Here is a 144,179-nt window from a genome sequence, read left to right on the forward strand (position 1 = left end):
AAGATTGCAAAATGCTAGCCTGCAAATCAAAATGTTGATAGGATGTTCACACCATGAAAAAAAAAATACTTGGCAGTCTGTAAAAGTTTGAAATATTTGGCAGCATGCATCTATAAAAATTACAACCATGGGAACTCTATGAACAATTCTATATACTTACCTGTAATTGCTATGAGTTGGAATTGATTCCATGGTAACGGGGTATAACACTGATAAAAACATTCACTTTTGAGGTTTAAAATTTCAGATTTAATATTGAATTGGACAATGATGTCTAAAAAAACCCAATTTTTTTGAGTTTTAGTATATGAAATATAAGGAGTACAGGAGATGCAATGATTACATATATGGCTTCTAATGAAAAGGTCAAGTTCTAACCCAGAATCTCCATGGGGAAATAGTCCTGGGGTCCATGTCCTACCTCCTCCTGTTTCCAAGGCTGATTTACCACTAGGAAGAAAATAGATATGTTTCCACCCTCTTTTTCTTTGTCCCTTATTTTGACAACATCTGTGCTTTCCATGTGTGGTAATTACATAATTTTATGTCAACTTGATAAAAATGTGGAGGAATGGAGGCTGGCCTGTCAATCAGGTCACAGCTTGATGATACCTCCTTGTAGACCTGGCTGTCTCATGAGGATTCTGGGAACTTCTCCATCTCCACCTTCGTCTTCCTGTTGTCAAGCCATGTGGAGACTTGCTGAGACCTGCAAGAGCCTTCCTGTTAAAGAGACACATTGTGCCACACTGTGACCTACCAGAGTCTTGTGATGCTTCCTCTGCCATTGGATCCACAAGACTGCGTCTACCAGCCTGTGATCTTCCTGCATTCTCCATCATTGCATGTAACTGTGTGAGTCTGCACAGGGTTTTAAGAACTAGTATCAAACTTACAGACTTGATTTGGATTAGGCTGGCCTGTTTTATTGGTATCCAATTACTCCTTGATATAAAGTTCATTCTTACAAATATATGAGTGTCACTGGATTTCTTTCCCTAGTCACCACTTCCTAACTCATCCTACTATGCTACTTCTATGCCTGTATTTGAAACTTCATTTTAATGGCTACAAAGAATGCACAACAATATTCAGTTATGGGTTTTATGGGGTTAATAAGTTACAATTCAGGTAAGAAAATATGGGATGCAATTGTTCAGTCAGGAGAGTCTGTGCCGTGCCTACAGGCATGGCACTCTTCTTTGGCCCTCAGCTTCTTGACTTGGCCTCAGCCCTGCTTGTGCAATGTTATCAAGCTATTTTTAGGGATGCCAATAGATACCCAAAGGGCACCCAAATCTCCTATAAGCTTTAGCCAGAAGGCTTTCAGCTCCAGCTCCAGCATCAACAAATAGCTCCCCTAATTAAGAACCTAGCTCCCCAACTCCACAAGCCAGCCTCATCCCAAAGCACTCCGCATTACTTGCTCTGAAGACTGGGGAGCCCACTGTTCTCTCTCACGCTCTTGTTCTTGCTGATCTCTGCCACTCCTTTCTAGAATCAAAGGAACTTGCTTGTTGGCTTCGGGGGTTCCATGTGGGTCACCTATCGACCAGGTCAGAAATGCAAATTTACCTGTTGCTCCAAGGAAAAAGATGAAGCTATTTGCTCTTAGAAATTCCTAGGGGACAGCTTTGTTCTGTCCTTAAGGTTACAAGAAGTCAGAATCCATTGATAGCACAGTTTTGTTTGTTTGTTTTATTGCAAGAAAAGGCTGGAGCCCTTTTCCATGATTTGAAAGTTACACATCCAATAAATGAAGGCAACTGCGATAAAGAATTTACTGTGAATGGGGATAGAAAAGAGCAAGTAGCAATGGTCTGGCAGACATTCATAAACAGGGCACTGCCTTAAGAGATAATAATCAATGGCAATGAAGTACCTAAGAAAGCCATTAGCAAATACAATAAGGATCATTTTTAAGTGCTTTAGATGTTGTTAAATGCATTCACCTATATAACTTATTTTTTTATATGTGACGACTCCTTGGCTCCCTCCATTGCCTATCATCCAGCTGGTGTTTGGAAGAAAATATTTACTGGTATTAGTAAATTTTATTGACAATCCTCAATCTGCAACTTTGTGGTGGGATCAAAGTAGAGTTTAACTTTCTATAAGCCTCAATAACCTTGATTATTAAAATGAAATTTACCTACCTCCACCTTTCTGACTCCCTGTACAAATTCTTGCTTTTGAAATAGCTGATTCTATATTGATAGAGATAATTTCTCTCTTGATATTCTTCAGTGATTTGTTTTGGTAAGTAGACTTGTAAACCTGTTCTAAAGCATGGGTGGTAGTTGTTAGGCTCAGTGGATCCATTCTCAACTCATAATGCCTTCGTGTGACAGTGGAATGACTTCATGGAGATTTGTTAGCTGTAATCTGTATAAAAGTAGTTTGCCAGGTTTGTTCCCACATAGCCTCTGGGTGCTTGCAGTTATCATTCAAGTGCTTCACTGCTTCAACACAAACTCTTAAAATAGGGCGACAGACTTTTAGCAAAGGGTAAGGCAGTTAATAGTTTATGCCTTTTGGTCCTTAAAACCTGGGTCCAAACTATCTCAGTCTCCTGTTGGACTGAGAAAGCAGCTGAAAACGAAGCATAATCCTATGAGTAAGATGGTGATCCAAAAACAAGATGTATGTATGTATTGTGATGAGTTGTATGAGCCCCAATAGAATGATTTATTAAATTCAAAAATAAACAGACATTGTGTCATAGTTTGTTAAACTTGATTCCAGATAAAGCAATAACAATAAAACATAACTATTCAGAACTTTGTTCAAAAGTGGAGTCGAATATTGGAGGATGAGGAGAAAGTTATCAGTTTTATTAAAAAAGCAGTGTTTGGACAATATTGTCATTTTATATCACTGAACTTAGTGAAATTTGTGAAAATTACTTACCAAAATGTAAAATACTTAAAGAAATTATATTTTGCAATCTGATATTTGGATTTATGACAATTCTGTTTGTGTAATAGGCTTTCTGCTCAATTAACATAATATAGGCTGTATATTAGTTTTGCAAAATATGTGATAAAGTTGATTTATTGTAGACTGTAGACTAGCCTCACATTTCTCCTCCAGATAAATCAATCTTTATATATTTATACAGGGAAGTCACAATGTATAGCTTTGTGCCCATTTATATTATCTATATATATTTATAGGTATATCATTTATATGTATAGCTTTGTGCTATACATTTTATATTATATCATTTTCAGCTGTACACACTTTCAGGGTTTTTTAATAACAAACATATAATTATGTTCTTGCAATGTTATAAGAAAGCAAATGTTTTATAATTAAACTTATGTATCTATAAAACATTCTGATGCACTTAACACAAAAATGCAATAAATTAAATTTTGAATTATAAACGATTTTAAAGAAAAATTTCCCTGTAAATTATCATTAGACTCTATCTATAGACTACTTCAAGTATTTAACAAATCTATACAATTGCAACTAGCAAAACCTTAGGTTTTTTATTCTGTAAATTAAAAAAATAAGTATGTTTGGCGGGATGGGTCTTCTGTGCTCCCCGCGCTCTCTGCCCGCTGCAGGCATCCCGGGCAGTCGTGCCAACGCTTAGCGGAGCGCCTTCCACGCCCCATGGGCTCCGTCTCCCATGTAAAATAAATAAATAAATAAATAAGTATGTATAACATTTTAGTAAATATTTGTACTTGATATTACTTTTACTTCCAAATCAGATAAAAATAGGTTAATATCTTTCCCCTGCTAAGACATATTATATATTTTAATGGAAAAAATTTAGGAATATTTGACAAAAAATAAAGTGGCTTAAATATAATGGAACTGTGTGTGAGTTTCAAAAATATCACATTAAACATGAAGGTATGTACAACAATAGCTACATAGAGTAAAAAAGTACAAAACAGGTAACTCAAAAGTCAAGCAAATAGAAAAGGGAAATACATATAACAAAATAAGAGACTGATGACATGACACATTTTTTGTAATATCCCAAGGGTAAAAAAAGACAGTCCAGAGAGATTCACTGGAGAATTTTACTCAAAATCACTAAGAGCAGTGCTGATGCCACTCTACTTCAACTCATCCAAAGTATAGCAAAGTAGGGAGTGCTTCTTATCTGATAAGGCCAGCATCATTAGAAAAAGATAACAGAAAAAAAGATAATTACAGATCAATACATTTCAAGAATATAGACAGCAAGGCCTTTAATGGAATTTTTAGCAATTAAATTCAACCACACATCAAAAAATATATATCAGACAACATAATCAGGTGGAATTCATACCAAGAATGAAAGGGTGGTTCAACATTAGAAAATCAAATAATATAATTTGGTATATAAATAAAACAAAGATGTGATAGTTACATGATTTCATGTCAACTTGAAGATATAAAAATGTAGGGGTGGAGTCTAGCCTGTCAATCAGGTCACACACTCAAGGTGACTCCTTGTGGGTGTGACCTTCTCATAAGGAGCGTCCTGGGAGCCACCCACCCCCTCATTCTGTCTTCTTCCTATTGACACCACATGGAGCTCTGTGAAAATTCTCAGATGCAACCATTGCCATTGGATCCACGCAAACGTGCACCCACTGACCTGGGAACTTCCTCTATTCTGCATCATTGCATGTGGCTGTGTGAGCCTGAAGAGCGACTGATATAAGACGTATGGACTTGAGTTGGTCTGGACTGGGATATTTTCTAGGTGTATAATTAGTTCTTGATAGAAAGCTCTTTCTTACACATATAAATATGAGTGTCATAGGATTAGTTTCTCTAGTCTAAGTGGCCTAACACAAAAGGGGGAGGGCACATTTGATAAAGCCCAATATACTTTCTCAATTAATTTTTTCAGTAGATTAGGAAGAGGAAATTTCACAAACACAAATGAAGACATATATGCACACCAATAATGAGCATTACTATCAATTGAAAAAGACTTAGAACCTTTCCTTGAGGCCTGTCATGAGATAAGGATGCCTACTGGTACCATTGTCTTTCAATAGTGTACTGGAAGTACTAATCAGAGGGAAAAGATAAAGGATGTCCAAATTGTTAAGGTAGACTTAAGCTTATATTTGCAGACAAAACACTTTTTTTACATAGAAAATCTTAGAGATTCCACAGGAAAACTACTGGGTCTAATAAAAGAAATCAGCAATGTGGCAGGATACAAGATACAGACACCAACTAGTTGTGTTCCTTTACACCAGAGGTGGGGAATATCTGGGCCCCAACCTTTATACTTCCCCCAAAATCATTAATAGCAGCTAACACAGCATGTCTCACTAAGGAGTTGTTATCACAATAGAGTGAATTAATTAAATGTCTGACCCAATCTAGTAGTCTAGTGATTAAGTAGATTGTTTTGTTTGGCCTTGAATAATGTTACACATATCCAAAGGGCTTTTCACAGAAAAAAATCCCCCACCCCACTAAACATTAATAAAGAGAACTACAAAAAGAAATTGATTTATAATAACCACCCAAAAGCTAAAATACCTAGGAATATACCTAACTAGGGATATAGACAAGTACTAAAAAAAAATCCACTGCCATTAATTGATGCTGACTCATAGCAACCATACAGGACAGGGTAGAACTGCCACTGGTGGGTTCTGAGACTTTAACTGACTACAGGAGTAGAAAGCCCATCTTTCTCCAAAGGGCCAGAAACTATGGACCTAAAAGTTAGAAGGCCAATGCATGACCACTATGCCACCAGGGCTTCTATAGAAGACATACAGTGAGTATTATAAAACACTATTATAAGCAACTAGAATGATTTCATAAATGGTAAAACTTTCCAGGCTTATGAACTTGAACATTTAAAATGTTGAAAATGTCAGTACGCTCTCAAGTGTTTTTTTAAATAAAATACATTTCAAACTAAACTGTAAAACCATTCTTTTCTAAAATGGAAATGTTCATTGCCAATATGGCATGGAATAGAAGTACACCTTGAAGAGCCAAAGCTGCATTGAAAAAAAGAGGAAAGCAGCCAGCCTCATGTTTCCTGATCTTAAAACATACTATGGAGCCACTAAAAAAGCAAACATCAAAACTAAACAAAAACCACTCTGCTGCTGGTTCAATCATAGGCTCATAAACCAATGGAAAATAATATAGAGTCACATATGTAACCCCATCAATCTATGAACAGTTGATTTTTGACAAGGAATCAAAATCCATTCAATGGGGAAAGGCATTCTAACCAATGGTGCTGGTAGAATGGGTTATTTATTTTCAGGAAAAAAAATGAAACAAGATGCATACCTAACAGCATACATAACTTACACAGACACACACACACAAACTCAAAATGGATCAAAAACCTAAAAATCAAAGCCCAATATATGAGCTTTTTAAAATAACTTAGGGATATCCCTAAGACTTGGGACGTTTTTTCTATAATAGATTACCAAATGCAATTATAAATTCACAAATAGCAATGGATAAGTTAGACAGATGGAGCCTGCTAAAAATTAAGTATTTGCTTTTATCTGAAAATTGTATTCGAGGAGTAAAATAATAATCCCCCGATTGTGGGATAATTTTTGCATATTATATATCTGATTATGTGTTGGGGAGGGATGGGGGATAACATGAGGAGATGATACCAAGGGCTCAAGTAGAAAGCAAATGTTTTGAGAATGATGATGGCAGCAAATGTACAAATGTGCTTGACACAATAGGTGTATGTATGGATTGTGATAGTTGTACAAGCCCCAAATGATTTTTAAAAGATATATCTGATTGTGATTTCTTTTCTAAAACATAGAAAAAATCAGCTACTCAACAACAAAAATGGACAAACCTCACTTAAAAAATGATCAAAGGATATAAACAAAGAAGATATTCAATAAGTCATCAAATACATGAAAAGATAATCCTTCTTGATTATTAGTCCTTTAAAGATATATACATATATATACATATATATATACATATATATATATATGAAAAGTACAATGCGTTACCATCTTACCCTGCAAAATAGAATAGAACAAATAATAGTATACAAGAAATACTGATGAGGTTTCAGGGAAATTGCACCTTACCCATTATGATAAGCAATCCCATTTCTAGGTATGTTGTTGTTGTTAAGTGCCAGCAAGTCAGTTTACACTCGTAGTGACCTTATGCACAACAAAACAAAACACTGCACAGTCTTGCACTATCCTCAAAATTGTTCCTATGCCTAGACCCATTGGTACAGGCACTGGGTAAAGCTAGCTCCTTGGGAGTCTTCCTGTTCTTTGCTGCCTTTTCATTTTACCAAGCATAATTTCCTCCTGGGACTGGTCTCCCCCAACATAGTGTCCAAAGAATGTAATACGAACTTGCCACGAAGGAGCACTCTGGCCATACTTCTTCCAACACAAATGTTTCTCTGTTTAGCAGCTCATGATACTTTCAATATTCTTCCCCAGCACCAAAATTCAAATACCTCTTCTGTCTTCCTAATTCAATTTCCTGCTTTCTCATGCATGTGAGATTATGGAAAATACCATGGATTGGGTCAGGTACAACTTAATCATCAAAGTAACATCTTGGCTTTTCAAAGCTTTAAAATGGTCTTGTGAAGCCGGTTTACATATTACAACACATCTTTTCATCTCTTGACTGCTTCTTCCATGTACATTGATTATGGATCCAAGTAAGACAAAATCTTTGACAACTTCAACATATACTTCATTGATCACGGTGCTATCTATTTGTCCAAATGGGAGTTTTTGTCTTCTTTACACCGAGTTACTATCCATAACGAAGACTGCAATCTTTGACCTTCGTCAGCAAGTACTTCAAGTCCTCCTCCCTGCAAGCAATCAAGGTTATATCATCTACGCCTTGGTCCTAACTTGATGTCATATCCCTCTTCATACAGGGCCAGCTTCTCTGATTATTTGCCCGGCATGCAGATTGAATAAGTATGGTGAGGGGATAAAGCCCTGAAGAACACCTTTCCTGATTTTAAACCACAGAAGAATCCCTGTTTTGTTTACACATCTGCCTCTAAAACCACGTATAAGTCTCTCATGAACACAATGAACTGTTTGGGAATTCCCATTCTTCTCAAGAATAGGCACAGTTCATTATGGTCTACACCATCAAATGCCTTTGCCTAATCAACAAAACACAAGAAAGCCTCCTTCTGGTATTTTCTGCTTTCAGCTAAGATCCATTTGATTTCAGCAATTATTTCTCTTGTGCCATGTCATACTCTGAATAGGACCAGAATTTATGGCAGTTCCCTGTCAATGCACCACTGGAAATCTTGTTGAATGATCTTTAGCAAAATTTTACTTGCATGTGATATCATGATGCTGCCCTATAATTTGAGCATTCTGTTGTGTCACCTTTCTGTGGAATGGGCACAAACATGGGTCTTTTCTAGTCAGTGGGCCAAGTTGTCATTTTCCAAATTCCTTGGCATAAACAGGTAAGTGCTTCCATTGCTTCGTCAGCTTGCTGAAACATTTCAATTGGCGCTCCATAAATATCCGGAGCCTGTTCTTGACTAAAGCATTCTGTGCAGTTTGCACTTCTTCTTTCAGTATCATTGGTTCTTACTCATATGCTACCTCCTGAACCAGTGGATTGTTGACTAGTTCTTTTTGGCACGGTGATTCTATATATCTATTAATCTTCACTTGGGGCTTCCTGCATCTTTCCCTATTTTGCCTGTAAATTTTTTCTACATTGCAACTCAACATTTGAATTATTTCTTGAGCTCTTTCAGTTTAAGATATGCCTAGTAGGTTCTTCCCTTTTGGTTTTCTAATTCTGGGTGTTTTCACATTCCATGATCATATTTACCTTTGTCTTCTTTAGCTGCCCTTTCAAGTTTCCTATTCAGCTCTTTCTTCGATTTGCTCTAACTACTCTATGATTGACAGCAAGTTTGAGTCTCCTCTGACATCCACTTGGATTTTTTCTTTCTTTCTTGTCTTTTTAATGATGGTCTTGATGTCTTTCCACAGCTCATCAGGTTTTCTGTCACTAGTTCCAATGTGTCAAATATGTTCTTGAGACATTCTTGAAGTTCAGGAGAAATATACTCAAGGTCTTATTTTGTCTCTTGTGGATTTGTTTAAATTTTCATCAGCTTTATTCTGAATGTACATCTGAGCAATTGATGGTCTGTGCCAGATTCATCCCTTGGTCTGGTTTTAGCTGCTGCTATTTTTTCTGTGTGTCTGCCCACAGATATACTCAATTTAATTTCTGTGTATTCTATTTGAGGAAGTCCATGTGTACTGATACCTTTTGTGTTATTGCAAAATGGTATTTGCTGTGAACAAGTCATCACTCTTGTCATGTGTATAGTTCTATTTTGTCTTTTTTAAAAAAGTATTTGCAATAAAGAAGTCATTGGTCTTCCAAAATTCTATCATGCGGATCATGTGGTCTCCATCTACATTTCTTTCACCAAGACCCTAATTTCCAGGTACTGTTTCTTCCTCTTTGTTTCCAACTTTTGCATTACAATCACCAATAATTATCAATGCATCTAAGTTACATGTTTGATCAATTTCTGACTGAAGTTGCTGGTAGATTTCTTCAATTTAGTCATCACTAGATTTTTTTGGTCGGTGCATCCCTTTAAATAATACTTGTATTGATTGAATTTCCTTAGTGGTGGGTAAAAATAAAGCTATCACAGACAGTATTGTACTTCAACATAGATCTTGAAATGTCCTATTTGACAAGAAGGCAATAACCTTCCTGTTTATTGTTTCATTCCCGGCATAGTACCTCATATAAGTTTCTGATTCAAAATGGATAATGCCAGTTCATTTCAGCTGACTAATGCCTAGGATATTGATCTCTATGTGTTCCATGTTAATTTGACCTTTTTGTAATTTTCCTGGATTCACGCACTGCACATTCCATGTTCCTATAGTGAGCAGATTTTTTTCCAGCTGTTATTCCTTACCTTTATTCATATTTCATCAGCAAATGAAGATCCTGAAGGCCCCTCCCCTCCCCCATAGGCTTTATTTCATTTATATCACCTCATTCTACATTCCAGACTGGTGAGTAGCACCTGGCATATGAAAGACTAAGGAGACAATTTAAGAGTGACTATTGGTCTCTGTGGGTCTAGTGTGAAAGACAGAGAAGAAAAGCAAAGACTTAAAGAAGAACATAGTCTACAAGACGGATAGTCTATAGCACAAAACTCATGTTCATTTGCCTTGAGACTTAAAGAACCAGATGGTACCACTACCAACTAGTAGGGGCACAGTAGATGATCCTGAATAGTATGAGGATTAAAAAATAAAATTAGAAGACAAGTCAAATTTTAATCAACGTCAGACTTACTGGACCAACAGAGCTGCTTGGCATACCCTTAAAATTGTAACTCAAACAATTCCAGTTATCACCTATCAGCCAAAAGACAGTGAGGCTCATCCTGTGCTACTCTAAACAATCATCTAAAAGAGAGCCGGGGGTCAAAATTTACCCAAGAACAATGGTGGGGAGCCTTCTACCTGCCAAGGGTCATTTGGCTGTTGATCATAACATTCTGGGTCCTAATAGTCAACTATGTAATCAATTCAGCTCCAATGTGATAAGTAGAACGGCTTCTCTTTGGTCAGGTGTGTGATGTCGCCTGATATTGATGATTTTGTGGGCCTTTTATGGCCTGTGGGCTCGACCTTCTCCACCACTGACCAGATTCAAGATGAGAAAGCCAGGGTGCAAAGCTAGCAGATGAAAGGAGAAAGAACAGTCAGCAAGGGAGCCATGAGAATGTTGACTCATTGTGAAACTTGTAATCAATGTAACAGGAATATGTTTGGATATTGTTCATGAGAACCTAATTTTCTCTAAATTCACAATAAAATATTTTAAATGATATAAAGTTGTATTATATCAAGATTGTTTTTCTTTTAATTTTGAATTTCTGTGTGCACGTGCTTGTATGTTTCTCTCTCTCTCTCTCTCTCTCTCTCTCTCTCTCTCTCTCTCTCTCTCTCTCTCTCTCTCTCTGTGTGTGTGTGTATTTATGGACCCCTGCTTGGTACAGTGTTGGCCTACTAACTGCAGGTTGACAATTCCAACTTACATGCCACTATATAGGAAAAAGATGAGACTTTCTGCTCCCATGAAGATTTACCATCTCAAAAATCCTAAGTAGCATTTCTAATCTGTTCAATAGGGTCACTATCAGCCAGAATCAGCTCTATGGAAGTAAGTTATGTGTTTATGTAATCAATCAACATATAGGCAATGATAAAGAATTTTGTGAATAGAGCATAGTGCTCTCTGATTTCTTGGAGGTTATGATTACTTTTACAAAAATTTTTTAAAATATTTTAAATTAATATACTGAACCAAATTTCTGGACCAAACAAAATTTTGTTCAGAATCTGATCATTACGCCATTATCATTTTCAGTAAAACAATTGTCATGGTTTGAGTTTTTAAGAAGTTAACTTTGCTCTTAAAATAATATTAGTAAATGATCATAGAGAGTAGGATCATTTAGTGTATAAAATTTCCCTTCATTCTTCCATATGATTATGTCTATAAAATATTACTAATTTTATGGATAAAAGAATTATTTTATAATTTATTTTGAGTGTGAGATATGTTACGGTTAACATCCTGATAAGTTTTCTGGTTAGTGCAATCAATTACTTCAAATATATTCTGACAGCTGTAGGTAATACAGTGATGAATTAAAATTTCTAATCAGCATACACCTTTAAAATATTTAATTCCCTTGAAGTGTTATTAAATATAAATTGTCATGGCACTTAAACATCAGTCATATAAATCATGTTAAAGTTGCTACTTAATCCTTGATCTATTTTGAACAGCATTAAATCTTATTAGCATTTGAGTGATATACCTTTAATGTTAATTATTATGGATATTTGCAGGATCCCTTGTCAACAAAAACTCATTTAGACATAAATGGCACACGAATATTTTGTACTGAGCATTCCACTGGTTGTGCATGTGTACACCTGACGGCAACCACCTTTTGGAACGTTCAGTATAAGAAATTTTCTCACTTTATGTCGAATTTAATATTAATAGGTAAATATTATATGACTTCAGTGATACTATGAGAAATTAACTCATGCAATGACAGGGGAATATTTAATATAATATCTTGAGTTTTGTTTGTATTATGTATAGGATATACACTATATAATTTATTATATGACTATACAGACTACATTTTAAAAGGTCATAAGATCGCAGATTCAACACTAAGGTGACCTTCATATCTACGGGGATGCTAAACACATGTCTTACAATAAAAGATCTAATATGCCTCAAAAGGTTTATAATATTAAAAATAAGAGTTACCCTTACTCACGCTACATTAATGACCATGATGAACTTTGGGATATAAGTGTAACCCAGAAAAAATGGTTTCTTACGAAAGCTTATTCAGTTTATCTTCGAGTAACTGTTTTCTTTCATTTTGCTTTTGCTTCTCTACTGATCAGAAAGGAGATTGAGTAGTTTGATTAAATGTGGGGCAACAGCTTAATTATTGCTCCAATTGGGTGTATTTTGTTTATTCTTATCCTACTTTTTGGAATATCATTTTATCTACTCCCCTCTCAACACTACTTCTCACATCCAGTATATAAGATACATTCTGATTATTGTAGTATATATTACAATTGCTGAAATACAACAGTCTTTGTCTGTATCGTTACTCTTAGCCTTATATTTTTGTACTTCCTGATATGTAATAGATTTCAGCAAATATTTATTCAATTAAATATCTAATTCAGAAGCATAACCAAAGAAACAAAAATAAAGCTCATTGTATGAAGTCAATTTCCACTCAGAGTGACTTCATGTGTTACAGATTAGAAGGTTTCATATTGTTTTCTTGACCGTATTTTTTTGTAATCATTTTATTGGGGGCTCGTACAACTCTTATCACACTCCACATATACTCCATGGTGTCAAGCACATTTGTAAATTTGTTGCCACCTCATTCTCAGAACACTTGCTTTCTACTTCAGTTCTTGGTATCAGCTCCTTATTTTTCCCCTTCCTTCCTGCAGCCCCTCCCTCATGAACCCTTGATGATTTATAAATTATTATTATGATGTCATATCTTACACTGTCCGACATCTCCCTTCACCCACTTTTCTGTTGTCCATCCCCCAGGGAGGGGGTTATATGTATATCCTTGTAATCTGTTCCCACTTTTTACCCCACCTTCCCGCCTCCCTCCCAGTATCGCCACTCTCACCACTCACTGGTCCTGAGGGGTTCATCTGTCCTGGATTCCTTGTGTTTCCAGTTCCTATCTGTACCAGTGTATATCTTCTGGTCTAGCCAGAAATGTAGGTAGAATTGGGATCATGAGATTGGGGGGCAGCGGGGAGGAAGCGTTTAAGAACTAGAGGAAAGGTGTTTGTTTCATTGTTGCTACACTGCACTCTGTCTGGCTCCTCTCCCTCTTCCCATTCTGTAAGGGGATTTCTAGTTGCCTACAGATGGGCTTTGGTTCCCCACTCCACACACCCCTTCATTCACAATGATATGATCTTTATTTGTTCTTTGATGCCTGATAACTGATCCCTTCGGCACCTCGTGATTACAAAGGCTGGTGTGCTTCTTCCATGTGGGCTTTGTTGCTTCACAGTTGCTTCTCAGTTTATCTTCAATCCTTTAAGACCCCAGATGCTATATCTTGATAACCGGGCACCATAAGCTTTCTTCACCACATTTGCTTATGCACCCACTCTGTCTTCAGCAATTGTGTTGGGAAGGTGAGCATCATGGAATGCCAGTTTAATAGAACAAATTGTTCTTGCATTGAGGAAGTACTTGAGTAGAGGCCCAATGTCCATCTGCTACCTTAGTACTAAACCTATAAATATATCCACACAGTTCTATTTCCCCATCATCATATATAAACATATTTACATATGTACATGCCTGTATTTAGACCTCTTCAAATGCCCTTTGCCTCCTAATTCTTTCCTCTATTTCATTTTACTTTCCTCTTGTCCCCCTTCTAGCTCAGCCTTCATTTGGGTTTCAGTAATTCCTCTCAGTTACATTGTCTTTGATCAAGCCCTACCATACCTCTCACACCCTCTTCGGCACTGATTTTGGATCACTTGTTGTTCCCTTGTCCGTGGGTTTGCTAACACCATTTCCTTTCCCCACCTTACCCTCTCCCATGTCTCCACAAAACCGTTGGTCCCATTGTTTCCTCCTCCAGAATGTTTATCCCACCTGTCTTACCTAGATAGACCTGCAGAGATAATAATATGCACAAAAACAAAGCAGCAAAAGAAAAAAAAAACAAGAACAAAAAGCCAATAGCAAAAAAAAAAAAAAAAAGCCTCTAAATAGTTCCAGGTGTGTTTGTTGACCTTTCAGGGTGTTTTCCAGTGGAGTCTGATGGGGTGCCATATTCTGTCCCTCACGGCTTCATTGCTCTGTACCCCTTGCTGTTCTGTTGCACACCCTTAGTGTTTTGCCTCAGTGTAATGGGGTCACATTGGGCACAATTCCCACACTGTGTCTCCAGTGTTGTCCCCTGTAGGGTTGTCATGTCTCATAATGGGCCCAGCCATATGGTATTCTCTGTGGATTGGCTGCTCTGAGCAGGGGTATCACCCTCAAGGCTTGGCTTCCTGGGATGTGCTCCACTCTCCTTCACCCATTCATTTGCTCCCATTTGCTCTGATCAGACGTGTTCCTCTCCCTGAGCTGTAGCTTCAGTGCTGTCCTCTGAAGTAAATTCTTCTGGGGTGAGTGGTGGCTGTCCACATAGTTGGGATTGGGGCCTTGACTGTGGTTTTTGTATCTTAAACTTTTCAGGAAACTGAAGAAACATTTCAGCAAGCTGAAGAAGCACTGGACCCATTCACTCATATATGCCAGGGAATTTGGGGAAAAGCTACTTGGCCAACGGAGTAGAAGAGATTGCGATTTGTGCCTGTTAAAAATAAAAGTGACTCCACTGAATGATCAGTATCATGAATATCACGTGCAAGTAAAATTTGGGAGAAGACCATCCAGCAACTAATAAAGCAAGCGGTACATTGACAGGGAACTGCCAGAAGTTCTGGTAGGATGCAGAAGGGGACGTGGCAAAAGGGATATCATTGTTGATGTCAGATGCATCTTGGCTCAAAGCAGAGAGTACCCGAAAAGATGTTTACTTGTGTTTTATTGACTGTTCCAAGGCGTTAGACTGGGTGGACCATAATGCAGTATGGATAACATTGAGAAACATGAGAATTCCAGAATAATGCATTGTGCCATGAGGAACTTGCATATGATGCAAGGGACAATTGTTTGAAAGCAACAGGGGATATTGACAGCATGGTTTAAAATCAGGAAAGGTTCGTGTCGGGATGGCATCCTCTCTGTCACCATAGTATTCCATCTGTATGCTGAGCAAATAATCAGAGAAGCTGCATTATATGAAGAAGAATGTGCCATGGAGTATTTAGGAAGGTTTATTCACAACCTGCAATATGCAGATGCCACAACCTTGCTTGCTGAAATTGAGGAGAACTGGAAGCACTTGGTGGTGACGATCAAAGATCTTCAGTGTGGATTACAACTCATGGAGAAAATGAATCGTCTTACAATTGGGTCAATAGGTAACATCCCGATAAGTGGAGAAAATGTTGAAATTGTCAAAGATGTTGTCAATTGGGGGTGGGGGTGGGGGGTTTAACTGGTATTTTATTGGTAATTTTGAGGATCAGGACAGAGAAGTTTTAGACAATTTGTACATAATTCTTTTTTCTGATTTGTTGTTCTTGTTATTCAGGTTCACCCTGGCTATATTTCTGATGCTTGGGGTTGGAAGGGGATGCGAGTGCGGGAAGTTTGATCACTTTGCTACTGTTAGTGGAGGACCTCCTCAGAAACTGACTAAGCTCAGTGTCCACAGCCAAGGGAATACAAGAGCTCTGCTCCAGATCTCCAGCCTGTTTCAGATCTCTGGCCTGATCATGGACCCCCAGCCTGCTCTGGGTCCTCAGCCAACAGCCACATTGCCATCAGATTGGCAGGGTAAGGGGCTGGGGGGAACAGCACAGCTGAAGGTAGTAACCCAGAGTCTTACCAGATAGCGTACATTTCTTGCTAATTGGGCTGGTGGTATTTGGAGACACCTCAGAAGAGTCCAGGTCTTCGGTGGAGAGCCGGGAGAGGGGAAAGGAGGGGGGTAACTTGGTGCTATCTTCCCGGAAGGTGATTTTGTCTTAATTGAATCCACAACCCATGCTTATGGAAGCAGCAGTCAATAGATTGAACAGCACATTGCGTTAGGTAAATCTCCAGCTGAAGACCTTTTTAGAGTATTGAAAAGAAAGGATGTCACTCTGAGGACTAAGGTGCACTCACCCAAGCCACGCTATTTTCAGTAGCCTCATATGGATGTGAGAGTTGGACGTCGTATAGAGAAGATCGTAGAAAAATTGATAGATTTGACTTGCGGTGCTGGAGAAGAGTGTTGAAAGCAGCATGGACTTCTCGGAAGACAGATTGACCTTGGAGAACTATGGCTATAGTTGTCCTAGGAGACCAGGATGGCAAGACCTTGCCTTACCTACTTTGGGAATATTGTTAATAGAGACCAGTCCCTGGAGAAGGACAACATGTTTGATGAAGCTGAGAGGCAGCCAAAAAGAAGAAGGCGCTCAATAAGATGGAATTGCACGATGGCTGCAAGTTTGGGCTCAGGCATAGAGACCATTGCAAGGATCTTGTAGGATCCTGCAGCGTTTCGTTCTGTCATGAATAAGGTCACTATTCAGATCAGGCATCATGGCACCAAACAACAACACGTTTTATAAAACCAAGTTCTAATGCCAAATCTTTCTTCCATGGCACTGCAGCTGGGTGCTAACCTGTAACTTCTGTTGAGTTGCCAAAAGCAATTGCCTTGTGCTACCAGAAACTTGATGAATGAAAAATAAAATAAAAAGTAAACTTTATAAGGAAAGTGGTCAGGTTTAATATTATGTATGCATCACAATTTAAGTCCCTGGGTGATGCAAATATTTACCACACTAGGTTTCTAATAAAAAAATGGAGATTAAACATCTTCAAGAGGCTTTTCAGAAGAAAATCCTGATGTGCCTGAAAAATGAACCATTGAAGACACTCTGAAACATAGTTCTTCTCCAACACATATGAGTTTACCGTGTGTCGGAGCTGACTTACAACTAATTAGTATATATATTACAGTACTCCTGATTGCCAAGTTCAATACTGCTTTTCCGTTGCTCTCATTTTAAGAGCCCACGGTCTTTTAAACAATTCAGTGCCCTAGTGCTCCTCTTTTTCTTGGATTTGATCCTATCCCATTCCAGACAATCTTAGTCATGTTTGTCTAGATGTATTTTAGGTTTGGGGATTCTCAATTGTTCCAATGTCTGTCTTTTTCTGTGTTCTTTTTCTGCCCACCTTATCTGTTTCCATTATTTAAATTATTACCTATATCCTGAGAAGATCAAACATTCCTAACATGTAATGAATGAATAAAGCTTGCATAGTGCCGGGAAATCTATCTGTACTCTTTTATTTAATTTTCACTATAACCTAATTATATAAACTGTATTACTCTTTTCATATCCGAAACAAAGAAGATGAACTAAAAAAAAAGACTTCACAAAAAGACTTCACTAAGAGGCAGCTACTTTTGTTGGTGTTAGGGTAGAAATACAGGTTCTCTGGCTATATATGTGGAACTCTTACTGTTTTTTGATGTTTGATACTTTTCAACTCCATATACCCTGGATCATATTCCAGCTGTATATCCATGTGACATATCGTGCAGACAAGTCAAACATCACTTGTGAAATGTATATTGCTACAGGTTTACAGTGTTAACTTTAGGTCAGCGCCATCCACTCAGTAATCCAACTGAGAAACCTAATGTTGCTGGTGTTTTGTGCCATTTCTCCATTCCAACCCAGAGACTCTAGGAATATATGAACAAAACACCGCCCGGTCCTGTACCATGCTCACACATGCACCTGTGCATGAGCCCACTGTTGCACCGACAGTGTCCATACAAGTCCTCAAGGGCCTTCCTCTTTTTCGTTGCCCCTTTACTCTACCAAGCATGATGTCCTTCTCCTGGGACTGCTCTCTCCATACCACATGTCCAAAATATGGAAGACAAGTATCGCCATCTTGTCCTAAGATTCACTCTGGCCCTGCTTCTTCCAAGACAAATCAGTTTGTCTTTTTAGCAGCCCATGGTACTTTAAATATTCTTCTCTGGCCCCTAAATTCAGCAATTATTCTTATGTCTTCCTTAGTCAAGGCCAACTTTCATGTGGTTATGAGGCAATTGAAAATAACATGGCTTGAGTCAGGTGCATATTATTTCTCAAAGTAACATCCCTGTTTGTCAATACGCTAAAAGAGGTGTCGTAAGTAAGATTTACTTAATGCAACCCATATTTTGACATCTAAATTGCTGCTTCCATGAGCACTGGTTGTGGATCCAAGCAAGACATGTTTGACAATGTCAAACATTTCTCCATTTATCAGGATGTGACCAAATGGTTCGGTGTGAGGATTTGGGTCTTCTGTACATTGAGTTGTAATCCTTGCTGCTGGTTATGATCAATCCTTGATCTTCATCAGCAAGTGCTTCAAGTCCTCCTCACTTTCAGCAAGCAAGTTGTGTCACCGGTGTATTGCAGGTTGTTAATATGCCTTCTTTCAATTCAGATGCTCTATCCTTTTTCATATAATCCATTTTTTCTGATTATTTGCTCAAAATACAGATTGAACTATGATATGGATGATTACAATCCACATTATTGAAGGTCTTGGCATCGTCAATAAAATACAAATAAATAAACATCTTTGTGGTATTTTGTTTTGAGCAAAACTCCATCTGACACTGGCAATGATATCCTTGTGCCATGTCCTCTTTTGAATCTGACCTGAACCCTGTCAATGTTCTGCTGCAACCCTGGTTGGATTATTCTTCTAACAAGGAATGCAATGCCTTTCCTCTTGTGTCATTCCAGGCATAGTAAACTATACACTTTTCTGATTCAGCATGGCCAATTCCAGCCCATTTCAGCTCACTTATGCCTAGGATATTGCTCTTTAGGCATTCCTTTTCATTTTTAATGACTTCCAATTTTCTTAGATTTATACACTTCACATTCCAAATTCTGATTATTAGCAGATTTTTCAACTGTTTCTTCTTACCATGAGTCAGGCCACATCAGCAAATGAAGACCCAAAGTTTCCACTCCTACCGGCTTGACCCCACTCATGTCACTATGTTTGACTCCTCCCCAAGAAAGGAGTGCCTCCTCAGTTACATTTCAAGTACCCTCTCACCCAAGGGGCTCATCCTCTTGCACTGTGCCTCACAATGTTCTGCTTCCTCACATTATATTTTCAGGTCATGACATTGCTTTGAAGGGATGCTTACGATCTTCAATAGCTACTGAGTCCTTTTTCATTGTCTGGAAGTACCACTGAAAACTACTTACTTTGTCTCCAGTGTTGCCCCCTATAGGACTATGAGTCGGTGATGGGTGTCATGTGTCATAGTGGGGCCAGCCATGTGGTCCTCTCTGTGGATTGGCTGCTCTATTAAGGAACATCGTCCTCAAGGCCTTGTGTGCCAGGATGTGCTCCACTCCCACCTCCTCCCCCTTAACCCGAACTTGTGTGCTCTGATCACACATGTCCACATATTAGTTGGGATTGGGGCCAGCACCAAGATCAGATCAGATCCCACCACACCGAGGCAAGGCACTAAGGAGGTGCAACAGAACACCAAGGGAATGGAGCGGTGAGCTCCCCAGGGAATGCAGAGGGTGGATTTGGGGGCCAGGGCGTGGTGCCCAAACAGACAGGACTGGAAAGCACTCCTAAAGGCTAACAATCCTTGAACTAACTATAAGTTTTTTGTTGTTGTTGTTTTATTCTTTTTTTGGTCATTTGTTTATTGTTGTTGTTTTGTTGTATATTGTTGCTTGGTTTTGGTCTGTCTTGTTTTCGTGCATGTTATTATCTCCACAGGTCTGTCTAAATAAGATAGGCTGGATGAACAATCTGGAGGAGAAAACAATGGGGGAACATGGGAGAAGGGGAAGTGGGGGAAAGGTAGTGATGATAACAAACCCAGGGAAAAGGGAACAACAAGTTATCTAAATCACTGGTGAGGAGTGTATGGGAGGCCTGGTAGGGCATGATCAAGGGTAATGTAACCAAGAGGAATTGCTGAAATCCTAGTGGGGATTGAGCATGATAGTGGGACAGGAGGAAAGTCAAGGGAAATAGAGGAAAGAGCTTGGGAGGCAAAGGGCATTTATAGAGCTCTAGATAAAGACATGTACACATGCAAATATATTTATATATGAGGATGGTGAAATAGATCTATGTGCATATATTTATAGGTTTCGTATTAAGGTAGCAGATGGACATTGGGCCTCCACTCAATTACTCCCTCAATGCAAGAATACTTTGTTCTATTAAATTGGCATTCGATGATGCTCATCTTCCCGACACAAGCGCTGAAGACAAAATAGGTAAAAAAGCAAATGTGGTGAAGAAAGCTGATGGTGCCTGGCTATCAAAAGATATAGCGTCTGAGATCTTAAAGGCTTGAAGGTAAACAAGTGGCCTTCTAGCTCAAAAGCAACAAAGTCCACACGGAAGAAGAACACCAGCCTGTGCTATCACGAAGTGTGGAAGGGATCAGGTATAAGGCATCATCAGAACAAAAAATCTTACCATAGTGAATGAGAGGGGTAGTGCAAAATGGAGACCCAATGCCCATTTTTAGGCCACTAGATATCCTCTTACAGAAGGGTCTCGGGGAGCAGACGAGCCAGTCAGGATGCGATGTGTAGCAATGATGAAAAATACAACTTTCCTCTAGTTCATAAATGCTTCCCCACCCCCACTCCAATCATGATCCCAATTCTACATTGCAAGTCTGGCTAGACCAGAGGATGTACACTGCTACAGATGGGAACTGGAAACACAGGGAATCTAGGGAGGATGATCCCTTCACGACCAATGGTGTGAGTGGCGATACTTGGAAAGAGGGAACCGATTACAAGGATCTACATGTGACCTCCTTCCTGGGGGATGGACAACATAAAAGTGGGTGAAGCAAAACGTCAGACAGGGAAAGATATGACAAAACAATAATTTATAAATTATCAAGGGTTCATGATGGAGGGGGGGGCTGGGAGGGAGGGGAAAAATGAGAACCTAAAGCCACGGGTTTAAGCGGAGAGTGAATGTCTTGAGAATGATGAGGGCAATGAATGTACAAATGTGCTTTACACAATTGATGTAAATATTGTGATCACAGTTGTATGAGCCCCTAATAAAATGATATAAAAGAAACTATTTACTTTGGGTAGCACTGCTGACATTTGAAATACCAGTGACATAGGTCCAGCATCACAGCAATACAACAGCCACCACAGAAAGGCAAACTGACAGACAAGTCGTGGAGAAATCTCACAGAAACCTCCATCTCCTTGTTGATTTATCTCATTCTCCACAAACAAGTAGTCATTATGCTCTCTACATTATTCACCAGAAATATCTCGATATTAACTTTTCATCTCAGGCTTAATCAAAATCCACAGGGTTCTTTTTTAAAAATCATTTTTATTGGGAGCTTGTACAATTCTTATCAAAATCCATACATGCATCATTTGTGTCAAGAACTTATGTTCATTTGTTGCCATCATCATTCTCAAAACATTTTCCTTCTACTTGAGCCCTTAATATCTGCTGCTCATTTTCCCCTTCCCTTCCCACTACCCCCTACTTCATGAAAACTTCATCATTCATAAATTATTATTGTTTTGTTATATGTAACACCATCCGACTTCTCCCCCTGCCTTCTTCTATGCTGTCCATCCCCCAGGCAGGAGGCTGTACCTAGATTATTGTCATCAGTTCCCCCCTTTCTATCCCACATTCTCCCCAACCTCCAGGCATCGCCACTCTCACCACTGGTCCTGAAGGAGTCATCTGTCCTGGATTCCCTGTGTTTCTAGTTGCTATCTGTACCTACATACCTCATCTGGTCTAGCCAGATTTGTAAGGTAGAATTGGGATCATGAGAGTGGGGGGAGGGGGAAGCATTTAAAAACTAGAGGAGAGTTATAAGTTTCATCATTGTTACCCTGCCCCTTAATGGCTCATCTCCACCACATAACCCTTCAGTAAGGGATAAATGCCTTTGCTATATCCCAGAGACTTTGATGTGTCGTATTTTCATTCTCATTAGTTTCTAAAAACTTCCCGATTTCATCTCTGATCTGGATGAATACCAACTCCTTTGCAGTCAGAAATTGCTTACCCTCCAATTGTTTGCCCTTGTTTTCTTCACCGTCCTTTTGTTAATTTCCAGGTTTACGGTGCAATGATCAGAGAGAGATGTCTGTATAACCTCTATGTGCTTAAATTTACTCAGGTTCGACTTGTGTCACAACATGTGTTCTATTTTCGAATATGTGTCATGTGGGTTGAAAAGAATGTGAATATTTTGCCTGTGGTTGGAAAGTTCTGAATATATCTATCAAGTCAAGTCGTCCAATTATGCTATTTAGAGCAGTAGCCTCCTTGTCGAGTTTCTTACCCAATGATCTCTGTTTATCAGAGATTAGTGTATTAAAATCACCAACTATAATTGTTGAGTCAGTGATCTCTTTTATCTTTTGGAGTGGTTGATTTATGAAATTCGCAGGTCTCTTGTTAGGTACATATATGTTTATTATGTTTACTGGTTCTTGGTCTATTGTTCCCTTGAGTATTATATAGTGCCCATCCTTGTCTCTTGTTATGACCTGTATCATGAGGTCAATTTGGTCAAATATTAAGAGTGCTACCCCTGCTTTTTTTTGCATTACCATTTGCTTGGTATACTTATCTGCAGCCTTTAATTCTCAACCTCTTTTTTGCCTGTAAGCTTGAGATGAGTCTCCTAGAGGCAGCAGATCAATGGGTTATGTTTCCTGAGCCAGTCTGTTAGCCTCTACTTTTTAATGCCCAAGTTCAGGCCATTGATGTTCAGTGTTATTTTATCTATCTGTGGACTCTGTAATGTCATATTGGACCTTTTGTGATGAATATTTTCTTATCTACCTATCTTATCCTCTTGTTTTGTGTGAGTGTTTTATGTTTGCTTTCTTTCCACTATTGAGCTGATGCTATCCTAAGGGCTGTTTCCTCTTTGTCACCCTATGAGTGGAGTTGTTCTATGTGATGGATCTTTTATTTGCCCTCAGTGAGTGTTGATCTTCTGTCCATACTGGATCGGCAAGGATCTTTTGTAGGACTGGGTTTGTTTTTATGTATTCTTTGAAGTTGTGCCTGCCTTGGAAGACTCTTACTTCTCCATCTATCTTAATCAATAATTTGGCTGGGTAAAGTATTCTTGGGTTTGTGTTGTTTTCTTTCCATTTTTGGAATATGTTACTGCATCCCCTCCTCTTCTCCATCGTTTCTGCTGATAGATCTGAACAAACTCTTATTGGGGTTACTTTTATATGTGACTGTTTGCTTTTCCCTAGCTGCTTTTATGATCTTCTCCTTTTCCTAATAGTTGGATAGTTTGACAATTATTGTCTTGGTGACTTCTTCTTGGGATTTTGTCTGGCTGGTGTTCTTTGAGCCTCTTGTGTGGTTGATTGATTTCATTTATTAAGCGGGGGAAGTTTTCCTCTAAGAATTCTCTTGTTATTTTCGCTGTTGACTTCTTTGTTGTGTCTTTTCCCGGTAGTCCAATTATTCTAATATTGTTTCTTTTCGTAGCATCTGATATGGCTCTCAAGTTTTCTTTCAGCATCTTTGATTGTCTTAATTGACAACTTTTCCCATTTGTTGAGGTTTGCTTGATTGTCCTCTAGCTAGGTCACTGGTGGTATTCTTTGCCTCCTCAAGCCTATTCTCAAGGTCTGTCAATTTGTCACTGGATTCTGTTATTTTATCCTGTAACTCTTGTATTTCCCTTTGGTCCGTTGCCTTTGTCTCCTCTATCCTTTCATCTCTTTTCTCCTTTGCTTCCCTTATATCCTTTATTACTTTAAGCAGCCTTGTGAAAATTTCTTTTAGTGGCAGGTAAATATTTGCTTCTTCTATGCGCATCATTTGGGTCATGACTTCTTTCAGCATTATTTTCTGTTTTTCCTGGTTTATCGTTGAACTTGTTAGAATTGGTTGCTGTTGATGTGTAATTGTTTTAGAGGAGCCTGGAGCCATTCTCCTGAGTCCAAGATCACTGGGCTCTCTCTTGGGGCATTTGTATGAGTTCTTCTATGAATTACCTGCCGGTAGCTGTTTTGAGGGGTCAGACTATTGCTATATCTTCCTGTGGTTTCACTCTTATCCTAGCTGTCCAGAATTCCGTTACTTGGAATGTGTGTTGGATATTCCTCTCATGTGACACTGCTCGGGTTGTTGTGGGCCCACAATGTCATCATTTCCCTGGCCTATCTCTAAGTAGGCTTCACAGTTCTTGTAGCACCTCGGCTGGCCTGTAGTATTTTTCTGTGAAACTGTAGTCTGAGGAGGGTGTGCGGGTATACCTTCCTTGGTGTAGAGTGCTGTAGTTTGCAGGGAATTATCATAGACAGAGAGAGATCACCTTGGAGGTTGGGTGGATGTTCCGCAGTAGTGTGGAGCCCCACAAGTGGTGGTCAGGTGTTTCCCCCAGTCACTTGTAAAGCCTCGGGATTTAGGCTGGGGATGCCCCCACTTTTTGTAGGGGAGAGCCTCCTGCTTCTTTGTGTGTATATAGGACCGTCATGAATTCCTCAGATGATTGCCAAGCCAATAAATATGGGTGGGGTCTCCCCCAGGTGGGTCTTCAGAGTTGCCCTAGGTAGAGGGGAGTGACATGGGGGCCTCTAGTGTCTTGTGGCAGGAAAGAGAGTGAAAGAAGAGTAAAAAGAAAGAAAGAGGAAGACACAGACTGGGGTAATAATGCCAAACAATCTGACACCCAGTCACCCATGCACAACTAAAATGCCCAGAGTAAAAATTGGTGAAAACAGTAAAAAATAAGAAAGAAAGAATGAATGAACAGAAGAAAGAAAGATAGAAAGAAGAGAAAACAACTAAAAAGAGAACTAAGTCTGTTGAGGCTGGGGTAGGAAATGGAGAAAAGCTTGAAGGAGAGGAGAAAAGGAGAAAATGTGTAGGCTTGTAAGAAGAGAGCAATGAAAGAAAAAAAGAGAAGAGAAAGGGAAGGAGAAGGAGAGAGAATGTTAAAAATAGTTAAAGAAGTAGCTGACCCTGTGCTGTGTTGTGTCTAACACTGACTCGTCCTGTATACAGCACTGTCTTAGGGGTTAGTCTGCCCACTGAGAGGACAGGGTTGCCCTAGGCCAACTGTAGGGGTCTGGAAACCATCAGTGGCATGTGAAAGAAATGAGAGGGAGCAGAGAGAATCATACAAGCAGAGAGAGAAGCAAAGATAACAAAGACAGAAAGAGGAAAGAAAGAAAAAGAGAATAAAGAACAAGAAGAAATAAACCCAACTGAGTTCTCTAAAATTGGCTGTGATGGTAAAGAGGGAGGAGAGAGAGAAGAAGGAAATAAAGGATAAAGAGATAGTTGATCCCTGATTGCTTGAATGTGGGGCCAAAGGGGTTTAGACGCTGCCCCCAAATGGCAGGTTGGTGTGCCCTTTTAATGCCGGGAACCAGTGGCGCTGGCAGAATTGCCCTAGTTGACGAGATTGTCTTAGAGGTCTGACAGAGGTTTCCTCTGCAATGCAGCGTGGTGTAGGTGTTTGTCCCATCTGCCTTGTTTGGTGTACAGCACTCCCACGGAGGGCAGGCTGGAGTTCCTCCTGCTATTTGGGCTGATTTTCCTTAAGAGGCGGGTAGTGACCTGGAAGCCAGTAGTGGCATATGATAGGAGAGAGTGGGAGAGGAGAAGAGAAAGAGGGAAAAACAAAGAAGAAGAAAAAAAAGAGGAATAAAGAAGAAAAAGAGAAATTAATGCCCCAAGACAAACCTAACTCGTTGAGACTGAGTGCGGTGGGAAAGTTTGAAGGGCTAGTGAATAAAGTGAGAAGAAACAGAGTAGTAGGTAAGGAGATAACTGAGGCTTGATCACCTGTCCGTGAGGCTGGAGGAGTTCCAACTCTTCCTCAAGGTAGCGGTGTGGTGTACCCATTTGATATAGGGTTCCACAGATGCTGTATGGGATTACTTCAAAAGCAAGATTGCGCCCGTGGCCAGGGGTCACTTGGGTGCTGGAGTTCACTGGTGTACCTGCTTTGTGCTATATATAGCAGGATAGCAGAGGCTGGGGCGGGGGGGGGGGTACACTGGGGTGTTCCCTCAGCTCTGTAGGTCCCCAGGACAGGCAGGGCCTCCCCAGCTATGTGTAGAATCAATGAGAAGGAAGCTAGGTTTACTGTCCTATGTAGTCTGCTGGTGCTTACTTCATCAGAGGATTTCATTTTTCATTTTTTAATCCCCCTGGCCAGCTAGAATAAAATCAAATGGAATTGTCTTTCACAGTCACTGGGCTGCAGCTCCTTGCTGTTTGAAGCTGATACTTGCTAGAGTGGATCTTTGTTATGCTCAAAGTCACCAGGCCCTGTAGCTGAGTTCTGGCATTCCTTAGCTAGGTAACTTCTTATGCTGATTTATGTTAAGGGTTTCTGCATATGTGCTCCTTGGAGCTGAGCAACCAGACTTGGGTTTGAGTTTTAAAGCAATGATATATTATTTTACCTTTTAAAAATTGTGCTTATGATGTGCTCTGATTTGGGGGCTGTCAGTCTGACACCCAGAGGGGGACATCCATCTTATTAGGGGGGTTGCTTCCTTCTTGGCCAATTGTAACTGAATTTGTTCCCTGGACTCCCAACGTTCCTCCTATTTTCTCCCACACTGCAATCTTCCTGAGGTAATAATATACTTTTTCTTCTACACTAAATTATGGATACCTGCCACCACCACTACCCTGGCCATGAGCTCAAGGCAGCCAACCGCGCAGAGAGAATCCCTCTCTCTGGGATTCTGTCCCCTCTTGGGCTTCCGCCTGCAGAAATCGCTGCTGCTTTGAAGCATTCTTGGTTTGCTTTGTGAGTGGAAATCCCCTCCCCCGCCCCCCCACACACAAAAGGTTCAGGAGAAACCCTGGTACCTTAGTTCTAATTTCAGGCCTCCACCTTCCTGTTTCCTTTGCATTATCTCCCAATCTTCTGGTCTGGCAGCATGAGCTCCGGATGGATGAGTCCTATCTGGTAGCCATTTTCTCCCCTCTCTCCACATGGTTCTTAAAGGAACATGGAATAATATTAAGATATATTTCCTTCAAATGCATCTGTAATTACATTCTTTTTAAAATATATATCAATTTGAATTTATTATATATATATAAAGCCTTCACTGCTTACTCTTATTTACCCAATAAATTTCAAGCTTTTCAGGGAAATATTCAAAACCTCATTCTCTCCCATAGACTTGTCACTTCTATATTCCATACTGCAAAGAAATCTAGCACTGTAATGTTTATGCTGTGCTCTCTTGTCTTTCTTGGTAATTAGTCAACTTGTTTTCTCTATCTTTAATATTATTTCCTTTAATAAACTCAAAGGTATTGGCTTATCATTCAAGGCATATCTTTCTGCTATATAAGACCTGTGTTGCTGATGTCTAGTCCTCCAATTTTGCAGAATGTGTTACTCTTTTCTTGTTATTATTGTTAGGTGCTGTCTAATTAATGCAAATATATGGTGAACAGAAAAAGATATTGCCCAATCTCTCATGATCCTCAGGTTGGCTATCAAGCTTCACCCCATTGTGGTAACTACTGTGTCAATCCATTTTATTGAGGGTCTTCAACTAAGGGCCTTGTTTTCCCTGCAGATTCTCTATTTTACATAGCATGATGTTGTTTTCAGAGACTGGTCTCTCTTGACGACAAGTCCAAAGCACATAAGATGAATCTAATCGTCCGTGCTTCTAAGGAACGTGTGGCTGTATTTCCTCCAAGAGACCTGTTTATCCATGGTACTCTCAATATTCTTCACCAATACCATCATATAAATGTATAAGCGCCTCTGTGGCCTACCTTATTCAAGGTCCAGCTTTCTCATGCATATGAAACTTTTGGTCTTCATCAATAAATCCTGAAAGTCCTTTTGACTTTTAGCAAGTAAGATTATTTTGTAAGAGCTCAAAAAAATCTCCTCATATTTATCTTTACTCTAGAACATATTGTAATACGATTTCTTGTTTTTTGTACTTTGAGGAAAGGCTGTATTTTAAAATACACTGTTATTTAAAAAGATTTGCTATAATCAATGTTTTTGGTTTAAGGCTAAAATGATTATAGAAAGGTTAATATAAGGTAAAAAAGAAAATATTTTCTACATATTGCACAAGAAAATGTTTAACATTTGCTTTTACTCATTTATTTTATGTTATGCTTTCTAAATTTAGAAAATTTGGGAATCTTATAATGGTTACAGATTAAAAAGAATTATAATTAAAGTCATAAACGTTTATCCAATTTTATATATGCTTATGCATGCTTGTTATTTCCCATTTGATAAAAGTTAAAACAGCATTAAATATTCAATGATATTTTGTAAAGAAAGATAATTTTAACATTTCATTAGTGTGTTTTGGGCACAATCATTTTTTATTTTATAATTAGTTTTGCAATTTAAAAATTGTTTAGCTCAATTAAAAAAATCATTTTATTGGAGGCTCTTACAGCTCTTATAACATTCCATACATCAGTTATATCAAATATATTTGTACATATGTTGCCATCATCATTTCCAAAATATTTTCTACTTGAGCCCATGGCATTAGCTCTTCTTTATTCCCCTCTCTCCCCCTCCCTCCCACCCTCATGAATCATTGATCAATTATATATTGTTATGATTATTTCATATCTTAAACTGTCCTTGTCTCCCTTCACCCACATTTCTGTTATTTATCCCTTTCGGCAGGGGTGGGGGAGGCTATATATGTATCCAACCTTGTAATGGGTTCTGTCTTTTTCCCCCTTCCCCTTCCTTGACCACCCCTCTACCCTCATAATATCACTATACCAACTCTTATTCCTGAGGGGTTTATCTGTCCTGAATTTCATATGTTGAGAGCTCTTATCTGTACCAATGTGATTTTTCTCCAGTCTAGCCAGATTTGTAGGGCAGAACTGGGTCATGCTACTGGGCAGGGGAGGAAGCACTCAGGAACTAGAAGAATAATGTGTGTTTCCTTGTTGCTATACTGCACCTTGGTTGAATCATCCCTTCCTTATAACCATTCTGTGGAGTGAAATCTAATTGTCTACAGATGGGCTTTTGATCTCCACTCCCAACCTCTTCATTCACATCAATACAGTTGTTTGCTTGGAATCTTTTGATACCTAATACTTGATCCCGTCCACACCTCATGATCACACAGACTTGTGTGCTTCTTCCATATGGGATCATTTGCCTCCCTGATGGATGGCTTCTTGTTGAACTTCAAGCCTTTAAGACCCAAGACGCTATATCTTTTGGTAGCCGGGTACCATCCACTCTCTTCACCTTTTTTTATGCACCCATTTTGTCTTTAGTGATCGTGTCAGGAATGTGAGTATCAAACAGTGCCAGGTTATTAGAACAAAGTGTTCTTGTGCCAAGGGAGGCCCAACATTTGTCTGAAATCTTAATACTTGACATAAATATATGTACACTGACCTCTATTATTTCATTATAAATTAGTATATTTACATATATACATGCCTATAGCTATACTTCTATATATACTTTTGCCTAATATTTCATTCCTTTACTTCCTTTCACCTTCCTCCTATTCCACTATCATGCTCACCCTCCATTCGGCTCTCAGTAATTCCTCTCAGATACGTTGCACTTGATTAAACCCCACCAGGCATTGTACACCCTCCTCTCCATCAATTTTAAATATCTTGTTGTTGCCTTATTCCTGGCTTTGTTGGCTCCCCACTCTCTCCTCCCCTCAACCCCTCTGCTTCCATGTCCTCCCTGGAACCGCCAGTCCCATCATTTTCTCCTCAGGAATGTTTGTCCTGTCTATCTTAAATAGATTGACATAGGGAAAAACAAAACAAAACAAGACACAACAAAAAATAGTTTTCTGATCAAGTCTGATGAAGTGCCAAGTCAGAAGTCTATTTTCAGGATTCTTTGGGGACTTGGTTTCTTTGCTTCCTGTACTGTCCTGTTGCACTCTCTGCATTTCAACCCGCTGTGCATGGGGCAGACCTGGCACATTTTCTGCACAATATCTCCAGTGCAGTCCCTTGTAGTACTATGGGTCAGTGAGGGAATGTCCTGTCTTGTGGTAGGGCTGACCCTAAGGCCCCCACTGTGCATGGCTGCTCTGATCAGGGATGTCATCCCCAGGCCTTGGTGAGCCATGATGAGGCGCGCTCTCTCTCTACACCAAGCCCCGCCACTTCCCCTCTTAGTTTATTCCCCAGTGGTCTGGAAAGGGCTGCCTGTATCCTGGGGCTATATCTTCAATGCTGTACTCTGTATTGCATTGTTCTGGTGAGAGGTCAGCATAGTTGAACTCAATTGTGACGTGTTTCTTTGTATTGATTTAAATTTTATTTACTAGTTCCTTAATAGTAATATTAAGAAAAAACAAGGAAGTTTGATATGATTTAAATGAAGAGTTTGAAATAAGATAGGGTTTCTATCTAATTTCAGCTCCATAACTTACTCACTTTTTGAATAAAGGCATATTTTCACTCATCTGAATCATAGTTTTGTTTATTACGATAAGATATGAGCATGTCTGTTCAGAAACTTGTATGTGTTTTTTTAAAATGGCATATTAAAAGTCATTTTTAGCACAGTAGTTAAGAACTTAACTGTTAAGGCTATGTGGGTTTGAATTCACTGGCTTTTTGAAAGAAGAAAGATTTCACAATGCACTGCCTTAAATATCACAGTTTAGAAACTCTACAGTGGAATTTTGCCATAACCTACAGCATCACTCAGAATCAGAATTGATGAATTTATCTTTTTTTTTTTAAAGTAAAGTTTCTAAACCAAGGTAGTACACACTCCATCATTGGTACTTTGGATTATTGTTACTCATATTACTATAGGGAGTAGATTTTTTCTGAAGTCTTTCTGGAATTTTTTCATTATCCACAATGTCATCATGAATCTGCCAATGTCATGGTTTAGGTGAGGGCTGTCTTTAATCTTTGATTGAATTATGTCTGATGTGTCAGAAGGGAAGTCACATGATGAATGTGTAAATGAAATCCCTTCTGCACTGATGATTTATGTGAACTCTCTTTCGAATCATAAGAACACCTTACTAGCTGACTTGCTGAAGTTTAAATCACCCCCCCTTCCGATTTAAAGTTGACAAGAGAATCAACCTTGGAATGACAACACCTAATATATTTTTAGAGATCTTTCCAATTATTATCTATCTCTTACTTCTACTCCTTTACATTTGGGACTGGCTTTAAATTGAATTTCAGACTATCTTCAAGCACAGGAGTGAAAACACATTATACATATTACTTCATATTTTAAATAATTTTTGGAAAAATGTCTCTTAAGTGGCATTTCTCTATTCCAATGCTTGCAAAGAGAATGGGTATGATTATTAATATGCATGATAATTGACTAATAATACAAGAATACACATATCAGAAATGATTGCACACTAGAACAAAAAGGAGATAAAGCTTATATTTATGTTGCTAAATTACATATTAAGAAGTGAAAGATAGGATTAGTGGAGAACCGTTATTGTTATCTTTTTTTAAATATTCAAGAGTTTAGGCTCACTATTGTGGTAGAATATAGGATATATTGATGAGCATTAGCTTCATTAACTTGTAGATTTTCTTCTATATGTACATCTCTGTATTCCTTCTGTTGTACACATACTTTAGAATATTTGAGGTTGAACAATACTCCCCAATCCAGGATTTTCCACATATTTATAATTGCACAAAGGATTAACTCAACAAATACTGGCAGAGCAAATAACGGTGGCAAACCAAAACCAAACTCATTGCCATCAAGTCGAAACTGACTAAAAGCAACCCTATATGACACAGTAGAGCTTCCCCTGTGAGTTTCTGAAGTTGTAACTCTAGGAAGTAGAGCTCCCCATCTTTCTCAGAGTGCCCGGTGGTTTTGAACTACTGATGCAACAGTTAACAGCTCAATGCATAACCGTTATGCCACCAGGGCGCCAACAGATAATGGCAATGCTGTGGAAATATTGAGAGAGGAGACCGTTAAACAAAAAATATTTCTCTGCTCACGATTGTCAGAATTTTCAATTGAATAGCCAGGCAAGGCTTAATAAGAAGGTGTCTTGCACAAAAGACTGAAGGAAATGGAGGATAATTCCAAGTGGAGAATACGGCAGGGTTTCCCAGTAGATAAAAATTATGTGCAAATTTCCAGTAGACATAGTGTGCGGAAGAGAAATAGGAAATGAAAAGTTTCTAGATAACATATAGTTGTAGAAATGAAGAAAAGTATGAGCAGGCTTTGAAGAAATGTCCAGTATCCTGGCTTTTGTTTGGAAAATTAATGATAAAAGCAAGGCATAAAGCCAGAATATAGACTAAGATAGGCCTTTGTAGGTAGTCAAGGGAATGATATTGACTTAGAAGTGTTGTTTTGGGGATCTGGAAAGTAAAGTTAGATTCAGAGGGTGACATAATCCCTAATACTTCTTCATAAAAAAATGAGAAAAGAAAACTGAATAGGAATGAGTTTTGTAACTGAAAAAGTGGTAAGACCACTACTTACATGAAGATAGTTACAGAAGAGGTCATGTGGAGGATGGTATAAGGTAAGGGTTTCAGTTTTAGATAAACTGATTTTAGATATTTCTTGACTAGACCAGATGATACATGGGTATACCATAATCATATTTTTATTACTGTGGTAAAATGCCCACTCGTACAAAACGAGAATTTGGACAGTTGAGCACTATCTTCACAATAGTTACTAAGATTGAGCCTATTATTGTAGCTATTGTATCAACCCATTTTATTTTGAAAGACTTCATCTTTCTAGCTGACCTTATATTTCTCCCAGCAAATTGCCCTTCCCAATAACTGGTTCCACCTGATAACATGACACATGTACGTGAGACAAAGTCTCGCTATCCTCACTTCTAAGGAGCATTCTGGTTGTACTTCTTGTAACACAGATTTGTTCCTACTTTCAACAGCCCGTGGTTTACTTAATATTCTTCACTAACACCATAATTCAATTGCCTTCATTCTTTTTTGATGCTCCTTATATGCTGACTAGCTTTTGCATACATATGAGATGATTGGAAATTCTATGGCTTGGGTCCAGTGTACCTTAATTCTCAAAATGACATCTTGGCTTTTCAACATGTAAAAGAAATTATTTATAGCAGTGTGTTAGACATGGTTCTCTAGAGAAACAAAACCTGTATGCTAATAATTATATATATATATATTTATATTTATATAGATAGATAAATGACATAAGAAGTAAACAGTTAATTAAATTATAAATCAGTACAAATGGCTTAGTGCAACTCACTCCCATGAGACAGTTGTGAGACACTGGCAGTCCTTAAAGTCTTGAGGGCCACCGGGTAGTCCTCTGTAGAGCAATTCAGGCTATCCGGGCACAGGTAGCAAACAGTAAATCAGGTCACCAACATTCAGCCAGATGACAGGGTCCGACAGTCCCCAGCTTAAGAGATGTACCTTCCAGTAACTTGACAAGACAGGTCTTGAAGGAACCTCAAATTACAGCGACACAGTCCACGGGTTAGGTGTCCCATAGGTAGTCTAGCTTGCAAATTGAGGCACAGAAAAAGTAAGGCAGAGGTACACTGGTCCGATGATCAAAGAGTCCTTCAATTAATCCCACATGTGTTCATTGGCCAGATTGGCACAATCAGTGTTAACTATGTCAAGCAGGATAGCCCATTGCAATCCACTGTTGTCTTTTCAAATGCTGGGATTGACTTAGGAGCCAAGTACAATGAAATTCTTAAGAATTTCAATCTTTTTTTCTGTTTAATATGATTTTTAATGGTTTAATTGTGAGTAATTTTCTTTCTTTGCTTTTCAGGTGTAACTCCTAATGGCTGTTGCTTTTGACTTTTATCAGTAAATGCTTCAAGTCCTCTTCACCTTCAGCAAGTATAGGTGTGTTATCTGCATTTCTCAGATTATTGGTGAGTCTCCTTTCAATCCTTATATTTCACTGTTGTTTAGATAGTACTTTGTCTCATTATTTGCTCAACATAGATTAGGTAATGAATGAGAAAATATAAAATTCCATAGAACACCTTACCTATTTGTAAACCACGCACTATGAATTTGTTCTGTTTGAGTGTCTGTCTCCTGGTCTGCGTATGAGTGCAGGTGTGCATGAACACAGTGATCTGGGACTCTTAAACTTCACAGTGTTAATCCTAATTTGTTATGATCCACACGGTCAAATGTGTTTGCATAATCAAGAAAACATCTTTTTGTATCCTTGACTTTTAGCTAAGATCTATCTTGCACCAGCAATTCATGTCCCCTTTCTTAGTTTCACTTGAATTTCTCACAGTTCCCTATTTATCTACTATTGCAAACATTTAAAAGATTATCATCAGTAAAAATTTTACTATTTGTGATATTGGCATTTTACACATTTTTCTGCATCATCTTTTTTGGAATATGAGCATAACTACAGAAAACAGAAAAACTCCTCGGCATGTAGATCTTTTCGGTGAATAGGGGTGGTGTTGTAAAGTAAGTGTACTAAACCCCACTCACTGAAATTGGGTTAAATGAAATCAGTAAACAAAATCCACTACAGGTCCAGTACCATAAAAATTTAAGTTTGGTCAGGTACTTTGCCCACCTTCTCAGAGGGTTCTTAGTTTTTGTTGTAAGCTTGTAATATATTGTAGATTTTAGTCATTAGTCAGAAGATATTCATGTCAGGGTTGCATGTTTTCTCCATACATGTGTTCTGATTTCAAGCCACATATTAGCCCCTTGTCCTGTTCAACTGTCCACTGCTTGGTTTATTTGCAAGTTTAACATGACACAATGAAATGCTGTGTAATTCAACTGCTTTGAAATATATGCATAGTACGTGGATGTGTGCACATATGTGTAAGTAAAAATGCACATGTATAATTATGTGTCTATATCTATCTAAAAGTGTTTCTACGTGGCAAAATGGTTTCCATTGGACTATTAACCTAAAGGCTGGTGATTTGGACACACCCAACTGTGCTACCGAAGACCAGCTTTTCCATCTGCTTCTGTCAGAATACTGCCAAGAAACCCTTTCTGATCAGAGGTCACCGTAAGTTAAAATTTCCTAATGGCGATGAGTTTTTGTGGCTATTATTATCTATTTTGAGAAGGCTTAAAGAGAAATGGAGGCTTGAGGAAGAGTTTGAGAGCAAGATACATTTTAAAGGATAGGATCCGTTTATGTAAGAATGTTAAGTTACATTAGAAAGGCAAGTGGCGATGATAAATAAGAGATTCTTTAGACCAGGAACTTTGGGTTTCAGTGCATAAGTGGAAGGTTAGCTTATCTATGAGCAAAGATGATTAATCTCTGGATAGCCGTTTGTTCAGGTGAGTGGATTAATGTGGTGGTAGGTGCTTGTGAAAATACCATCACCCTGCATGCATTTTTTTAGTGCAATAAAAAATAAGCTTTCTAAAAAGCTTTTGGAGAGCTCAACAGAGAAAGGAAATCTTGAAATAGTCTGGTAATGTACAGTGAATTAACTTTAGGAATTAGTGTAATTTTAAGATATCAATTTAGAACCACTTGAGTTAACCAATTTTGAAGTTACAATGAGACGATTGATACATAGGTTTTTGTTCCTCCGTATTCTTATTTGAGTGAATGATGCAAGAAATAGAAGATGAGCTCTATGTTTCAGGCTTGGAATTTTGTCCTGTGAATAAAACCAACGACTATAACAAAGAGAGCAAGACAAATGATAATATAATCAAAGGATTGAATTTATTCATGAACGATGAAACCTAAACTGGTAAGGAGAAAAGTCAAGAAAGAAGAATCAACTGAGCAGTGAATCCTGGGATAATGTAAGTGTTTTAATATAAAGGGATCAGAACCTATTCAATAGAGAGAGTAGAAATAACGTGAAATTATGGACATTGAGATTGTGTCATCATTTGCAATACTATATAAGGTTTTTGGCTTTGGGAGATGAAAGGATTATTGGAAACAAGAAAGTCAAGCCACTTGCCTGAGGTTATAAAGTCAATAGATAGTACAATCAGGATTCCAATTCTGGCTGTCCTATTTCAAATTTTATATAGAGCTAACTATAAATGAAAGAGACTTTAGGAAATTTCCATTACTCAGGTAAATATAGAAAGCTATTAGATTAGTTATGGCCACAGATACATCTGTCACATGTTTTCAAGATATAAAATAACCATTACTAAACCAGTTTGGTTCCTTTTTGACAGACCACATGGCAATGTCTGCTCAATATACTTTGGTTAAAAGCCCAAAGATCTGATTGAAAAATTAGTCTATATAGTGCCTTTAGCTAACTTATATGGGAAAAGTCTATAAATACTAGTAACAATGAAGAGCAAAGTGGATGCTTCCTTTCTTTGTATTTTTATTAATATACTATTTCCACGGATGTTGCAAACCCTTCAGAGTTAGAACCTATTGATTTTTGTCTGTCTCACTGTTTGCAATTTTTAAATACCCACTAGCTTACTATGTATTCCTATGTTGGCTACTTTTGATAAGATAGCTACACGTATTTAATTTGGGGGGAGGTAATCTGTTGTATTCAATTAAGATTGATCATAATTAGAAAAGTATAGACATCTTAATTTACCTTAAAGAAAATCTAAACTTGTAGCTATAAAACAGTATCTATGGACTCTTCTATAATAGCTTATTACTAAATGTTATGCTTTCATGCTTGGACATATTTAAGATAGGGTGCTCTGAACCATTAATTCGATTGAAAAATATTTACTGTTGAATCTTCCTGATGTAGGAAAATGATTTTGTGTGTGTGTGTGTGTGTGTGTGTGTAATATGTACCATGACATATCATGGCCACTTTATACTTGAAATATAGCATTTTAGCTAAAAATAGACATTTTTATTGTCTTCTCACATTCTGATTTCTTCAGATAATACTTGATTGTATAATTTGAAAGAGTTTGAAATCCACTTTATTACATCAAGTATAGACCTTAGCATTTTTGTTGAGTTGATCCAAATAGAAATTTAAAGATGAAATAGCTACTAGTCCAGCTGTTTGATGCATTCTTATTTGGTTTTAGAGTATGTTTTTATTGGTAATTACATTTAATAGGCAGAAATTTAACCAAACTAAAAATTATCCATGAAATTTACCTCTTCCCAACTATTTGTTACTTGAAAAAATTCTCTTTAAAATGATAATCATTTTATGATTTTAATCATTAGTTACTCAGTGTAAAATGGAAATAAAGCTAAAATTAATAAAGTTTGGTTTTGATTGAGGATTCCTTTAAGCCAACATTGAACACCAATCACCTTTCCACAGTATAGTGATTTGTTTTATTCATTGTTTCTGTTGAAAATTGCCTTTAGAATTATGTTGATGAAATGCTATCTCCTGTAGTTGTTTTTTTTTTCTTTCATTATCTTGAAGATAGTTTCAATGATTTTAGGGTGTGAAGAAATCAATGCTGAAACTACTAAATACAATTTTTTTAGGCCTGTGATTCTCTACCTTCTAGTATCTCATATTCACAAACTAATTTGAAAAGCATGACTAAAATATTAAATATCTCCAAGGTATAGTTCAAATCATCTCTCATTTGTTTCTTAATCAATTTATTTACAAAATTTAAAAGTTATTGCTTTGTTTTATAGGTTTTTAAATTGATATGGGTAAAGCAATTCCATTGTTAGAACTTGTGAAGGGAATTATTATGCAAAGGCTAACTCCAAATATTGACCAGGTTTGCACCTGTTTCATAGTGGAACTATATTGAATATATTATTTAGTGGGGTTTTCCAGCACTTACCAGTACAAATTTAGTAAGATTTATTTAGTTTTCTTTTAAAAGTGCTTCATAAACATTATATGCTTGAATATACCATTTTATCTCACTTTATCAATATGACCTATATTGGCTTCTTTGTGCCATTTGCTGTATCTAGTTATAGAAATTTAGGACACTTTTAACCAATTTGCATAGTATTAGTATAAGCTGTTCTCTTTCCATTTGTGTGATCCCTTAAATATGTATGTGTGTGTATGTATCGGTATATATTTAAAGTTTTTATTTAAGTTATTGTTGTTCTTCCAGGAGGTTTTGGAATTATTGCTCCAAAAGTTTATTCAATTAGTTTAAAATATCGATGCAATATAATTCTCAAAGCACCTTACATCATTTAATTTAGACCTGTTCTGTTTTATATAATGCAATGGAATATGGATTTATCTTGTAAAAACACAGGTATTGAAAATGCTTTGAAAAAAAGCATCTAGATGTGTATGTGTTGTAATATACTTTTTAAGACTAGAATCAGTTTGTAGAATTAAATCTTTCTGTACTTCCTTCTAAGTGAATGATAAAATTATACGTTAATAACAATCATTTGATAATGAGGCTACATTAATAGTTTGTAGATTATAAGGAAAACTTTAAAAAAAATTAAAGGATGACTAACAGCAGAATCTATTTGGTATCATTTAGCTCCGGAGGGCTTCCAATGTTTGCATCCACACCCTGGAGTATGTGGATAAAACCGTAACTTAGTAAAACTGGCTTATTTTGTAATCATAAATAATATGTATGTGTGTTGGTATCAATCAAGAACAGTTTCACTAGGTTCCCAAGGTCTCCATGGCTCATGGAAGGAAAAGAATGGTGACTAAACCTAATGAAAAAAGCTACTTTATCAATACTGCCCAGGTACAAAGAATTGCACCCGATTCTAAGAATTTCATTAAGGAAATGATTCCAACCATTCTATGTACTATTGTTAGTCTTCATTTTACAGGTGATGTAACTGAGTGGCAGCAGCTAAGTAACTTGCAGAAGGTCACACAGTCCTGACATTCTGGCTATGGAGACTGCACCACCATACTTGAGACTCTGTAAGAGTAATAAGCAGTTTAAAGTTTCAAGTAAAAAATAATCATTGCTCTTTAAAAAGATGTCAGAATAATTACTATAGTTAGTTATGCTATTTGTATAGCATGATTTAAAAATTTTTTCATTTAAAATATCTTTGTTTACCTACATTTTACAAAAGTATTTTAGATAATTTTAAAGACCAGTAGAATTTGTACAGTTACTATATATTTTGAGTCGCATTTTTAACTCATTATAACAAAATGTCACTGTCAACTAGAAAGCCGAATCAATTACTACTTTCAGATTTTCAGTGAACTATGGAATGGAAAGGACAACCCAAGCAAAGGTCAATTAAATATAAACACAAGGTTTGTTAGTAGTATGCCATAGGTCCTTTATTTGATTACTTTCAAGCAATGGTCAGGAATTATTTTGTAGTACTTTTTCTTAATCCCTAAGGCATCTGACATGACAGTCTGCAAATTGTTACAGTTTCACATGGCTCCGTTAGTTAATGAGGTATCATGGGCTTACTAAATGAATGCATCAATAAAACCACATCAATTTCTCTAAGTTTTTGCAGTGAAATGATTCAACCACCTTAACTGCTGAATTTAGGGAATAAGTTTTAAATCACATAAGTTTTACCCATGAGAGAAATCTAGTGTTTGCTGACATGATGTATGCTTTATGTATAAAATAGGGGTATACATCCATCTTTTGAAAAGTCTATTTTGCTAAAACAATGGTAAACATATATTTCTGCTTCTATTAGATTTAAGAAAAGAATAAAGCAAAGGAACACATTTCCCCCTTTATTTAATCCGGTGTGTTTGTCATGGCTATCAATGAGCCATGCTACTAAAGCAGTTTTACTACATAGACTATTTCTTGATTTATTAGCTTTCAGATCCAAGCTCTGCTGTGCTGTTACATTCTTTGGCTTCCACAGCACCTGTGCAGACCTCTGCTGATATAGTTTTATTTATTATTCATGCAACTTTCAGGGACAAATAAGAGACTAGCTGGTTTAGGGTTCATTGCCATTCTTTAAGGTTAAATCATTTGGCTTCTCAGGTCCCTTTAGTAATGTCCTTTCTGATTCCTTTATAAGCAGGAACCTTCCAATCAATTGAAATGTAAATTTAAACTGTTATGACCATTGGAAATGGTTAACCTAAACGAAAAGAAAAAAATTTGAAGACATTTTCACTGATCACTTTACATTGTTATATATTTTGTAGAATGGTTGGACACATGTAAGCTATCCAGCACCACCAATCCCCAGAAAGTATGCTCTAAAAAAAGGAGTTTTACCAAGTGAAATCTGAGTGTTATCATTAGAGACTCTTGGTAGAAAACAGAATTTTCTTCTTCGCTGACAATGTAGAATCATCAAACTTGCAAATAATCAAGACGTAGGAAAGAATGTTTGTCTCTCCTATCATTCTCGAACATTACTTGGTAACACGTGCACTTTATACATGATACGTGTGGTAGTTGGATTATATGTCAACTTGAATTTGTGACCTTCTTTTAAAGAAGAAATGGAATTTCTCTCTCTTCCTTTCTCTTGCCCTTCACCTTCATCCTTGTTGAAACTCGGTGTCTGCTTCCAAGGTGGCCTCATGTAGACTGTCTGAACCTGAGAGCTGTGGGCTCCTTGGCACATTTCCACTGGCCTTGGATCCACATGACTGCACCCACCAGCCTGTGACCTCCCTGGAGCTACGTAATGACTCTGAAGAAGCCCTAAGCTAGCACCAAATCTATGGACTTGAGGTAGAATAGACTGGCATGCCCCCTTGATGTAAAAGTTGCGTCTTAATATAAAGTTCTTTCTTTTACATCGATGAGTGTCACTGGTTTGTGTCTCTAGACAATCCAACCTAACACAACATCTCAACCTTCATGGTTCACATAGAAACAAAATGATGTATACTTGGAATAGAAAGTGATTCTGGATGCCATTTTTTTCATTGTTAGAGTTATAAAAATTGAGAAGCTGCTGTGAAAAAGTGACGGTAATTATACTATCAAAGTCTGCTAGTTTGCCACATTGTGGTGACTAGAATCTGCTGTCCCAGGGCTTGAAGCTATGCCACCAGTATTTCAAATAAGAGAATCATCAATAGTAAGAAAGTTTCAGTAGAGCTGAAAGATTTATTACAGACTAAGAAGAAGGAATAGATTGCTTTAGAGAGATTATGTGCTGAAAACCTTAGGAATATCAGGGAAACATGGATATATTTTAGTTACTGCTAGCTTATACCATTAGCTTGGAAGGCATTCAACATAAAACTGGGAAAGAGCTGCCTTCACATCATAGAGACTACCATCATAACTTGGATGGATCTTTATTTGCTAATGTGGTACAAAATAAAATTTTTTAATTGCAATGAATAGCCATTAATACTCAGGATGGAATAAAATTAATGAATCAGTGTGAAAAGATGATGGAGCAGTTCAATATCATAAGTCATAACAAATCTGAGGCTGACTATGGAACAAACCCTACAAAATTGCTTGTAAGTGGGTTTAGTTCAGGTTGAAGAATATTAAAACATGGTTAAAAGAGGCAATCTGCGACGTTGAGTATATTCCACTTGAATATGAAGAATATCTCAAGAATAGATTTTGCTCATTGATCACTAATGACAGGGGAACAAATGAGTTGTGGTAATACATCATAGATAGCATGCATAAAGAACGCAAAAACTCGTTATAAAGACAGAAAGACCAAAGTAAATGTCACAGAAACTCCAAAATTTGGTCTTCAATGTGGAGTAGCTAAAGGAAACTGAAGAAATTATGAAGTAAATGAGCTTCAGGATTAAAGGGACACATATTAGCAAGCTTCAATATACCAATGACACAACCTTGCTTGTTGATATCTAGTGAGACTTGACCACTTGCTGATGAAGATCAAGAATTGCAACCTCCAGTATGGCTTGCAATTAAATGGAAAGAAAACAAAAATTCCAACAACTTGGAATCAATATCATAATAAGCATAGAAAATATTACATTTTTGTCAAGTATTTAATTTTATTTGGATCCACAATCAAGCTCATGGAAGCAGCAGTCCAGAAATCAAAAAAAGTGTACTTCTTTGGGCCAATCTACTATAGAAGATCTCTAAAAAGTGTTCAAGACAAAACTTTTCATTTTGAGGGCTAAGAGTGACTTTGTCCAGTATTTTTCATTGTTTCATACATTTGAAAGCTGAACAATGGATACGAAGGCTTGCAGAAGAATTTATGTATTCGAATTTTGCTGTTTTGGTAATCAGATGATTTTAGGTCAACTTAAACATATTTGAAAGTATCAGGGCAGAATCCAACCTGTCAATCAGGTCACAGCCTCACTGATAATTCCTTTGGTGTATAGTCTTCTGGTAATCAGGGAAACTGGGAACCTCCCTCTCTCTGCCCCAACTTCACCATTGTGTTTGCTTGGACTCTGCTGCTGACCCTGATAGCTGGCTGCACCCGACCATGTTTCCACCAATTTTGGATCCACCAGACTTGCATCCTCCGGTGTATTAGGTAGGATTGATTAGAGAAAGAAACCCAGAGACACTCATGTGTGTAAAAGAGGTTTATATCAATTAGCAACTGTATATTGAGGAAACATCCTAGCCCAGTCCAGATCAAGTCCATAAGTCTGAGATTAGCCCATATGTCTGATGCTAGTCTATAAATTCCTCTTTAAACTCACACAGCACTTGCAATGATGCAGAATGAAGGAAGATCAAAAGCCAGTGGGTAAAAATCTAGTAGATCCAATGATAGTGAATGCATTTCAGTACTGGCAAGTCTCCATGTGGCTCCTCTAGCTCTCTGTGTGTGGCTTTTCAACAGGAAGGTGAAGCAGAGCAGGAGAGAAACTTCCAAGAATCTTCATGAGAAAGCCAGGAGGCAACATCAGGCAGTGTCCTGATTGACAAGATAGACTCCACCACTACACTTATTTATCAAGTTGACATGAAATTATGTGACTACTACACCCGGCCTATGATCTTCCTGCTTCCAAGTTCACCATGATTATGAAGAAGGATTTATGGATTATCATAGGTCTTATGAACTTGAATTTGCCTTCTTGATATATAACTACTTCTTGATAGAAAGTTCTTTCTTATCACTGGATTTGTTTCTCTAAATAATCCAGTTTAACACAATCTTGGCAAAAAATATTGCCAGTTCCATAGACTTCCAGAAGAGCAAATGACTCTATCTTAAAATAAGTACAGCCAGAATGCCTCTTAGAAGCAATAACGGTGAGACTTTATCTCACATACTTTGAAAAATTTATTAGTATAGAACATTTCCCTGGCAAAGGGAATCATGCTTAGTATATAACAGGAGTACCAAAAGTCTGCATCTTCTGCCCCAACATTCCAAGGAGCTTATCTCTCCAGACCAAGGTTGTATAGCCCCTGTCCCAGGACTCCAGGGAGTAGGGTGGCAAACAACAAAGGCCCTTTCCATGGATCACATCCTGATTCATGGTCCTGCAGCTGCAAGCAAAAAAATCTCCCTTCTTGTTGTCAACGTCTACCTCCCTAGCTCGAACCCTATATATCTCCCACCACGATTTCCCTGACCTAACTTGTTGGGTCTCAGAACCACCCAGGAGCTCAATATGCTCACGTCCCTTTCTCTGCTCTCTATCCTAATAAAGCCGCTCTTAACCTCACGTGCTTTGTCTCAAACCTATTTCCATTCAGTGTTTCAGTGTTGAACTCTCAGGAACAACAAACAGATGCAGCCTTTTTCAAGAATTTTAAAAGGTGCCCCAATTAAATTCAATGATTATGTAAGAATACCATTAATATCACATGCCAGGACATTTTTATGAAGACAACTCAAAACTAGGTACAGCAGTACTTCAGCAGTAAACTTCCAGAAACTCAAGGTCGATTTCGAAGAGGTTGTAGAATGAAAGCTGACATTGTTGGTGTCATGTGGATGTTGGCAGAAAGCAGAGAATACTAAAAATACTTTTATTTGTGATTTATTGACTATGCAAAAGCTTTCAACTGTGTGGATCATTACAAATAAGGAATAACATTGTGAAGAGTGAGATTTCCAGAACTGTAATAGTATCCATGCAGAGCCTATTCATAGAATCAAAGGCCATTGTTCAAACAGACTTAGGAGAAACTTCGTGGTTTAAAATCAGATAAGGTGGGTATTAGAAGTACAGCCTTTCACCATACTCATTCAATCTTTTTGTTGAGCGAATAATCTGAGAAACTGAACTATACAAAAACATCTCTTCGAAATTGAAGGAACGCTCATAAATAATCTGAATTATGTCTATAACACAACCTCGGTTGCTGAAGGTGAGGAGCACATGAAGCTTCAACTGATGAAGAAAAAAGACTATATTCTTCACTATGGATTACAACTCAATTTTACAAAAACAAAAATCCTCAAATTGGAGGAATAGAAAGCCAAGATAAATGGAGAAAAAAATGGAAGTTTTCAAGGAATTAATTTTGCTTGTGTCCACAGTCAATGTTCATGGAAGCAGCAGTCAAGCATTAAAAAAATGCATTGTAGTTGGTAAATTTGCTGAAAAAGAAATTTATTAGTAGAGAAAGGTGTTATTTTTTTGTTAGCAGAGAAAGGTGTAAAAGATAGAGAAAAGTGTTTTTTAGTAGAGAAAAGTGTTAAGGAGAAATATAGAACTTTGAGGACTTAGGTACTCCTGACTCAAAACATGGCTTTTGTGCTCATCTTATGTAGCTGAAAGCCGAACAATGAAATAGACTGCAAAATTGATGGATGTGATTTATGGTGTTGGCCAAAGATATTGAAAGTGCAATGTACTACCAGAGAAACAAATTAATCTTATTTGAAAGAAAAACAAGTATGCTACGTATAATCTAGAATGGTAAGACTTTTCTCACCTACTTTGAATATATTATCGGAAGGAACCAGTTCTGGAGAAACACATGTTTGGTAAACGGAAGGGCAGGGAAAAAGAGGAAGATCTGTTAGGTTTCTTGAGTGAGAAGGGTGAGAAATGACTCAGTCTTGGCTTCCCACAAGAAAGAATTCACACCGAAGCCTAGTTTGTGTTCTAAGTGGGTTTTTATAAAGCATAGAAGAAGTTTCAGGTTTCACACAGAACCCTGCAGGGCACTTCACACCCACCTGTGGTGACCTGAGACAACAGACACCACAGCAGAAAAGCACCTGGAAAAGAGGGTGGTGGTCTATGGGGACCTTCAGCTGGGAGGCGAGGTCCACAATACTGGATGATCCCATTGGCTGAATTAAGCTCACCTGGCCCAGATTGGGGCACACCCAGGCATGCCCTCCACCTTGGTGTACCACCCCCCTTGCTAGGGGTCTGAATTTGGACCATACCCTCTAGCCTTCATCACCTTTCAACTTCCTGTAGGGGCCCCTAGGCAGGGAGAGGAACAAGCCCCTATCCAGCTACTTAACAGATCCTCAAGGAGATGGATTTATATATAGGCTAGCAAAATGGAGTCAAACAAGCATTTTGAAGAAGGCCAAGGCAGGGCAGTGATTTGCTTGATTGGACATAGAGTTGGTATGAATTAGAGTCTACTAGAAGATAGCTAACAACAAAAACAATGGTTGATGATTGGAATTCCTTCATGTATATTTTGCTACCTGAGTGTCTTCTTTGGTGAAGTATCTTGTTCGTTTACTCTGCCTGTTTTAAAATTGAATTGCTTTTCTTTTATTGCTGTTGAAATGTTGAAGTCTTGTAAATTTTTTTAGAATATTCCCTTGTTACATAAATCGTTGCCACTTCCCCCCGCCCCAGTATGTATGCAAATTCTTTCTTTAGTCTTTGGAAGAAGTATTTTGATGCCCCTAAATACTGTATAGTTAGATAGTGCCAGATGTCTAGTATATTATAATGTTTGAATGGTTTTTTTATGTTTGATAGATTTTTAATGCAATAAGGATAAACTCTAGCATTACCTATATTTTTCCCTATGTGACCTTTATAATTTTAGGTTTTATATTTATGTCTCTCATTTATTTTGTGTAAGTTTTTAAAGAGATTATTTGTTCCTCGTTTAGTGATTGTCAACCTTTTACTGAAGATCAAATGTACCTAAACAGACAGATTACCTTCTGAGTTCTTAATTCTTCTCCATGTTTCTGTTTGTCTGCCATTGTATGAGTACCACATTATGATGACAACTGTAGCTATATACTTGCTTTTGAGATTAGGAATTGTGTAGATTCCGGCTTTGATATTCTTCTTTATTAGTGATTTGCTAATCCAGAATCCCTTCCTTTTATATATAAACTTGGTTATTGGTTTTTACTTCTCTTTAAAGAATAATGAATGAATCTGGATCAGGACTGTATTATACAATGATAGGGAATACCTCATTTAAAGAAGAAAATAGTACATCAGATTTACAGACATGGCTCGTTTCATTGTACTTCAGTTTTTGTGCTTCACCAACATTGCATTAAGAAGTACATTGAAGGAATATGGCAATATCTCATCTAGCAAGTCAGTTAGTATTACTTCTCTAGCTGTATGTCCTCGCCCCACCTTTTTGCATCATATCTTCATAATTCTCACACTATTTGGAACTCTTTTATACTGAATTTTGCTTTGATGTAATTTTCTACAACTAGAACCCACAATATCTCCAAGGTATGCCTGCATTATTATATTTGAAAGCTAAAAAATTAATATTTATCAAGATATTGCTAAATTCCAGGCACCATCCATACTGCTTTAGCTATGTAAGCATTTTTGGATTTCTACCAAACCTAGGAGAAATGAAAAAATTATCGTTCTTATTTTACCAAAGATACTGAGACACAAAATATTAAATTACTTAGCTTGCTAATATTTTCTGAGCTTACCTGGATATTTCAGAACAATGAATATAATAAAGATTACCTAAAGATCTTATTATATTTAACTAAAGGGAAAGATGGTAGATCATTTTGCTGAATATATCTTTTGAATTTTCCTGAAATGTCACAGCTTCTAAAAACTTCTCCATTTTGTTCACTTTGTCTTTCTTGCTCCAAACATACTGTAAACTAAACTGTAAAGGAGTACATTCTGTCTTAGTGAGAGTTAGAGTTATTGGTAGAGTTCAGGAATCAAACTAGCTGGGCTCAAATTCTTATTTTACTACATTTTAGCTGGAAAAGTGAGTCAGCTACGTGACTTAACATTTTCGTACTCATGGGTTCCTCTATTACAAAACAATAATTTTTCTTTTTTCATAAGTTGGCTAAAAGTTTAAATGTGTATTTTTTCTTTAATCATTTTATTAGGAGCTTTTACAGATAGCATAAGATTCCACAGTTCAGTCACATCAAGAAGCAATATACAATTGCTACCACCATCACGTTTAAAGCAATTTCTTTCTTTTTGAATTTCTTGATATGAGATTCCCATTATCCCTCCCCTACCATACCCCTGGAGCCCTTACTCTTTTTTTCTTTCTCTATAATAATATTTTTGCCATATCCTACACAATCCAATATATCCATAAACATACAATTTTGTTATTCAATCCCTTTGAATGGGACTATACAGTCATCAATGTTATTAGGTCCCCAATCACTCCTTTCCCCTCCTCTCTCTTCTTACCCTCAGAGAAACTGCTGGTACTGTTTCTGAAAGATTATTTATCTTGATTTTCATGTACCAAATGATTTTAAACATACAAATGAATGCACACAAATCTAAAATGATTAATGGGGCCAAACAAATAAAAAGCAGAATAGTAGGGGGAAGAAATATTAAAGAACTGGAGGATAGTTATGTGCTGCACCCTAGGTTTATTATCTCTTCCCTGTGATCCTTCTGTGAAGGACTGTCCAACTATCTTACATGTGGGTTTGGGTTTTCTATTGAATCCACACCACTTCACATCAATCTGATTACAATTTTTTTGAACTTCTGCTACTTCTTCCCATCAAGATCTCATGATCATATAGGCTGCTGTGCTTCTTTCATGGAGGCTTTGTTGATTCCCTACCAGAGGGCCATGTGTTTGATTATAAGCCTTTAAGACCCCAGATGTTATATATTTTAATAACAGGACACCATCAGCTTTCTTCATCACATTTGCTTATGCACTGATTTTGTCTTCAGCAATCATGTCAGGAAGATGAGTATCATACAGGGCCACCTTATTTGAACAAACCAATCTTTTACTGATGAAAGAAAGATTTAAATAGAGACCCAAAGTCTATCTGCTTCCTTGTTACATATGCATATGTATACATACATCAACAAATGAACATATATTTATATATTTTTCTTCTTTCCAATTTTCATTTTTTTCTCCTCCTACCCTACTATTATGTTTTCCAATTGTTCACCTTTCAGTCATTCCTCACAGAGACAGTTCGATTGATCCAACAACCAGAAAAGCTATGCCCGCCTTGCTATAAATTTTAGAACACTTACTGTTGCCCTGTACCTGTCACTGTTGGCCCCTGCTCACCCTCCCCTCCCATCCCATACCACACAAGAACCGCCAGTACAGTTCGTTGTCTCCATAATACCATAATATCCTTCCTATCTTCAACAGATAAACACCAAAAACCAAAAAAAAAAAACAACCCACAAGTCTAACAGGGATCCTAAAATACAAAAGATAAACCACTTGTGTATACATCAAAGATTTCATCAAGGAAGTAATAAGAGAGCCCACAAACTGGAAAAGATATTTAGTAATAACATATCATTTTATTACTAAAATCTACAGAATCCTGTAAGCTTACAACATGAAAAAAAAATGAATAGCCCACTGAAAGACTTGAACAGAAGATTCACAATGGAGGAAACCCAAATGGCCAATAAACATATGAGAATATGTTCCTGATCATTAGCCATCTGGGAAATGCAAATCAAAACAACTATGAGATACCACCTAACAACCACAAAGATCAACCAATTCAAAAAACACGAAGCAACAAATTTTGGAGGGGGTATGGTGAGATTAGAACACTCATAGACTACTGATGGTCATGTAGATACATATGGCACTGTGGAAGATTTGGCAATACCTAATGCCAATGAGAATCATTGACCCATATGACCCAATAATTCCACTTCTGGACATATACCCAGAAGAAAAAGAAACAGACCATGACCAGACATCTGCTCTCCAATGTTTGTTGCTGCACAGTTATAATTGCAAAAAAAATTGGAAACAGCCTAAATTTCAATCAATACATGAATGGATGAAAAAATCTCTGGTTTACACACAATGGAATCCTACACATACGTAAAAATATCTTGATGAAACTATTAACCACCTCAAGTCATGAAAAGAGTTTATCCAAAAAAAAAAAAAAGAAAAGAGTTTATCCTGAGTAAAGTTGGCCAAGTACAAAAGGTCAATTACAACATGAGTCCCATGAGATAAGTTCAAACAGCAGAACAGGCATAAAGGAAAATGCACAGAATGCACAACTCCCAGGCTGAGGGCTAGATATTCTGGCACAAGGCTGACCAAATGCAATGATTCATATGCGATCAAGAACCGACGCAGCTAGTACCTGTGTTTTTCCCCTCCCCCTCCCTCATATGCCTTTAATGCTGGCCCACAGAGACGTGGAGAAAGAGTAGCAATGGTAATGGGGCATCAGGGCACTACCTAACCCAGGAGGAGGGTGTTGTTTCTATCTCCACAGGAAAGGGAGAGCAACATACAACCTCATTCCAGTGTGCCAACCCTTGAGGACGATATTCCTGCTCAGAGCAGCTCATTCCCAGAGATGACTGTGTCTTCTCCCTAGATGACAGCACTGCAGAGGACAGTGCTGAAGATATAGCGTGGGGAGAGCAGGTGGTCTGACCCACACACATGGGGCAAATCAAGACGGAAGCACAACAGATCAGTTATGGGAGAGAAGCCACAAAGTCCCAAAGAATCCTGATCATACACTTCTGACTCAGGGGGCAGCACTTGGCACCCCATCTGAACTGGCTAGGGATTACCCACAAGGGGGCTACACTGAATGTCATGGGGCACAAGACTGCTCCTTTCCTGACTGCCAGAATAGCAGTGAGGACTTTTAGGATGTGGACCTTTCAGACATGAATGCCGAAGAGTAAAAGGATGTGTTTTTAGGTTAGTGGAACCAGAATATGTAGCCTTGAAAGACCGGGGATCTGGACTGGTGGTTTATAATATGTCCTTCTCTCTATTTAACAGAGATATTCATCTTCTCTAAATGTGTTTTGAAGTGTAAAATATTAGTGATTGTGTCTAGAATTTAGAAATGTTTGTATAAATATTAGTTTTACAGCTTTTAAAAATAGTAGTAGGAGTTCTAGAGATGTACTGGGTTATATGCCTTGAGCCGCTTAGCACAAGGTTGACAGTTCTAAAGCACCAGTTACTCATCAGAAGAAAGGTGTTTCTACTCCAGGAAACAATAACAATATTGGAAACACACAGGTACCCTACCATGTTCTACAGCATCACTAACAAGTTGGAATTGACTCAATGGTGTGTGTTTAGTTTTTGTTTATTATTGCTGATAGTATTTAATATATATTGACAATTTATGTTTCTGACAAGATAATAAGTATTTGAAATATTCAGGAATGCTAATTGATAAAATAATATGCTAAGATTTACTAACCTAAAACACACTGGTCATCGTGATACTAACAGGTGGCTTTTGGACATGAAGCCAACAAAAGCTTCCTGTTCGCTACGACCATTTTTTGTAAATCCAAATGGGTTTTGTATTGAATCTTGGAGTCATTCTAACTACTTGGATTTCCTCTTGGTGGCACTTGTTAAAACTAACTAGAGAACATTGGGGAAAATTTAGAATGTTTTCCTACCCTGACATTGGTTATATTAGACATTTTGAAAAAGGATATGTTAGCTGGTACCCACACTTCAAATAGGCTTATCAAAGGTACAACTGTTTATAATTCACTTCACAGTCATGCTGTTATTTGTGTTTACTCAACAAATTTCTACCAAACCAGGTAGATGCCATGCTAAAATGGCCATGAAGGCAACATTTTCTAAAACAATACTGTGTAATGTGGTCAGTTCTTTCTAGAGAAAATCTGGTTAAAAAACAAAACAAGACAACAGCTTAGCTATTATACTGCAGTTTTCAAAAGATAACCAAATTATATTAAGTGAAGTTAAGTGAGCAAGTTTGTGCAGGTCAACCAAATGAAGTTCTTCAAGGCCATACATAACATGCAGTTTTGCTTTAAGAAAACAACATCAACAGCAAAACCGGAGTTTTTCTTTCTGTGACCAACAGAGCTTGGAATTGAGCTGTTTGGGGTTTGACTCGATGTGCAGGTCCGTAATTTGTTCTCATGAAATTGAAAAGACAGATTGCATAGCATGAAATGTTCTCTGGAGGAGACATCAGAGGGTGATATAAAGCCTATCCTCATAGGCAAACACTGTAGTGAGGGATGTGGATCACGGATTGCTTTGCTGGTTGCATTGCAGCATTGAGAGTGTAATCTTGGGGCAGGAGGGACTCCTGCTCTTTATCTTTGCATTATTGATCTAAGGAGTCCATTAGGGAGACTAGATCACATCCATTTTTGAACTAGGTACCTAGGCTCTACTGCATTGGCAGGTAAACTTGATATACGATATATAACCAGAACTACCTCAAAACTCTTACATTTAGTTCACCAAGCCAAATGTAAACAAAGTGAGTGAAATCTATATTAACATAAAAATGGTTTGGAATGTCTCAAATGCCTATTGGATCTTCACAACTTTCCAGAAAACGGTGTAGCACAAAACATCAGCATTAATTTAATGCCTGCATTGTAATGCAAAGCAGGTGTGCAACGTAGTCCTCGGGAACTATGGTTGTTACACAACAACATAATCAAATCTTCCGGCTGGGAATGCTATTATATAGAGGAGAGTTAGTTGGGAAGCCTGTTAGACACTACTTTCTCTTTTTCACAGACACCTCATTATTTATCATCCCTTCAGTCCTTTTAATTGCTCTGAGCAAAGATTTCTTTTTCCATTTAGCAATAGGGACCAAACTCATCAATACCCAATTTAAACACTCATACAACAGCAGTGAAATTACTGCTCGATCGCTTTTCTAAATATCAAGATAGTTTGGCTTCTAAAACCAATTCTTTTCCTTTATTGCTGAATAACTCTTCTGAGCCAGTGTTTCTAATTAACAAATTCAAAATCTGGAAAGACACATTTTGCATTTGGTTTATGCATTTGTTAATTTGGTATTCATTTTCATTTGTGAATAGCATACAAACAAATCAGATCCATTGATTCAGTTATAATTGTAAAACAGTAACAAATGCATAGTTTGCTAAGTATCAAGTTTATTTAAAATTTATTAAAATACATGTCTTTTGTGCTGCTTATTAAAAATTAACTGGAAAACAAAAGAAAATATTTTTCTTTGGATTAGTATATGTTCACCAGACTTTCAAAATATCATCCGATACTAATTACTATCTAATAAATAAAAACAATACAAATAATGTCCTATTAGAAATTTGACCATATGATCATGAATATAATTTTATGTTATACTATGTGATATTAATATTTTAATAATTTAACATTTATGAATTATAATTCATAATGTTTTAGCATAATGTAGAATCTACCCTTTAGTCACAAAAGAAGTAGGAAGTAAAGCATAATTTTTCAATGTATCTTTTACATATATTATTGCATCATATGAAGTTTTAAATATTTTTCAATTTAACTAGAGTGTGCAATATTAAATTATTTATTTTGATAGATTCCTAAGAGCTTTATAAATGACATTCTTATTTAAAATAACCTTGACTAGAATAAAGCCAATTGTCCACTCGGGAGTTGGGCAAAGGACCTGAGCAGGAGTTTCTCAAGGGCAGAGATCCAAATGGCCAATAAATATATACAAAATTCTTCCAGATCTCTAGCCATAAGAGAAATGAAAACTAAAACAACTATAAGATACCACCTAACACCCTCAAAGATAGCCCAATTCACGAAATCAGAAAGTAACAAGTGTTGGAAGGGCTGTGGAGAGATAGGGACTCTTTTCCACTGCTGGTGGACCAGTAGGTATGTACAGCCAGTATGGAAATCAATACAGTTGGAAATTAAGTTACCATATGGTCCAGCAATCCCCCTACTGGACATATACCCAGAACAGAGAAAAAAACAAACCACGGCCCCACTGTTCATCACCACACAGTTCACAATTGCAAGGAGTTGGAAACAGCCCAAATTTCCATCTACAGACGAATGGATTAAAAGTCTCCGGTACATACACACAATGGAGTATTACTCATAACTAAAAAGCAGTGATGAATGCATGAAGCACATCGCCGCATGGGAAGAACTTGGGGAAATTATGCTCAGTGAAGGAAGCCAAGCACAAAAGGACAAGTACTACATGAGTCTGCTTAGGTAAGCTCAAGAAATTAAAAAGGAGCATAGGGAAGAAGCTACTGTACACATACGTTCCTGAGATGAGGTCCAGGTAATATGGCGGGGGCCAGACTAAGCTCAGGGATCCATATGGGATACATGTGGTAGCCCATTAAAAAGGAAGGGGGGGGAATGGTTTAGGTAGCTGGGGGAACAGGGCACTAACCCACACAGGGGGAGGGTTTTGATTGTGTCTCCACAGGGAAAGAGGGACCTGACTTCAACCTGAGCTCCAAGACAAGAATGCAACACACTGACATGAAGCACGGAACTGATAGAGAGGCCTGAGGGCCCGGCCCCATTGCCAACAAAGTGGACAGCGCCACCCTCTCTCCCAGAAGAATTTACTTCAGAGGACAGCATTGAAGCTACAGCTTAAGAAGAAGGACTGGTCTGGTCAGAGCACACAGGAGCCAACGAAGAGGGAAAGGGAGAAAAAAAAGAGTGAAGCACATCCTTGCTCACCAAGCCCTGAGGACAATGTTCCTGCTCAGATCAGTCATGCACAGTGGGCCAGCCTCATCACGGACACAGTGTTCCTCACTGACCCATAGCACCATTGGGGACAACACTAGAGACACACGATGGGAATTGTGCCCACCCTAAGCTCACTACACTGAAGCCAGCCTCTGGGCACATGCAGCAGAGCAGCAAGGGAGCAGAGCAATGAAGTCTCCAAGGATAGATGTGGTGCCAAGGCATGGCACCCTATCAGACTCGACTGGAAAGCACTCGTGAAGGACAACAAATAGACTCTGGCCTACTTATATGTTTTTTGTGTGTTGTTGTTGTTGTAGCTATTGTATTACTTTCTATTGTTGTTTCATTGTACTCAGTCTTGTGATAGTACGTACATATTATGTCTACCTGGAAGAGATAGGTGGTATAAATAAGCCAAAAGAGAGAACAACAGGATGACAGTTCCGGGGGAACATGGGAGAAGGGGGGAAATGGGAAAGGAAGTTGGTGCTAACAAACCCGAGGACAAGGGAACAACAAGTGATCCAAAGTCAGTGGCAAGGAGGGTGTAAGAGGTCTGGCAGGGCTGGAACAAGGGCAATGTAAATGAGAGGAACTCCTAAAACCCAAATGAAATCTGAACATGATAGTGGGACAAGAGGAAAGTACAAAGAAACAGAGGAAAAAACTAGGAGGCAACGGGTAATCATAAAGATTTAAATACAGGCACATACAGATGTAAATATATTTATATTCGTCGAGGGGGAAATAGATCTATGTACATATATGTAAAGGTTAATTATTAAGGAAATAGATGGACAGTGGGCCCCTGCGCAAGTACGCCCTCAACACTTTGTTCGAACAATTCAGCTTTCTGAGATGCTCACCTTCCTGACACGATCACTGAAGACAATGGGTGCACAAGCAAATGTGGTGAAGAAAACTGATGGTGCCCATCTACCAAAAGAGATAGCATCTGCAGTCTTAATGGCCTGAAGATAAAGAAGCAACCATCTAGCTGAGAAACAACAGAGCTCACATGGAAGAAGCACACCCGTCTGTCCTGACTCGATCACTGAGGACAAAGTGGGTGCATAAGCAAAAGTGGTGAAGAAAGCTGATGGTGCTTGGTTATCAAAAGATATAGCATCTGGGGTCTTAAAAGCTTGAAGATAAACAGATAGCCATCTAGCTAAGAAACAACAAAGCCCACAAAGAAGAAGCACACCAGCCTTCCCTGACATGATAGCTGAAGACAAAGCGGGTCCATTAGCAAATGCGGTGAAGAAAGCTGATGGTGTCCAGCTCTCAAAAGATACAGAATCTGGAGTACTATAGGCTGGAAAACAAACAAGTGGCCATCTAACTGAGAAAAAACAAAGCCCACGTGGAAGAAGCACACCAACCTGTGAGATGACAAAGAGTGGAAGGGATCAAGTATCAGGCATCAAAGACAAAAAAACCCCAAAAACCTTAGCACTGTGAATGAGGGGGAGTGCAGAGTGGGGACTCAGGGCCAATCTGTAGGAAATTGGACATCTCCTTGCAGGAGGACTGTGGGGAGGAGGCGCGCCCGTCAAGGTGCAGTGTAGCAATGATGAAATATACAATTTTCCTCTAGTTCTTGAATGCTTCCTCCTCCCCACTATCATGATCCCATTTCTACCTTACAAATCTGGCTGGATTGGAGGATGTACACTAGCACAGATAGGAGCTGGAAACATAGGGAATCCAGGACAGATGAACACCTCAGGACCAGAGGTGAGAGAGGTGATACCGGGAGGGTGGGGCGAGGAGGTGAGGGAGAAAAGGGAAACAGATTACAAGGAGCTACATATAACCTCCTCCCTGGGAGACAGTCAGCGGAGAAGTGGGTGAAAGGAGACATTGGCTGGTGTAAGAAATGACAAAATAATAATAATTTATAAATTATCAAGGGTTCATGGTGGAGGGGGGAGAGGGGAGAGAGGAGAAAAGTGAGGCGCTGATACTAAAGGCTCAAGTAGAAAGCAAATGTATTGAGAATGATGATGGAAACATATGTACAAATGTGCTTGACACAATGGATGTATGTATGGATTGTGATAAGAGTTGTATGAGCCCCCAATAAAATGATTTATATATATATATATATATATATGTATGTATGTATGTATATATCCTTGACTAAACTGTGATCACACAGTGGGAATACCAAAAACATAAATAAATTTTTAATAAATAAATTAAAATAAAACCATAATCACATGATGTAGATTATTACACTTATACTTAATAAAAATCCCACTGAATTTACTCTTGCATCTCCTTTTAATAAGATAAAGGAAGAAATATTATATAATGTACAGCAAAATGCATTTTTTAATGTATTTAAAATGGGTTCTTCCAGTGAGAAAAGACTCATTGACAAGGGTAAAGGTGAACTTGAGAAATTTGTGGCAGAAAAAATGGTGGGACATAGATTTTGTAATTAAAAAACGCCATCAAAGAGCACAGATAAATGCTAATAAGATAGAAGGAACAAGTAGGAAAACTATACCTTCCCTCATAAGAAACTCTAGAGATAAGTTGGGTTGTTGCAATAAGCTACAATAAACTTAAAAGACAAGAACAACTTAGGAAAACATGTTCAATAATAATACATGAGTCCTCTTAGCTTGAACTCTCTAAAGTTCCAGAGGCTCGACTTTGCACCGTTTCTATACAACTTAGATGTTTCTAATGGTCGCTGCTTCTTTAAAAGTCTGAACAGTAAAATCAATTATTATTTAAGAGTGCAAAAGTAAGTGTGAGTGCTTAGGTTATGTCAGGTTCTGTGTTAAGTGACTTACCAGCCAGGGGTCATTGAACTTGCAATAAACATGAGGTTTCATTATCATTACCATTTTAAAGATGACAGAGCTAAGGGTCCGGGATTGATGTGATGTTCCCAACCAGACTAACGCAAACACAATGGTATTAAACCCTAGTATCTGTATCTGGTGTGCAAAATAGTTTTGAAATGGTTAGCTCTATTAGCGCAAATCAAGCTCAGAGAGTAAGGGGACTGAGAAAGCATATTGCGGTGGTAAGATAGTTCAAGACAGGTCATGACAAGAAGGGCAGCACATAGTACTGAGGTTTCATGAAGTCTTCCTGGTGACAGATCCTTCTCTGATTCTGTGGGTTATCTTGGGATTCTTAAAGAGATGCAGGGGAGGAGTGCCATACCTATGGCCCTCCAAACAACCAAAGAGTTTGGGATAAGAAGACTTGGGTTTTCACACTCAGAGAGCATTGCGTATGTATTGAAAAAATTAGAAATTCTAGTAGAAGAATTGCCGCAGATCATTAAAGAGAAAGTGGTCACTCAAGACTCAGGATCACTCCTTGGAATGCTTGTGGAAATAGTAACAGATTCAGGACTAGAAAGACTATAAAACACAATGAGCAGCATCAACTAACCACCGAGATCAAGAAAATGAATCACTCCTGCTGTGCAATTATTTAATATTACATTTCTAGCCATATCCTTTATTATTCCCAGCAAATGACTTTCATTTTCCTCATGTATCTGTGTGTGAGGGCAAGTGAAGATACTGGTTACATTTTAGCAATTTGGTAATTGTGACCATAATTAATTGTGACTCTCATCCTCTTCGGTGTAAAATCAGCTTTCTCAGATACAAGAAGAGGGGAACCCACTACCTACAAAAGAGCCAGGAGTGAAGGACACCCTTTTGATCCTGATATCCTTAGACATTGAACCTCCAAGATACAGAAGTGCTTTCACCCCAAAGGAACTGTGTAGAAGCAATTACAAAAGAATGAGGAGCCAGAACATGAGACAAAATGGTGGACCTCCCAGCCTACAAAGCAGGTAAAGCCAAATGATTTTACACAGAAGGCTGGTTTTGTGGAGTGGGGTACTTCTGGCGAACTAATTGCTGACCCCAGGAGCCTTTGGGATGTTGCATGCCCTCTGGGCATTTATTGGCAGTTCCAAAAAAGTTTTGTAACATTAAGTAGGGGAGAGGCTGGGCCAAGAGGTTTACAACCAGAGAAAAGGCTGATTACGGACAGTGTAGAAGAAATGGAAGAAATTGCCTGACTGAACATTTGTTCTGAGCATTTCTACCTAAATTGTAACGTGTTAACTTACACTAACTTACACTAACATGTAACATGTTACACAATGTCATTGTGTAAGAGTTGTAGGTATGTTTAGTAGGTATTTACTGCATTAAGTGAAAGTAACCCAACCATTCTTACAATATGTCATTATTAAGAATAACTTCTAATTTAAACTTTATATACTGCATAAATGTATGTATACAAATAACATTTGTTTCCAAATCTACCAGAGTAACATCCTTTCAAAAGAATCTATTTATACCACTAAAACCTACAAGAAAAAATAATAATGACCACTACTCCCAACGCTTAAGCACTGGTTTATTAAAGATTGCCTCTGAAAAAGATCGGTTCACTTACTATGTTTACATTAACACTGATAAATTAGCAAAGAAAATAAGGAAGGAAGATAGGGGGGGTGAGTTAGAGTGAAGTGGAAAAACGGAAGGAGAGTAAAGGAGAAATAGTTAACATATTTTAATCATTTTATTGGGGACTCGTACAACTCTTATCACAATCCATACATCCATCTATTGTGTCAAGCATATTTGTACATTTCTTGCCAGCATCATTCTCAAAACTTTTGCTTTCTACTTGAGCCCTTGATATCAGCTCCATATTTCCTCCCCCTTATTTTTATTTTTTAAATTGATTAAATTCTACACGTTACATCGTGTTTATAGTCCATCCTCATCCCTATTCACATCCTGAGAAACTGTTCTGTTGCAGACAGTCTTTCTAAGTGCTCAAGGTCTATTACTCAAAGAGTCAAATCCTTGCATAATTTTTGTTTTAGTAAAACAAACAATAATAATAAGATGGTTTAGCAAGGTCCACAAGCATGGGTACCTTGCTAATTCATCTTATATGGGGTGTCCCTTTCCTTCTTTGGCCTTTCATTTTACCAAAGCTGGTAATCATTTATTTGTAAGAATCAATGCATGGCTAGTTCCAAGGGGGTGGAGATAAAAAATATCCCAAATGTGCAACTTTTCAACATTTTATATGCTCCATTTTCCCCTCAATAAACTCCCCTTTCAGTATATTTCCTCATGTCTTTGGATTCTGCAAATCATTGTACTATTCCACAGAAACTCACAAGACTTTGAGGAAATGTCTCATGTAGTTGTGTGTTCTGTTTAATCCAAAAATCCAAGTTTAAGGCAGGTACCAGCCAAACGTAGGATAGAGTCAAAAGCCAAAAATGTCCAAAAATTGCAGCAAGTTTTCTTACTTCTACAAAAGCTCAGTTAGAAAATAGAGGTCTGGCTTTCCTGGTGAGATATATATGACTGCACCATCATATGTAAGAAAAGTCTGTGGTTCAGAAGTGGAGTCTTAGAGATGCCCACAAGTAAACAAAGGAGTGGCTGGCTTGGCCCATAATCTTCCCTAAGGTCAGGCCTCCATTTCACCCCACTCCTCCTCATCATCATAGTAGAGAATGATCTCCAAATAGTACCATAGCCCTAGGCATAGAAAGTCCAGAACTGTAACATATCATATAAGGAACCATGACTTGATTGGCCACACCAACTGACCATAACTGGGGCCTCCCTTGAACCTTTCTAGTCATTAACCCATTCATACTTGAACTGAGAAAAGATTATTCTCTTGAACTGAGTCTCCCTCAAGGAATAAGCATAATGTTACATTTTCTCCAATCTATTTGTTCATTCTTTACCTTCAACTGTATTTATCCTTCATTCCATTTGTCATTTATTTTTACTCAAATTTTGTTACCTTGGTAATAGACACCAGGTTCAGCTACTGTGCCAGTCCAAATGGCTGCTAACAAGACCCACCTATCAACTGCTTCTCCCTCAGTCCAATCTAATTCATATTGGATGAAGTTACATAGGTGCAAGACTAGTGCGCTTTCAAGGCCAGTAGGTCATTTCTCAGGGTTTATATTTATATTAACAGTCTTGTGCACTCATTTGATATGGTTAGTTTATGTGAAAATTCTGTCCTAATAAGAATCAAGACTACAGTATTCTCAGTCAACCCATCTTTTTCTACATGAGGGGAATGTATAATTCATTCCATCAGAGCCTTGGGAATTCTCCCATATGGATTAAAGGATATGTGATGATCCTTGTGTCTGACACTCCCAGTTGCATCCCTGGCCTGGGAACTGTAGCATAGAGCAGGATAAAACAATTTCTGGTGATGTGAGGAAGAAATATACCATGGCATCAGCATCTTCTCCCTCTCCTCATCCCCAGATCATCCTGAGATCTGTAGGAATCACTCTAGTGGTAATCTTCCCTTTGGCTCCTCATGTTTGGATAATAAATATTTCAACTACTCGGTTCAATTTGTATGACCATCGAATAAGACATTTCTTGACGCAGTGCTGCACGGTGGATGTAAAGTGTGCTCCTTAGTCTGAGTAGATGTAACTTGGTGGCCCAAATTTGTACAGTATCTTTGGTTCTAACACCTTGATGATGCTTTTGACATCTGCCTGCATGCCAAGCACAGTCCTGAGTGTCTATTCATTTGAGAATCCATTAATCATCACCTAGTGCCTGTGGTATCATGTGCTTGATATAACACATTTGCCAGCTATTTGTTGTGCCTTCCTTCCTTCCTCCTGGGGACTCTGTCCTATCTGCAACCACTATGTTGCTTGCTGATGTACAGAGCAGTACTTCCTGGTGTTTTGAGCCACAGGTGGTGTAAGAGAGATGGGCCTAGATTCAGCCCAACTGTGAATTGCTGCAGCATCCCAATGTTCATAATCTTATGGACCCAATTTACCACCTCCAGGGAGAGTACTAACATGACAGCTTGCTGCTTCCAGTCTCTTCCTGTTCCAAGAAGGGGATTCTTCTGATGGGCATCGACATATCATACTCTGATGTGTCTTTTAAAAAATAATAATCATCATTTTATTGAGGTTCGTACAAAATCTTATAACAATCCATCATTCAATAATATTAAGCACACTAGGACATATGTGTCATCAAAATTTCCAAAACAAGTTCTTTCTACTTGAGCCCTTAGTATCAGCTCCTCTTTTTTCCCCTCCCTCCCCCACCTTCCCACCCTTGGGAATCCTTGATCAATTATATATTATTATTGTTATTTTGTGCCCTATTGTCTTCCTTCATCCACATTTTCACTGTCTACTGTCTTCCTTTACCTACATTTCATCCTCCTGGGGGAGGGGGCTTGTGATGGGCTCCCCCTTTCTCCACACCCCCCTCACCTCAAGATATTGCTACTCCCTATAGTGCTTTCCATAAGTCCTGACCCCCCAAAAGTGTTCCTTGAATAGTCACATTTATATTGCATATGTGCATGAATCAGGCTATTAGCCACTATCCATAATCCATATTAGCCCATCCATAATCCAGGAGAAGATCCAAACATGCCTCTCTTCATTGTCTAATTCCTCCATCACATCTAAGGAAGGTCTGTCCACCTGCTGCTTTCAATGCATCCTCTTTCTATAGCAGATGTGGTCCATATGCCCTGGGACTGCGATCTGTGAACCAAACAACCTTATGCTGGTCAGCAAAAATTTGTTCATAGGGCACTTTCCATGTAGCAATAGGTTCTGGAAGTGACTTAACTGGTTCAAAGGTAGAACCTTATTGGGAAGAAGACTACAGTGTTCTTGGCTACGGTGGTGCCGCCCTGCATTTCCCCAGTAGTTCGCTCCTAGAGGAACCATTTCCTTCTTAGGATGGAACTATTTGGAGCACCACCTTCCTTATTTGAGTGTTTCTTCAGCATCACCCAAGACATTTTGGGTATCTCAGGTCACATGATGATTTTATCTCCTTTCATCCTAGGGGCAGTCTCAATTAAGGTCCAGTAGCTGGTAAATAATTGAGCTCAAATATTGCTGCTTCAGACAAATTGCTAATCTAGAATCCCAATGATTTGAGTAGGAAAGTATTCTTAGGGTTTTGTCATATGCTCCAGTCTAGATAAACATGCCTTGTAGGCACCTCCAAAATCTTGTCTGAATATGTGCCACAAGGGCCTAAGGCAAAAAGTGTGAAATTGTTTTCTGTAACTTATGTGTAACCTGCTGCTGCTCAGGCCTCAATTCAAATGCCATTTTCTTATGAGTACTTAATAGATGGGAGCTAGCATGAATCTCTGAGATGAACTATGACTCCCCAAATCCAAATAGACCACCCAAGTGCTGGGCCTCACCCTTACACCTAAGGGTAGATACTGACCGTACATTGTTCTTGGTTGCCTGAGGAACTTCATGAGTAACTCCTGCCCAACTTATTCCCCCAAACTTCATCATTTGAGGGGGATCATAGATTTTTACTGCATTGATTAACCAGCCTCTATTGATCATGTAAGGGGCCCTGGTAGCATAGTGGTTATGTTATGGCTGCCAACCACAAGGTCAGCAGTTTGAAACCACCGGCCTCATCATGGGAGAAAGGCAGAGCTGTCTACTCCCTTGAATTCGTCTTGCAAACTGATAGGGGTAGTTCTACCCTGTCCTATAGGCTCTCTGAGTTGGAATTGCCTCTCAGACAGTGAGTTTATAGGTCATGTGAACCATCACTGTTTTCAAATTTGCACAGCCTGTTTGATATTCCATATTTACTATTTACTTGCTATCATCAATGTAACGCATCACGAAGTTTGAGATCTGCACCAAGTCCAAGCCACTTCTAAACAAGTAGTGATAGAAAGCTGAAGAATTTCCTGGGCCAATGTGATGAAAGTATATTGTGATCTCTCCCATGTGAAAGAAAATTATGGCTGACTTCGCTGAGACTGGGATGGAAGATCAATTACTGAGTACCTGCTCTATTTCACCTGCTCTGTTTTCTGCGTTGCTGCTACCATGTCTTTAATGGATGAAGCCACGGGTAACACCACTTTACTTAGGCATCTACAATTTACTGTCTGTCTCCATCAGCCATCGGCCTTTTTTCCTGGGCCATACTGACAATTTATACAGAGAATTTGTTGGCACCAACACTTTAGCCTTTAGCAAGTCTTTAATCAAGCAGAAATATTTTTGTCAGCCAGATATGCTGTAGGATTTCAAATTAGCAATCTGAGTGGGTCTAATGGTTCTCATTTAGTATTTCCAATCAATAAGAGCCTGAGGGAGGACTTAACTTCCCTTCAGTTTTACAAGACCAGGTGGAAGGAATGTTTCTGATTAGACAAAACATTCCATGCTAATACATACAGGTAAGGGAAAGGAGAGTACTTCAAATACGAGGTTTAAATCTTCCAATTCCATCCAAAATTTAACCATATTCCCATCAATTGTTACATCTTCAAATCCCCTTGTTGACAGGTTTGAGAGTTAAAGTTCACTGGATTCTTGTGTATAGGAGTCCCCAGAAGTTCTCTTCTCCAGTCCCAGACCATTTCACCCGCATATTTGCAAATGGCCTTGGGTCCCAACTAGATAATTCTGTTTCACATGGTTCAAGGTGGGAATTCTCATCATTATATACGTGCTGGCATGGGTGACCAGAATGCACTTGTTTACACCTCCATAACGTTTGGAGATCATAGGCGTCTCCATCGGTCCATCCAACCTATCATAGTGCTGTCTTAGAACCTTGCTATCAGCTTCATCCGTGTTCACTATATTCATCCCTTCTTTAGTAGCCATCCAAAGGTCTCTTTGCTACTGTGATGTTCTTTCCCAATGGCCCCTTTCACGCTCCTGTTAATGACTTCCTTCATCTACCAAACCAAGCAGGGAGGCTGTGCCAACAAATTTGAGATCACGTCTCAGACTGTTTCTCTGCTTTTAAGTACATAAGGTGCCAATATAGAAGGGTCTACATTGACTACTATTTATGCCATAAACTGTGTACAGTGCATACTTAGTGGTATCCTGACCACCATAAAGCCATTCTAGTATGGCATCCATAAGCATCCCATTACCATGCTCCTCTATATTGTCCTAGTGATTGTTTAAGTAGGGAGAGGGGTAGTTTACCTTCTCATGGTATACAAATCTTACAGCAAATTTTATCCAGTCCACCAGCATGGCTATCTCTCCTCTCTGGGTTAACTTTAATTGTGACTTTATCTAACATTATCATTCATTACTGTTCTATAGTGAGCTGTGGGTCTTGCATCAACCCAAACACAGTCCTACACCCAGTAGGATTCAAAACCAAAGTCACTGTTCCTGACCGAGTCAATGTCCCAATCGATTTTAATAATGGTTTCACGGTCTACAAACGGAAACAACTTCTTTACCAATAGCCCCTGGCTTTACATCATTTCTCGGTTTCCCTATTCCTTCCCAGCCTACCTTCCTGGTGACCAGCAGTCTTAGGAGTATGTTCTGCTGTTCTAACATATTTTTTCCTTTCGGAATTTGCTATTACACTGCGTGCCATAGCTTGATTCAGTACTATGATTTAACCCCTGAATTATTTTTCACTGCCATGGAAGCTCCTATTAAAATCACAAACCAAACAATTTTAGGTCTTGCACTTTCCTTACCACTTCATAGATCTCTGAGCATCCAATAAGCCACTTCCAAAGGATTTAAATCTACACCCACTAATTTAGCATCCAATGAACATATATTGCCTTAAGTAATGGATTGCAACAAAAATAGCTGCTTTAATCCATAGGTATTCTTTATCCCACGAATAAAACAAACATTTCTCATTTTCTCTTTTATCCCTGGTTTCCAAAAAACCCACTTTCTATTGAATCGGGGCTGTGCAATAGCCCCACCATTCTGACACCAACTGCAGTAAAATTTTTTGGTAAGAATTAATACTAGACTTGTTCCAAGGAGTCAGTAACTGAAGATGTCCCAAACGTGGAACTCTTCCAGGATGCAACTCTATTCCATTTTCCCCCACCCCCATGCTCTTCCTTTGCCTATATTCTCCAAATCACTGGAAGAGCTTTATAAAGAACTTTATACACAGGAAAACATCCCAACCCAGTCCAACTCAAATTCATAAGTTCCTCTTCAGACTCTTGCAGTCACATACAATGATGCAAACTGCAGGAAAATCACACGCTGATGGATGATAAGTCTTGTAGATCCAAATGTGATGGGAGCATCACAAGGTTCTGGTAGGTCTCAGCATAGCTCACCAGCATGAAGGTGACAACAAGGAAAGTGGGGAGGTGAGTGGGGAGATTCCTAGGACCCTCCTTATGAGGAGGTCATGCATGCAAGGAGGTACCATCAGGCTATGACCTGATTGACAGACTAGATTCCACACCTACACATTTATATTTTCAAATAGACAAAAATTATGTAATTACCAAGCCTGGATTGTGTAATTTGCTGCAACAGCCTACAGAATGTGGGTGCTGTTAAATCCAAAATCCAAAGGTCAGGTCAGGCAGAGGTCAGCCACATGCAGGATCCTGAGCCAGAAGCCAAAAGTGTCTCTTAGCCACTATCAGGCCTTCTTGCTTCTGCAAAATCTCAGTCAGGATAACAGGGCTCTTGCTTTCCAGGTGAAGTGATGTATATAGAGCTTTATGGTCATACCACTATATACTCAAAGAAAACATTGTATATCAAACAAAACTAAAATGAGGTTTTAAGGTTGACTTCAAGGAAACAGAGTGTGTCCTGCTTCGTATCCAGTATTAAAGTGAACTCTCAAAGAGGCCATCAAGTAAACAAAGGATGTGGTTCAACTGACACACTCCATCAAGATCAGGTCTTAGTCTCACCCCATTCCTGTCCAACAATTTATTAGAGAATAACCTCCAAATAAGACTCTAGCTCAAGGTGTAGAATGCCCTGAACCATATAATATAAAGAACTGTGGTTAGAAGGACGGGATCAATTGACTATAACTCAAAATATGATGTCCTACTCTAGAGACTGATTCTTTCTGATGACTCGTGGCCAGTGAGTCAGAGGATATTCTGTGGCAATCTTTGGGTTTTTATTGACTGCTATTACAAAGTCGGTCAATGAGTCTTTCTTCATAATCCATCTTAGTCTGCATGCACTAGTTTAACCTGTCTACCTTGGATGACCCTTCTGGTATTTTCTCAAAGCAATGGCATACCTTCTACCATGGCATATTATCATGGCAACATTCAAGCTACCACAAAATAACAAGCTGACTGATCAAGTGTGGCAAATATAAAAGGGGTGAATTATTATAGCATATTACTATGGGATAACATCTACACTCTATGGATAGTTAGATATAGATTTATAAAGAAATTGAGCCTAAAGAAAAAATAATGGAATGCTGAGAGTATGATTGTAATTTTAAAATAGAGATCATTTAGAGGGTAACATTTACTTTTGACTGCAACAATAATGAAGAGGACAAGGGAGATCTGAAGCTGCATAAGCTTTGGATGCACAGATAAAGAGAGAGGGTTTTCTAGAATGGGAGATGTGGGGTATATGAAAAGAAAGAATCTTTCTAAATTGTTCCCTTGAAATTTTAATTAAGCAGGCATTGCGGAATGAAACTTTTAAAGTTCATTTACTTGTAATGGGGCTTATGACTTATAAACAAGATGAAATAGAAATGTGCTAAATTTAATTTAACACATTTCTTAGGTTATGCTAAGATCAGTCAACCTGGGAAAATTAAGAAGACGCCTTCATCTCCAAGAAATTATCATGATTGTGCTAGTTCAGAGGTGTTGATATAGCATCGCCATCATCCAAGAACAAAGTATTACATGTTCATGACCAAATAACCACCCACTGAATCTCATTATTATGAGTGTCATTTAGTCTTCAGGTAAAAGGAGATGCATGCATTTATGAGGAATAGGACTGATATTTCCTTGAAATTTCCTATTATTTGACTTCCCATTTTTTGCTTTTTGTTTTTTGATTAAATCAGGATAATATAGATCAGATAAGTGACTTGTTAAAAAAACAAAACAACTGATGTATTTGAAAATAAAATTTAAGTCACTTGGATCCAGTTTCAGGGTCTTTTGAGTATCAAACTTTTCTTCACTTAAAGAAAATTATTAAGAGAGTAAGATATTTTGATAAGAAGAGAAAACTCAGCAACAAATGAAAAAGACAGTTGATGTCGTCAACTCTAATCATACACTTTACATTCTGGTGTAAATAAAAGAAGATGCAGCCAACTCGCTTACTACCTAAGGAAATAAATGTCAGATGCTCGGTAATTTGAGGAAACTGAAGGCGGGAAAGACACATTTTTATTGAGCGTTTACTGTGTGCATATACTATTATAATTGCTTTGCATTAATTATCTCTTTGAATCATCAACAGTACACTATACAGAAGATATTATTGTTATAATCCACATTTTTTTCAAGTTGCAGATACACCTAAGATTATACAGATCATGATTTCCAGAGCCAGAAGGGGTACCAGAACAAAAAGAGTGGCTAGAGGAAGTACATTTGAAATCCAGCTTCTTAATTAAGTTGTTGACACAGCTTTCAGTAGAGATCACATTGAAGGTAATGTTTGACTGGGCTAGTGTTGGCAAATTTTAACTTAGTATTTTAATCCATCTTCATTTCAATCAGTCAGTCTCCTAATTTTGGAAAACAAAGTTTCATTCGGAGCACAACATCACTCATTCACGTAGTACCCATGGATTAGTTGGGATGACAATAGCAGAATTGAGTAGTTATGACAAAGACAATATGACCCACAAATGTACATATTTGTTATTGGATCATTTACAGGAAAATATTTAAGCCCTTCAAATAAAGTAAAGAGCTAACCCTTTTGATTTAAGGACAAGGGGTTTTCCATGCAGAAAGAAAAGCAACTGGAAAAACCTGAGTAAGACTATGTACGAGAAATCCAAAGAAGAGCAACGGTGCGGTGGGACTGAATGAATTAGGAGGGTTGTACAGGGGGATATAAAAAAATCCAGTAGTCAGATTACTAAGGCCTTGATGGCCCTAGGAAGGACTTTTGAATCCACTGAAAGATGTTCTTCAGAGAAGTGACATGATTTGATGCAGCGAGCACTGTGGTGTGCCTTCTGAACCCCTGAGAGGATGGAAATATCGCCAGAAGCAACCCCTCAGCTATCAGGTGTCATTTAAAACTGCCTTTCCTGAAGCGAGTTGTCTTGCCCACAGCACGATCCATTCCTGGGAAGTCCTCCACTTTGATGGGTTAATGCGTCAGTATTTCTGCCGTAATTTGGGAAACTTATGCAAGACCATTCCCATTTTAGCCGAGCCCTTTATGGAAGCTAGCTACACTACTCTTCATCTTCTTTCTTCTCCCAGTCCTCTTTTCTTCTTTCGCTTCCATAAGTGATGATTTCCAGGACACTTCCTGAAAATTGCCTTTCCGCTCATCACTGTAGCATCCGCCAGAACACAACTAGCAATATTCGAATTGCTTTTGAGAAGACTCACTAAATATCTAGAATATTTATTAAAGATGTGCAAGTGTCGATGAGATGGCATCAATGACGTAATGTGGCCCTTCTAGTCGTAATTCCTTGTATAAGTATTATAATTCCGGACTCTCTGCCTGTGGTTATGATCCATGTTAGAGGAAGTTCTCTGTTACAGGATTAAGGTAGGCTAAGTCCTGACCTTAGACAGTGAACTATGTCACACCCTTTGCTTCTTTGTGAGCATTGTTAAAATGGCTTTAGTAAAGAGTGTGACTTAAGATATGATCCTTTATTTCCCATGGGGGTAGGGCCGTCTACAACATAAAAACAAAAATTCCACCAAAGCCATTTATTGATGTATGAGAGCCATCTGGGACCAGAGATATATCTCAGGGACCACTGGAAGAGCATATCTAAGATCTCCACCTAACATGGAAGAACTTTGAGATCGTTTATTGTGCCAACCTGGCCGATAAACATATGTGGGGTTAATGGAAAGGCGGAGGGATAAATGGCTCAGTGAGCCTCGCTTTTCTAGCTCTCGGGTCTCTTGTTTTGTGATGGTCGGACCAGGGTGCAGCTGCCTTAGCAGTTCCTTGCTTCAGCTTGCAAGGCTCATTTCCTGAAAGACATCCCTGCTGAGAAGCCACATGTACCTACCCCAATGCAGCCCTGGGTGCTGGAGCAGCCGTGTGGAGACCCCTGTCAGTGCTGAGATGCTTACACATTCACTGACTCACCTTTTTGCCTGCAGTCAGCATCATTGCGTCTGTTTTGTAAGATGGAGGAGGACTTTGTGGATTGGTGTTGTACATATGGGTTCATGGGTTAATGTTGGACTTGTGGACTTGGGCAGCACTGGGTTGGGATGTTTTCATGATGCGCACTTAACCTTTACATAAAGCTCTCTCTTATACATGAGTTTCTGTGGATTTGTTTCTCTAAAGTACCCAGGCTAACACAGCCTCTGCGATTAGAAGTGTTAACACCAGAAGCCCCGGAGACTGTGGCATGGAGGCTCAGAGGAACAGCATTGAAACTACGGGGTAGCTTCTCCTTAACTGGCGTGAGACTATGGGACTGTGAGACAGTGACTGGCAGGCTTGGGTCCTGGGCCACTGAAGCCGAAGGCAAGAGCCCACCTGACTGAGAGGCTGTGAACCAGAGAAAGATTTGATTCCTGACAGAGGAGAGGTTTTGCTGTGGACTTGATCCCTAGTGCTTACTGATTCTGATTTGTGGAATGCTATTAACTTACCTAGTAAGGACCACTGGTTGTATAGTGGCTAAATGGTAGGTTGAAATCCACCTGGTTGGCAGTTCAAAACCAGTAGAATCACTTCAGGATACAAAGTGGGCTTTCTACTGCCACAAACAGTTACAGTTTCAGAAAGTCACACGGGTCACTGTGAATCAGCACTGATTTGATGGCAGTGAGAGATTAACTTCTCTAGTAAACATCCTTAATCTCAAGTGTTGTGTGTGAGGCCTGGGTAGATATTTCAATGAATTATTAAACCTAGCATAGGTATACAGCAACATAGTGGAATGGTTAGCGTCAGAATAGGGTAAAGAAGGACAGGTCACGTCTGACCCTTGGCTCCTAGCAATACAGAAGCCAGAGGAGCTCAGATATGGCTGCCCAATCCTGGTAACTGTAGTGGAAAAATCAAAATTGAAAAGAAACTAAAGTAGCTTAGGTAGGGCACATTAATGAGCAGATCAAAAGACATGGCAATATGCTTATAACAGGCTTATTTTAAATATTAATCTAATCTTATTTATAAACAATCGGAGGTAGTGTGTGGGTAAGAATTCAAGATGGCTACAAGGTTTTTTGTAAGAGCAACTGATAAATGATCAGTTTTTCTTTTGGTAGAGGGGTGTGTGGTGGTAGTCAGAAAAGAGAGCAGGATTTTTAATTTTTAACTTGCATTAGAACCTAATTGTTATAGTATTACTTTGATGTTTCAATAAATTTCCCCACAATTTTGTCTTACCAAAATACAAAGTTATCACTCATCACCAATGTAGAGGTTCAAAGTGAACAGCACTTCTCTCACCGCCGTCAATCAATTCCACCTCATTGCTTGACCCGACAGCACAGAATAGAGTTGGCCTTGTGGATTTCTGAGACCATTCATCTTTCTCCCATGGTGTGGCTGGTGGTTTCAAACTGCTTTTCTTGAAGTTGAATATCCTGGCTCATCTCACCGCTATGCCACCAGCACTCTTCAGAGACACCTTCCTTGTGAATTGACTGAGAGTCAACTGATTCTCTGCCATGCTGTGGTTTCAGTCACCCTGTTTTCCCTCTACCTGTAGAGCGGGTAAACATCCTGTGAAGAAGGGAATATCAGGAAAGCACATCCTGTTCCCATTTCCTCAGCCTGTAAGGGAAGCAAAACGCTTCCATCTCGATTCCATTGCTGAGACTTGGTAACCTAAGCCCAGCCAGAAGTGATATGGGGACAGGGCTACTGGGAGATGTAACCCCTGATCTGATACTTCTCTTGCAACTTCAATATTATAGGGAAAAACACAGATCATTGGCCTTCAGCAAGGAATCTTTGCTTCAACCAACCAGTGTCTGAGATTCCTATTATACATCCAGTTGGAGAAGGGAGAAGACAGTTTAATATATAAATATGTAATTGAGTAGAGATGTTTGGGATGAGAAAATAATTTAGGGAACCCTTAGCCTCTCTTTGGGCGAATTATGGAGTTCTAATGCCATTACGGTCTAGGAATCTGACAGGGTAACTTCTACCATGCCCCGTGGCCATTGAATCGATGGCAGAGTTGAGTCTGAGTCAGTGCCATGCTAAATTAGTGGGTAGCTGGAAATCCTAAACCCAGGGGAGCCTTGCTTGTATTTAGAGTTGTGTAGATGCATAGAAATGACAAAGAGGACCTAAAGGAGATATCATTGAGGTGAAAAGGATAATAGTTTTCCAGAGGCGGCATGAGGTTAAGAAAATGGAGTAACGTGAAGCAATGGTTGGATTTGGGCTATTTCCTTGAGAAGAGCAGATTATGACTTAAGCAAACATTTAGAATAAGTCTAAGAGAGAATTGGTAGATGTGAACTGGAGGAAGCAGATATAAGAAATCTTTCGTGAAATTGTACACGGGGAGAAATTTTTATATAGTCCTAAATCCTATAATTAGAGCCAGAAATAATTAGAAAATCTATGTTAACTTGCTCTGACTTTTATGGAATTTCAGAGCTTGGGCAACTTTTAGAAAATTTGTTTCATGATTTATTTCCTTTCCATATTTTCTAGATTTGGATAAATAACCACTTTTCTACATAATTTGACATTAAAATATTTGGTGGTATTTTCAATTGCAAAAGTAAGAGAATGCCTACAACAAAGTTCAAATTGTATAGATATAACTACTAAAATATAGAAACAACTGAATTCCTGTAGTTCAGATTCTATAACTAAAATCTGGTTCAATTGTGATCTGCCTGCCCAGGACTTAGTAGGCAAATACTGGTCTTTCATTTTTCTCCAACCTGTATGATCTGAACTCAGGGAAAGTAAATCATCTCACTTCTTAAAATGTCCAAAATTGCTGTGGGTAGAGACGGATGACCCTGAAATACAGAAAAGTGACATGAAGGGAACATCTACACACTGAGGAAAATGCTCTAAAAATTTAAACTGTAATTCAGATAGTAGCGATTATATAACTTAACCATTCTTTTTATTTGAATTTCTATCAGATAAATTATTAAAATACCATAAATAGAGAATAACAAGAATCTTCTCTTACAAGGCTTGACTATTTTCACCAATATAATATCCAAGCTTAGGACTCTAAGGAGATTAAAAAAAAAAAGTCACTGAGCCATGGAGTCAACCTGGAGTCACAGCAAAGAAAAAAAAATGCATGCAATGATGGGTCTAATAAAGTTAGAGAACAATGATAGTTCTCATAATAATGTATGACATCCGTAAAACAGCAGAAACTGATAATTCTATCTAAGTACAATTGTTCAATAGCTTCTAGACATTTTAGGAATTAGTTGTAATGGCAGAAGCCTTGTATGTGCTCTTTTAGCACAACATTGTCCTCTCCTCCATCCAAGAAATTGTGTGTGACTTATCTTTAGATCAGTAATATGTATGACTGATGTAGGAACATTATTTCTAAAGGGCTTGTTCGAAATAAGCATTATCTGACTTTGGAAAGGATAAAGCAAGACACCAAACGGCAGTGAGAGGAGCATTCTGTTTCTTGCTTCATTTCACTGCAAGTCATGGAAACAATTGAAACAGGGTAGGGAAAAAGATATTCAGGAACAAATAACCCCCTCCGCTTGAAAACAGAAGCTTCTGACGGAGAAAGTGTTATTAGATTGCACATGTTCCTGGCACTCGTTTTTGATGGGCTTTGACAGCATGTGCTCTTGGGTAAAAATTATGGCAGAAGAATCTCGGCTCATTAGCACTCAGTCTGGATGAAGTGTCAATATGATGATTACTAGAGATTTTTCTGAAACAGGGCTTATTTGAACTTGATTAAGAAGGAATTACAACAAATTGAAAGTGGCATAGATTTTTATGTTGTAAATCCTTGTGCTTTTCGATTGCTGGAAAGGAAGGATGATATTCTTCTGACACTTGCTCATTGCCTTTTAGTCCTCTTTGCATTTGCTAACTTTTCATGCTACTTTTACTGGATTTGGGGTGACCGATATTTATATTTGCTTCTTAAAAAAACCATTTTCCTTCAAATAATGGCATATGCACTAACAGAGAGACTTATTTACAGTAATAATTCCAGTCGTGGATATTGCGATTAGATATCTAAAAAGACTTCTGGCCCCGTGTGTGTTGACGATCTCATCTGAATTCGTGTCAGAACATTAAACAACAACTTAGGTTATTTTGAAATTTCTGTGCTTCCATATGACTATTTCTTTTTTCCTCTTTGGACTGATCCCTATATTAACAGTAGAAAAACCTTGGTTTCAAAATGGACTGATAATTCAAAGCTGCAGCATTGAATCTGAGATTCTGGGTTTTTAAAGGAAACTGAAATCACATTCAGAAGGAAGTTCTGTGAATGAAAGGTACCTGGTAGCAGCAAGTGTTCTGTAGAAGAGCCACATTCACAGGACGCATTCTGAAGAATTTGCAACTGCTGATTTTCTTAAATAAAATCACATCTGAACAGCAGGATTTCTAAACAGACGGTGCCTTCTAACTATGTTCCAAAATTAAACCTCATTAAAACTGCATTCATTCTAAATGGAAACGGTACTGTAGTTGTTTTCTACATTAAAGTCAAATTCAAATCATTGTCATCCTAAGAGCTAAGCAGCTTTAATAACTTCTGCCACATAATGAAGATTAGTGTATGTTGTATATGGGATTGCAGAGTAAATTTAAGGAAATGTTTTCTTTCCACACTTGTTTCATCTATAAGATGACAGGAGAAATCATTATTGGGGCCATCTGGCTAGCCATCAGATGTAGTCCTTATTGCAAATTCCAACCGCCTTGAAGGCTGTGGTATGTTATTGATCAGCCCACTGCTCAGAGAAAGAAGCTATTTGGAGATCTTTAGATTTGTACGGAGCTTAAACAGTAGAAATCAATATTGTCTGTCAAAAAAAAATAAGATTACTTAAAAGAGACAAGGCACTTCATTGTTTTGCTCAGAAAATATACGGCTTATTAGTGAATTAATCCAAGAGAACCCAGAAAGGGGGAGGGCATTCATGTGATTCTAGCATTATAACTCTTCCTCTCAGAGACCTGAAGACACACTTACAAAGTTCACAGACTCAGCCCTTGTTATAAATCCCGCTCTATCCTTCAATGGGAAATAAAATGCTAATTGAACAGAACTGAGGCCTCTTTACTCATTTGTCAGTACTGATAACAGATACAAAGAAGATGCAATATCATAGCTAAACACTAAATATGGACATGGTATATCTGTATAGTGCTTTCTGTTTGGAATAGTTTCACATTGGCTCAAATTCTGAGTAAGGTATCCGTATTACCAATTACAAACTTACCTCTTTCAGAGTGTTTTTATTCCACGTGTTTGAATAATGATTTTTTAAAATTCCCTAGTGCTATGCTTTATCTATTGTGAATGTCTTTTCTAAAGCAAATGCTCGGTATGCTCATGATTTATCTGCAAGGCATGAATTAAAGATTTTAATTGAATACTAGTAACTCTTCCACAGTTTTCCCCATGAAGCAATACTGCCCTTTGACTGGTTGTTGCGTTGCTATTGTTAGCACCTGCTGTGTTTCAAGGCATGCCTTTCTAAACTTGTGTTCTGTCTAAAATCTGAGTTTAAAACAATAACAAAAGACCCTGATCCCCCAGTAGGTCTTCCTAGTAAGTTAATTGGGCCATTGTCATGAGTTACCAGAGATTTATAACTAACCTGAAGTACCCTCCTCTTCTAGAGATGCATCTCAGTCTTTATTTGCAGTTTCACCCTTTGATTTATAAGAGAAAAGCTGTTTAGACATTTTACTGTTTATTCTTCAAACCTATTATGTTTCATTGAAATGGAGCAGTATGGAAAGATGAGCATAGTTTTGATGTTTATACTACTAGTAAGACCTCTAGAGGAAAACAGAATGTTCAAATGAAGAAAGCTAAAGTGGAAGGTGTTTCAAGTGTCTGAATGCAATGTCGTCCAATAATATGAAAAATATATTTGTACCTGTTTTTAGGAAGTAAGGTGACAACATAATCATATTTTATTTTTCAGAAAATGAATACAAAGCATGCATATGTATTTACAGAGAAAATACTTTGTATAAATAATTTAAAGCTGTTATTCATCAAGTGACTAGTAATATAAAGTTTAGAATCATGAGTCTTAGAGGGCCAGACCATATCCGTAGCCACTCTTGTACCTGGACAAAGTGATTACAGGAAATTGATCAAAGTTAATTCTCCTTCCCAAATGATTTATTATAGTAAGCTTTTGTAGCTTTCTTACTGTCATCTAGGATTGATTTCATAGTTTATATTTTGGTCAACTTTTTCTTTCCATGTGGCTTCTGCTTAGGGATGTTTTTTTATAGGAAGTGAGCCTTGCCAGCAAAAGCATGAAACTGGCTAAGACAGCTGCCCCCTGGTCTGACCATCACAAAGCAAGAGCTGGTCAACTTTTTGGAGGTATAATTACTCAGCTTTTACATCCTATTTTAAGCAAAGGTCATGCCATAAGTTGCACTGGCCAATAATGGTCATCTGGATCCATTTACAGTCACCAGAAATGGTTACTGAAAATTCTGTCTCAGTTGGTCTATACTTTCTTACACGCAATGTATTAATACGTTACTTCTTTTTGTTATTTTCCTTCTCCTCCTCTTTCTTCCTCTTCTTTTATCTAATTTTTGTAAGCCTGCATTTTCTAATGAAGATCCTGGAAGAAATACATCAGAGACATATAACCTGCTCCCATATTGCTGTTACTTAGTTGTTATAGAATCAGCCCCCATTACTGGTGACTCCAGGAGCAACAGAATGAAATTACTGTGATCCAAAAAGTTCCCATTGACTGGTTTCTGAAAATAGATTGCCAGACCTTTCTTCTTAATCTATCTAGACTATGTTTCTGTCCCATATACAGCCATTACGAATGCAGGAAATCTCTGTTCCCAGGAAGTTGTTAACGCTATTAAGGGCCATCAAGCACATTCCGACTCACCAATACTATGAACATTTACAAGACAATACTTGGTCCTGTTCTAACTCTACAAGTGTTGGCGTGCTTGAGTCCATTGTTAAAGCCACTGGGCCAATCCATCTCATCAATGGCCTACTTGATTTTTCTACCCTTCTACCTTATAAATAACTTTCTTCAGGAAATGGTTCCTCCTGATAACATGTCAAAAGTACATAAGATGGAATAGCATCCTCCTCTCTTCCAAGGAGCATTCTAACTGTATTTCCTCCAACACAGGTTTATTTGTTCTCAGGCAGTCCATGGAATATTCACAGTTCTTCACCAGCACCATAATTCAAAGGCATCCGTTCTTTATAGCGCTTCCTTATTTATTGCCCAACTCTCCCATACATATGAGGTAATTGAAAATATTAATATAATTTGGGTTAGATACACTTTAAACCTCAAAATAACATCTTTGATTTTCAATACTTTAAATATGTTACTGCATTTTGCCCGATGATATACATGTTAAATTAATAGGTACTCTTAGGGAGTTGTAAGTTTGTTAAGTTAATTAGTACTCTTAAAGAGTTGTAAAAATCAATTTGGCAGATGTACAATATATTTAGCTCAAACAATAATGCCCATCATTGATATAAGGGGGCTTCAAGAAGCTTATGTAAATCTTCCATTGCTTTTTAATTCCTTTCCCCATCAACTTTTGGAAGCCTCCTTGTATTTTTAAATAGAATACATTATTGAGATGTAATTAACAGTATAACATTTGTTTCTTTGAAATTTTTAACTCAAAATTACAGTAATTTATTTTTGACATTACTTTGATTTTGTATTAAAATAGTAAGAAAAATAATTTTTTACTATTTTATTGGTGCTCTTAACAATCCATAATTCAATTGGATCAAACATAACTGTACAATTGCTGCCACCATCAGTTACAGCACATTTTCTTTTTTCTTGATATGAGTTCCTCTTTATCCCCTCTGTCTCCCACCCTACCCCTAAGTCCCCCCCCCCAAAGACTACATATATGTCTTTCCCCAACTAGTGGGATCTATTCACCTACAATTCTGTTATTCATGCACCTTGAGTGGGATTACACTGACACTGTTGTTGTCAGCAATCCCTCCCCACCCTCTCTCCCCATACTCTCAAGGAATCATTACTCCCATTACTATTTCTGAAAGCTTTTTTTTCTTGGCTTTCATACAAAGAATGATCTTAATGACACAAATGAACATAGGTAGGTATAACAAGATTAATGAGGTAAAACCAAGACCATATAGTAAGGGGAGGAAATTTTAAAGAAAGGATAGTTATGTGTTTCCTCAGTGCTATACTGCACGCTGGATATGTCATCCCTTCCATGGGGCCCTACTCTAAGGGACTGTTCAATTATCTAGCAGGTCTGTCTTTTGCCCACATACTCAGGTGGCAATTCATTTTTATCTTATTGTAAGATTGCAGAGTTTTGTAGATTTTACTAATAAGCCCTTTGTCTGATGTGCCATTGCTGAATATCTTTTCCCAATCCGTGGACTCTCTTATTACCCTCATGATGAAGTCTTTTGATGTATACAGAATGTTTTGCTCATCTATTTTATCTTCCTCTGGGTGTGTATCTTTCCTGACTTCTGATAGCCCATGTATTCCCTGCACTAAGGTTCTTAATTTTGTTCCAGTTTTCTCAATGATGATCCTGATCATTTGGAGTTTTACCTCAAGGTATTCATCCACCTTGAATTTGTGGTTGTGTATACAGTGAGGTGTGAGTCTTGCTTCATTTTTTTACAGGTACATATCTAGTTTTTCCAAGACCATTTGTTAAAGAGAGCATCTGTTTCCCATTTGATATTTTTGGCACCCATATCAAGATCAGTGTTCTGTATGTTGCTGATTTTATTTCTGGATTTTCTGTTCCTATTCACTGGCCTGTGTACCTTTCATTATTTGAATATCATGCTGTTCTGACAACTGTGGCTGTATAATAAGTTTTAAAATTGAGTAATGCACATCTTCCCACTTTATTCTTCTTCTTGAGGAGTTCGTTGCCAACGTTGAACTTCTTCTCTTGCCATATGAAGTTGGTCGTCAGTTTTTCCATTCCTTTGAAAATAGATGCTGCTATTTGTATCGCAATTGCATTGAATTTATATAGTGCCTTAGGTGGGATTGACTTCTTAAATTATTGAGTCTTCTGATGCATTCATTTCTGAATGTCCCTTTTGGTTTCTTGTAATAATGTTCTGTAGTTTTCCTTGCACAGATGCTTTTTTTGGTTAAGTGTATCTCTAGATCTATTAATTTATGCTTGGCTAATGTGAAGGCTACTACTTTCTTGATCTCTTTTTCTATATTCCCATCAGTTGTATATTGCAATCTAATTTATTTTTTCATGTTGATCTTGTATCCTGCCGCTCTACCATATTCCTCTATTACTTCCAGTACTCTTATTGTGGAGCGTGTGGGGTTTTCAATACATAAAATCATATCACTAGCAAATAATAATAGTATCACCTTTCCTTTCCCTGGGGAAATACCTTTGATGTCCTTCCATTATCTTATGTTATTAGTGAAGACCTTCAGGACAATGTGAAATAAAATGGGGAAAGGGACATCCTTGTCTGGTCCTCTTTCAGTGTGAGTATATTTGCCTTTTCTTTATTGATTGTAATCTTGGTTATTGGTTTTTCATATATAGCGTATATTATTTTTAGGTAATTTCCTTCCAATCCTATATTCTCCAGTATGTTAAATTGGAGTGGGTGTTGAATGTTGTCCAACGTTTTTCCTGCATCATGTGATAGTATCATGTGGGTCTTGTCCTTTTTCTTTTCAATGTGATGGATAATGTTGATGGATTTTAGATGTTGAACCATTCCTGCACCCCTGGTATAAAACCCACTTGGTCATGGTGAATTTTTGTTTTATATTCTTTCATATTCTATTGGCCAAATTTTTATTAAGCATTTTCACATCGATGTTCATTAGAGATATCAGCCTGTAGTTTCCTATTCTTGTGGAATCCTTGCCTGGTTTTGGTATCAGTGTTATACTAGCTTAATATGTTTGGTAGTTTACCATCGTTTTCTATGCTCTGGAAGAGCTGTGTAAAATTGGTGTCAGCTTTTCCCTGAATTCTTGGTAGAATTCTCTGGTGAAGCCATCTAGGCTGGGACATTTTTTGGTTGATAAGTTCCTTTATAATTTTATCTGTTTCTTTTTTGCTATGGGCCTATTCAGGTTCTTATCATGTACATGAGATAATCTAGGGTGGGTTTGTTTTTCCAAGTATTTGTCCATGTCTTCCAAGTTGTTGTATTCATTGAGGCACAGGCCTTTGTAGTACAATGTAATTAGACTTTCGTGTTCATTAGGGTCCATTGTAATTTCCCCTGTTTCATTCATCCTCATTATCAACATCTAATCCTTCCTATAGTTTGATAAGTTTGCCAATGATGTGTTGATTCTGTTAATCCTTTCAAAGAACCAGCTTTTTACTACACTGATTTTTCCCATTCTTTTCTTGTTTTCCCACTCATTTATCTCTGTCCTAATTCTTATAATGTCTTTCCCTTTGCTGTTAGAATTTTTATTCTGCTGACTCTGTTGCAACTGCTGAAGGGTTTGTGCTAGACAATCAACTATAGGTCTCCCTTCCTGACTCATCTGTGCCTTTATCGTTATCAAATACCCCTTAATAACTGCCTTTGCTGTATCCCATAGGCTTGTGTGTGCTGTATTCTCATTCTCATTATTTTCTAAAACCTCCCTAATTTTGTCTCTAATTTGAGCCAGTGTCCACTTCCTTTGAAGAAGAAACTTATTCATCCTCCAAGTGTTTGCCCTTGTTTTTCTAATTTTTTTTGTAGATTTCCAGCTAACATAATAGGCAGAGAAGAAAGTCTAAGTGAGCTTTCTATGTTTGAATTTACTCAAGCTTGACTTGTTTCCCAGCGTGTGGTCTATTTTCAAATATCTCCAAATGAAAAGAATGTGAGTTTTCTTGCTGTTAGGTGGGGAGTTCTGAATATGCCTATCAGGTGGAGTTGCCTAATTATAGAGCTTAGCTCAGTAGACTTCTTTCCCACTGATCTATCTTTCTCAGAGACCAATGTATTGATGTATCCTATGTGATTATTAATCCTGTGATATCTTTTTTCACTTTATGAAGGATTTGATTGACAAATTTTGTGGGTCTCTTGTCGGGCACATATATGTTTATTTTACTCACTGACTGCTGATCCTTTAAGCATTATAGAGTACCCATCCTTATCTGTTATGTCCTGCACCTTGAGATTGATTTTGTCAGAGATTTTTATTACAACTCCTACCTTTTAAGAAAATTTCCAGTATTTTAATATACTTCTCACCAGCCTTTGATCCTCAACGTGATTTTGTCTGTGAGCTTGAGATGTGTCTCTTGAAGACAACAGATTGCTGGGTTTTGCTTCCCAACCCAATCTGCTAACTTTTGTCTTTTAATGGGTGAATTCAGACCAATGATATTCAGAGTTATTGCATCCATCTGTGGATTCTTTGTTGTCATCTGATACCTTTTTGTTAAATAGTTTCCTGCCTCCCTCCATAGCAGTTTGTTGTATATGGGGGTGGGGTGGGGAGATTCATTCTTGTCTTCATTTCACAGTTGGGACAAGGACATCTTGGGCATTACTTTCAGTGCATTGACTTCTGGATAGTATTATGCTATGTGGTGGTTTCATGTTTGTGCTCTGTGGATGTTGGTCTTCAGGTCAAAATGAATTGAAACCAAAATTTGTGGTGCTGGGGTTTTCTTGTTGTTGGTTTTTAATGTAGTCTCTAAATTTTTCCTTGGCCAGGAAGATGCTTACCTCCTGTCTATTTTGATGGATAGTTTGGCAGGAAAGAATATTCATGGGTTACCATTATTCTCCTTCAAATTTCAGTAAATGCTACCCTACTCACTCCTCTGCTTCATGGTTTCTGATGATAAGCTCGAGCATATTCTTATCTGATTAGTCTGATAGGTGATGAAAATTTTTACTCTAGCTGTTCTTGATTTTCTCCTTCTCAAAGTTGGATAATTTGACTACTACGTTCCCTGGTTTATTCTTCTTGGTTTCAGTCTAATTGATGTCTTCCATGTTTGTCTGGTTTTAGTCATTAAATTGGGGAAGTTTTCTTCCAGGCATTCCCTCACTATTTTGACTGTTGATTTCTTTGTTGTGTCTTTTTCTGGTATTCCAATTATTGGAATATTGTTCCTATTCATAGCATTGCTCACTGTTCTCGTGTTTTCTTCAGCTTCTTTGATTATCTTATTTTATTGCTTTTTGTTTTATGTTGAATTGTGCTTGGATATCTTCAGAGTCACTAATATGGTTCTTTGCTTCCTCTAGCAGACCTCCGGTTGGTGAGATCTCTCACCATATTCTTTGATTCTGTTGCCTCATCCCTTAACTCTTGAATTTCCCTTCGGTATATGGACTCTATCCTCTCTATTATTTCATCATTTTCCTGAATTGATTCCCTCATATCCTTTCTGACTCCAAGCAGCATTCTGGAGATTTCTTTTTGATGTTTCAAAGTGTGATTTTTCTATGTATGTTGCTAGAGTCCTCAGACATTGAAGGTTTTTTTCTCTTGTGGTTGCTGATGTGGGTTGTTTTCTCTATGGCATTTTAGTGGAACTCAGTGCCATCTTTCCGGGAGTCCAGGAGCCCTTTTCTTTCTCCGAGGCTAGGATGATTAGCTCTTGGGACTACCTGGTTTCCTTTCTCAGAGGCTGGTGTGAATAGTTCTACTGGTGCCTGCTGCACTGCTGGTTCAAAATGTGTCTCTGTCTCACTGGGGTTAACATGCTCCTTAGACACCCATTGTTATCTCTCTGGAGGGCAGCATGGGGGGCGCTTTCAGACTGCATGGGCAGGGCAGTTGCATTCTGTGAGGGTGGCACCATCCAACCAATCACACACAGCATGGGCCCCCACTAACAGGTCATGGGATTCAGGGGTCCCCTCAGGGAACCGGTGTGCAGGCTGTCACTGATGCCGGTGGAAAGCTTCAGTGCCAGGCCAGTTGTGAGCAGCAAGGGAGGCACTGAACAGGCCATTCACATGTAGTGCAGGCCAGTGCTTATGGGTCACGGGGTGCAGGGAGCAACTCAGAGGAGCTATGTGCAGACTGGTCACAGTCACTGGTGAGCAGCAGGGTGTCACTGGGCAGACCAATTCCAAGTAGGCAGACTGGCTTTCACAGGCTGCAGTACCGTAGGGAGCCACTAGAGCTTCAGTTCTCAACCTGTGAATTACGACCCCTTGGGGGGGGGGGGCGGGGAGTTGTCAAATGACCCTTTCATGGAAGTCACCTGATTCATAATAATAGCAAAATTACAGTTATAAACTAGCAATGAAAATAATTTTATGGTTGAGGGGTCACCACAACATGAGGAACTGTATTAAAGGGTCACACGATTAAGAAAGTTGAGAACTACTGCACTAGGGGGACATGTGCACAGGCCAGTTGCCGGTAGTGGTTGTGTGCAGCAGCACCAGACTTGTCTTTAGCAGTGAGGGGGGGCTGTTGTGGGGGTGGCAGTGGGCAGGGCCCATTGCACACCATAGGTGGCCCAATTTTCACAGGCCATGGTGGGGGAGGGTGTAACTCAGGGGACCATGTGACAGCTGGTCACAAGCGATGGACAAGAGCAGCATGGCGGCACTGGGAACACTGATCACACCCCTGGCATTCACTGTTCCAGGTAGGGGCGATAGTCACCCAGGGGGATCTGAGCCCCAGCCATTTGATTTCAAGACCTGGCATCCAGGGAACACAAAGGGGAAGGGCACTGATCAGGAGTCCTGTGCATAACCGTAGCAGGCTGCCACTCAGGCTGGTTTTACACAGGCAGACTGGCACTCAGGCTGGTTTTACACAGGCAGACTGGCACTCAGGCCTGCAGTGGGAGCGGGAGCTGCTCAGGAGACGATGCTCAGGCCAGGCAGGCACTCGTCGGGCTTGCAAGGCCTGGAATTCGTGGCAGTACAGAGAGCTGTTCTATGGCCCTGTGGCCAGTCCATGCACATGCCGGTCAGGCCGATCACAAGGCTTAGCATTCACAGCAGGAAGGGGAGCTGCTGGGGGAACTGAACTCAGGATGTTGAGGTGCTAGTCAGGCTGCTTGCACAGCCTGGCACTCATGGTAGAAAAGGTATCCATTCAGGGAACCTATGTGCCAACCAATCACAGGAGCCAGTTGTAGGCACTGGTCACACTGCAGCTCCAGGCCAGTCATGAGTATGTTGGGATCATGACACACGTGAGGGTGGGGTCTGGGGGCCTCAGGGGAACAGGGTAGCCAGAGCCTATGGGCCTGTGGAGAGCCAAGAAGTGCTGGCACATGTCACAGAGCTAGGAAACAATTGGAGCAGTGGTACATGGGTCTTGTGTGCAGGGAAATCCCAGGGAATTCGCTTTGTGGCCAGTATAGCTATGCTACCCATGGGGGAAGAATTATAAAGTTCCCTGAGCACTACAAGACTAGGCCAATGTTGGAATCTGCCGAATCAGCCCTCCCACTCATAAATCCAGCGACTATTCACTGGGAACTGCAGACACTTGTTACTACTTGGACACCATCTTCCATGTGGCTCCTTTGGATTTTGTAATTCGGTAGTTTTTTAGTACACCTGTTCTTCACCTTCAGCAAGCAAAGTCATCTGATTTACTTTCAGCAAGCAAAGTCGCAAAGGTAGGTTATTAATAAGCCTTCTTCCAATCATGATGCCACACTCTTCTTCATATAATCTAGATTCTCTGATGATTTACTCATTGTACAGATTGAACAAGAATGGTGGGAGGATACAACCCTGAAACATCACTTTCTTGATTTAAAACCATCCGATAATCTCTGGGTCCAATTGCACAACTACCTTTTGCCCCACGAAAAATTTCCTCATGAGCACAGTGACGTGTTCTAGAAGTCCTGTTATTATCAAGGTTATCCAGAGTGCACTGTGGGCCACTCAGTGGAATGCCTTTGCATAGTCAGTGTAAAACAAACATGTTTCTGTTGTTCTCTCTTCTGAGCTGAGATCCATCGGATATCAACAATGATATCCCTTTTTTAGGGTCGTCTTCTGAATCCTTCCTGGACGTTTGGCTGTTCTCTGTCAATGTGCTGTTGCAACCGTTTTTGGATGATCTTAAGCAACATTTTATTTGTGGTGAGCCAGATCCTACTTTGCTCTCTGTTTTATAAGTCCAGAAGCTCCGCTGAAACCTGTTCCCTTTGATGAACCCAGCTCGCATTTGAAATACCAGTGTCGTAGCTTCCAGCATTACAGCAAGACAGAGCCACCACAGTAAAACACACTAACGGATACGTGCTGGGATCAAGGCAGGTACAGGGTAAAAAAGAAACAGAATAGCATGCTGGAAAAGTTGGAAATATTTAATCTCCAATTCCTTTTGTATAGTCTAATATTAATGCCTCTAAAAGAAGTTATTATTACCCCAATCCTGAAAGGTAACTTCAGTTTAATTACTCAATAATTTATTACATTTTTAGTTGTTTATTTGTAGTGCTAGCTTTAGGGGTTAATATATACAACATTAGATTCTGATTAAAATTTATATTAACTTAATTCTACAAATATAAAGGAATAATATTTTCTATATAACTTAATTATAACTTTATCTTTCCAGATGTTATTGTTGCATAAAAACAATGTTTAAAATTGTAAAGTAGATATAATTTAAAATTGTATATAGATATACAAAAAAGAAAATTAAAATAGATAAAGTTTAAAATTGCAAAGTAAAACCCCTCAACACTCGCGGTAGGATTGGCGACACCAGGATGGAAGGGGGTGTAGAAAGAGAGAACCGATCTTGGAGATCTATATGTAACCTCCTCTCTGGGAGATGGGCAATGGGGAGGTGGGTGAGGGGAGACGCCGGGGAGTGTAAGATAAGATATAATAATTATTTATAAACTATCAAGGGACCAGGGGGAAGGGGTAGCGGGGAGGGAGGGGGAGGTGGAAAAAAAGGGAAACTGAGCTGATTCCAGGAACCCAAGTGGAAGATGAATTATGAGAATGACAAGTGCAATGAATGTATAAGGGTGCTTTGCTCAAATGATGTATGTATGGATTGTGATGAGTTGTATGAGCTCCAATAAAAAGATTTATTAATTAAAAAAATTGCAAAGTAAAATAATAATGCATTATTATAATTTTATACAACATAAATTAAAGAAGTTAAGAGTTGTTTGAGTCCCTAATAAAATGTAAAAGAAGAAAAGAGAAAAAAATGATTAGGGCAAAGACTGTACAGATGTGCTTTATACAATTGATGTATGTATATGTATGAACTGTGAAAAGAATTGTATCAGCCCCAATAAATTGTTAAAATAAAATAAAAAAAGAATAAAGAGAAGTCTATATTTATAAAGTTTAGATTGCTATATTAATTTTATAATCTTATTTTCATTTGACCTCTCTATTTATGCTAAAAAATTACTTAAATTTTCTCCTGGAAACATAGATTTTCTCCTACCTATCACACTTGGGTTGTGATTGTCATATATCTTTCAATACTATATCCCTAACAATCCAAATATATATTTATAGTTTTATACAACTGCTCTTTAAATGATATTTAAGGATAAATATGTATTTATGTTCTATAAATATGCTATTATCATTATCTTTGTTTTTTATACTTATGTGTATATACATATCTTTTATCTACTATTGCAATTAAGATATTTCTTGGATATTTTTAAATTATTTTTTTTAATTTCTGACAACAAATTATCTCTCTTTAATTTACCTTGAAATGTGTTTACTTCTTCATTTTGAAATGTTTCATCGCCAGGTATAAAACTCTTTTAAAAAACAACTTTAAAAATAGTTCAATTGGCATATATTTCATATGCCATACCATTTAATCATTCAATGATATTAAGAAGATTTGTGCAATTATCATCACAGTGCATGTCAGAACATCTTCTTCTCATACTTTTTGTTGTTAGTTCACCATTTCTCCCCATCCGCCCTACCATGCCCCTAGGCAAGAATCAGCCAATTACGGTCTATGTAGATCTACTTATCCTGGGATTTATAAACAAAGAATTATACAAAACACAGTCAGGAGGCAAGAAAGCAAATAAGAAATCACCAACCACTAGAGAAAAAAATGCAAAACCCTCCATAATAAAAAAAAACATACTAAAAACACCATCAACGTTTGAATGAGTCAAAAGAGAGGTCAAATGATAAAGTACTACATGTTAACACCATCTGCCATTGTGGACTTTACAATGCTTTGTGGCTGATGGTAAGGTTATTCACATCACTAGAATATGCTCAGAGGGGATTCACCAGAGGCTTAATCCATGTGGGTACTCTGCAAACAGATTTGGGCTTCCACTGTTATCCAAAGCCTTGTGTAACCCAGGTGTTCACAATTTACGATCTGGAAACATTCCTCCTTTGGATTCAGATTTTATTATTTACCATCCTGGGATCACACAGGCAGTATGATTCTCCCATGTAAACTTAGTTGATGCCTCACTTAGATGGCTGCTTGTTTGAAGACAGATCTTCAAGACTCCTCACACTTTTCTTTCTGATACCTGGGCACCTTCTGTTTTCCACATTTTACTCTAGTACCCATATTTTAATTGATCTTTTCATGAAGGTGAGCATCTAGGAGGACAATATGATTATTTGGGGGATAGAATTAAGTGTGAGCCTTTTGTTTATCTTTCTTTTCTATTTTTGGTCCTTTTAAGTGTTCTATGCCAAACCACTGTCTTCTGGCTCTCATTGTGATGAGAAGTTAGATACTAATTTTAATATAGGTCCTTTTTGTGTAATGTGTCATTTTTTTCTTGCTGCTCTCAATTTTTTTTTGCTTCACATTTCAGTTTCTTTACCATTATATGTCTGAATGCCTCTTTAAAATGTGAGGATTAGTCATGATATTTTCAATTACCTCAGGTGCATGCGAATGCTAGAGAATGAGTAAGAAAGACCAGATAAAAGGTAATGCCTTTGAACTTTGGTGTTGGTGAAGGTATAAAATATTGCATAAACTTCCAGAAGAAGGAACAAATCTGTCTTGAGAAAAATAATTAGAAAGTTCCTTAGAAGAAGACAAAATGGTGAGAAATATGTATTTTGGACATGTCACCAGGAAGAATCAATTTCTGGGGAAGGAAATCGTGCTTCCTAGATGAGAGAGTGGGGGAGGGACAAAAAAACCCTCAAAAAACCCCCTTCATGATATGAATTGATAGAGTGGCTGTGACAAGGAGTTCAAATAGAGCAACAAGTTTCAGGATCTTTCAGCATGGGCAGTTTCTGGTTCTGTTGTACATAAGAATGCTAGTCAGGATCAATTCAATAACGCCAAACAGCAGTACATCAAAATGTAGCACTCTGAAGTTGTTCTACTAGAGTTCTTTGAATGTGTAGTGTAATATTTTTCATTATGTATTGGGAGTGGTGCATTATATTTGCTTTAATATCTACTTACTTTATTCAATGAGTGTTTAGATTATAACATGATAATGCATGCCATCTGTTTCACCTATGTTCTATATTACATAATTATTTATTTCTGAGATAATATTAACATTAGAAACTTTAATATGAAGCATGCCATCTAAAATTATTTTCCTTATAAAAGATAATAATCAACTAGTATAGTTTTCATTTGAACAAGAGAGCTATGTTAGTCTGGGTTCACTAAAGAAACAAGTTCATAGATATTCATATGTGTATAAGAAAGAGCTTTATATGAAGCGTAATTGTATATTAAGAAAACATCCTAGCCAAGTCCAGATCAAGTCCATAAGTCATTTACCAATATTACCAATATTAGCCCATATGTCATTTACCAATCTATATATTCCTCTTCAGATTCAAGCAACATATGCAATATTGCCAAATGCAGAAAGATCACAGGCCAGTCGGTGAAAGATCTTGTGGATCCAGTAGCAGTGGAAACAACTCAACACTGGCAGTGTTCTCCGCATAGCACCTCCATCTAACTCCAGGGCTCTAGCATAACTCCATATGTCTTGTGACCAGGAAAATGAAGCAGGGAGTGTCTCTCCCACCTCCAGGGACGAAGACAGGGGGTTCCAGAATCCTCAGGAGAAGGCCATGCCCACACAGAGGCCTTTTGGGTTATGATCTGATTGACAGACTAGACTCCACCTCTTCGCAAATTGACAGATTATATAACAGTCAGAAGAGCTTAACTGTCACTCAACAATTCTTTTATAAGGATCATCACAATTAAAAATAGTATACTTAAGGAAATTTATCATTTCAATTTATGAGGTTGAATGATGTTTATATTTTATTTTCTGATATTTTTACATAAACTTACTATTCTAAGTTTAAAGAAAAAGATGCACTCTAAAGAAGCTCTGTAGTATATATACAAACTCTTAATATATGTTAAAATCAAACACTTTAAAACCATTCTAATAACTACCACAAATAAAGTTGTTCACTTTATTGACTATTTGCCATGAGGGAAAAATCTGGAAGATAGATTTAAAATACTGAACTTTTAATAGAGAATAATATTTTATCATGTGCATTACTATTCTATATAGTTTTCTAGGACATAATACATAATTAACTTTGACAATATAATTAAAATTTGTAGAGCATCTGATAACAAATGTGTAGACAACTCCCTGATATTGTTTCCTTGACAGTGTGGTGAAATTTTTCTGTTATACAAATGTGAAAGTTGGCAAAATTGACCTTTCTGTTTATTTGTACAGCGATCTATAGAAGGAAGACTGAAAATACATCGATATTATTAAACTAGTCTTTAAAAGACAATGAGCCTTATACTAAGATTAATCTAAGGGTTAAGATAATATTAAGGTAAGATTAATATTCTAGTTTAGAACAAAGATATGTTAGCATATGTTAGAAACAAATTAGAAAATATCATTGCTTCTTGAAAACGATTAAATTTTAAGTAAACTGCATAATTTTAAATTATCTATCTTCTTAGTAGAACTGTCTAGCACTAAGGTTATAATAGTCTATAATCATGTATAATATTTTACAATTAAACAGTATGTTTGGTGAGTGAGCTTAGAAAATTTTGCTATAGTTATATATGTATATCCTTGAAAGACAGGCAGGACCAAAGTCATGGAAATTTACTTAATATCACAATGAAGTTATAGGCAATGCCAAAGAAATCTCATTGGCTGTCCAGATTACTTGCAAAGAAATGTGTTTCAAAAATGATATCACAGGAATACTTGATATTTAACTGAGATCTTAATTGATAGCTTGATACTGTTATTTTGTATTAAGCCAATGAAATTGGTTTGTTCTAACTTAGTCTTATTGTCTCTTATTAGCAAGATTTACTCATCTAAATTAATGGCAACACATTTTTTCAATTTGTGTAAGCACTTGACTTCTAAGCCAAAGGTTGGCACTTTTAACTCACCCAGTACTGTCTGAAAATATAAGTATTGTGATCTGCTTCAAGTTCACATTCTTGAAAAGCAGTATGGAAGATGTCTTCTCTCTACACATGAATTCTTATTGCCATGAAGTTGAATTGACTCAATGATTTGAAAAAAATAGATGATATGAAAGAAAGCTTTTTTTTTAATCTGGAGAACTATGCTCAAAGAAATAATAATTCTCTAAATCCACTGACGTTTGTAACTATATCCATTTAGGCAATACAATCATGAGAAATTTGATGTATGTTCACATAAAAATAATCAGTAGTTTTCAACATACACCAAAATCAAAAGCTATCAGACTTTTGTAATTATGTACTATGTAATTATCTACATGTTATCAATTTGTTCTTTGTAATGGGCAACTCTAGGTGGGCTGCAGTGAGACAGTGCTTTTTAGAAATAGCAAGAATAATAAAGTTAATCAATAAACCACCAATGTTAAATCAGGCTTAAAAAATAATGCATTATCAAGAAGACCTTTTCAATAGGTCAATTAATATTATTAAAATAAAATTTGTCCCCTTAAAAAGAAAATCTTAAGTGAAAATTTAGTAGATTATTAGAAAAATTAGTAGATTATTTAAAAATATTTTCTAAGGAATTATACCAATAAACACAGACAAAGAAATGTTCCTAAGAAGAGGTTACTTAAATATCCATTGCCTTCGGGAACTATTCTGAGAAAGTTCATGTCAAACTCAGATGAAATATATCAGCTTAAAAAAAAAAAAGCAAATTCACTGCCATCCAGTTAATTCTGACCTATAGTGACCCTGCAGGCCAGAATAGAAGCGCCCTGTGGATTTCTGAAATTCATACTTCATGAGCGCAGAGAGCTCCGTCTTTCTCCTCCAGAATGCTTAGCCGGCCAGCACATAACCCATTATTGCCACCAGGGCGCCTAATATTTTAGAAAAATATTTTAGTAATTTAGCACAAAAAAAAGAAAGAAAAGGCAAACACTGCTAGCAAATCGATTCCAACTCATACTGACCCTGTAAAACAGACTAAAATTGCTCCAGTAGTTTCCCAAGGATGTAAATGTTTACAGGAGAAAAGCGCGTCTTTCTTCCGTGGAACAACTGGTGGGTTTGAACCATCCGCCTTGTGGCTAGCAGCCAAATACATAACCCACTGTGTCACTAACGCTCCTTTTTATCCCCAAATCCTAAAAGCACTGCCATGCGTCAATGCTGAATCACAGCACCCCCTTGGCGGTTCCCAGACTACTGTTTACAGGAGCGGAAAGCGCAGACCCACTGCAGGCTTCTAGCTTTCTATGGTGCGCTTCACAGCCAAGTGACCACGAGACCACTGGGCTCCAAGGCAAGGCAAATAACATCTGGACTTCAGTTAAATGTATCTTGTCCCTGCTTTCAAGTAGAGAAAACACTTTTATAAAACAATACTCTGGTAAAGGATGAACCTGGAGACAGGAGGCCTTGTGAGCTAGTGCCAGGTAAATGAACCAAGAAGCTGACAAGTGCATTCAGTCATGATATCAAATGAGCCACCCTTCCAAATGACAAATTCTCAAAACACTGTAGGCTGACTGCAACAGGAACGCACAAAGTGGACTTAATTTAAATAGAAGGAGATCTTTTGTAGGTGAGTCCTGCTTCAAAAGGATAGAAATGTATAGGAGATGTTTATTTCCCAACACAAATATTTTGTCCTTTCAAATACATTTTTCCTTTCTCTTCATCTACTCAGTTGCATAATTAATATCATTTTCTTCACTCAATGGAAAGCTGTAGAAAAGCTTACATGATTATGAAAATCAATTAAATGACAAATTTATATTTAACTACTTTATGAAAAACTTCCTGAATATTAACCATTATTTAGTGGTGAAAAAGTAATCAGAATAGTAAGAATACAGTGTTTTCTCTAAAAAATGTACTTATAGATCAGGTGGTACAGTTAAATTTATTTCTACTTGTATTATATTTTTTTCTAATATATGAATAATGTGGTTCAGTTAATGAAAAAGTTTAAGAAAAATGAAAATATCAGCTTTTTATTTTATCTTATTCCTAGGAATTAATGGCACATGAAATAGTGTGTCCAAATTTTGAATGCAATTATTATGTTTTAATTTTCTTATTTCTTACAAACTGTCAGAAAAGGTGCATTAAATTTTCTTTTATCATTTTAGTGGGTGCTCTTGCAGATATCATAACATTCCATAGTTCAATCACATCAGGCAGTATTGTACAATTGCTACCACAAAGTGTTTCCAAATATTTTCTTTCTTCTTGAACTCCTTGATAGATAGATATCAGCTCTCCTTTATTCCCTCCCTCTCCCACCCTCCCACTCAGGAACTCTTATTTTTATTTATTTATTTTTGCTGCATTACACCATCCAATATATTCATTTACGTACAATTCTGTTGTTCCCTCCCCTCAAGTGAGGTAAACTATCATCAGTACTATCAGCTGTCCCCGCCCTCCTGGCTTCCCATTCCTTCAGGGAATCATTACTCAGGTTACTCTTTTTGCAGGGTTATCTATCTTGGCTTTCAAGTGTCTAACCATCTTAATTATACAAATGAATATGCACAAATATGACATGATTAAAGAGGTCAAATAAAGAAAATCATAATAATAAGAGGATAAATTATTAAAGAACTAGGGGATAGATATGTGCTTCATCAGTGCTATACTGAATCTTGGATTCCTCATCCCTTCCATGGGGCTCGTCTGTGAGGTACTGGCCAATTAACTTGCAGGTGCATTTGGGTTCTCGACTACATCCCCACCTCTTCACATCGAGTTGATTGCTTGATTTGAACTTCTGATACCTTTCCCTGTTCACACTTCATGATCATACAGGCTAGTGTGCTTCTTCCATGCGGACTTGGTTGCTTCCCTTCTAGATGGTCAATTGTTTGACTAAAAGCCTTTAAGAACCCAGACACTATATATTTTAACAGGCACCATAAGCCTTCTTCACCACATTTGCTTATGAATCTATTTTGTCTTCAGCGACCATGTCAGGAAGGTGAGTATCATACAATGCCACATTATTGGAACAAACCTCTGGCAGCTCCCTGTCAAATGAACTGCTGTAACCTTTGATAGACTATCTTCAGCGATTTTTTTCTTGCATATAATATAAATGATATGATTCTATAATTTGAGCATTCTGTTGGGTTACCTTTCTTTGGAATGCGTGCAAATACAGATCTCTTCCAGCCTGTTGGCCCAGTACCTGTCTGGGATGCTTCCAGTGCTTCATCAGTTTGTTGAAACATTTCAGTTGGTATCCCATCAGTCCCTGGAGACTTCTTTTGGGCTAATGCATTCAGTGCTTCTTGAACTTCTTCCGTCAGCAACCTTGGTTCTTGCTCGTATGCTTCCTCCAGAAAGGGTGGAGCGTCGGCTGGTTCTTTTTCGGTACAATGGGTGACTTTGCGTATTCCTTCCGTCTTCTTGTGAAGCTTCCTGAACCATTCAATGTTTTACCTCTAGAACCTTTCAAGATTGAAACTCAATGCTTCATTTTTTTTTCTAGAATTCTTTCGTTGTAAGATATGGTGAGTGTGCTATTCTCTTTTGGCTTTCTAATTCTAATGCTTTACACATTACCTTATAATATTGTCTTTGTCTTTCACATTGCCCTTTCAGACTATCTTTCATGCTGTCTTTCAGGCTGCCCTTTCACATTTCTCTTTAAGTCTTTGACTTCATCCTCTCTTTGATTTGCTTTAGCTATGATTAAGTTTCACAGTCTCTTCTGACATCTACTTTAAACTTTTCTTTCTATCCTGTCCTTTTAATAATCCTTTGCTTTCTTCATGAATTCTGATCTTCATGCCCCCTCACCCCAGCTCATCAAGTATTCTGCCATTAATGTTCAATGCTACAAATTTTCTCTAGAAATACTCTGGAAATTCTGATGGAATAGACTCAAGCTCATATATTGGCTTTTGTAGACTTCTTTTAAATTTCTTTACCTTTATTCTGAATTTACATATGAGAACTTGATGGCCTATTCCATAGTCAACCCCTGGTCTGGTCTTAGCTACTGATATCAAGCTTCTTTGTCATCTCTTCCCACAGATGTAGTCAATTTGATTTCTGTGTATCCCATCTGGAGAATTCCATGCATATAGTCACCTTTTGTCTTGTTCAAAAAAGGTATTTACTATGATCAGGTTGTTGGTCTTGTAAAATTCATCATGGTATCTCCAGCTTCATTTCTATTACCAAGTCCATATTTTCTAACACCTGTTCCTTCCTCTTTGTATTCAAAGTTTGCGTTCCAATCACCAATAATTGTCACTGCATCTTGGTTACATGTTTGATCAGTTCCATACTGGAATTTTTAGAATTCTTCATTGTCTTCATTACTAGCTGCTTTGGTTGATATATAAATTTAAATAACAGTTTTATTGATTGGATGTCCTTGAAAGTGGAGAGATAAAATCCTATCACAGACAGCACTGTATTTTATGATTGGTTTTACAATGTCCTTTTAGACAATGAATGCCAGGCCATTCCTCGTGATTGTGTTATTCCAGGCAAAGTCAATCATATTTTTCTAATTAATATTTTTATATATATATAAATGAATCTCAAACATTTTACCCTTTATCTTTATTCTGATTTCTTATCTTTCTAATTCTTATCTTTCTAATTGCATATTCTACACTTTATTCCTTTATCTCATATAATTAGTATTTCTATGTCCTTTATCATTCAAACAATGGCAATATCATTAGCAAAAATTTCACTATCAACAGATGTAAATCAGGACTTGTCCAGGAAAATTGGACAGATGGTCATTCTTTCTAACATTCCTCTTTGTCTGTGCCCAACCAGTTTGCCTTCTGAATTCTACACTGTTGCTAACAGCATCATTAAACTCTTGGTAACCACAGTATTTAATCACACTGCATAATTATTTGCCTTTTGCAAGGCAAACATTTGCTTTGCCCACGTGAATTGCTACCACCCAATTAGGGCCCCATTATCTCAAATACAGAATAATACAATAGACGTATTACAAGAGGCTTCTTCCTGTTTCTTCACTCTCTAGTTTCCTCCTACTTACAATGGGGGAGGCAAATACCGCCATATTGCTTTTGTATGTTTGTTGTTGCTTTTGATTGTTTGCTTTATAGATTGCTTTATATGGGATGGTAGAGGAACCCTGGTGATACAGTGGCTATGATTTGGGCTGCAATCCAAGAGGTCAGCAGTTTGAAACTACCAGAAACTCCTTTGGAAAAAAGAAAGGGCTAATTCTGTAAAGAGTTAAGGATTGGGAACTCCAGGCTGTTATTCCTTGCCTTGTGGAATCATTATGAATTTACATGGAATCCATATCAGGAAGGTGTTTTGAGTTGAGGAGAGGATAAAATGAAATATATTAAAAAATTTCTTATTACCTATGGATTCAATTTCAGGTACTCTCATCCATCCCATACTCACCATTTTGGATATATATACATATATATATGTATATATATACACACACACATATATAATATCACATCAAAAATTGCTTTGACTTTGTTACTTTCTTACTCTTTGTAGCACTTAAAATCACTAATTATTTCTTATGCAATATTTGATATATTTTGTCTCTTACTTTTTGAATGATTATGCAGAAAACAAATATGTAAAAACAGAATCCCTCAAAATTGTTTAATTATATAGCATTTGTGATCTTAAAGGCTTGAAGGTAAACAAGCAGCCATCTAGCTCAGAAGCAACAAAGCCTACATGGAAGAAGCACACCAGCCTGTGTGACCAGGAGGTGTCAAAGGGGTCAGTTATCAGGCATCATCAGAACAAAAACCCTATCATTATGAATGAGAGGGAGTGCGGAGTGGAGACCCAAAACCCATCTTTAGGCAATTGGACACCCCTTACTGAAGGGTCTCAGGGAGGAGACAAGTCAGTCACGGTATGATTTAGCAACGATGAAGCATACAACTTTCCTCTAGTTCCTAAATGCTTCCTCCCCCATTATCATGATCCCAATTCTACCTTACAAATCAGCTAGACCAGAGGATGTACACTGGTACAGATAGGAACTGGAAACACAGGGAATCCAGGGCAGATGATCCCTTCAGGACAAGTGGGGAAAATGGCAATACTGGGAGGGTGGGGGAAGGGTGGGGTGGAAAGGGGGAACCAATTACAGGGATCTACATATAACCTCCTCCCTGGATGACAAACAACAGAAAAGTGGGTCAGACAGTGTAAGATATGACAAAATAATAATTTATAAATTTTCAAGGGTTCATGATGGAGGGAGAAATAGGGAGGGAGTGGGGGAAATGAGAAGCAGATGCCAGGGGCTTAAGTGAAGAGCAAATGTTTTGAGAATGATGAGGGCAATGAATGTACAAATGTGCTTTACACAATTGATGTATGTATGAGTTGTGATTCAAGTTGTAGGAGCCTCTAATAAAATGAGTTAAAATTGTTTAATTAATAGAACTTTCCTAATTTAATGCTTTGCAAAAGGCATTTTTTATTCAGTTGTTGCCTACTTACTTGCAGATAAGATGTACATAAGATTTGTGAACTATTGTATACCAATGTTAGTGTGACAATGAAGTTATTAACCCTAAATGTCCTCTCTAATACTGTGAAAAATATGATAAATACTTATGTTTCATTCAGGGAGAAATTATGAAGTATTAACTAAGCACTAACAGAAAGGAAATCAAAACATCTATCAATTAAAGCGTATTTAACACTAACAAAGACAAACCATCCCAAAAAAAGACATGTATTTTGTCATAACTATTTCTTAATCATTGTGTACTCTAGGTTTGATGTCGTCTGGTTTAGCAGGAAAGACTATAATGGGACACTTGCAACTAAACTTTGAACCAAAATGGATTTTAGAGCAAACACTTTATTTTTCTATTAGCTCATGCACAGACTATTTGAAATGTATGAAAAATCAATGATGCACTTGGAAACTTCATGCCAATGGGAAAAAAAGGTCATAACCTGAATGAAAAGATTTACAGTAACTCCAATTAAACACTAATGTATAATTCTCCACTTTTCCAGTGGCTTAGTGACTAAGTATCTTTAAATGGTAGTTAGAATATTTTCTATGTAGGGGTACTGTTTCTGAATTCATAGCTTTAGAATTAACTTGCTTTTACTAAATTGTAAGTAGCTTTACAATTGAGTAAAAAATGTCATTTTTTTACCATTCTGAAATTTTAAAATATTTCCCTTATACATATTAGCCATGGAATTGCTACACATCACTGAACAGCAATTTTGTGTTTGCATGTGATTAAAAACATAATTTTATACTGTAAATAAATGTTAAACAAAAGGCTTTTAATAGGGTACATACTCTGGTTTGCATATTGTCTCAAAAATAAAAGAAATATGATTGACTTATATAAAACTTGTCATATCAAATCTTGATTTGATCATATTTAATTTATTCAAATTCATAAGTAAGTAATAAATTATATTAGAACATGTAGAATATGTATCTGTTATGTACATAGTATGTTCTGATAGCCTACTATTTTTATATGTGCGGTAGTTACATAATCTGGTGCCAATTTGAGACTTACCAGCGAAATGGCGAAGGTTAGCCAGTCAATCAGGTCACAGCTTGATAACCTAATTTGGAGGCACTAAGGCGATAAATAGCTCACTGCAGGTGGAACACACACTCCCTGAGAGACATTACTCATGATGAGCATGATGGAGCTACAATAATGCAGCCAGAGACAAGAGCAGGAGGAACCGCGTGGAGACCCACCCCAGTACTGAGATGCTTCTACTGTCACTGACACTGTATCCACCAGACTTTCCACCCACTGGCATGTGATCTTCCTACATTCACTCTCATTGCACGTATTGCATGAGTCTGAAGAGGAGTTTATAGATTGGTATTTGACATGTGGGCTAACATTGAATTTATTCATTTATTCAGTTATTCAGTTGATATGAGTTATAATAGCTACATATTTTTCTTACTAAACTCTAAGGCTATAAAGAAATAAAATTATTTTTTCTAAAGGGGATTCTCTAAAATACAACTATCACTTTCTCTTAGAAAACTGACCAGTATTGATTTAAAGTCATTCCTATATTGGTGATACTTTTGAGCAAGTTTGTTTATGACCTCTTTAATATCCCTTTTTCTACGACCACAGGGAGCTCAGAGGAGACAATGTTATAGAATGATCAGCAATTATTTTTATTTATAAGCCTTATTTTATAGTGTTGGAGTGAATTGTTTTAAAAGGCAACTTTTTACAAAATCGTTAAAATTAAAAGAACAAAACAGCACATTTTATAATAAATAATTAATACAATGTTTCTTTACTTTGATTGTTGCCATTAATGATGATTATGTAGCTTTTGAAGAGGGTTGTGCCAGTTTGATTTTCTCAAATTGCCGTGTTTGTTCCGTAGAATTTTGAGTGCTTTTCCCTCCAAGTCTGGATATGCTGAACAACTGCCATGGTTTCACAAGGGATGAGGAAATTCCCAGGGCACAAGAATTTTAACTCTAAAATAGAACAATTCCTAGGCAGGTAAGCATAGTACAAAGGAAGCTTGCATATGCAAAAATGTAAACCATGTATTTCAGGGGTTAGACAATTAAGCAGGAAAAATGAAATAACCGAAACAAAACTGTGGAACGTAGGCACACAGGGAGATATTTCTGCACAGTGATTATTGACAAGCGTTGCGGCTGGTAGGTACCTCAACTCATTCTGCCTCATAGTGGCCATATGCATTACACAACAAAACCTTGCCTAGGCCTACACCCCCATGACGATGGCTATTATGAGTTAGCCCATCACTGGGGTCCTGGAGTCGGTCCATTTCTTTAACTGCTTTTTCACTGCCCTTCTGTTTTTCCTGCTGCCCTTTTGCAGGGAGTAGTCTCTCCTGAAGTTCATGAGATCAAGCCTCCCCGTTCTTGTTTCTAAGGAACATTCTGGCTGTACTTCTTCCAGCACAGTTCTGTGTGGTGTTCTGGCAGTCCATGGTGCTTTCAATATTCTTTACCAGCACCAGTACTCAAACTTCTCAATGCCTCTTCATTCTCTTACTCATTGTCCAACGTTCACATGCATTTGAGGTGACAATATCTTGGCTTGTGTGACAATACCTTGACTTAGTCCTCAAAGTGATAGCCTTACGCTTCAATACTTTAACACTTAACCACAAAAGCATATTTCTACTATAACCTCCATTTTATTACTGCTGTGACTTAGGCAAGAATGTGAGCTTTGGAGGCCACTATGAGTTGCTTTCAGTTTGAGACCTGCAATTACATTGCTTAGTGCTTTTAAGTATTGCTTGACTTCCTTGTTTAATTTTAATTATAGTGGAATTTAATATCATTCTTACAACTATATATGAAGGAATTAATTTATTAGTAATTTGAACACATAGGATTACCACACATTGTAATTGGCTCTATAACAAAAATTGTTTTTTAAGAGTCTAGAATCATACTGTTTGAAATCAAATGATAACTTTGCATTATTTATTTTAAGTAAGCGCTTTGTAAACATTTTTGTCATTAAATATAAAAATGTTTGCTTCACAGAAAAAGTCAATATGAATAAGCAAAATTATCTATATGTAAATATTATGTACACACATATCTATAAAGTCACACTTCCAAGCATTTAAAAAATATGGGGTGTTAAAACCCATAGTTTTTCAAATTCTATCCTCATTTAATTTCTTTGTCTTTGACATTGTTTGATGTCTTCTGATTTTTTCCTAATCTTGAAAGGAACTGATTAAGACTATCAGCATAATGATTAAAATCAGACATGTGAGGGCCACGCGAAGGCCTAATTAAGTAAAATGGATACTCAAGTCACTGCCATTGAATCAATTCTTACTTATTGTGACCCTATAGGACAGGGTAGAATGGTCCCTGTGGGTTTCTGAGACTATAAATCTTTACAGGAGTAGAAAGTCTCATCTTCCTCTCAAGGAGCAGCTGGTGATTTCAAACTGCCAACCTCATGATTAGCAACACAAAATGTAACCAATACACCAGGACTCCTTTGGATAAATACTAGAAACCTAGACATAAAAAACATATGATGTGTTTAATTATTTCCTCATATCACCTTTCTTCATTAAATATAGCTTCTCTAGTGAAGACAGTTCATTCTCCAATAAATTTATTTCTCTTATATAGGTAACATCCCTATAGAGCAGTGGTTCTTAACCTTCCTAATGTTGAGAACCTTTAATACAGTTTCTCATGTTGTGGTGACTCCCCTCCCAACCATAAAATTATTTTTGTTGTTACTTCATAACTATAATTTTTCTACTGTTATGAATCGGGCAATCCCTGTGAAAGGGTCGCTTGATTCCCCCAAAGGGGTCTCGACCCACAGGTTGAGAATCACTGGTATAGGTTGTTATGGTATGACATATAGTAAGTTTAAAAAATGAAGCCTAAGATGTTTTCTTCCTTTGGAAGCATCTGTTCCACTACGAAAAGACACAAGACTCTGGGTATCGACCAAATGACTTGTGGTATTGAAGTTACCACATAAACATTAAAAGTGATACACTGTGCTTGAGAAGTAAGAAACAATGTTGAAATGTGTCTGTTTTTATTGCTCTTAAATGATAATGTTCATATTTTGAGGTATGCCTATTATTTTTCATAGCCAATAGCTATGAAAGCACTGGGAAATTAAAAAGAGTACGCGAGCAGGGACTATCTCTGACGCAGATATGATTTTGTCATGTGTGCATACCCTTAGTGCATTCAATATAATAAAATCTAAATTTGAGTATCTGAAATCGGGATTATAAATTCGATTTGTATTCAGTATATTGATAATAGTTTCTGTCTCATTACCAGATAAAGGCACTTGAGACTGATACTCAGTCTTTTTTGTTTTTTATATCTCAGAACAAAAAAAGTAAGTCCTCCTGGCATCAGCCTTTATTCACTTTTTATCTTCTGTTGCACAACATACTGGTGAACTATCAATCTTTAAAAGGGCTCAGAACATGCTTTATTTGAAGATGATGACAATAGTCCGTGAAACGACACTAAAAATAATGGAAGGGCTGGACTCGCTTGCACTAATTCTAGTAAAGAAATATTCATCTCAGTTTATAATCTGCGTGCCACGTTTCAGGACATTACATTTTGAGCTATTGATATAGAAGTGCTCAAAAACCAGTGTTTTGAAGGCAAGCGCAAAAACTGTTATCCATAGAACTATGATGTATGACATTGCAATCAAGAAACAATTCTTGATACACATTTTTGTGGGGATTCTTTTACATTACACAGTTCCCTCAGGAAGAGACAAAACTATCTTTTTCAAAGAGAAAATGCCGTGCCCAGTGATATAAATGTGTTTTACCTGACTTGTAATTGCTAACCTGATTCAGGTGCCTGGCACAGATGAATTTGTGAAATAAAAATAGTTTCTACATAACACATTTTTAAAACACTTAAAATCAGCATGTAGCAATGGACGGTTATGATAAAAGCTAATGACTGTGTCTTGAAAATAAAGTATTAATTATATTTATATTTATTGATTTTACATCCAAATAAATAATCCATGTTAATTTAAATGTTATTTATTATAGGACTTTTATAATGTAAGGAAAAATATGATTTTACATGTATCTTTCTGCAATAATTATTGCAAGTTAGAGTGCAGAAGTTTAAAACAAAGAGAAAGGAACTCTAATTGCTATTAGTGATAGATACAGAGATGGAAACTTCATGATAGAATTTTGCAAGGCCAATGACTTCTTCATTGCAGATATCTTTTCACAATAACATCCACAGCAACACGTGAACATGCCAGATGGAATATACAGAAATAAAATTGACTAGATCTTGAATAGATCCTCTGTGTGAGCTCAAACTCAAAATGAAGCCAGTCAGAATTAGACCACCAATCTCTCATAATGAAGTTTATCTTGAAGGTGAAGAAAATTTTTAAAAGTTCATGACATTCAAAATGTCACCTTGAGTATATCCCAACTGAATTTTGAGACCATCTCAAGAATAGATATGACTCATTGAGCTCTAATGACAGAAAACTTGACCAGTTGTGGAATGACATCAAGGACATTACAAATGAAGAAAGCAAAAGGTCTTTAAAAATACAGGGAAAAAGAAAAAATCAGAGTGGAAGTTAAGAATTCTGGAAGTTCCTCTATTAGAGAGACCAATGCTAATGGAAGAAATGAGGTAAAAGACGGGAACTGAAAATTCCAAAGGCAGCTTGAGAAGACAAAGTATTATAATGAAAAGGGACAAGAACTGGACTTACAAAACCAAAAAGAAGGACACACTCGACACTTTCACACTGAAAAATCTAAAGAGAACTTCAAAAATTGACTTGCAATACTAAAAGATCCTATAGATAAAATATTTAGCTATGCAGGAAGAATCAATAGAAGATTGTAGTGACAGAGACAGTCACCGCACCAAAAAGAACTGGTTGGCATACCATCATTTAAAGTTGTCGTATAAGATGTAGGAGATCACTGGAGATACTGGTGGTATAGCAAACTGCAGTGAAGAAACTAGATATTGATTGGCTATCAGAAGGAAGAGTTGTCCAAACAAGTGCTAGGTGAGCATCAAGCAACTTGCTCTGAGTTAGTGCACCCACTGGCATCACCTGTGAAGGTTCTCTCTGGTCACAGTGAATTTTTTAATAAAAGTAGTTTTGCTCAAACCTCATTTTTTGTGATGGCCAATTTAAGAGAACAGCATGCAGTTGTGAAATTTTGTTTCTTGCTCAAGAAAATGCCATAGGAACTGTTGTGAACACAGCTTACAAGGACAGTTCTATGGGAAAAACTCAAGTGTAAGACTGGTTTTCTCATTTCAAAAAAGGTGAAATGTCAATTGATGAAAAACATCATTCTGGATGTCCTGCAATTTCCCAAACAGAAGAAAAGAGATCAACTTGTAGTGTATTAGGAGTTCTTTACACCAGGTCAGATTGTTAATCAAGTTTTCTCTTTAGAGGTTCTGAAAAGATTCCATAACTCAACAAAAAGGCCTGATGTGGGGCAGTCTGGGGACTGGTTTTACCACCACGACAATGCGTCTGCTCACATAGCCATCTCAGTGCACCAGTTTTTGGCAAAACACAGCATGACTTTCTTGCCCGACGCACCTTACTCACCTGACCTTGCTCTGTGTGACTTCTTTTTGTTTCTGTGAATGAAAAGGGACATGAGGGGAGAGTGATTTGAAGATGTTGGAAGAAGTGAAAGAAAATATAAAGGGAAATGCTGTCAGCCATTCAAGCAGATAAATTTGAAAATTTTTCCCAAGAATGGAATCACAGATTTGACAAATGTATTTAGTGTAATAGAGTGTACTTTGAAGGTGATAAGGTTGCTTTGTTTTTTAAAAAATAAATTAAATACATAGCTTTGAAAAAAAATTCTGGTGTTTGGAGGGTACCTCCTTGTCAGGTAAGGATTATAAATAATAAAATCTAAATCCAAAAAAAGAAATGGCATCAGAGCTTAAATTGTAAGGACCTGGTCTACAGAAGGCTATGGGTGACAGAGGAAGCCCAAAATCCATTTGCAGAGTCAACACATGGATTAAACCTCTGGTGAATCCTTCCTGATCCTAGTTGAAAGAAGAGAATGGCCATGCAATTGTAAAGTCAATTATGGAAGATGTAGCTAGATTTTAATGTAATACCTTATAATTTTATCTCCCTTTGGACCCATTTTATAGACCCCTAGTGACATTGTGGTTTATGGGTTGGCTGCTAACTATAAGGTCAGCAGTTCGAAACCATCAGGCACACCATGGGGAAAAGACTGAGCTTCTACTCCCTTAAAGAATTACAGTCTCAAACTCAGAGGAGGCAGCTGGACCTTATCTTATCAGGTCACTATGAATCAGAGATGGCAGTGAGTTTGACTAATTTAAAATTGTTTCATTAAAAAACCCAAGGACAGGGGAACAACAAGTAAACCAAAATAATGAAAGGAAGGTCATAGGATGCCTAGTCGGGCATAATCAAGGGCAATGTAGCAGCGAGAAATTACTAAATCCACATGAAGGCCGAACATGATGGTGGGACAAGGGGAAAGTAAAAAGGAAATAGAGGAAAGAACCAGGAGGCAAAGGACATTTATAGAAGCTTAAATACAGGCATGCACATATGTAAATATATGTGTATATATATACACACATATATATAATGAGAGGGGAATAGAACTATGTACTCATATCTAAATGTTAAGTATTAAGGTTGCAGATGGGTATTGGGCCTCGACTCAAGTACTCCCTTAACACAAGAACACTTTATTCTAACAATCCAGTTCTCTGTGATGCTCACCTTCCTGACACGATCACTGAACACATAATGGGTGCATAAGCAAATGTAGTGAAAAAAAAAGCTTATGGTACCCAGCTATCAAAAGGGTTTTAAAGGCTTGAAGATAAACAAATGGCCATCTAGCTGGGAAGTAACAAAGCCCACATAGAAGAAGCACACCAGCCTGTGTGATCATGAGGCATCGACTGGATGAGGTATCAGGCATTTAGGACCCACAATAAATCATACTCAAGGTGAACAGGGTGGTGGTGGTGGGGATATCATGGAGTGGAGACCCAATGCCCATTGTAGACAATTGTACATCTCCTCACAGAGGGGTCACATGGAAGAGTTGAGCCATTCAGGGTGCAGTATAGCCCCGATGAGACACACAACTTTCCTCTATTTCTTTGGTGCTTCCTTCAGCCCACTATCATGACCTCAGTTCTACCTTACAAATCAGACTAGACCAGAGCATGCACACTGCTATAGATAAAAGCTCACAACATAGGGAATCCAGGATACATAAACCCCTCAGGACCAACAAGGAGAGTAGAAATTATAGTTTTAGGGGACGGATGGGGGCTGAAAAGGGAAATTGATCAATAGAACCCCCTCCCAGGGGAACAAATAATGGAAAAGTGGATAAGGGGCAATGGAGGATGATGTAAGATATGGAAAAAATAATCTATAATTTATCAAGGACTCCTGAGGGAAGGTGGGTGGGAGAGGGAAGGGGGAAATGGGGAGCTGATATCAGGGGCTCAAGTGGAAAAAGAATGCTCTGAAATGATGGCGGCATATTGCAAATGTGCTTGACACACTGGATGGATGTATGGATTGTGATAAGAGAAGTAAAAACCTCCAATAAAAGTTTTTTTTTTAAGTGACTAAACCTGTAGTGAATCCCCTGTTACCAAAACCAGGAGTGTGAATACCCTTGCTGTTATGCAGGTTTCACTGGGAAGTGGATTATTACAGATGCAGCTAGGTTAAAATTTAACATATCTCCCTTTTTATCCATTTTAATAGTCTCTGTTTTTAAATGTTTTCTGCTTTCTTTCAAATTGCAGTTTTTATGTTTTATTTTGTTATTGGGGAGGTAAAAATAATGAGTACAAGAATGAGTAAAATATACTGAAATTGGTGTAGGGATGATTGTACAACTCATTTTAATGTGGATGAACTATTGAATTGTGTGATATGTGAATTATGGGCAATAAAATTGTTAAAATATATACTATATGACCAAGAAGTGATGATACAGAAGATAGAGCCTAAACTATTAAATGTATCATAAAAAGAGAAATAAGACAAGATGATTTGTCTATCAAGTTGACTACTTCAGCTTAGTCATAATGTATATGAATTGTATGCTTAGAACACAGAAAACATTAAGAAGGAATATTTTTAAATTATTATCCTAGACAATATATCATTTTATTTCTACCTGAAGTAATAATAACGAAGACATGCCTTTCTCCTCTTTATCAGGGGCTAGTGTTTCCCTGCTGTTGGTGCTAACACCAAGGTGGTTCCTGTGCATAGCAACCCTGTGAACAACAGAACAAGAGACTACCCCGTCCTGGGCCATCCCCTTGGTTGTTCTGATGTTTGAGCCCTTCAGGGCAACCATGGTGCTAAGCCATCTTATTTAAGGTTTTCCAATTTTTCATTACCACTCCACTATACCAAGTATGATGTCCTTCTCCAAGGGAGGACCTCTCTTGACATCATGTCCAGGGTACATGAGTCTAAGTCTCATCATCATTGCCTCTAAGGAGCATTCTAGCAGGAATTCTTTCGTCCAAGAGAGATTTGTTTGTTCTCGGACATTTAGTGATATTTCCATATTTTTCACCAGCATCACAATTCAAATGCATCATCAATCTTCCTTATTTAATGTCTAACTTTCACATGCCTATGACATAATTGAAAATGCAAAGAGATAAGAGGCAAAAGCTAGTGATAGAGGTATAGCTATAAGCATGTATACATGGAAATATACTGATTTATAATGAAAGGAATAGCTAACAATGTACATATATTTACATGTTAAGCATTAAGATAGGAGATGGACTTTGGACCTCTACTCAAGGCCTCCCTTAACACAAGAACACTTTGTTCTAATAACCTGACACTATTTGATACTAACCTTTCCGACATGATCACGGAAGACAAAATGGGTGCATAAGCAAATGTGGCAAAGAGAGCAGATGGTGCCCTGCTACCAAAATATATAGCATCTGGGGTCTTAAAGGATTGATGATGAACAAGCAGCTATCCGTCAGGGAAGCAAATAATCCCCCATGAAAGAAGCACACCAGCCTGTGTATCAGGTATCAAAAGATCCAAAACAAACAGCTATATTTATGCAAATGAGGGTGTTTAGAGACCCAAAGTCCATCTGTAGACAATTGGATATCCCCCTGGGTTAGTTTGGATTGACTAGAGAAACAAATTCATAGACACTCATACATGTGCAAGACATCAAAGAACAATGGTATATTAAGAAAACATCCCATCCCAGTCCAGATCAAGTCCATAAGTCCGATATTACCCCTGATGTCTATACTAGTCCATAAATCCCTCTTTACACTCACATAGTCATGCAATGACACTGAATGCAGAGGATCACAGGCCAGTGGGTGGAAAGTCTTGTGGGATCCAGTGGTGTTGGAAGCATCTCGGCACTGGCGTGGGTCTCTTCTTGGCTCCTCCAGTTCCAGGACTCGACTGCATCAGTGTAGTGCCATGTGCCTCCTCAGCAAGAAGATGAAGCAGAGAGTGTCTCCCATCTCAAATGAGAAATACCAGAGTTCCCAGAATCCTCAGGAGGATGCCTCTTTGGCTATGGCCTGATTGACAGGCTAGACTCCACTCATTTGCAAGTTGACAGTAGATTATGTAATTGCCCCCCCCCACACACAGAAGTGTTATAAGAGTGGTTCTCAACCTTCCTAATGCCATGACCATTTAATACAGTTCCTCCTGTTGTGGTGACCCCCCCAACCATAAAATTATTTTTGTTGCTACTTCATAACTGTCATTTTGCTACTGATATGAATCAGGCAACCACTGTTCAACCCCCAAAGGGGTCGCAACCTACAAGTTGAGAACTGTTGGGTTATAAGGAAAGGGTGATTCAACCAAGGTGTGGTATAGCATGGATGAAACATACATCGTTCCTCTAGCTCCTGAATGCTTCCTCCCCATCCTCCCACCACCACTACCATGACCTAGTTCTACATTACAAATCTAGCTAGACCAGAGAACACACATTGATACAGATAAGAGCTCTCAGCACATAAAATTCAGGACAGATAAACCCCTCAGGAGCAGTAGTGGGAGTAGCAATATCAGGAGGGTAAAAGGATGGTCAAGGAGGGGAAAGGGGGAGAGAGGGTAAACCCATCACAAGGTTGGATATATGGGCCATCCCCCACCTCCCAAAGAAATGTGGATAAAAGGAGACAATGGACAGTGTAAGATGTGAAATAATAATAACAATATATAATTAATCAAGGATTCATGAGCATGGAAGGAGGAGGGAGGGAGGTGAATAAAGAAGAACTTTTACCAAGGGCTCAAATAGAAATGATAATGGCAAGATAAGTTCAAATATGGTTGATGTGATTGATGTATGGAATGCTATGAGCTGTAAGAGCCCCCCGCCCCCTGCAAAATTATTTTTTTTTAAAGAAAAGAAAATAGTATGGCTTGGAGCAGGTGCACTTTTGTCCTCAAAGTAACATACTTGAAATTTCAATACTTTAAAAAGGGGTTATGCAGTAGATATAGCCAATAAAATGTGTCATTTAATCTCTTGACTGCTGCTCCCGTGAACATTGATTGTGGATCCAACCAAGACGAAATGCTTAACAACGTCAATCTTTCCTTTGCTTATCATAATATTACCTTCGGGTCCAATGGTGAGTGTTTTGGTTCTTTCTTTTGAGTTGTAATCCATTCTGAAGGCTGCAATCCTTGATGTTCATTTACAAGCGCTTCAAGCCCTCCTCACTTTCAGGAAGCAACAGTTTGCATTTGGCTATTTCAAATAATGTATTCATTCTCAGCAACAATCTCTTAAATCAAAGTTCATTATCTTTTTCACAAATCTGCAGCAGATTTAGAAATTCGGAGTCGTTAGGTGCTATCACGTGGCTTCCAACTCATAGGCACAGAAGGAAACACTACACAATCCTGCATCACTCCTCTTCTTAGATGATAACCCGTCATTGAGCCGCTGTGTCAATCCACTTTGCTGAGCACCTTCCTGACAGGTTCAAAATTCATGAGACAAAGTCTAACCGTCCTTGGCTCTAGGGGCATTCTGACTATACTTCTTCCAAGAGAGACCTGTTTGTTCTTTTGGCAGCAAATGATTCTTTTGCTATTCTTTACTGTGTCCTCCTTATTCAATATCCAACTTTCCTATTAATATGAGAAAATTGAAAACACCAGGACTTGGTAAAGACACACCTTAGTCCTCAAAGCAACCACCTATCCTTTCAATATTTTAAAGAGTATGGTGCATAATAGTAACCCAATGCAAGGTGTCCTCTGTCCTCTTAACTGCTGCTTTCATGAGCATTGATTGTAGAGTTAAGCATGAGAAAATTATTGACAACTTCGATCTTTTTTCATTTATCATATTGTTACCTCTTGCTCCAGTTGTGAGGGCTTTAGTTTTTTTTACCTTGAGTCATATTCCATACTGAAGCCTGAAATCCTTGATCTCTATCAGCAAGTGCTTCAAGCAAGGTTGTTTCGTCCACCTATCACAGGTAATTAATAACCATTACCCCAATACAGATGCCACATTATTTTCATAAAATTTAGTGTCTCTTCAGTATAGAGCTTGAAGAAGGATGATTGAAGAATACAATCCTGAAGCACAACTTTCTTGATTTTAAGCCATGCAATATTCCATTATTCTGTTAACACAACTACCTTTTGGCCTATGTACAAGTTTCTCATGAGCACAATATAGTTTTCTAGAATTCCTAGTCCTTGTGAGACTATCCATAATTGTTACTGTCAGCACAGCCGAAAGACTTAGCATAGTCAAGAAAACACAAGTGCACTTCATTCCAGTGTTCTCTGCTTTCTGCCAAGATACATGTAACATCAGTAGTGAAGTCCCTTTTTCCAAGTCCTCTTCTGAATCCAGCCTGAACTTCTGGCAGCTCCCAGTCAATGTATTACTGCAGTCATTCATGAATGAGCTTCCAGAGAAAACTTAATTGCTTGTGATATAAATATTATTCTATAATTTGAGCATTCCAGTGAGTCATGTTTCTTTGGAATGTATACAAATATGGATCTGTTCTAGTCAGTTGGCCACGTACCTGTTTTCCAAATTTCCTGGAATTTCAATTGGTCGCCCATAAATTCCCAGAGCTTGTTTTATACTAATGTTTTCAGTGCAGCTTGAACTTCTTCCTTCAGCAACATTGGTTCTTACTCATATGCTACCTCCTGAAATGAGAAACGTTGACCACTTCTCCTGAGTACAGTGACTCAGTATATTCTTTCTGTGTTCCTCTATAAAAATAGATTTTTTGGCATATACTTCACATATTATACAATTAAATTGTTCAATCATATTAAGAAAAGTTGTACAAACAATAGCTACCCATTAACCTCCTAACCTTTTGTGTTGGACAGGGTTCTCTAGAGAGACAAAACCAGATTGCTATTAATTATATATAAATATATTTATAAAGATAGATATATATAACACAAGGAATGAACTGTTAAATTATATATAGATAGATAATACAAGAAATTCACAGTTAAAGGACACTAGCAGTCCTTTAAGTCTTGAGAGCCGCCAGTCCCTTTCTGTAGAGAGAGCTGGGCTATATATAACCAGGCAGCAAACAGCAAGGCAGGTCACCAACTGTCGGGGCCCCAGCTCCAGAGACGAACATTCCAATCTTGTGGGTTTAAAGGGACCTCAATTTACAGCGACACAGTCCACAGGCTAGGCATCCCACAGGTAGTGTACCCCTTTAAATTGAGGCACAGAACAAGCAAGGCAGACACATGCAGGATTATACCTCTCCTGGATTTCATATACAGGGTGGGAGGAGGTCGAACGATCCTTTCAGAGGGGTCACCTAAGGCCCTCAGAAAACACATATTTCCAATAGTCTTAGGAACTGAGGCAGTCTATCTGTCTCCAGGTGAGTCTGCCAGCATGTAGATATGGCCACATAGGAGTACCTGACTTGAAGACGGTGCTCCATGCTACACCATGCTTCAAGACAAAATTTCACTTACTTGTAATTAGAAATAAATATTTCACAATATATAATCACAGACTCTTTTGTGATCAATCACTATACTTTTTGTACAATTTGTAACAATGAAAAAACATTCAGCATATCAGATATTTACATTACAAGTCATATCAGTAGCAAAATTACAATTATAAAGTAGCAATGAAAATAATTTTATGGTTGGGGGGTTACTACAACATGAGGAACTGTATTAAAGGGTAACAGCATTAGGAAGGTTGAGAACCACGGCTCTAAGTTCACTGCGTCTGCCTGCAGGCTCCGCTAACTCCTCACCAGGTCTAGAAGCACAATGCTTGCCACCCTTTCCTGTGCCCTAGCCTTGTAGAAAGCAGTAATTCCCCTGGACTGCTGTCTAAAAGTGGTCACAATCCCCGGCTCACAGAGAGCCCCTGAGAGCTAGCCACAGGAGCTCACAGCCGAATTCCCTGCAGGGCTAGCTGCCCCGTGCAGTCTAGAGTTGTACTACTCCCCTCCCTGCAAGGAACCAAGGAACTGCACTGGCCATCCCCTTCCTGCTGCTCCCCAGCTGCACACCTGCCAGAGTTGGTAAGGATAGGTAATGAAGCAGTAATTTTCAGCTACTGAGGAGTCCCTGTGATATTTACCTGTGACAGAACACAGTTCCACAGAGCACAAACGGATAGAGGGGGGGCAGACAAGACAGCAGTCAGGGGTGACTTCACATCCGGGGGGTCCCAAACTCTCTCTACTAAGCTGGTCCTCCCTTGTCTGGGGGACAGCATGGCACCCTATGGTATCAGGGCACCCTCTGTATGGATTGTGAAAAGAGTTGTATCAGCCCCAATAAAATGATTTATAAAAATAAAAAATTTTAAGAAGGTAAACAGTTTTTTTCCTTGTAAAAATGCTCTCAGTTTCAGGCTATCTTTCTTTGAGCACCTTTGAATGTAAGCCTGCATTCTGTCCATTAGCGTCCATTTACATGACAGGTTAGGCAGAGCTAAACTCCAGAGCACTGCCTAGGGTTTTTAACATAACAAAACTGGAAAGGCTAACCGGCCTTAACACTCTAGAAAGACTGAGAGCCCAGACATGGCAAGGCCGCCCCAACTCCTCTCAGGGACAAACCTGCAGTCACCAGCCTCACACCAGTCTCTGAGGCTTCCCACCACCTTTGGCCACTGCATTGCTCCTATACCCTGCCTACGTAGCAGTCAGACCTAACCACCATAGTAGGCTACAGACAGCTCTTGAAAACACTCTTACAAGTCACATCTAGAAAGAGCTCAGGGCCCCTTTGTCTTCCAAGAACATGATACCCAGTTCTCCAAAATGACACACAAACAGCAATATACAGCAATATCTTCAACAAGAAAACAAGAAAGACAAAACACAACAGCAGAGTTAACTGCGTTCATAGAAGAATGAAATGTGGATCTGCCATAAAAAGAACTCTTCAGAAGACTGCTTGGAGTAATACAGGAGATGGGGGATGCAACCCAGAATAAGGACACGCATATGTGTATAGGAAAGAGCTTTACCTACAAGAGGAATTGAATATTGAGAAAACATCCCTGCCAAGTCTAGATAAAGTCGATAAGTCCAATATTAATCCATATGTCAGACAGCAATCTATAAAGTCCTCTTCCAACTCACAAAATACATGCAGTGACAGCGAATGCAGGAAGATCACAGGACAGTGGGTGTGAAGTCTTCTGGATCCAGTGGCAGTGGAAGCATCTCAGTGCTGGCACAGCTCTCCATGTGGCTTCTCCAGCTCCAAGGCTCTGCCTGCCATCAACCTGTCTCCAACATCCTCATCAACGAAGATGTCACACAGGTAGTGAGCCTGCTTCCCACCTCCAGTGAGCTATTTATCTCCTTAGTGCCTCCAAATGAGGTCATCAAGCTCCAACCCAATTGACTAATTGGCTAAACTCCACCTCTTCCCTCTTAATTCTTTCAAATTGACAACAGATTATGTAACTGCCACAGCAACGTGTGTCCAAATATGCTTGATACCATTGATTGTTATAAGAACTTAAGAGCCCCCAAATACAGAGATATTTAAATTTTGAAAAAGACAAAATAAAGCAATTAAAACAGATATGAAAAGTAATATCGATGTTTTATCTCTCATAAATGTATTCATAGAATTGTTTAGTTTGAAATAAATTAATATATAGCAAAAAAATTTAATTGAACTTTAAGGCTTGGATTTTTTTTTCTTTACTTCTTTCAGTTTAAGATATGTCGAAAGTTTCCTAACTTTATGTCTTTGGGCATTTCATTATAGTATTTTACTTTTTCTCAAGCTGCCCTTTGAAATGTTTTCAACTCTCACTTTATCATTTCTTCCATTTGCCTTAGCAACTGTATGATTAAAGCAATGTTCAGAGTTTTTCCTGGCATGCAGTTTGATATATTATTTCTTTCCTGTCTTCTTAATGATCTTGTTTCAACTTCATGAATGTTCTTCCACGAGAAGAACATTGCTTCTTGATGTTCTTCCACAACTTATCGGGTCTTCTGGCATTTGTGTTCAAACATCAAATCTGTTATTGAGATGGTTTCAAATTCAGGTGGGACACACGGAAGGTTGTATTTTGGTTCTTTTGGACTTGTTTTAATTTTACTTAACTTCAATCAGAGCTTACACATGAGCATTTGGTGATCTTTTCCCACGTTTAGCAGCTGACATCATTTTTTATCTTTTTCAATGGTTTCTTCCCACAGATGTAGTCAATTTTATTTCTGTGTATTCCCTCTGGAGGTCCATATGTACAGTCACCATTCGTGCTGTTGAAAAAATGTGTTTGCTACAAAGCAGTCATTGGTCTTACAAAATGGCATCGTGAAACCTCGGTTTCACTTCTATCAGCAAGGGCATACTTTCCAACTATTTTGGCAAACTCCTTCTTCCTTTCTCCTGGTTTCCAACTTTCGCATTCCAATTGTCAATAATTATCAATGCATTGTAATTGCATGTTTGATCACTTTAAGACTGAAATCATTGATAGAATAGTTCAATTTCTCTATCACTAGACCTTGCGAATACATTTGAAGGGCTGTTGGATTGACTGAATTTCTTTGTATACAAATAGATGTTATCCTATCACACACAGCATTGCATTCAAGATAGCTCTCGGATTGTCCATTTTAAAGAGGAAACTATTGCCATTCCTGTTCATTGTCTCAATCCCAGGATAGCAACCATAAATTGTTTTAAATTCAAAATATCCAATAACAATCCATTCAGCTCACTGTTGCCCAGGATATACATCTTTATGTCATCCATTTCATTTCTGATTACTTCCAATTGTCCTACATTAATAGGGAATTCCAAGTGTATCCCAAGTTCTGATGATTAGCAAACTTTTGCAGCAGTTCCTGCTCATTTTGACTCATTCCCCATCCGCCACTGAAGGTCTGTGGCTTCACTCCCACAAAATTTACTTCATTCACATCATTACAGTCAGCTCTGCTTTGCAAAGGCACATCTTCCTAGGCCAGATTTTGAGTGACTTCTCACCTGAGGGCCTCATGTTTTGACATGATCTCTGACAATGCTGTGCTTCTGTTCATTAGGGCATCAGTATTTGCCAATGTTTTGATGCTATCTCTAAGATTTTCAGCAGCTAATTCCTCCAAAGTGGACAACCTATTCCTTCTCCATGGCCTGTTATTACTGTAAATGCTCTGCTAAAACCTGGGGGACCCCTACTGGCATGTGAAACACTAGTGTCATCGTTTCCAGCATCACAGTAACCAAAACACAAGTCACCATAATACAACACACTGACCCGTGAAGTTGTGGAGGAATTTGAAGTAGCTCAGCTGAAATCACAGATGGTAAATGACAAAGCCCAAATTCCAAAAGTCGACTAGACAGCAGAATTTAAGATTTAAGTTGTCATGATTCATCCCCATTGAATGAGTATCTTATTAAAGAGCAGTGACCAAAATGAGTACATGTAAACTTTGGGAGCACAGCATCTTTTTGCTTTCCAAAAAGATGCCATCCAAGTTGAAAGAGCTTTGAAATACTAGATGAATGATAAGAAACCCCCATATAGAAACTCGTTTGAGATCTTATTCTGGTTGATTGAGCAATAATCATACTCCCTTCTCAACATACAGTGTGAAACAGATTAACTTAATTAAATATTAGAAGGAGCAAAACACTTTTGAATTCTGAATCATATGCTTATTTGCTTGTGAAGATAAAGAAAATAATTTTATAGAAAATGGCTTCAAAGTAAATGCAATAAAGTATACACTGATGTGAATTTAAGTTAATTTAACAATATATATAACCTAGATTTAATGTCTTATCGCATCTACCTGGTTTACTGACTTTAGAAGAGGGTCACTAATGATTTGTAACTAACATGCTTTGACTGCTTTATCAGAGCACAAAGAAGTCCAACTAGCTTCAGCAAAAATGTCAAGGATATTAATGTAGCTTTCTAAAACCTCTGTAGTTGCTGACCGAGTTTTAATTAATAAGCTAGGATACTAAGAGGAGCGAATTTTTGGCCCAGATAGGAGAAAATATTTTCGACAAGCCTGTGAATGAAGAATCACTTAAATTTAATGCTACTTATTTTACTTAATATGTAAGGCAAAAAATATATAAGTAATGCATAATGAAAATCTTTTATGCATTGACCTGGTATAATGTTGATCACATTTTCTTTAGACGATTACTTTTCTTTAGAAGGAGTTTCCCCCATATGCATAGGACATTCTCACCGTTGGAAATCGGCCTGAGAATGATTTAAGTCTGCCTTTCTCTAGGCTCCTATGTAAAGCAGGTACTGTTTATTAATGCTATTTTCTGCAATAACACTATGCTGTTACAAATAGTATTATTATTATTAATTTAATTTGTTATTCATTTATTTGTTGTCTGTTCTTTCCCCTAGAAATTATGTTCCATCACTGACATGTAATAGGGAAATAATATATATTTTTAAGTATTTTCAGGTGATAATTTTTGTAAAATAGATATGTATATGAAATCATATTTAAAACAGTGACTCAAAAGATAAGATAGTAATCTTAGAGGGCAGTGAGATTATATTAAGGGAGGAGGAACAATTGGGGGTAAAGCATAAGAATGGTTATACATCTTGAAGAATGTAATCCATGTCCCTGAATTTTACTTGCAGGAATTCGTGACTTAGCCTATGCCCTCTAATTACTAATGTTCTAGCTTGTACTTATGCAGGCTTATCCCAAATAAAATGTAATTACACATGTTTTTAATGATGAGTGGGTCACTGCAAACAATTTTTCCAGGAACCCGCTCATCGTTTTCTCCTTCACTGCCAACAATTTTTCCAGGAAACGGCTCATCATTTTCTACTCAGATAATTTTTTTTAAATTCTTTGAAAGATTTTTTTCGTGTGTGCCAAGTGAAAAAATAAAATAAAACATTTGATGTCAGGGCTAAACACATCTAATGGATATCTTGCCAAATCATTGAAGCTTTGCGAAAGTTTACAAGAATGCTAAGCCACATCAAACAACACATTTTATTGGGATTAAGTATTTTAAGGAAGCATTTTGGTGTTATTGCTAGGTGCCCTCAAGTTGGTTCTGACTTAGATACCTTAAATACAACAGAATGAAGCAGCACCCAGGTTTTAATTTTTATTTATTTATTTTTGTGTGGGGGAGGGTTTTCCAGTAAAAAAAACAAACAAACAGAAAACCTGCTAGACAAATTCTAAAAGAGCATTAATGCTTATTTTATTTTTAATTAAGAAATAATTTCATTGGAAGCTCTTACATATATTATTACAGCCCATACATCCATTATGTACAACTATTGTCATCAACGATCTCCAAACATTATCTTTCTTTTGAGTCCCTTGATATCAGTTGCTATTTTTCCCCTCCCTCTCCCACCTTGTCACCCTCACAAACCCTTAATATAGTATGTATGGCTATTTATACATATTTTACACTGCCTCTTCTATCCCTTCACCTATGATCCTGGTATCTGTCCCCCTGGAGGGGAGTTATTTCTCCATCATTGTTATCAGATCCACGTCCCCCCCTCCACCTCTCTTCTCTTTCTCTACCCTCCCGAATCCAGGTCTCCCATTACTGTTTCTGAGGGATTTGTACCTCTCCTGATTTTCCGTATATTGAAAGCTCTCACTGATACTGATGCATGTATGCCACTCTAGCGGGATCTGTGAGTTAGGACTGAGATCATAATAGTGGGGGGAGGAAGGATTAAGGAACTAGAGGAGTGGAGTGTGTTTCTTCAGTGCTACACTGCCTTTAGATGTATCTTCTCTTCTACGTGGTCCCTCTGTGATAGAATGGCCAATTATACCTGAAAGGGCTCTGGGTCTTTACCTTGACCCCTCTTTTTCACCTTAATGAAGTTAATTTTTCATTCTGTTCCCATTGACACTTGTTCCTATTGACACCTGTTCCCATTGACACCTCATGATCACCCAGGCTGGTGAGCTTCTTCCATGTGGGCTTTGTTGATTCCTTGTTAGATGGTCACTTGTTTGGCTTCAAGCTTTTAAGACCACAGATGCTATATCTTTTAATAGCCAAGCACTATCTGCTTTCTTTACCATATTTGCTTTAAATGATTGTGTCAGGGAAGTGGGCATTGCCCATTGCCAGATAGTTAGAACCAATCATTCTTGTGTTGAGGGAAAACTTGAGTAGAGGCCCAGAGTCTATCCACAGCCTCAATGTATTGTCTTATATGATAAATATATGTAGGTAGACCCAAATCCAAGTTTTTATATTTTAATTTATATACAAATGTACATGTTTGTACCTCTACAAATAGTTTTGCTTCCCAGTTCTCTCCTCTATTTCCTTTTACCTTCCTCGTGCCCCACTATCATCACTCACCTCTTGTTTGCCTCTCTGTAGTTGCTCTCAGCTAGATTATGGTTGCTCTGACCCCTCCAGAAGCTCCACACCCCCCCTAACCTTCTATGTTAAATCCCTAGTTGTTCCCCTGTCCATGACTTTATTTGCTCACCACTCCCTTTCCCCTGCCTTCTCTTCCTTCAAGTGCACCAAAACCACCAGTTCCATTGGGCTTTCTCCTCAGGCTTGCTTCTTATGTCTATTTTATGTAGATAGACATAACAGAAACAACAAAGACAAGACTACAGAAACAAAGGGAAAAAGAAAGAAGAGATTTTTGAAAAGGAGAGTAAAACCATCCATAGTTCCGGGTCTGTTCTTTGATCTTTATGACTACCTCCCCACTGATCCAGTGGGGCTCTGAGTACTGCCCCTTAGAGTCTGAAGTCTATTTTGGGGATTCCTCATGGGCTCTGTGACTTTGCTCCCACTGCTGATCTGTTCTGTTCCCTTATTTGTTCCCTACACAGGGGTGGGGGAGTCAGCCCAGAATCACTCCCTGCATTGTGTCCCCAATGTTGCCCTCCCTATAGCTATACACTAGTGAGGGGACGTCATAGCTCAAACTGTTGTTGATCCTATAGTCCTTTCTGTGCCTTAGCTGTTCTGAGCAGGGACATTGTCCTCAGTGCTTAGTGTCCCAGAATGGGGCCTAAACCATAACTCTCTTTCCTTCTTAGTTTGTTCCCATGTAGACAGCGCATGCTGGCCCCTCTACCCAGCTTGGTCACCATAATGTAAGGGCAGATCCCATATTCCTCTCTGTTAATGGGTTCCTCCATGTGGCTACATTGCCCTCCAGGTTTGGCATGCTGTGAAGTTCTGCACTCTTACTCCCTTTCCTGTTGAGACTTAAACAAGAACCTCCCCATCAGTGGACCAATGACTTACTCTCCCAACACTCTCATTTTTTGTTTCATTTCTTCTTTTTTTCCCCCTCTCCCCACCTCTTCCTCTTTTTAGGTTGGGATGCCATGTCTATCCCTGGGTTTAGTCTGTCCCCTGCTCGAGTGTCTATACCCCAACACCTTAATTGTGTATTTTTAAAAAATCATTTTATTGAGGGATCATACATACTTTATCACAATCCATACATGTGTTCATTGTGTTAAACATATTTTTCCATTTGTTGCCATAATCCAAAACATTTTCTTTCTACTTGAGCCCTTGGCATCGGCTCCTAATTTTTCTTTCCCTCTACTTCCGCCACCCTCCCTCCCTCATGAACCCTTGATAATTTATATATTTTTTCATGCCTTACACTAACCTATGTCTCCCTTCACCCACTTTTCTGTTGTTCATTCCCCTAAAGGGAGTTATATGTAGCTCGTTGTGATCAATTCCCTCTCTCTCCCCCCACCTTCCCCTTCTCCTTCCCCTTCTGGTATCACTGTTCTTTCTCATGATTGACTTGAGACATTTATCTGTCTTGGATTCCCTGTGTTTCCAGCTCTTATCTGTACCCATGTACATGCTCATGTCTAGCCGGATTTGTAAGGTAGAATTGGGGTCATGATAGTGGGGGAGGAGGGAGAATTAAAGATAGAGGAAAGTTGTATGTTTCATCAGTTCTATAGTACACATTGACTGGCTCATCTCTTCCTTGTGACGCTTCTGTAAGGGGATATCCATCTGTCTACAGATGGGCTTTGGGTCTCCACTCTGCACTTCCTGTCATTCACATAGATATGATTTTTTTGTTCTGGGTCTTTTATGCCTGATATCTGATCCTATCAATATCTCATAATCAAACAGGCTGATGTGCTTCTTCCATGTGGATTTTGTGGCTTCTGAGCTAGAAGGCCGTTTGTTTGTCTTCAAGCCTTTAAGACCCCAGGCACTATATCTTTTGATAGCTGGGCAACACCAGCTTTCTTCACCACATTTGCTTATGCATCCAGTTTGTCTTCAGGGATCTCGTCAGGAAGCGGAGCATCATGGAATTCCAGGTTATTAGAACAAAGAGTTCTTGCGTTTAGGGAGTACTTGAGTAGAGGTCCAAGGTCCATCTGCTACCTTAATTCTTAACATATAAATATATGCACATAGATCTATCTCCTATTATTAGATATAAACATATTACATATGCATATGCCTGTGTTTAGATCCCTATAAATGTCCATTTGCCTCCTAGTTCTTTCCTCTATTTCTTTTTACTGTTCTCTTGTCCCACTATCATGATAAGCCTTCATTGGGGTTTCAGCAATTCCTCTCACTTACATTGTCCTTGATCGAGGCCTATCAGGCATCCTATGCTCTCCTTGCCATCAATTTTAGATCACTTGTTAACCTTGTCCCTGAGTTTGCTAACACCCAGTTCCTTTCCCCCACCTGCCCCTCTCCCATGTTCCTCAGGGACTGTCATTCCTGTTGTTTTCTCCTCCGGATTGTTTCCTGCCTATCTTATCTAGACAGACACACAGGGACAATGATAAGCACAAAAACAAGACAGTGCAAAACCAAACAACAAAAGAATACAGAAAAAACAACAACAGAACAATGACAGAAAAATAGAAAAGCCTATAAGTAATTCCAGGTCTGTTTGTTGATCTTTAAGAGTATTTTCCAGTCCAGTCTGATGAGGTGTCACATCCTGGACCCAAAGTCTATTTTTGGCATTTCCCGGGGCCTTCACAGCTTTGCTCCTCTGTTGCACGCCCTTAGCATTTTGCCCTGGTGTGGTGGGGTCATATCAGGCACAATACCCACACTGTGACTTCAGTATTGCCAGATGCCATACCATTTGGTGTGGTTGGCCCTATGGTCCTCTCTGTTCATTGACTGCTCTGAGCCGGAATATCGTCCTCAGGGCTTGGTGGGCCAGGATGTGTTCCATTCTCTCTCCTTCCCTCTTCGTTTGCTCCTGTGTGCTCTAATCATAAGTGTCCCTCTCCCTGAGCTGTAATGTCAGTGCTATCCTCTGAAGTGAATTCTTCTGAGGGGAGAGGGTAGGGTGTTCACATAGTTGGGATGGGGGCTGGGCCAGCTGTCAGACCGCTCTATTGGTTCCCTGCTTCATGCTGGTATGTTGCATTCACGTCTTGGCACACCGGGTTGAAATGTGGTCCCTCTCTCTCTCCCCTGTAGAGATATAGACAACACCCTCCCCTTGGTGAGTTACTGCCCTGTTCCCCCTCAACCCATATCTTTTTTTCTTTCTTTCCCCCTCATTTTTAGTTGGCTGCCATATGCATTCCTAGATTGGGTCTGGCCCCTACCATACTACTTGGACCTCACTGCAGGAATGTATGTATGTATACAGTAGCATTTTCCCTGTTTGCATTTTTAATCTTACCTCAGTGGACCCATGTTGTACTCGTCCTTTTGTGCTTGACTTACTTCACTTAGCATAATTTCCTCCAATTCTTCTCATGTGACCATGGACTTCGTCCATTCATTACTTTTTAGGGCTGAGTAGTACTCCATTGTATGTATGTACCACAGTTGCTTAATCCATTCATTGTTGATGAAATTTGGGTTGTTTCCAACTCATTGCAATTGTGAACTGTGCCATGATGAACACTGGAGCACAGATGTCTGGCCATGGTTTGCTCCATGCCTCTTCTGCGTATATGACAAGTAGGGGAATTGCTGGGCCATATGGTAGCTTGATTTGCATCTGCCTTAGATATCACTAAATGAATTCCATAGTGGTTGTACATACCTACATACCAGTAGTGGACAAGTGTTTCTATCCCAATGTAGTCCCCCCCAACACTTGCAACATTCTGATTATACTCAAGGGTGTTAGGCGGTATTTTATATTTGTTTCAATTTGCATTTCTCTTATGGCTAATGAACAGGAACATTTTCTCATATGTTTATTGACTATTCAGATTCTGCGCTTGTAAAACTTATGTTCACGTCCTTTGCCCACCTCTAATGTTTTTTTTCTTTTTGTAAGTTAGCAAAGTACTATAGACTTTAGTGATAAGGGCTTTGTTTGATGTGCCATTGCTAAATGTGTTTTTCCATTCCTTGGGCTCTCTTATTACTCTCTTGGTGAATTCTTTTGATGTACACAGGTTGTTTTTTTTTTATCTCCAGTATATCCCGTTTGTCAAATTATGCCTCATCTGTATTTGTGCCCTTCTCTATTTCTGAAAGCCTTTGTATTCCCTGTGCCAAAGTTCTCAGGTTTGTGCCAATTCCATCATTGATAGTCCTAATAGTTTGGGGGTTTACCTCAAGGTCTATGATCCACTTTGAATTTATTCTTGTGCATTGAGTGAGGTAAGGGTCTTGCTTCATTTTTCTGCAGGTAATATCCATTTTATTCCAGCACCACTTGTTGAAGAGGGCATGTGCTTCCCATTGGATATTTTTGGGGCCCTTATCAAAGAACAGCTGTCTGTATGCTGATGATTTTACGTTAGGTTTTTCATTTCTTTTCCATGGCTCTGAGTATCTGTCATTATACCAGTACCACTCTGTGGTATTGTGACCACTGTGATTTTATAACAGTCAGGTAAAGCAAGCCCTCCTACTTTGTCTTTCTTCTTGAGGAGTTCTCTGGTAATTCTGGGCTTCTTCCCTCTCCATATGAAGTTGGTGGTCAGTTTTTCCAATTCTTTGAAGAAGGGTGATGGTATTTGTATTGGGATAGCATTAAACTTATATAGTGCCATGGTCAGAACTGATATCTCTACTATATTCAGTGTTATGATTAATGAACCTGAGATATTCTTCCATTTGTTTAAGTCACTCTTGCTTTCTTGTAATCGTGTTCTGTAGTTTTCCTCCTACAAATATTTTGGGGTTTTTTTCGTCAGGTATTTCTCTAGATATTTCACGTAGTGCTTGGTTATTGCGAATGGTACTACCTTTTTGATCCCTTCGTCCGTGGTCTTGTTCGATGTGTATAGAAGTCTGATAGACTTCTGTTTATACATCTTGCATCCTGCCACTCTGTCATATTCCTCAATTGCTTCCACTAGTCCCTTGTGGAGCTTTTGGGATTTTCCATATATAAAATCATATCATCGGTGAATAACAATAGTTTGACCTTTTCCTTCCCCAGGCAAACACTTCGACGTCTTTTCTTTGCCTTATGTTTTTAGGTAGGACCTCCTGTACGATGTTAAATAAGAGTGGGAACAAGGGGCACCCCTTGTGTATTGCTCTTTGTCGGTGGGATTGTTTGCATCTTTTCTCCATTTTCTACCATGCTTTCTGTTGATTTTTCATATATAGCTTGTATTGTATTGAGGAATTTCCTAGCATTCCCATCTTCTTGAGTCTCTTAAACAGGAATTGATATTGGATGTTGTCGAATGCCTTTTCCACATCTATCCATATTATCATGTGTTGCTTGAAAATTTTCATGTCAATGTGGCGAATAATATGAATGGTCTTTCATATGTTGAACCATACCTGCATCCCTAGTATGAGTCCCACTTGTTCATGGTGAATTATTTGTTTTATATACTTTTGTATTCTATTGGGCAGTATTTTGTTAAGGAATATTGCATTGATGTTCGTTAGGGATATTGGTCTGTAGTTCTCAATTCTTGTGGGATCCTTGCCCAGTTTAGGTATCAGAGTTATACTACCTTCATAGAAAGAGTTCAGAAGTTTGCCATCTTTTTATATGTTCTATGTTTGTGTAGGTTGGCCTCAGTTCTTTTCCTGAATGCTTGGTAGAATTCTCCTGTGAAGCCATGTGATCCAGAGGATTTTTTTGTTGGTGGTGGTAATTCTTTGATAACCTTGTGTATTTCTTCTATTGCTATGGGTCTGTTGAGAGTCTTGACATCCATCATGGATAATCTAGGGAGGGATTGTTTTTCTAAGTATTTGTCCATGTCTTCCAAGTTGTTGAATTTATTGGCGTACAGGTTATTATAGTACTGTGTAATTATCCTTTTGATTTCATCAGGGTCCATTGTAATGTCCTGTTTCATCCCTCATTCTTGCTATTGAAATTTATTCCTTCCTTTCCTTGGTTAGGTTTGCCAGTGTTCTGTCAATTGTGTTAATTTTTTCAAAGAACCAGCTTGTATACGAATTGATATTTTCCCCATAGTTCCTTGTTTTCTCTATCATGAATCTCAGCACTGATTTTTATTATTTGTTTCCTTTTGCTGTTAGTAGGACCATTCTGCTGACTCTGCTCTAATTGCTGTAAGCTTTGTGTCGGCATATCTATCATAAGTCTCATCCTTTTGCATGTGTACATGTACTGCTATCAAACTTCCTTTGATAACTGCCTTTGCTGTATCCCTAACATTTTGGTATGTCGTATTCTCTTTCTTGTTGGTTTCTAGAAACTTTCTGATTTCATCTCTGATCCTGGTCAGTGCCTACTCCTTTTGCAATAGAGTTATTAATCCTCCAGCTGTTTGCCCTTGTTTGCTTAATCAGCCTTTTGTTCATTTCCAGCCTTATGGTGCAATGGTCACAGAAAAGTCTGTATGATCTCTATGTGCTTCAATTTACGCAGAGTCAACTTGTGACCCAGCCTGTGGCCTAATGTCAAGTATGTCATGTGGGCATGCAAAGAATGGGGATATTTTTCCCAATTGGGTGGAGATCTCTGAAAATATCTACCAGGTCATATAATCTACTTACAATGTTTAGATCTGTAGGCCTCCTTGTAAAATATCGTTCCCTGTGATCTATCTTTCTCAGAGGGTGGTGTAATAAAGTCACCTACTATAAGTGTTGAGCCTATAATTTCTTTTTTCATAGTTTGGGGTGTTTGATTGAAAAATTTTGTGTTTCACTCATTGGGCATGTATAAATTTATTATGCTCACTGGTTCTTGGTCTACTCTTTCCTTGAGCATTATATGGTGTCTTTTCTTTTCTCTTCTTTTGACTTTTCAGTTATAGTCCTATTCAAACTATTTCACCATTACCCTGAGGTCACAAACAGAAAGATGCAAAAATGGAAATTGCCAGAGTGCACCAGTATTTTTCTGCACAAATTCAATGTTCATCTTTGTATCATAAAAGAAAAAAATTGTTTTGTTTAATTTCACACCAACTAAAATTATAAACAAATAAATTTTGTATTATATTTATAAATAAAATAAGTTTTTAGTTTGTTTTTTATTTAATAATAAAATAAAATGAGAAATAATATAGAAATGAAGGTGCATTTTTATTCTTGTATTATAAATCCATGGACGAATGTGACAATTTGGTTACATTTAAAAAACATTCCAAATTTTATAGTTTTTAATATTTTTTGGTTGTTATATATATTGATAACTATGAAAGTAAAGAATAAAAACAAAACATTTTTTCCCCTGAAATTAAACATTTAGGTGTTAGGGTTATACATCAAAGTGCAGATAACTGGTCCTGGTATATATCTTACTTCTTCTGGGTATATGCCAGTAGGGGGATTGCAGGGTTGTAAGGCAACTCAATTTCCATTTGCTTTAGATATTCCCAGATTGCTTTCCACAGTGATCGTATGTATCGACAAGACCACCAGCGGTGGATGGAAGTTCCCAAACCTTTCACAACCCCAGGACTCCTTTCAGGTTCGGTCTGTTATCTCTGGGGTAAGCATGTCATTTTAGGCGATTCTAAAAGATGCTAATATATGCTTCTTATCATCATCAAATTGAGTCATGCAAGTTGAGCCCACCATTAGACTGTTAATTCTGTGCTTACAGTAGTTTGATTGATTGGTTTTCTTAATGAGCTCACTCATGCTTTCCCTATATTAACTGTGTCAAAATAAACTCATTTAAACTTGATGTTCTGAAAATGTATCTTGCATTGCTAATAAATACTAAGGACTAGGAGAAACCAAAATCCTCACAAAATTCAGAGGACAAGGTACTTCGTTGAGTTGAGGAGCTCCATATTCTCTCAGTGTAACAGAAAACCAGTGTTCAGAATACGCAATAATTTCTTTTTAAACTCTCCATGATAGGCTACAGATTTTCTTTTTTTTTTAAAGAGTTATTTTTCTTTTTTTTCCCATTATTTTTATGTTTAATTTTAACAATTTATTGGGGCTCATACAATTCTTTTCACAGTTCATATATATACATACATCAATTGTATAAAGCACATCCATACATTCCCTGCCCCAATCATTCTCAAGGCATTTGCTCTCCACTTAAGCCCCTTGCATCAGGTCCTCTTTTTTTTCCCCTCCTCCCTCCCCCTTCCCCCCTCTCTCATATGCCCTTGGTAATTTATACATCGTTGTTTTGTCATATCTTGCCCTATCCGGAGTCTCCCTTCCCCCCTTCTCTGCTGTCCCTCTCCCAGGGAAGAGGTCACATGTGGATCCTTGTAATCAGTTCCCCCTTTCCAACCCACTCACCCTTCACTCTCCTAGCATCGTCCCTCACACCCTTGGTCCTGAAGGTATCATCCACCCTGGATTCCCTGTACCTCCAACCCTCATATGCACCAGTGTACAGCCTCTGTCCTATCCAGCCCTGTAAGGTAGAATTCGGATCATGGTAGTTGGGGGGAGGAAGCATCCAGGATCCGGGGGAAAGCTGTGTTCTTCATCGATGCTACCTCACACCCTAATTAACCCATCTCCTCTCCTAAACCCCTCTATGAGGGGATCTCCATTGGTCGACACTTGGGCCTTGGGTCTCCACTCTGCACTTCCCCCTTCATTTAATATGATATATATATACATACATATATACATATACACATATATACACATACATACACACCCTTATATCTTTTTTTTTTTTTGCATGATGCCTTATACCTGGTCCCTTGGGCACCTCGTGATCGCACTGGCCGGTGTGCTTCTTCCATGTGGGCTTATTTGCTTCAGGCTACAGATTTTCAATGGGAGTAAATTTCATTGTGGCACTTATTATATGGTATCATATCTGATACATATATGTGTGCATAAGATATTTTACATTGTTAATTTTTTTGGAAAGTGGACTTTCATACCAAGTTATATATATTTCTTGAAATCTAGAGAGAACTTCATTGTAAACAATTTCTTTTGATAAGAGAAAGCGATGAAGTCACCCTTTAAAGATCCAAGAAATGTTTTGCTTCCTAACATTCTGAGAAAGTGTTGGGGAAACTTCCTAAATAATTTACTTTTTCATTTTCTTCAAAAAGTTGTCAAAAGTTTGAAGAATGAACTATTTATCCAGACTTTATTCCATGTACTGTTTTAAAATGCCAAAAATTCAAACTATTTATCAGCACTCTTATAAGCAATTCTAATTGTGTCATGTAAGTTTCAAAATGAAATAACTAACAAAAACTACATGAACTAGCATTACTATGCTGTTAATCTGACTCCAAAGTTACTTAGAACAAATCTAATATGTCTACGTGTCGTTTAATTATTTGAAAGAGCATATTTGAAACTGGACATAAAAGTGTGCTTTTAGAATTAGAAGTTAGAAAAATACTCTCAATTTGAGTTCAAAACCTATGGCCAATAAGTGGACTCCTCCTCATAGCTATAGAACCCAAAATGACAAAGTAGAACTGATCCATTGTGTTTCCAAAGCTATAAATTTTGCAAAAAGGAAGCTTGTGGTTGACCTTGGGACCGTAACTGTAAAGATAGCAGTTCAAATCATAGTTGGTACTTGAGAGAAAGACGTGGCTAGTCTTCTCCCATGTCCTCTAACCCACAAGAAGAGTCTGCCCTGTCCTGGTAGTGTCACCAGGAGTCAATGTTAACGGTATGACAATGAGAAGCTATACAGAAGGATTCTAGTGTTTTGTGGGATACGTGTTGTGATTCTAATTGAAAGGTCAATGGTTCAAATGCATCAGTTGTTCCATTGCAGAAAGAGGAGATAGTCTTAGGTAAAGATTTACAACCTCAGAATTCCTAGGAAGCTGTTATTTTCTGCCCCATAGTGTCACTATGGGTAGGAATCAACTTGATCGCCATGGGTCAACTGTATGAAAGCAGGCGGATCCAAATGACTGTTGGGTTTGAGTGGTTAACCTTCCACTTGGAAGCCAAGTTTAACTATCATTTCACCAGGATTCCTTCATTCTTGAGTGAAACGCATACATAGTCAAATATTGATCACTAGGAATGTCAAGCTACAGTGGTATATGTAAAAAGAGATACTAGATACCCTTGAGAAATGTATATATATATATACATATCTATATATTTTACCTCTCTATATCTCATACAACTTATCATACAATTGTAAAGAAGTAAAAGGTATAAATGATTTAATTAGAAGAAGTAGATATATATTTATACATTTTTACTCTATACAATGGTATAATAAGCATCATTATGATAATGTTGAGAAGTAAATATATATAAATGTATTTACTATAGTGGAACATGTGCTTATTTGCCAGAGACATTGTGATAAGAAAAAGTTTTTCATCTAAATATGGAATATTACATGGTGATTTCAATTTGAAATTTTTCCAGAATTAAGAATGATTAAAAAAAACCTTTATTTTATAGGAGTCTCAGTGGCATAGTGGATTATATGTTGGCCTGCTAACTGCAAGGTCTGAAGTTCAAACCTATCAGCCACTCCTCGGGAAAAAAGTGAAGTTTTTTGTTCCTGTAAAGATGTTCAGCCTCAGGAACCCACACCTACTCTCTGTCTCACAGAGTTGCTATGAGTCAGACTCGACCAGATGGTGGTGAGTAATATTACAACTTCATCTTACTTTTAATGTTTTAGTTTGTGTAATCTTGCCATGTGCTAGACTATGCAACACTCTGGCTACTAGTTTGACTCATAAAAGGTATCTGAGCAATAGACATATTCAATAACAATGCTTAAGGAGACCAAATTTCTTCTTTATTTTGAAAAGAGTTTTCTGAGTGGTATGCAAATTATGCAAATTTCAGATCGTTTGATGCTTCTGTATTTCATAGTCTTCCTTTAAAATTATTAAAAATTAACCTTCTATACCTGACAGTATATATCATACCTCAGCTTTTTACACATCTGTTTTCTTAACCAACTCTGATTATATATTTACTTTCTGTAATTCCACTTAGTTCTGCTTTTATCTCTATGCTTTTTATATATTTCTAGACTATCTTTTGCTGGTTATAGCATACCTGTAAATCAAAATCAAACTCACTACCATAGAATTGTAATTATTTAAAAGAGGAGAAAGCCCGGTCTTTCTCCAGATGTCTCCAGCGATATTAAAATAATATTCCTAAAATGTATATATCTTTTTTATTTATTTTAAGCATAAGTATTCACCGTTCTATAACTGTAAGTCATTATAATATCTCAGACTATATATTAATCATAACCACCAAATAAAAAAATGACATGATTACTACAGAGCATTAACTTATTAATTTGTTAGGTTGATTCTATTTATTAGTCAAAATTAAGGGAAGAAATAATGTACTTATATATTTTTTCAGTTTTTTAATGTAAAAGTTAACAGAGTCAAAGCTCTACACTTGTGGTAGCTAGATATATATAATTTTAAAGGGCAGAAATAAAATTTATTCACATAAAAAATACATAAACAATAAACAGATACTAAAATAGTTTTAATACATGGTATCATTGTCACTGAAAATGAGTCTTAAAAGGTTTTAAAAGTTTTAAAAATTATGCACAGTATCATGGATATATACATGATTAAAAAATCCACAATTTCATAATAGCACTCATAGAATAATTGATTTTTAAAATCCCTTCCTCCCTAATTTTCTTCCTTTTATAGTCTCTCCACAGAGTTACAAGTGATGAAAATAGCCAGTTCATCTTTCTTGTAGACCTTTCATTAAAATGCATAACTTTCTTTGAAAGGACTGATTATAATGGTCGTTGCAAACTTGGCTAAGGACATAAGCTGATGAGGACATGGCTTAGCAGAGTCACCAAATTAATAGCTTTACAAGGGGATTATAATGAGCAGCATTAATGGACTGGAGTTTTATTATTTATGAGATATTATTAGTATTTGATATTAATGCAAACAAAGTACCCTTCCTAAATAGTTTTCACTGAGTTTAAAACAAAATGTAAAAAGACATCTGCAAATACGCAGACAGAACAAAGAATGGCTTATCAAATGGAGTTATTATTGAAAAGAGAAGACAAAAATGGTCTTGGGCACAATTAACTTTCTTTTGATATAAAGCTCCATTATCTCTGCTTTGGCTGATCATTATACAGGTGAGGGTATTGCTTTTCTTTATTAATAAACCCTTTAGTACATAACTAGCCTTCTGGCTTTTCCTCTAAAAGGTGCAAAATGAAGTAGCTTCATTATTCCCCAGAGTTTCCTGTACTCCTGGTTGTTGAACTCTGCTTGAAGGAATGGTTTGGCTTACAAGGAACTGTTTAGCTTGAAGATTTTCACATTAAATTCTATTTTTATTATTATTTAGATTTTATGACCAGAAATAGAATCTTATTTTCACCTGTTCTATTTTTCTGACAAAAAATTAAAACTTCACTGGTAAATATGAGGGCTGGAGGCACAGGGAATCCAGGGTGGATGATACCTTCAGGACCAAGTGTGTGAGGGGCGATGCTGGGAGAGTGGAGGGTGAGTGGGTTGGAAAGGGGGAACTGATTACAAGGATCCATATGTGACCTCCTCCCTGGGAGAGGGACGGCAGAGAAGGGAGGGGGGGGAGGGAGACTCCGGATAGGGCAAGATATGACAAAATAACGATGTATAAATTACCAAGGGCACATGAGGGAGGGGTGAGCGGGGAGGGAGGCGGGAAAAAAAAAGAGGACCTGATGCAAAGGGCTTAAGTGGAGAGCAAATGCTTTGAGAATGATTGGGGCAGGGAATGTATGGATGTGCTTTACACAATTGATGTATGTATATGTATTGATTGTGATAAGAGTGATATGAGTCCCTAATAAAATGTAAAAAAAAAAAGAAAAGAGGAGAAAAATTAAAACTTTAATGAAATTGACCAAAAGGGATAAATCCTGTCAAAAGAAAAAGTTCAAGAAAAAATTAAAATGAAAATAGGCTTTGTGTTATCAAGAAGGGTAATTTATTGCAGCGTAGTGATTTTCCATAAGATTTGAATGTTTGAATTTTCCAATGTCTTCAAAGAAAAAAAATTTTAAACAACAATACAAACACACACTAGGTCCAATACTGGGAAGGGAAAGATTAATCTTATAAATTCTATTAATTCATACGTGTATACCAAGACTAATCTTCTCTGCCAGGCAATAAGTTCCATTCATCTGCCTCAAACTCTTTGAGGAATTTCTTCATCGGATTCGATTGCTCATTGCCATTTGGTCCTTCCAGCTGACAGTGCCCCGGAAGCACAGACTAGAACTGCCCCATAGAGTTTCCAATGTTATATGCTCCACAGAAGCAGGCCTGCACATCCTTGTTCAGAAGGGGGGCTTGTGACTTGGCATCACAGAACTTTCTTTTAGTGGCTGAGTGTTGATCCACTGAGTCACGAGCACTCCTGAAGCTTTCTATAGCACTTGTGTCTTTTGTTGCAAATATTTTCAAGTTTATGATATATTGGTTCACCATATTCTTTGCTGCTATGCCAAATTGCTTTGACCACGGCACTAGTGAGAAAGTCATAAAGGAATGATTCTTTGCACTCAGTGCGTTATTATAGCAGGTTGAAGTGAGCAGAATATCAGTGTAACATTCTGAATCTCAGAGGTCTTAAAGAAGATGCTAGCTTGCAGTCAAGTGAAGAAGATGGAAAGTGAAAAGGCAGGGGTCTGAATGATTTGCCTTGGTAGTTTATTAGCCATGGAAAATAAAAGTTTCCCATTAGCTGTTTGGATGATAAAGCATGAAGAAAGTTACTTAAATATTTTTCTACTTCATGTTGTGGCATAAAGAATATGAAACTACTCTATATAAACTATTTTTAGGAAACTTATTTTTCAAAGAAATGGACATCCTAAACTCTGAGACTCTAATGTCTACTTCAATGCCATAATAGCTAGAATAATAAGAACTTCATACTAATACCTAGAGTGATTTTATTAATTTATTTTTATAATAAATCTCCCTCCAAACACACGTATTGAACTTTTGTATTTAGAATAGTATGTTGTTCTAAATGGGTTACATAAAACCAAAAATAGTGTGAAATTTTAAATATATTTTTGCATCTTAAAGAAAGAGCTAAAATAGATATGTGTTGTTGTTGCTGTTGATAGGTTCCATGAATTTATTTTGGATCTATATATAAACAAATAAGATATATGATTTTTATATAGAGCTACATAGATAAATAATAAAAGATGGATACTGAAAAATAGTTCATGGCTTATGTGGTTTGCCTAAACATTGACATGGATAAGTTTTGGTTGAAGACTCTTTGAATATATTCTGTTCAATTTCAGACTGAGTGATCTTTGTCTTTTTATGTACTACATCTATGTTCGCATCAGAATCAGAAATGGGTAGCTTACTGCTTGGCTCTTTAGGTCCTGATATCTATTAGAACACATGTGCTTGTGTGTGAATGGTTGTGTTTCTTTCCCCGTATGTATGAAATCACCACATTTGATCAAGGAGAAAGCAGAGAGTATGTATGTTTTGTAATATACGCATCAATAAAAATTACATGGTTTCTTATGAGTGAGAAAGATGTTTAATTTTTATTTTCTAAGTGTGAATTCTCAGTATTAAAAGCCAGTGTTTTCAGAATCGACTTTCAGAGTACTTTCATATCTCTTTTCCTTCTCGCTTTTTTTTCTTGGAAGTTATTACCTCCAGAATTTAGGAGAGATTTCATTCATTGAAATGGCAATTTACCAAATGTTCAGTTATTCTATTTACTTAATCCATATTCCTTTTATGTTGTCCTAAGAGATGTGATGCCTCATTTCATAGACCCAAGGGACAAGCGACAATTTATGTGTAATAGCTATGTGTTACATTTTCCTAACACATTCATATTACTTGTAAATAAAACTTGTGGTTTCGATGTGGAATGTCTACCAGGAGATTAACAGTTTATAAAAGCCCTGACATGGCTGGTGTAAAATAAAATAATTCAATTTTAAAAGCTATAATTTCAGGTGATACTGTTTACACTGTGTTTCTTCGTCAAGATGGGATAAAGGAAACTTCCTGTCAGGCATGATTGGATAATGTGATACATTACCCACTTACAAAATGATACTGGGAAAACAATCCATTTCTCTATATTAATCTGACTTTTTAGTGTCCTCACATCTCTGCATTCTGATGAGGTGTTATGCATGATCCTAATTCTTCTTTATGTGTCTTGGATTTTTATTTTTTAAGCTCAGTTTTCTGGAAACTGCTTAAATAATGACAGTTTTGCAAAGTTCTGAATAGCTTTTCAATTGCCTTGCAGTTTAATTTGGTGCATATCCCTCTGTGGCAATATGAATGGAATACAAGAAACTTGGAAAAGAAGCAACTTAGTAGGTTTCAACAATATGTAACAATATTTTAATCTTACTAATTCCACTTTGCTTTTATATAGCATCTTTCTTTAAGTGGTTTCCACATATTTATAATTGTTTATTTTTGCTAATTATCCTCATAGTTTATTCCAAGGTTTGATATAGATGAAACCAGTAGAAAGCTAAATTGACATTAATTCACATCATAAACATATGCATTTTATTTCAAATAAAACTTTAATGCCCCTCTTGCTTAACTTTTTGAACCCATTCATGTGTAAACTGAGACTCAAAGAGATTGAAGGACTTCCCGTAATTCAACAAGTTCATTAATTATAAGATTGTAAATTTGAAAAATGTCCTTTAAAATGCTTTCCTAAAATAAAATATAAATGTTGCCTTTCTTTTTCCTCTACGGCTATTTTATTAAAACTGAGCAATTTACACATTATACTCCATCAAAAGATTTTGTTAATGGTAATGACATATATCTTGATGGTTTATTATTTTATTGCCATATTTTCTATTTTCTGCTTTCTAATACATTGACATTTATTTCCACACTTGATTTTCCAGACTTTGTAATACTTTTCAAGTCCTGTTTCTTATGTTGTTATATCTTTGTTGTATATTGTTCTCCTGCTTATTAATCTCTGGCTTGGCTTTTGTGTGTGTTTTTTCAGCATTGTTCAATATCCTCCATAAACAGACAGAATTAGATGGAAAGCACTGATTATTCTGTGTAACAGCTAAAAGACGACCATAATTCTACCTTACAAATCTGGCTAGACCAGAGCATGTGCATGGGTACAGATAAGAGTTGAAAACACAGGGGATATGGGACAGATAAACCCCTCAGGACCAATATTGAGAGTAGCCATACCAGGAGGGTAAGGGGAGGGTAGGGGAGAAAAGGGGAACAGATCACAATGACCTGTCTATAATCCCTTCCCAGGGGGATGCACAGCAGACAAGGAGGCTGGGGGAGACATCAGAAAATGCAAGACATGAAAAAGCAATAATTAGTAAATTATCAAGGGTTCATGAGGGAGGAGGAGGGAAGGAGGGGGGAAATGAGGAGCTGCTAACAAGGACTCAAGTAGGAAAAAATGGTTTGAAAGCGATGATGGTAACATATGTACAAATGTGCTTGAGACAATGGATGGATGTATGGACTGTGGTAAGAGTTGTACGAGCCCCCAATAAAATGGAAAAAAAAAATAAAACAACCAAAGACGAAGATACAAATACCAATAAGACATTTCAGAGGTCAGATTCGATCAGTGGCTTACAGCACTTGGTTCATCAAACATGCAAGAAGATAGTATATTATGCATATTTTTTCCTAGAGACTTCTCTATTTCTGGAGAATTTATATCTAACTTTAACAATAACAGATTGTTCTAGGATATGATCCTTTTAGTAATTGTTAATAGAATTGGGTTTAACTATTATATATTAAGCTGTTTTCTATAGAGAAGTAAAACCAGTGGTGCCAATATATATCACTGAACCTGCTTACACAGTTGAAGAAGCAAGAAACTCCAAGTCCAGGCAGGTTTCAAGATCATCAGTCAGAAATTAAGCTAAGGCTTCTTCCGCAAGTAACTTTGGGGTTTCATGAATACAATATGAGCAAGAAGACTACAAGCTGGTGACTGTGGGAGGGGATGAACCTCAAATCAGCAGGCCAGGATTGTGAATGGAGAGACAAATGTATCTAAGATTCACAGGTCAGATGGTTGCCCACTGATAGTTCCTGTGACCAGCAAGCAATATGTCAAGCCGTCGTCCCAAATCCAAAGAACCACAGGTTGATGAGCCATATGGAAGACCTTGTCTTAGCAAAGGGCAAATAAACTTTTCTGAAGCTTTGCCTTATGTAGGAAGTAGATCATGGCTTCAAGGAAGCTTCTTTTCCATTGCATCAGTGTTGTGACCTGAGTAGGGGTTGTATTCACCCTTACCTTCTTACAATAGGTTGGCTGTTCACAGCAGATCACAATGTGGAATTTATTACAATGTGTTAAGTCACATAATGAGAAATTAGTAGGCCTTAACTGCTCAAAACCACTGAGAATCATGGCCCAGACAAGTTGACTCAAAATGTCACTATCATATCTTACAGGAAAGTGTTTTCACAAGAAGGGCTCTTTAAAAAAATGACCGCTATTTTATGACCACCTATGCTTTATTTCATTTTTCTGTTCTTTGAAATGAATATTGTGTTTTACTGAGTCAACTGGTGATTTCTTTCTTATGTCCGATGAGCTCAATGACTCTTAAGTCTGAACAGTGAAGAAATTATTAAAAACATGCAAGAAAAGCAAAAATATATTTTTTGCTACTTGAAAGTATTTTCTTTGCTACTTAAGCCATATTTTATAAATTTTAAAATAAAGTTATGTTTTTAGGTACCACAAAGAGTGAAAAGGCAAGCCAAATCAAAACATTGTCAAATAAAATCTGTGGGGAAAAAAACAAGTGCATGTGTATTGTCTCATGGATCTTTTGAAATATTCTCTGATTAATAAGATCTGTATCTGAGAAGAGGAAAGTGGTTTGCAAATTGGGCAAGATATTTCACTTTTGTTTTATTGTAGTGATCAACATAGCCTTTGCATCTTCATCTTTTTTCACAGTTCAAATCAAGTTATATTTTCTTAACCTGCCCAAACCCAAACATAAAAAACAAACTCATTGCCCTCAATTTGATTTGGACTAATAGTGACTTAGTGCCAAACATAGCTGAACGCAAAGGACCCTTGTTTCCTTGAATTCTTGCTCCCCATTTACATAAACATGGCCATTTTAATTATGTTTACTAAGTAATGCCATCATGACTGATAATCTTTGAGTCTATCTTTCCTTTTTGTGTTGGACAGGGTTCTCTAGAGAGACAAACCAGATTGCTAGTAATTATATATAAATATATTTATAAAGATATATATATAAAACAAGAAATGTACCGTTAAATTATGTACAGATAGATAATACAAGAAATTAACAGTTAAATTATACAGCAGTGAGACACTAGCAGTCCTTTAAGGACTGCCAGTTGTCAGTCTCTTTCTGTAGAGAGAGCTGGGCTATATCTCCCAGGCACCCAACAGCAAGGCAGGTCCCCAACTGTCATCAACTGTCGGTCCCCAGCTCCAGAGATGAACATTCCAATCGTGTGGGCTTAAAGGGACCTTAACTTACAGCAACACAGTCCACAGTCTAGGCATCCCACAGGTAGTGTACCCCTTTAAACTGAGGCACAGAACAAGCAAGGCGAGGCTCACCGAGCCATTTATCCCTCTGCCCTTCAGTTAATCCTACTTGTGTTTATCGGCCAGGCTGGCACAATAAACTATCACACTTTGACACCAGCAACCTAGTTCCATGTACTCAATTACATGATATCACCTTCTTCCTGTATTTCTTTTCTAAATTCCTGCATTTCAAGGAAAAGCCAGGCTGGCACAATAAACTATCGCAATCTACCCCTTGCCAACCTGGCACCTGTACACAATTCTTTACCCATACAAACCTATATAATTTCTAGATATTAATGAAATCACACTTATACTTATCATCAATCATCTATCGTACATATAAATGAAAACACACTGAGTCAAATTATATCTGATATATCATACTTGAACAAAGGAAATATACACAATAATCACATACAAAGAAAATACATTGACAAGCCTCGCTTTTGCAATTGATCACATAGTCGTAATTGATAGGTAGAACTACCTTCTACTGCTATCCATTCCGTATTACCTTTGCCCTCAGCAAGCACCACAGCTGGCTGTGGTTTTTGGCCTGGCGGGGTGACCCAGACCTTCATTCCTGAGGGGTCTGGGTCATTATAAGTCCTGTTAGGATTGGGTTGCTTCAACTTACCATTTACCTTAATAACAGGGCATGGTAACACTAAGAGTCGGCCTATGGGATCTCCTGGATTCCAGACATATTCTTCTTTACCTCCATTATGTTGTACCAGTCCAATTTCTCCTTGGTAATCAGGATCAATCACACCACTTAGTACAGTGACACTCTTCCTGACCTGTTGATCCAAAGGCATGAGAAGCCCAAAGTGCCCAGAGGGCATTCTCAGCTGCCAGTTCAGTGGAATCTGTGCTGTGTTTCCAGTTGGGAGAGTTCCTTTCTTCGGGACCAGGAACTCTAGGTCTGAGGAACACAGGGTTGCTGGGACAGGAAGCAAAAATGCTGCAAGGGGATCAGAAGGAGTAATAATGAGTGGTGCCACTCCAGCTTCCACCCCTTGGTTCATGGACCCATGAATTCTGGTTATTGGAGACACAGCACCATATATTGGCCGCTGGTTTAGAGCGTATACACCTTTCTGGAGAACATTGTCCCAGCCCCGCAAGTTGTTGCCACCTAGTTGGCGCCGTAATTGTGCCTTTAGGAGTCCATTCCATCGTTCTATGAAGCCAGCAGCTTCAGGATGATGAGGAACATGATACGACCAGTGGATTCCATGGGAATGGGCCCGATGCCGCACTGTGTTTGCTGTAAAGTGAGTTCCTTGATCTGAAGCAATGCTATGTGGGATGCCATGCCGGTGGATGAGGCATTCTGTAAGTCCACAAATAGTAGTTTTGGCAGAAGCATCACGTGCAGGGAAGGCAAATCCTTATCCAGAGTAGGTGTCTATTCCAGTAAGAACAAAATGCTGTCCCCTCCATGATGGAAGTGGTCCTATGTAATCAACCTGCCACCAAGTTGCTGGTTGATCTCCCCGAGGAATGGTCCCATATCTTGGACTTAATGTTGGTTTCTGTTGCTGGCAAATGGGACACTCAGCAGTGGCAGTGGCCAAGTCAGCCCTGGTGAGTGGAAGTCTATGTTGCTGTTCCCATGCATAACCTCCATCCCTGCCACCATATCCACTTTGTTCATGTGCCCATTGGCCGATAACAGGGGTGGCAGAGGAAAGAGGAGGACCAGTTTCCACAGCGTGTGTCATCTTATCCACTTGATTATTAAAGTCCTCCTCTTCAGAGGTAATCCTTTGGTGAGCGTTCACGTGAGATACAATTAATTTTATTTTCTTGACCCATTCAGAGAGGTCTATCCACATACCTCTTCCCCACACCTCCTTGTCACCAATTTTCCAATCATGGTCCTTCCAATTCTCTGACCATCCAGCCAATCCATTAGCCACAGCCCATGGATCAGTATATAATCTCACATCTGGCCATTTTGCCTCATATGCAAACTGAATGGCCAAGTGCACTGCTCGAAGTTCTGCCCATTGGGAAGATTTCCCTTCACCACTGTCCTTTAGGGAGATCCCAGAAAGGGGCTGTAGTGCTGCTGCTGTCCACTTACGAGGGGCATCTGCATATCGTGTAGAGCCATCCGTAAACCAAGCATGACTTTTTTGGTCTTCACTGAAAGTATGGTAAGTAACTCCCCAGGAGGCCATAGGTGCAGACTGAGAGAAAGGAGGCAATGTGAAAGGAGTGGAGACTGTGGGCATTTGGGCCACTTCTTCATGCAGCTTACTTGTTCCTTCAGGTCCTGATTTGGCCCGATCTCGTAGATACCACTTCCATTTAACAATAGAGTGTTGCTGCGCACGTACAACTTTATGATTACGTGAGTCAGACAATACCTAGTTCATGATAGGTAATTCAGGCCTCATGGTGACTTGGTGGCCCATGGTGAGGCGTTCAGTCTCCACCAAGGCCCAGGAACAGGCCAAAAGCTGTTTTTCAAAGGGGGAGTAGTTGTTTGCAGAGGATGGCAAGACTTTTCTCCCAAATCCCAATGGTCTATGCTGTGATTCACCAATAAGGGTCTGCCAAAGACTCCACACTGCATCTTTATCTACAACTGACACCTCTAGCACCATTGGATCAGCTGGATCATTTGGTCCCAGTGGCAAAGCAGCTTGCACTTGAAGAACATTTTCTTGTTCTTGGCCCCACACAAAAACGGAGGCTTCTCGTGTCACTTGATAAATAGGTCGAAGTAGAACACCCAAGTGAAGAATATGTTGCCTGCAAAATCCGAAGAGGCCCACTAGGCGTTGTGCCTCTTTTTTAGTTGTTGGGGGCGCTAAATGCAATAGCTTATCCTTCACTTTAGTAGGAATATCTCGACATGCCCCACACCACTGGACCCCTAGAAATTTTACTGATGTTGAAGGTACCTGAATCTTTGTTGGGTTAATTTCCCAACCCCTTGTACGCAGATATTGTACCAATGAATCTAGAGTCTTTGATACGTCCTCCTTAGTGGGCCCAATCAGCATAATGTCATCAATATAATGGACCAGTGTGACATTTTGTGGAATAGACAGGTGGTCAAGGTCCCTTCGGACTAAATTATGGCACAGGGCAGAAGAGTTAATGTACCCCTGGGGGAGAGTTGTGAAAGTATCTTGTTGCCCCTGCCAGGTGAAGGCAAACTGCTTCTGGTGGTCCTTTGAGACTGGTGTTGAGAAGAAGGCATTAGTCAGATCAATAGCTGCATAGCATGTACCAGGAGAAGTGTTAATTTTCTCAAGCAATGTAATCACATCTGGGACAGCAACTGCAATTGGAGTCACCACCTGGTTAAGTTTACGACAATCCACTGTCATTCTCCAGGATCCATCTGTCTTCTTTACAGGCCAAATTGGTGAATTAAATGGGGATGTAGTAGGAATCACCACCCCTTCATCTTTCAAGTCTTTGATGGTGGCACTGATCTCTGCAATCCCTGCATGAATGCGGTACTGCTTTTGGTTTACTATTTTCCTAGGTAATGGCAATTCTAATGGTGTCCACTTGGCCTTTCCCACATAGCCCTTATTCCACATTGTAGGGATCCAATATGGGGGTTCTGCCAGTTACTAAGTATGTCTCTTCAAATGATGCATTCTGAAACTGGGGAAATAACCGCAGGATGGGTCCTGGGGCCCACTGGATCCACAGTGAGGTGTACTTGAGCTAAAACTCCATTGATAACTTGACCTCCATAAGCCCCCACTCTGATTGGTGGGCCTTCGACACATTTTAGGTCTCCTGAAATTAGTGTCAGTTCTGAGCCGGTGTCTAGTAATCCCCAAAAAGTTTGATTATTTCCTTTTCCCCAATGAATAGTCACTCGTGTGAAAGGCCACAGGTCTCTTTGGGGAAGGCTAGAAGAAAGACTAACAGTATAAACCTTCAGTGATGTAGCAGGGTCCTCCTTACAAGGGACCCGGCCTCCCCTTCATTCAAGGGGTTGTGGGTCTGTAAACTGGCTCAGGTCTGGGAATTGATTGAGCGATCGTGACTGTCTATTCTGCTGTTCTCCTGATCTACCATTCTTTCATCTGTATACATCACATACATATTTAGTAGGCTTCCCATCTATTTCATTCCTAGGGACACCGTGGCTAAGTAGCCAATGCCATAATTACACACAAGACAGGTTGCTTTGATTATTACTGAAAACTTGTTGTCTATTATAACCACGCCCACCCTGTCTCTGTTGATTCAGTGCTGACACCTGCCCTCTACCATCACGGGGACCAATCAGCCCCATTGTGGGCAAATGTTGGAGTTCGCTTAAGGCAGTGCCCACTGTTAATCCTGGTGCACATAAAATAGAAATTACAGGAGACTTAAGAGATGCTGGGGCCCACTTCACAAACATGTACCTTATGGTTGTGGTAAAGGGTATGTCCTCAGAACACCCCTTTTTTGGGTCTATGGGAATATCTTGATAGATCCATTCTAACATACCAATTTCTCTAAGCTTTTGGATGCCTTCCTCTACAGTGCACCAAGGTAGGTCAGGTACTTCAAGTTGGTCTAATCTAGGCCATCCGGCAGTCCATGCTTCATTGAACCAACCAAATAAAGATTTAGATCCTTTTTTAGCCTGTCTCGCAGAGACAATTAAAGAAGAGTCTGTGCTTAGAAACTCAGACCAGTCTAATATTACTTTTCGTGCACCAGTATCCACACCCTTAGAAACCATTCCCAGGGATATTCTCCAGGCTTTTGTTTGTACGTATTTGATAACTCGAGCAGGTCTTTATGTGTGTAGTGCGCTTCTTCTTGGATAATCATCTCAACTTCATATTTAGGACGTTTCTGAGACTTAATTTTAGTGTCAGGTCTAGTGGAAATAATTGGTGGTGAGCGTGTTTCCTGGGTGCTCTCAGCAATATCTTGTGAGGCATCTTCCTCTGGTAATGCTACTGATATCAACTTGAATAGTTTGGCTAATCTACTGAGGTGTTTCTAAGGCTCAATATCCTCTTCTTCTGGATCATCAGCCCATATGTTCCCATCCCATGTTTCAGGATCCCAACTTTTCCCAATTAATGCCCTTACTTTGTTTTCAGACCCTACTCTAGATCTGCAATTCAGCTGCCCTTGTAATTCAGCCACTCGTATAATGAGACTCTGGACCTGGTTTTACTAGAGGAGAGAAGGCTCTCCTTTGTAGCAGAGATGGAAGTTTTCAAATCTGTTAGTCTGCCCCTGAGGCGTGCTTTTGAGGCTCTGAGATCATCCCTCTCCTTAATCACACTTTCCATTGTATGAAGGACCAGCCAACCAGCTTCCCTATACTTGTCATTATCACAGAACTCCTGGAAAATATTGAATATACGATCACCTAGAGCATCTCCTTTATCCACCACCCCATTTATCGGTGGTGCTACTTTAGGTATTATCTTTGCTATTTCACACCATGGCTTAGTAAGGGCAGCAGATGTATCCATGTCAAGACTAAATATGTTGGAAAGCCAATTTAAGCAACCCATATTTATGGTTTACTTCTCTAGAAGCACTCCTGGTACCAAAATGTGCTGGACAGGGTTCTCTAGAGAGACAAACCAGGTTGCTAGTAATTATATATAAATATATTTATAAAAATAGATATATAATACAAGAAATGTACTGTTAAATTATATACAGATAGATAATACAAAAAATTAACAGTTAAATTATAAAGCAGTGAGACACTAACAGTCCTTTAAGTCTTGAGAGCCGCCAGTTGTCAGTCCCCTTCTGTAGAGAGAGCTGGGCTATATATACCCAGGCAGCAAACAGCAAGGCAGGTCCCCAACTGTCATCAACTGTCGGTCCCCAGCTCCAGAGATGAACATTCCAATCATGTGGGCTTAAAGGGACCTCAACTTACAGCAACACAGTCCACTGGCTAGGCATCCCACAGGTAGTGTACCCCTTTAAACTGAGGCACAGAACAAGCAAGACGAGGCTCACTGAGCCATTTATCCCTCTGCCCTTCAGTTAATCCTACTTGTGTTTATCGGCCAGGCTGGCACAATAAACTATCACACTTTGACACCAGCAACCTAATTCCATGTACTCAATTACATGATATCACCTTTTCCCTGTATTTCTTTTCTAAATTCCTGCATTTCAGAGAAAAGCCATCAGGAGCTTCTCATCAAAAGCTCTTTCACTAACTGTGTTTCCTGCAAAATATGAGTTAAATCTCAAGTGCCTTATCTGTCTGGTTTTCTTCCCCCCATTTGTTGTTGTCAATCTCTGATGACCATATCCTAGGTATATGTTCTAATTTTATTATTTATTAATTTTTCATTTATTGGAATACCCGTATAAAGGAAATGCCCTTCGCGGACTGTAAAGTACATCAAGTAAATGTTTTAAACTGTAGATTCTTCCTCTTTGTCAATTTCTGGATACTAGGATATATCTCTAACAGTCAACAATAACTGTTCTTTTAGTGTCATAATGAAATTATGAGTTTTAAAATATGTGATGTGTTTGAAACTATACTTCAGAATTGACACAATGAGAGTGGATTTTGAATGATTTAAAACAATTTATTACTCTGACATGCTAAATATGTATATTTTAATATTCAAGGAACTAGATTAATATATTCAAATAGTTTCATTCTTCCATAGCTAAAAAACAGTGTATATTACCTTTATAACAACTATCAGTAGTCACTGACAGTATTTCTTCTCCTTTTAAATGCAAAGACAGTTGAGGTGTTGCTCGGTCATATGACAGCTTCAGAACAAGTAATTTATGTTGGAAGCCCCTGTTTTCATTGGAAGATATTAATTAGATGTCATCATAAGGTTACTAGGATTGCTCACAGTTACTGAATGAGTCATCGTGTCTAGAAATAATTTAAAATCAGAAATTAAATAGAAAAAGCTATTTATTAAAAAGAAAATGGCAGCAACGAACTTGAATTCCATACAGGGATCAATGACACTCAAGGGAATGCAGGGCTAATCTAACATCTTGCTCATATGTTTGTGTCAAGTTTTTCTTATTTGAAAATAGCATACTTTATGTGCATGTTTTTATGTTTTCAAACATAAATACAGTAGATTTAGAATGAGACTAATACTATAATTTCTAGCAATACAATAAATGATGGATACTACTTAAGTTTATATTTTTTAATGCAGGTTGTTTGTTGTTGTCAGATTAAAATGCAAAACTCACCCTGACTTGCCGGGGATTTTATTGTTTATAGGAATGAAATTCCCCCATCCTGTTTTAAAACTTTGAAATTATCCTATTTCTCTAAATCTCTCAGTCCCATAAAACTGGCATTGTTGGTCACCCTAATTACAATATACCATAATCGAGATGTGAAATCATATATTTTTCATTTAAGCTTAAAAACTAGTTCAATATAGCTTAACTTAACTATTCTACACAGTCAAACAAAACTCATGACTCTTAAGTGGATTCTGACTCATAGTGAGCCTATAGACCAGCACTAAGCTTCCCTGGAGCGCTTCTAACCATAGAAAGAGAATGCTACAGCTCTCTCTCCTGGAGTGTCTGGTGGATTTGAATTGATTTTTTTTGTTAGTAGCTTAATGCTTTAATCACTGCACCAGGGACCCTTACTCCACCCAGTGTTATGCAATTTTGAGAATTAAAATAAAGTTAAGACTTTATTTTTCTTTTTTATCTTGTATCCATTCCTACTGGACTTTAATTCCCTATTATTTCATTGATGTCTTTTTCAATGTCAAAATAACCTCCAAACTCTGGTATCCAATCATCTCTCTGTTTTTCATTCTTATTTGACATAACTGAAGATTCCATGTAATTTGAAAAATGTTTTTGTATTTTTAAAATTTGATTTAAAGTTAGCATATTCTTATTTAGTCTTAGCTATACTTGATTTTTATCTACTTTACTGATTTGTCCCCATTTCCTCAACTTTTAATGTTAAAAATTTTAAAGTTTGATGCTTGGATTTCTTCCAGTTTTTAATACGTTAACTTTCTTGGTAGCGTCATTAAGTTGAATGCCTTTAATATACCTTTTGCTAATAACTGATAAATATATGTCTGACATCTGCCCTGCTCTGTAAATTTGTATGATCAGCCACCCACGTTAATGTCTCCACTTGAATGTTGATTAGTTTTATCACAGACTTAACATGAATAAAATATGCTTCTGACCGCGATTATTCCTTTCCATTCTTAAACTCCCATATCTTCTATAAGCGATAACATGTATTCAAGTTGCTCAGGCCCAAATCCTTTGAGTTATTCATATCTTCCCTCTTTCTCTCTCTGCCATATATTACCCACCACTTAATCTTTGCTGTTTCTACTTAAATAATATCAACAATTTGACCACATGTTCAATCATTCATTACTGCAGTCACTTTGATCCAATAGATTATCATCTTTTCAGTGACCTTTAAACTGGTCCCCT

The 144,179-nt window shown here is 38.0% G+C and overlaps 1 pseudogene; it reads right to left on the reverse strand.

Moving 5' to 3' along the window:
• Window positions 1–115,934: 115,934 nt before the first annotated feature.
• LOC142444056 (U7 small nuclear RNA) lies at window positions 115,935–116,006 on the reverse strand (annotated as a pseudogene).
• Between the last annotated feature and the right edge of the window lie 28,173 nt (window positions 116,007–144,179).

This window comes from Tenrec ecaudatus, chromosome 3 (assembly GCF_050624435.1).
Source record: "Tenrec ecaudatus isolate mTenEca1 chromosome 3, mTenEca1.hap1, whole genome shotgun sequence".
NCBI lineage: Eukaryota > Metazoa > Chordata > Mammalia > Afrosoricida > Tenrecidae > Tenrec > Tenrec ecaudatus.